The sequence below is a fragment of the Crinia signifera genome, chromosome 19 (assembly GCF_055691185.1).
Source record: "Crinia signifera chromosome 19, ASM5569118v1, whole genome shotgun sequence".
Lineage (NCBI taxonomy): Eukaryota > Metazoa > Chordata > Amphibia > Anura > Myobatrachidae > Crinia > Crinia signifera.
The window spans coordinates 112,532,237-112,654,132 of NC_139226.1; the positions used below are offsets into that span (position 1 = coordinate 112,532,237).

General features: G+C 44.9%; 1 long non-coding RNA gene across 2 annotated transcripts; it reads left to right on the forward strand.

The window, feature by feature from the left end:
* The first annotated feature begins 52,160 nt into the window (after positions 1-52,160).
* On the forward strand, positions 52,161-110,308 carry LOC146042051 (uncharacterized). 2 transcript variants are annotated; one of them, XR_014463721.1, is made up of 6 exons: positions 52,161-52,770; positions 57,119-57,245; positions 59,641-59,767; positions 69,291-69,417; positions 108,834-108,960; positions 110,264-110,308. It is a non-coding gene; the product is annotated as an uncharacterized LOC146042051 (long non-coding RNA). The 2 variants fall into 2 exon arrangements; XR_014463722.1 differs by having other exon boundaries at positions 57,123-57,245.
* The last annotated feature ends 11,588 nt before the right edge of the window (positions 110,309-121,896 follow it).

Consider the following 121,896-nt stretch of genomic DNA (forward strand, 5'->3'; position numbering starts at 1 on the left):
GCCACCGAGCCCGAAGCGTGGCGAGCGGACGATATGTAAAGTTATCCGCGTCCCCTCGCGGGGCTCGCTGCGTTCGCCACGCTTCGGGCTCGCCACACTATATATAATCAACTCCACGCTGACGTGGATAGTGGATGTATGAAAAGGTCGGGAGGACGCGTTCCGCTGCGCTGCGCTTCGGGGTGGCGTGAATAGTGGGTGGTCAGTTAAACCTCATTGTATGTCATACAACTTTATAGATAATCACATGCGATTTTGTGGGAGGTACGGTGCGATGCGATCCCCCGGGGCCAACACAGCAGTGAATAAATGACATTAAAAAATCGCATTGCATCGCACAACGCTACAATGGCCCATGTGATGCAATGCAATTTCACTACGCTAGTATAGGAAATCTGAGACCTGCTAGGAAACAAGAACCCAAAATTCTCTGCTCCTGGACTTCCCTCTTACTAGATGATTTTCTTCACCTGTTTTGAAACACCCTTCTCATCAATTAACAAGTTCCACACAGGTGATGGCAATCATACATTAAGAGGGAAGAGCATTTTGGACCTAATGGAATTGAATGGTGGGTATGCCTGCATCATGTGCAACCTCATTACCAACCCCTCCTCCTTCTGCTCACCTCATGCAGTGTTTCACTCACAGATGGCCCTAGCCCACATTTTAAGCGAATATATTCCTCTTTGCCCCCAGTAGCAGTTCTGCACATGCTGAAAAAATAAATGGGATATGGTTTCCTGGTAAATCCCAGTTACAGTGCCCCTTACACATTTTGCCCACTGTAGAAATGTCCCTCACAAATTATGTTCACATTAGTATCATATTTTACACACATTAGTAAAGCCCCTTACACATTATTCCCACATTAGTAGTACACATTATTCCCACATTAGTAGTACACATTATTCCAACATTAGTAGTACACATTATTCCCACATACAGTAAGTAGTACACATTATGCCCACATTAGTAGTACCCCATACACATTATGCCCAAGTGAGAATAAGCCACGGTCTCAGTGCAGATTTACCTGGCATCAGTGTCTGTATCTGGTGGCACTGCACTAGTGACCAGACTCAAATAAACTACAGCTCTCAGCATCCCAGCAACAAGATCTGCCGGGAGTTTAGTTTATTTTGAGTCTGATCAGAAGTGCAGTGCGGTGCCACCAGTCTCCACACCAGCAGTAACAGATCATAGCTGTTTGGTGCTGAGTCAGTGCACCCTCCTCTATGCGGTGCCTACTCTGTAGAATTGGCACTGGTCTAACCCCTTCCTGACAGACTCATCTTCTTCCCCCACCAGAAAGTGGCCACACGTGGCCACGGGGTCTCTGCTCTGAGAGTTGTGGGACAGTCTGGAAAGAACAGTATATCGAGGGGAGTGCAGTGTGTAGCTAGGTGCTGCATATTGTGGGGATACAGAATGTGAAAGAAAATGGGGGTGTAGTGTATATAGGGAAGGTATATGGTGGGAGTTGCAGTGTATATAGGTGTGTGTGTGCGTCCCGAACACAGCTCAGTTGGGCACCCTCCCTTCAGCACAGAGGTGAGGAGCAGCATTAGCCTTTTATATATATATAGATATTGCTGCATACATATTTATCATTCTGAATGGCATACATGCGACTTTCCCCGCCGAATTGTAAATAGATGTTTAGCATAAACATCCATTTGCTGGGGAGCATACGGGGTGAAATCAAATGATTTTCCCGTTTGTAAATATAAGTTAGTCTTGGCTGACCTATATATGTGACATCCGGGTCCTAGAACAGGGTGAGGAGCTGACATCCTGTAACACCAGCTGCCCGCCCCCGGCATGCAGCTGCCTGCGTTCACATGGGACACCCAGCGTTTTCCTGGGCGTAACCACCATTTTGGTGGTCACTCCCAGGAGACGCTGGGCATTTTCATGCAAAGGCCCCCCCTGCCCACCTCCATCCCGCCCATTGGCGTCTGGGCATCTGCACAGCTGCCCTGCACATGCGCATATACAAATGCGCAGAGGCAAAACATCGGTCCCCAGTGCTGGGGCCGATTAAACTACAATAACTCCAATTATTGGTAAAAAAGCATTGGTAGACGAGTCCATCTTCCCCTGCTAAAGCAAACTGGCCAAATTTACAGCAGGGATAACGCAAATAGTTTTACCTGCAGGCACCTTCCCCCCTCGGTATAGAGCTGACAGTTTCAAGATCAAAAGTCAATAGGTCGACACCAAAAGGTCAACATTAACAAACTGTTGACATGCAAAGGGTCACCATGAAGGTCGACACGTGAAAAAGTCAACATGAGTTTTTCACGTTTTATTTTTCATATTTTTTACCTTTTCACACTTAAAAATCCACACGGACTCGGCCCACTTATGAACGGTAAAGTAAGCCAAGCACAGCGGTAGCGGAGGGAGGCACCATGCGAGGGTGAGCACTACACTAATTGGGGGTCCATGTCACAGGTGTCAACACTGACACACAAAAAACTCATGTCAACCTTTTCTCATGCGCCATTTTTGTTGTGTCGACCTTTTGTCAAAGTCAAACTTTTGCATGTCGACCTATTGACTGTCGAACCTAGACACTGTGTAGACCTTTTCTTCCACACTACAGATGCCAATCCCGGTATCGGTGGGAACTGGGATTTCAGGCATTTTTTTGCTCGGGATTTTAATATCGGGTTTGGAGCCTCCATTCCTGTCATTTCAGGATTGAAATGTGCATTTCAGCCGCTCAGCGCTGAGCACGGGCAGCAATTAGCTCAGGTGCTGCCCGGAAAACATGCTGTGCAGCTGCGTTTCATGATGTTAGAGGTCACACTGCTCAGCCACGCACCTGCCCCTCACCTCTGCTGGCCCCTGCACACCCTGTCCGCCAGTCCCTGCACACCATGCCCACCGGTCTACCAGTCAACCGCATGCCCACCCTCTCCTCCACGCCAGCACACACCATACATTGCATCTTCCCGCCTTCACCGACGCCTCCCACCTGTTCCACAATCAAGAGGTAAATCCCAGGATTCAGGTAATCCAAAATCCGAAGATTAAAAAAAATGGCCTAGGATTGGCCACCATAATCCACAGCCACCACCTCTCCCACCAAAATCTGCTGGCACAAAGCACAATAAAGTACTGTAGGTTAGTATGGATTTTTGTCAGCTTTGCAGAAGTAGGTCATTGTGCATGATTTATAAAGCTCTGCAGAACATTTCCAAAAGTGTACACGTTCTCCCACTATAATTTGTGAGTATAATACACTACTTTCTCGCTATTCTGTGGTTGTTTCTGTACCAGCAAGCCCCAATGCACAAATAACTGCAGATCATTTTACAGTATGAGTTGTGACAGCTTCATATTGTGCAACCTATTGTTAATCCCCCCACGTATGCCACAGATACATGTTATGTAACTTTAAAGTATATATATATATATATATATATATATATATATATATATATATATATATATATATATGTGTGTCTAGTGTCCGTAAGTCTCTGAAACACTGCCATCTGTGGCAGAGAATGAAACTACATCTTTCTCACACATGCACAAACACAGACGGTAGCGGACTAGCTTTCGAAGCTTTTGCTTCGAGCAGGCTTACTAATATATATGGCTAGTGGCATGATTGTGTGTCTCCAAAACACTGCCATCTATTGGCAGTGAGTGAAACTACATATCTTTCTCTCACACATGCACAAACACAGAGGCAATCACAAAGTAGCAGAGCAGCTTTCGAAGAATTTGCTTCAAGTGGGCTTACTAACATACCATATAAACTGCAGTGTAACAAAAAATATGAAGACTGGCTAAATTGCTGTCATGATAGTTATTGACCTATGGAACTTATCAAATACAGCTGAGAGAATGGCAGTTCTCATGAAGGGAAGCAGATCATATATTCTTCTAATTTTATAGTATTGGATTTGTGCCTTCACCACACTAATCACTGAACTATTGTTTCACTGGCCAATTTCCTGACTTCAATAATAAGCATTTGGCATAAGCCACTGTGTAACATAGGAAACTTTTATTCCGGCTGCACATAAGCAATAAAAAGTCATCATTAGCAAATAGTTTTGTACAAATACTAATCCTGTGTTTGCAGTACGCAACAGGGACATAAAACAGGGGAGAGTCTTTATCTATGTGCTACTGCTATTTGAAATACATTTTTTATCATTAATAAAAGTTAGATTAAAAAAGTAGCACTGCAATGATTCTACATCCTATACACAGTTCCTTAGAAATGCTGTTCGTTTGCTGGTAGCATAATAAAGATAATTTTGTCCAGACGAGGACAATAGGAAAGCAAAGTTAATAATTATCTACATTGCTGAACACCTGTTTTGTATTCTCACTTCAGACTTCAGGCAAAACAGATATTAATTATGTGCCAACTTTATCTGAGCAGGCTCCACGGCACACAATGGCTTCCTGGAGTTGCCCTGTGTAAAACTGAGGGCCAGATGTATCAAGCTTCTAAAAGTGATTAAATAGAGAGTGATAATCAGCCAGCCAATCAGACCCTACCTATCATGTCACAGGCTGGGTTTGAACTATGACAGGGAGGAGCTGATTGGCTAGTTGTTTAACACTCTCCACTTTATCACTTTTTGAAGCTTGATACATCTGTCCCTTAAGTGAGATTTATCAAGCAGTGAAAATAATTGGGGAGTGGACCAGTGAAAATGTTGCCATTAGCAACCTATCAGCTTTTGTAGGTTTCTTAAATACATTCTCTAAAATATGGGGTAAAAACTTATTGGTTGCTACGGGTAAATTCTCTAGTTTTCCACTTATTTTTTTACTGCTTGATGTATCTTTCCTATATAATTTTAAAGGTACTTGTGAGTTATCTGGGCGCCCGATTTTTTGATTGTATGCCTTAAGTTAAGGCATACAATCAGATGCGATGCGATATCGCATCGCATCGCATGCGACCATCGGATGCGATGACCCGATTTTTCCATAGGAATCAATGTTAAAATGGACTGAGTCCATTTTAACAAGGAATTCAATGGGAAAAAGGGGTCCTTTTCATACCCCTACTATCCAAGTGGGCATGGAGTTGGATATAAACCTGTGGCGAGCGTAGCGAGCCACCGAGCCCGAAGCGTGGCGAGCGAAGCGAGCCCCGCGAGGGGACGGTATTCCGTGTCCCCTCGCGGGGCTCGCTACGCTCGCTACGCTCGCCACAGGTTTATATCCAACTCCATGCCCACTTGGATAGTAGGGGTATGAAAAGGACCCCTTTTTCCCATTGAATTCCATGTTAAAATGGACTCAGTCCATTTTAACATTGATTCCTATGGAAAAATCGGGTCATCGCATCGCATCGCATCGCATCCGATGGTCGCATGCGATGCGATGCGATGTGCCCGATCCGACCCGATTTAGAAATCGGGCGCCCAGATAACTCACAAGTACCATTTTAAAAGCCCAATTAATTGGCTTATGTAATAATTCCTTTATATTTTGGTGCAATGTGCTAATATAAAAAGTAACACCATTTGCTTAAAGTGAAATGTACTATGGGCCTACTTCAGACTTGATCGCAGGGCAAATGTGTTCTCCAAATGGGCAAAACAATGTTTCACTGCAGGTGGGGCTGATATAACATGTGCATAGAGAGTTACATTTGGGTGGGGTGTGTGCAAACTGAAATCTAAATTGCAGTGTAAAAATACTGCAGCCAGTATTTACTCTGCACAGAAACAACATAACTCACCCAAATGTAACTCTCCCTGCACATGGTACATCTGCCCCACCTGCAGTGCAGCATGGGTTTGCACATTTGGAGAACAAATTTGTCCTGCAATCAGGTCTGAATTAGGCCCTATGCACAATGTAATGTTTTTATGTACATTATGGGTCTAATTCAGACCTGATGGCTGCTAGACGATCACCCTGCGAATAGTTAGCTGCCACTCCACTAAAGTGTAAACCCACCCTTCTCTAGCATGCAAATGGTCCTGTGTCTCCCTGATACCCTCTCTATCATTCTCTCTCCCTGACACCCTCTCTATCATTCTCTCTCCCTGACACCCTCTCTCACGTCATCTCTTCCTTTTTTATCTCTTTTTCAGGAACCACCTCTTTGTCTATCACTCCCCTCATTCTTTATTCTCCCTTTGAAGATTTTGCTACGAGATCATGTTTTTATGTACATTATGAGCCTGATTCAGACCTGATCACTCCTGGGCGAATCAGCTGCACCACACAATCACCCTGTAATCCCAATCTTCGCAAGCCTGCAAATGGTCCTGTCTCTCCCTGACACTTCTCACTCCTTGTCTCTCCCTCTTTTTCTCCGACCCCTTCTCTCTCTCCCTATTTCTCCCCAACACCCTATCTCTTCTCCATTTCTCCCCCTGACACCCTCTCTATCATTCTCTTTCCCTTTCTCTCCCTGACACCTTCTCACTCCCTGTCTCTCCCTCTTTTTCTCCCTGACACCCTCTCTCTCTCCGTTTCTCCTGATGCCCTCTCTACCATTCTTTCCCTTTCTCTCCCTGACACCCTCTCTTACCCCATCTCCTCCTTTTGTATATCTCTTTCCCCAACAACCTCTTTTTCTATCACTCCCCTCATTCTTTCTTCTCCCTTTCAAGATTTTTTGGCTGGCAAAACACACTCAGAACAGTATGCAAAGCAAGGAGGGACTGGGCTGGAGAGGTGATCTCCACACTCTGCTACCCTATGGTGGTTGCTGCTGCACCTGTCAAACTGTATAACAGCAGCGATAGCTGGCTTTCCCTGTGTCAGTGCCCCCCCCCCCCCCTGTGTTTCACCTGTCAAGCTATATGACCCAATGTCTTCTTCTCTTACCTTTTACTCCCCACTGCACCTGTAGGACAGACAGGCAGCAGTGCCAGACACTTCAGTCTTTAGCACACCCTTCTCTTCCCTCTCCTCCTATAGACATTATGTGTAAGGAGCACTACTACTATCGGCATTATATGTATAAGCAGCATTACTACTGTGGGCATTATGTGTAATTGTTACAACTGTGGGTATTTTGTGTAAGGGGCACTACACTGCTGGTGAAGGCATTGTGTGTATAAGCAGCACTACAGAGGGCATAATGTGTAAGGGGCACTATTACTGTGGGCAATGCTTGTAAGTGGCACTACTACTGTAGACAGTATGTATATATGCAGCACTACTACTGTGGGCATTATTGTGTAAGTGGTGCTACTACTGTAGATATTATAAGGGCACTACTGTGGGCATTGTGTATATTTGGCACTACTGTGTGCTGTTACATGTATAAGGGGTACTACTGTGTGTCATAACATGAATAAGGGGTACTAATATGTGGTGTAATATGAATCAGGGGCTTTATGGGAGTAGTTCAGACCATTCATTTGTAGGCCGTTTGTTAATGTCAATATTCTGTTCTCAACCTGGACATTGTCTGTGAGCTAAACCACCCACTTTTGTCCAGTCATGGTTGTTACAGAAAGCTATGGTTACTGTTTCCTCTTGGGTTTGCTGATTCATTTGGATCTCACTTCAGGATAGAGTCTAAGTAAGATGAGATTCCTTATATAAATGATCAAATCGAGACTTAATACTGAAGTTAGACTTAAATTGACTAAGAAGTTTTGAAAGTACTGTGAGCTTATTTTCATTGATATTAGTTCCTGATAAATCTGTTATTCACATGTTGTTACAGATAGATCTCTATAATTAGTGAGAACAATTAGTTTAGGTTTATGACATAAATCAGGGGTTCTCACTGATTTATCAATACAATATAGCATTTGCAATGTGATCTGGGCTAGATATTAAAAATCACACTGCAGGACATGCTTATATCACCCAGATTTATTAAGTAGCAACACAGGCTCACTGGCTCGCCTGCAATGTGTTCACTTGAGTCCCGGGACTCCACATTAAAAGTATGGCAGAGGTAGAGGGTGTTAGTCAACCATAGACCTACCTGGGACATTATTACCCTGTGGGGGCTGACACTGTTACCCACCATAGTATGTGATGGGATCATATGGACAATAGTGTGTCCAAGAAAACAGATGATCAACATATGGAGGAACCAAGTAGAAGGATGCAACAGAACCTGCAAGTAGTTGTTGGACTATGCCTTCCTCAGGAGTTTCCATGCAAACCCAGAAGTAATGATGACCAATCCAGTTTGGCCGACCAAAACCAACCAGCTCGGTGTGCCGCTGATTTTAGGGAGGACATTAAAACACACCCAAAGTAATGCCAGCTCGGACTGCAGTTTAATGCTGCAGCTGGTTGCAGAGACTCTCCTATATGCTTGAATGCTATAGACACCCACAATAATCTTATGGTGGACTTTTAAGCTGGTGGTTAGAGTGGTTGGACCGGTGTTGCACAAATTAAACAGGAGGTGCGGGTGGAGTTTTACTATGTAGCTCAGCTGCATCCTGAGTTTATAAAGTTCTAAAATCACAGGCGTAGTATCAGGCTGCAAGGCAGGGGAGTGATCAGAGACTATACTCGGTTTGTGCAGTACTGTGAATGAAGGCAGCCTATTACCTCAGCCAGAAGACTGGTGTCAGGTGGGGGACAGACGAGGAGCTGTCCATTCAGCCTGGGTGCTGCAGAAGAAAAGTACTGAGAGGTTGGTGGCAAAAAGAGTGTAATTTATCATTGCAGCAGCTGCACTTCATTTACACTCAGCTATTCTCTATAAACACCCTGCTGGTCAATTTATCATGTATGCACTAAGAGTCATATGTGCAGAAATATAAATCGTGCCCCTCTCCTCCACCCCAACCCTGTTGCAACACAACACCCCAACTCACTATATGCAACACAACAGTGGGAGACAGGGAGAGACAGAGTGTGACAAGGAAACACAGTGGGTGACAGGAAGAGAGTGACAGGGGCAGCAGTGGGCCTTTCAGTCCACAGGCCCCCCCAGTGATCTTCCCCCTGCTGCACCAATTGTAGTTCTGCCTCTGGTCTGCCCTAATGTGGAGTAATTAGAGATACAGGTTGAGTATCCCCTATCCGAAAATGCTCGGGACCACGAGCATTCCGGATAGGGGAATTTTTCGGTTTTTGGAATAATTTTTTTTGCCATACTTACCTGTCCCCTGATGGTGTCCGGTGGTCCCTCGGCGTCCACGCAGTCCCCGGGCGTACACAGCAGGCCTCCGGCATCTTCTCTGGGTCTCCAGTGGTCCCAGGAATGCATTGCGCGGGTGTGCGCGTGCACTGGTGACGTTACCGGCGCGCGCGCACACTCGCGCAAGGCATTCCTGGGACCGCTGGAGACCCTGGAGAAGATGCCGGAGGCCTGCTGTGGACGCCCGGGGACTTGGTAAGTATGAAAAGAGGGTTAGGGGGGGTAAAAAAATATATATATTTTTTTAATGATTCCAAAAACCACGGTTTTTGGAATCATTCGGATAATGGATGCCCGGATACAGGATACTCAACCTGTATTGAGATACAATTTACCTGAGGAGGAACATGCAGCAGCTGGTTTCGGAGTGAGGCTTTCAGACATAGCCTAGCCCCTTGACCTAGTACTTCTAAGCTAAAACTATACCTTTAATACCAGTGATTACTGTGATTCTTCTGTGGTGTCAGAGTTTACAGTATTTCTTTATCGTACATTGTTATACATTTGACTGTAGGTAATTAAAGACCTATTGATATAGTTTATATATAGAGTGACAATCTTTAATAAGGAAATGCAAATGGTTAACCCATTGAGTGCTAACATCTCTGGGAGAGATGTGCAAAATATCTTCTAGAAATTCCAGCGTTACTCACATTTGTTACATAAATTCAAATAAAAATGTTGGGTAGAAAAAAAGATATTTCCTCTATAAGGTAAACATTACAGGTCATGATGATGAATAAACATGTTTGGATGGCTATTTTTACACCTATTTTGACTATTATACTTGGCACTCAAAGGGTTGAAGCTAACGTTCTGACTCAATGGTATCATACTATGAGTAAAATAGAACTGAGACTATACTAACTGTACAAGACAGAAAAGGAGAATAGGGAGTTCTAAGTACATTTTAACCATTACTCTATTATATATTTAAGATGTGTTTGTATGAAGTTATTATATGTAGGAATTGTTAACCCAGTTATTCTTACAGCTCAAGAGTTTGGAGTTCCTGCTCAATAAACGTGTTTCTTATGAATTGTGTGTAATACTGTAGGTACGTGTCATTGAGAATGTTTAGTGGAGCAGATGTATTAAGCCTGTGGAAGAGAGAAAGTGGAGATAAATTGAAAGGAAGCAATGCACCAGCCAATCAGCTGTGTTGAAATATGACAGTTGGGAGTTGATTGGCTGGTTCGTAATTTCATTCCACTTTATCTCTTTGCCAGTCTTGATACATCTGCCCAATGTTCTTAAAGGTATATTTGAGACATTTTATGTAACCTGCATGATCCAGCTCCATTTAGATATAATGGGGCAGATGTATTATCGTGCTCATAACGTTTTAGAAATAACAGGTCCCACTTCTCCTGCATAACAAGGAGAAGCGGGCACCTATTACAGCCTGATGTATTAAGCCCGCCCTTGCCGATAAGGAGAGCCGTTATGCTCTGCCTTTACGGCTCCCCTTATCGGCGACCCGCAGCTCAGCGCATGCGCCTTGTAGCAATAAGCTCTATCTCTCCCCTGGCCGCCTCTCTGGGCATGCGCAAGATCTTGCTATTATCGTGAGATCTCATGCACAGCCCAGAGCCAGCAGCAGTACTAGCATTGTCCCTACAGTGGGGATAGGACAATGCTAGCCCTGGGCTGGCGAAGCGGCTGGGGCGATTTAACGCCTTGAAGGCTGTTAATACATCTCCCCGGCCTCTAATTCCTGGGGGGATTGCACGGGACAGCGTTACTCGGCGGGCTGTCCCTAGAGCCGTTAGGTGCGGTGTTAGTACATATTAAAAAAACTTAATCACCCCAGTTAACTAGCGTTAAGTGCAGATATGCACTTAACGCTCGTTGATACATCTGCCCCAATATCCTTTGCCTTGAATAAAGAATAATCAGTTTGAAAAAGATTTGATTATTGTTTTGAGAGACAGCCGTCCTTATCTATGTGAAACAAATGGCTTTTGCTCTGTATGATTTATTTGAATAGCAATGTCCTGAAATGCAACATTATTCCATATTTATAAAGCAAGTGAAAAATATGGCAAAGTGACACTGACCATTTTAAAAAGAACGTGAGCTATATTTTATTTTCATCATTTACATTTGAGTATTTTCTCCTTTGTGCTATAAAAATATTATAGAATGTTCAAACCGGCAACCAGTGAAGCTAAACACAATAGTTCTACGCAGTAATTGCACCTATATAAACAATAGGTTATCCAACTCACTCGCTTCTTCGCCAAGCTGTTTCTTACTTTTTGCAAACTTGCTGTGACAAGGTCTACACCAGCGCCCCAGGTATTTAACTAGTTGTAATTGTCTAACACACAATAAGTGCTCTGTTCTATCGGCTGGAAAAAGATAAATGCCTTCAGCCCATTTTGCCAGTAACCAGTGCCCATTGCGGTTCCAAAAAGGAATACAACATATAAAACAATACTGGAAGGCCATGGTAAGTTATATATACATAGACAAAGCCAAAACTGTTCTGGCAATTATCGGAAAAATAATTTTTTTTTTTTTAAAAGATTTAGATTGTGTTTTCAATACTACTGCACAAATGCTAACATATATTTCATATTATTAATATATATATATATATATAGATATAAATAGATAGCTGCCTCTTGAATTTATGATGCCATAATTTCCTTGACAAAGGTCCTTAAATAATGACAGAAATGTTGGAGTTGGTATAGTGAGTGCTCTTGTCCCTCTTTGAGGGCTATTGGACAGTATTTTTGGACAGTTTTTTCTTTGTTCCTTGATGGGCACCCAACAATGTTTGTCTTTCTGAGTGTGTTTTTATCCCTCAAGACGGGCCTGAGTCCGAAACACGTGTCCGATGTGATGCTGAATAAAGCCACTTTTTTCCACCAACTGTGAAGTCTTCAACGTGCCACCTTATTCATTCTTATTTCTGGTGACCCAGCGTCACAGAATGGCACCAAAGAAAGTATTTATCAAAGATATATGAGTGCCCAATTCTACCTACACTATGGCCCTTATGGTTGACTTGCAAGGCTGCGAATTTTGAGTCCATCAAGGACCGCCCGCACGAACACACACACACAGAGAAAAGATTTAATAAGTACGGGGGTTTTCAAACTCTTCTAAATCGCAGCGCCATAGAGTATCAAAACCCCAAGTGACATTTGCCAACACCCTTGCAGGTGAGCCAAGGCATCTGTGGGTGCCACAGCACAGTTGGGAACCATTGGCATAGTGAAAAAAGATCATCCCTATATTCCCAGTAAGGTTCAGCTGACAACCACCCAGCATCTGGCTACAAAAAAATGGCTGCACGCAGAAATATAAAACTATTTAATCACCAAGTACTGCTATATACACTATAAATCATTAGGATGACGAGATTAAGGGGCAAATTTATTCAGCTCGGTGAAGTGATAAAGCGTCTGGTTTTTATCACCAGCCAATCAGCTCCTACCTGTCATTTCTCAAACCAAGCCTGTAACTTCACAGTTAGGAGCCGATTGGCTGGTGATAAACACTTTTATCACTTCACCGAGCTGAATAAATCTGCCCCTAAATCTCAAAACGTTGATGTAAACTGCTGTGTCTGTTTGATTCATTTCAGAGTGTCGCCTCTACATTTAATTTATATGTATATTTGTATGTACACCCTGACGAAAAATGTGAGAACACATTTGAAATGTTGGCAAAGACTTGTTTGGACCATGTGTCTTTTATTATTGGAGTGCCGCCCATACACCAATATCTGTCAAGGAGCAGTCTCTCCTGGGAGGGCACACAGGTCTACTAAGTGGAGTGCCGGCAATTCTGGAATATAAATCTATCTATCTATATGATCCTGATGGTCCCTATATCAGTAAGCACGGTCTCATTACTCTGTATTCCTGACGACGGTTTGTAACCAAACCGAAATGTAGAAGTATACAATAAAGAGTCACTTCTTTATTTAAGTCCTTGAGTGCCGCTTCTCTTTCCAGAATATATATATATATATATATATTGGGATGTTGCATCTAAGGGATAAATGGTAATGACTGGGCAAGGTGTTCTGCTTTCCCATAACATACTTACCTGCTAGCAAACCCTGGTTCCACAGATGTGTGCAGTTTCTCTGCCTGGTGAGTTGTATACCCTAGTGTTCCCGCTAGGCTGTTTTAGCGGGGCGCTGCGCCCTGCCCGATTTTTAAAGGGCAGAATGCGCCCTGCCCCTCTAGCAGCGCCCCGCTAAAACAGCCTGCTGCCTGCCCGCCGGAGTGCACCGGTGAAGCCCAGCGCCGCCATAGATCGCGGTGCACGGCGCTTTCCCGGCAGCTCGGGGACGTAGTTACGGCCGGGCACACCCCCTTCAGCGATGCGCGGCCCGGGCATGCCCCCTTCAGTGACGCGCCGGCCCGGGCACTCCCCCATTTGTGACGCGCCGGCCTGGGCATGCCCCCATTTGTGACGCCCCAGCCCGGGCACGCCCCCATTTGTGACGCACCGGCCCGGGCACGCCCCCTTTAGTGATGTTGGCGTGCCCGGTCAGCCCCTCCAGCGCCCTGCCCCGTTAGGTTCCTAGAAGGAACACTAATACCCATACATAAAATAAAGTCTAGGTGATGGGTGTCAGGTCTAATTGCAACTATATACCGCAGCAGCATTCAGGGTAATGTAGCTATATATAATGAATTGATGCAGGCTACCACCAGTCTGGCAGGTGAACTATTTTTGTGAATAGGAATGGTAATAACTGAACACATAGAGGTGGATGTCATTTGTGGGAGAGGGTTCATGAGAAGGGAGGCATGTGGGCAATTGTATACTACAGCTAGTGGGATCTTAGGAAACAAGACATTTTTTCCCCCAGCTCACTGAGTAGTATTAGTAACCAATCTTGAACACTAACCAGCAAGGAGCCACATGATAATGGCTCCTTACTTGATATATCCAAACTAAAGGTGCCCATACACGGTCCGTTTAATGGATCCGTTCGGGACTTAAATAGTACACATCGCATCGCATGCCTTGTGCATGCAGTGTGCATGCAATGCGATGCGATGAACAGCTAGTACAAAAATATGCGGAAGCGCGCATCTCATAGTACAGAACGGACGGTCCGGGAACGGACCGTCTATGGGCAGCTTAAGAGCTACCTACCTTGGAACAACCCCAGACTACTCCATGTGGCATATCAGGACCCACATCTCCTCCTAATATGGGCTTCCTTCTGCCTCTAACAACATACATAAAGATAGTGGTAGATGCTCAATTAAAGCTAGTGGGATCTGCATGTTCTTGGGTCTACAATAGACATCTCCAGGTGTGAACACAGTTTTGCATTAACCTCTTTTTATTGTTCCTTCATCTAAATCTTGGGTGTAGTCCTTGGGAAAAGGCTGCATTTTTTACAATTTACCTGCAGTTGAATCTGGAACCACGTGAATGAATCACTAAATGCACTTGTACTGCTAGTAAATGTGACAGACAGGGCGAGATTTGTATAAGGCAATGTAGCTATGCAATGCAAAACTGTCCCTGCAGACATAGAAAGTCATACACTTTGGCAATCAACATAATATTCAGATTGGATTACTAAACAAACACACAATCATTAATAAGTACCAAAATGTATTACATAAGTAAGCATGAGAAAACATTGCAGAGTAGAGTAGATCTACAGACTGACAGGTATCTGATACCTGGAGTTTAGTCACAAATATTAGGTATCACACTAATGTATGTAGAAGGGACCGCAGCAGGAATCTCTGATCCCTGCTGAGATCCCACATCCCCCAGCTGCCCGATGCATCCCTGGGATCCATTCTAAGATGGCGGTAGCCCATTGTAGCCTATGAGCTATGGACCGCACTGCCGCCGGGGCAGTGCGGTCAGCAAGGGGGGTCAGCGTGAACGGCACATGGCCAGACCGCCCGGCACAGCACATCGCAGGGATGGGCTCCTTTTGGAGCCCTGTCCCTTTGCTTCAGGAATGAATCCTCCCACCGATAGGATCGCATTTTACAATGCGATCCTGGATGGTAACATTCCTCCCAGATCGCTTTGTAAATGCGATCTATGATAAATGGGCCCCTTAGTGCATTTGTAGATATTGTACACTTTCTGTCAGGAATAGAACTTGCCTAGGTTTGAGCCATTGGACAGGTTCTACCTTTTGGATATTGAATAGGAAGTTTTAGGATGTATGCTGATGGTAGAAAGATATATCAAACAATATAGAGCTCCGCGATGAGGCTGCAATGTCAAGTAGCCGCTCTCACAATATACTGGGGTAGTAACTCCCCAAGTCAATAATATCAAAAGTGAAAGAAAAAAGGGGGTGACATCGCTGATAATACACCAGATAATATAGTAGTAAGTAAATCACAACAAAATTGTATAGAATTACTTAAAAAACATGGTTAAACCAAGGCATATACTGATGGAGCAGCTCCCGTCGGAGCTGCTCTTTGTGATAGAATCGCCAACCGCCACCAGAAGGGGGCGCATGAGTGCCCTGTTCCAACAGAGCCCTTTGCCGCCATCTGAAGCCCCCCTGATGCCCCCCCATCTCCCTTAAGTGTTGACGGGGACGCGCGTGCATGTGAGGCACTTGGGTGTCCCCATCAGATGGAGTGCCTCTCCACCGGCGATCACCAGCTAATGGAATCTGGTGATTCCAAGCCCTGGGAGGCGATCCATCTGTATATGCATAATATAGTCACCCATGGGATCAATAAAGGAGATGGAAACACATTAGTTAAGCAGCGAAGGACTGCCACTTAGCGACCTGTGAATCACCCTTATATTTCCTACCACATGTACATGCACACACATTCTTTCTAGGGTTCATTTTGTTGGGAGCCAATTAACCTGCCAGTATATTTTTGGATTGTGGGAGGAAACCGGAGTACCCAGAGGAAACCCACGCAAGTACGGGGAGAATATACAAACTCCACATAGTTAGAGCCATGGTGGGAATGGAACCCATTAACTTAGCGCTGTGAAGCAGTAATGTTACCCATTACACCATGCGTGCTGCCTGTGAGCAACGCTGGCATTTTTAGCAGATATTTTCATCATCTCTCACAGAGATGTTGGCACTCGAAGAGTTAACTCTGTTTAATACCGTTTCCAGTGCTTCCACCCACAGCAGCCCTAATGACTCCCCCCTTTACTCTTTTCCCTTCCCTTCCTCTTTCACCATTTGAAAGGTTTTTTTTTAGGAATTTGTTCAATATTTGTTCAATGTTGTTGATGTGTTACCAGCTCCTCTGTGACGGACTGGCTTGGAGACATCAGAAGCAGCAGCAGGAGACCTAAGAAGCAGCTGCACTTTGGCTTAGTTCTGGTACAGTGACATACTCCTCTTTCAGCCACTGGAAGGCGTCCCTATAACAGTGAAAGCCTCTTTGTGACCACAATTGAAATTCATAAAGCATCCGTGTTCTATTGGTAGATACCTTTAAAAAAGGGGGAGAAAGGAACCAATGGCATAAACAGGATTACTATATGACAACCCATCTACCAATTTGTGATTCAAATCAGGCTGTATTTGGTTTGGAGTGATAGCATGTGGTTAAAAACCACATGCGATCGCTCATGCAATCCAATAGATATTATGTGCAGCACACAATATCTATCTATGCAACATTCAACCAGTGAGCCTGCATATCGCATCGGGTGAGCCATTTGCCGTGCATACTATCCTTCAATTTATCGCACAGATAGGCAGTATCGCCTCTTGTGTATGGGCACCATAATAAAGTGATGGGACCTCAAAGAAGAGATAGCAGTAGACACAAGTGAGAAGTGTGCGGGAGGGTCGGAATCCCGCCGGCCGCAATGCCGGCACTTTGTCCCTCTAGACACCCCTAGAGGGAGAATAAAATAGTGTGCCCGCTGCATGGCAAGCGCAGCAAGCCCGCAAGGGGCATTTCAGCAGTCGGGATTCTGGCGCCGGTATTTCGATTGCTGGCATTTCATACCGAATCCGTATATATATACCTTTTTGTTATTTGCACTGGAGCTTGGAAAACCATGAGTTTCCAAAAACTGGATCTGTTATATTACCATTGATTGCTCTTCTGTTATACTGGGTATGTGGGAAAATGGTTTCACTTAGATGCCAGTAATATGATGTACATTTGCTGTATGGCTTAATATTGACATCAGGCAAACACACCTTGCTATGAAAGCCATCTGTCTAATTGATCTAGAAGCTGAATGTCTAATAGATTAGAAATAAATGTGTGCATAAAAGAGTGGCACGGAAATAAAAGTGCAGACGTTTACAATGTGTATTTGCATATAAATCGTACTATACTAACCACAGCAATAATACCACAGCAATAACACATAAAGCACTACCTATCATTTGATTAAAGCTGGCAATTTATTATGATTATTTTTTTTTTTATATAGATTTGTGATCTTTTTGTAAAGAAAACTAAAACGTTGGGGGTATCAAAAGGATCGTGGATTTAAAGTTGACAGTCAATAGGTCGACAGACCATAGGTTGACACATAGAAAATGTGGTACTTGTTTCGTAGCACGGCCACACCGATTTACATCGGGGTGGTCGTGTCGGAAAAATCGGGTCGATCGCATCGCATGCGATTTGGTCGCATGCGATGCAATCGACGCGACCGACCCGATTTTCGACCCGATTTTTTGATTGAATGAAATGTAAATCGGGTCCCTGGGACCCGATTTTACATTGGATTTAATGTAAAATATTCCCTAGACCCCCAAATTTAACGACGTAAACCCCACCCCACGATAGACGCCAACCCGAAGCGTGGCGAGCGCAGCGAGCCCGCGAGGGGCGGCGGTGCGCGTCCTCCGACCTTTTCATTCCCCTACTATCCACGTCGGCGTGGAGTTGAGAATAGAATAGTGTGGCGAGCGCAGCGAGCCACCGAGCCCGAAGCGTGGCGAGCGGACACGTATACCTGTGAAGTTATACGCGTCCCCTCGCGGGGCTCGCTGCGCTCGCCACGCTTCGGGCTCGCTGCGCTCGCCACACTATTCTATTCTCAACTCCACGCCAACGTGGATAGTAGGGGAATGAAAAGGTCGGAGGACGCGCACCGCCGCCCCTCGCGGGCTCGCTGCGCTCGCCACGCTTCGGGTTGGCGTCTATCGTGGGATGACGATGGGGACATCTATAATGTGAAATGGGTCATATTGGCCCATTTCACATTTTTCACATTTTTTTAAAGGTGAGATGGACTTAATCAAGTCCATCTCATCTTGTGCCATTATAATGGCACAAGACCGACGTGATCCTCACGATTTCAATGTTAAAAATTATTTTAACATTGAAGCCTATGGGGAAATCGGGGGCATCGCGTCGGTCGCGTCGGGACCAATGTTAATGGTCCCGACCGACGCGATGCCCCCGATTTTGTACCTTTGCCGGCAAAATGGACCTGATTTCAAAGGAAATCGGGTCCATCGTGTGGATCGTGTACCTTAACTTAAAGGTACACGATCCACAAGATTGTGGCCGTGCTAGGAAACAAGTACCGAAAATGTTGACATTAGGGAAAGCACAACATAAAAAAGGTGGACATTAGTTTTTCACCCTTTTTTTTTTTTGAAAACGTGGTACACTTAAATGTTGACCATGTCGACATAGACACCAAAAAAGTGGAAAAACTCACGTGGACCTTTTCCAGGTCAACTTACTGCTTGTGTTGACCTTTTGACTATGTCGACCTAAGGCAGGCATGTCCAAACTGTGGCCCTCCAGCTGTTGTGAAACTACACATCCCAGCATGCCTTGCCATAGTGTTAGCATTCCTTAATCGCAAAACTGTGGCAAGGCATGATGGGACTAGTAGTTTCACAACAGCTGGAGGGCCATAGTTTGGACATGCCTGACCTAAGGTATGTGAACTTTTTGTGTTGACTTATGGCATGTCGACAAATAGTTGTCGACCTAATAACTGTCGTCCTTATTAGTGTCAACATTATGACCCACACCGGGAATACCTTGCTTTCTGTGCCAAGACAACAGGACTGTTCTTCCTGGCTTACTGACAAAAAGGTACCGGTTGTGAACAACTATTGGTAGCTTGGTGGTTCGTAGTGCTGACTGTGGGCCTGATTCAGAGCTGATCTCAAGAGCCAAATCTTACTCAACGGGCAAGCCCATGTTGCACTGCAGGTGGGGCAAAGGTAACATGTGCAGAGAGAGTTAAGGTGTGTGCACATGATTCAATTTGCTTTAGATTCGATGTCCGATTCGATTTTCATTAGATTTGGCATTAGACCTTTGCATTCCATTTGGCATTAGATCTGTACTTTTGCATTCGATATCGAATTCGATTTTCATTCAAGGTACAGTGTACACATTTGATTTACTGTATCGAATTCGATATTTCCTTGCCTGCACAGTCTATTTTTCTTCTCGATATAGAGAAAACAGGAGCATGCATCGAATCAAATGCAGATCGAAAGCATCTTAAAAACCATTCAATTTCGAAAACCTATCGAAATCGAAGCGTGTGTACACCCCTTTAGAGTTGGGTGAGGTGTGTTCAAACTGAAATCTAAATTGCAGTGTAAAAATAAATCAGCCAGTATTTACCCTGCACAGAAACAAAATTATTCACCAAAATTTAACTCTCTCTGCACATGTTACTTTAGGCCTACCTGCGAAGCCAGGTGACGGTGACCACATTTTGGCCCACAGCGTCTGTGTGTGATGTCGCAGACACCACTGCCCTCCCAACATCGCATCGTCCCCACCCCCGTTGCAACTAAAACTGCAGTCACGCATGCACAGCGATATCCACACTTCTGCGTCCATCTCTGAATCGGGCTCTCAGCCTGTGTTTGCATCTCCCTTGAAGTACAGTCAACTGGAACACAGATAAACAACTAGTTTAAAAAAATAAAAAAAACACACATTAAACCTATTGGACAATAAACTTTTTGGTACTTGTTTCCTAGCACGGCGCCCACGATATTCAGTTGTATGGCATTGTATTCAATTAAAAATTGTATACCATTGTATATGGCATACAATGGCACACAATGCAATGCGATTTTAAATTGTATATACGATTTTTAATTGTATAAGCACCTTAATAGGTGCTTACAATGTTAAATGCACCCCCACGCCACTGCCACTATCAACGCCAACCCGAAGCGTCGCGAGCGCAGCGAACCCGCGAGGGGTGACGGTACGCGTCCTCCGACCTTTTCATACCCCCACTATCCACGCCGGCGTGGAGTTGATTTTATATAGTATGGCGAGCGCAGCGAGCCACCGAGCCCGAAGCGTGGCGAGCGGCCGCACATTACTTCACATGTATTCCGCGTCATTTAACATTGAAAACACCCATTAGGGTGCTTATACAATTTAAAATCGTATACCATTGTATATGGCATACAATGGCATACAATTTGATGGTATACAATTTAAAATTGTATAACATCGGCTAACATCGCATCGCATACCATCGTATGCCTTATGGTATGCGATGCGATGGGCGCCGTGCTAGGAAACAAGTACCAAGTTTTTTTATTATTATTCTATTAATTAAGAGAAACATTATATCATTTCCCTACGGTCTTGCAATCTGATCTGTTCTTTAATAACATCTTGGTAATGTTTGGTTCTCTCACCCATGGCCGAGCCTGGAGCAATCCAAACAGTCACCAAATGTAATGTACGTACGTACTGTATGTGTGTGTCATTAAATGACTTAGTAATGCCTGGGGTCCTCGTGTGTACTCTTGATAATATCGCTGTTTATTTAAATACTTAAAATCTCTATATGAAACCTGAACAGGGCTCAGGTATTAATGATAGGAAATAGATATTGTATAAAACCAAAGATAAATAGAGATGTTTGAGGCACAATAAATTATTTTGTGGTTTGAGGTTTGGCGTAAGAAATTGCTCATTGTTCTTTTTTTTTTATTCTGACGATGAATTGCCTAAGCTGCGGCCAAAAGTAGGGAACGTTAGGGCTGGAGGGTGCAGGACTTGGCTTATGTGCTCATTTTAGTTCATTATTGTGATATACTAATTGTTTCGTAGCTTGCAAAAAATTGCAGGCAACTTTCAGCCGTATTATAAGGAACATTAACTCCTTCAGTTTCATTTTCAGATATGGACTGGGACTATAACATACATAACATACAGATGGGGCAGGTCCCATCTTGGCAGGGGATGGCGATGGCGACGCCAGCCGCCATCCTCGCCAGCGCCATCTGCATAACGAGAAGGGGACGCGCGCGCACTCCCCTGGGTCACCGCCGGCTTGTCGGCGGTAACCCAGGGTCCCCGCCGCCTGCCCGCACCCCCCCTAACCCTGTCCGTCTCCCTGAGGCGGAGACGGACAGGGTATCCGTCGCCCCGCCGACGGAGATTGAGACGCGCGTGCGCGTGAGACGCTCGTGCGTCTCAGTCACATGGTGAGGCAGGCCGCTGGCGGATCGCCAACGCTGACGTTCTGTCAATTCGCCAGCAAGGAAGAGGCCTGCCCCGTCTGTACGTTACGTGTTTTCCTAAGACTCCACCGCTGCTGCTGTGTGAGTCATGTTTAAAAAGAGACATTCCGCTCAGTTTTATCAGACAGAAGTAAAATATTCATACCTGATCGCTGGGCTGCAAATCTTCAGGGCCCAGCAATCAGGTAGCTGCCTCCCCGCCCCTGTGCACAGCTGCAAATGCGATCGCAGCCATGCAAAGCGAGGACATTTCATTACCCCCCCCCCCCCCCGTGTGCAGCGTCGCATAAGCTATGACTAAAGGCCCATACACACTAGGAGATTTTCATTTCCAAAGACTTTGCCAAAATCTATGAAAGATATATCTTTCACCAAAGTAGTGCATACACACTGAGCTATTTTCCCCAAAGAGCAAGAGATTTTCAGGAGGCGAAAGACTTTGCTGAAAATCTTTCATATAAAAGGCTATTTACATAATGGTCTGGGTTAGAATTCCAAGGTTGGGAGCAGGGGCCATTTTATTCAGTGCATTTCTGTTCTTGGGGCCTAATTCAGAACTGATTGCTGGGCTGCAGATATTCGGAGCCCAGCGATCAGTTAAATGCCGCCCTGCCCAGGGAAATCCCGCCCATGTGCATAGCTACAATTTTATTTGCAGCCGTGCACTTAGGGAGAAATCCATGCACCTGCGCCAGCAATGTATACGCTACTGCCTTAATAAAAGTATCGTTACCACCTTTGTGTTGAGAGATTCCTGGATATTGGCCGGCTCCTTGCCCCACCTTATCATGTTTTTTTTTTAACCTTTGCTAAAATTATTTTCTTGATTTTGCACACCGTATTGCCCCTTACACGTTATGCCACACATTGTAATGCCCATTACATGTTATGCCACACATCATAATGTCCATTACATGTTATACCACACATCATGATACCCAGTACACATTATGCTATACACCATGATGCCCATTAAGCCACACACCATAATGCCAGGGACTTCATGCTCGACGCCAGGGGCTGCATGCTCGATGCCAGGGGCTTTATGCTCGATGCCAGGGGCTTCATGCTCGATGCCAGGGGGGGGGGGGAAGGGTGAAGTGCTCATTGCCATGGGGGAGTTTAAGAGCATCGATAGTGGCAGCCCAGCCGAGAGAGTATACACTGCCATAAAAAATATTCATAGGTGCCCAGTGGTGCCAGTAATATATACATTGCTGTATATACAGTATTACTGCATTTAAAATAACATATGTGCCCTTTGGTGCCAGTAATATATACATTACTGGTATGTGCCAGCAATGTATATAATACTGGCTTATTAATAACATTGGTGCCCAATGGTGCCGTTAATATATACCTTGCTGCCATGTGCCAGCAAGGTATATATTACTGCCTTTAAACATTGATGGGCAGCGGCTGCGTGTGTATACTCCACACTGTGGAGCAGGGGAGGGAGCATCCAGTTAGCTGGGGCGTTCGGCTGGGGGCGGGGTGTTCCGCCGTGCTGTGTGGCCGGGCAGGGGAGAGGAGTTTGTGTGGCGTGCAGGAGACAGGAGTGCAGAATGTGAGCCGGGCGGCATGGGAGCAAGGCGGTTTTGAGTATATGAGCAGGGGGAGGGAGCGGGCAGCTGGACTGAAAGTCTGTCATCTTTCAGCCTGGCTGCCATACACATTTAGTGATGGCCATCATCGCTAGATGTGTTGGTAAAACCAGCAGACTTCCCACCTTGGTAGCGATGATGCGGGAGCGTGCATCATCAGTAGTCGGGGATCTCTGGTCCATACACACTAGACGATTTTCAGCTGAAAATTGTCAAGTGTGTATGGGCCTTTACTCTGCGCTGCGATGGTTGTGTGGAGATCGGGACCACTTAGGACATCAGCGCCCCTCCCAACGGCCGTGAGCCACCTGTATTTTCTGGGGCACTCCCTTAAAAAGCTGGAATGCCTCCCACAAACGGACAGCGGCTGTCAATCAGCCAGCGTATGGCGTACAATCATAATTCGTCACTGGCTGTAATCGCAAGGGCTTGCTCTGCAGACCGTGTGCATGCACGGTCCTCCGATAATTGTCAGGGCTGCGGATTTACATCCCTGCAATTTATTCTGAATCGGCCCCATAGTCAGCAAATTATTTACGATGTTATAGGCTAAACTATAAGGGGAATGTCACGAACCTGGGTTATTCGGCTTGTTGTCTTCACCAAGGCCCGATTAATCAATAGGCTGATTATGCTGCAGCCTGGAGTGCTGGGGGTGGGGATGCGAATACTTCCTGGTGCAGCTGGAGTCAGGGGCCGAGCAAGGTATCCTGAGATCTCCCCCAGGAACTGTTGGTGCAGCGGTGCCTGTTGGGATTGAAGAGGAGATCCCGTGAGACCCGTGACTGGCTCTGCCACCAAAACTGTGGCTGATACCACTGCCCCCATTGCCAGCACTGCTAAGCAGTAAAAAGATTTTTTTCCCATACATATAAAATGTTTAAGACATACTGTACTTGCCTACCTGATCCTCTCTATAGCTCCGTACACACAGAGCAATATATTGCTCAGTGTCCCGTTTTCATCAGCTACCAGAGATGGTTGCTGATGAAAGAAGACTCTCTGCCGGGGGAAGCATGTCCTGGCGACAGTCGCCCCGTACACACGGGGATATGGTCGCTCAGCAACCATATCCCCTGGACTGGGACTTTTCTCTTAATGGCCCCTCTATAGCCTACACTACATCCCTGGCCCCTATATAGCCTACACTACATCACTGACCCCTCTGTATAGCCTACACTACATCGCTGGCCCGTCTATACCCTACACTACATCCATGGACCCTTTGTATAGCCTGCACTACATCCCTGACCCCTCTATACCCTACACTACATCCCTGACCCCTCTATAGTCTACACTACATCTCTGGTCCCTCTATACCCTACACTACATCTCTTGTTCCTCTATAGCGTACACTACATCCCTGGACCCTCTATACCCTACACTACATCCCTGACCCCTCTATACCCTACACTACATCCCTGACCCCTCTATAGTCTACACTACATCTCTGGTCCCTCTATACCCTACACTACATCTCTGGTTCCTCTATACCCTACACTACATCCCTGGACCCTCTATACCCTACACTACATCCCTGACCCCTCTATAGTGTACACTACATCCCTGGCCCCTCTATACTCTACAATACATCTCTGGTCCCTCTGTATAGCCTGCACACTACATCAAAACACTGTTAAAACAAAACAAAGAGTAAAGTGGTCAAAGTACACTGAAACACAGAAATGTTTGGGTGGAGTGAGCCATCGTATAGGAAAGAAAATGCTGTAAATGCTGGTAAATGTAGTTCTTTACATTAAAACACTTAAATATGAACACTGACCCCTCACGCCTGAAATTGGCATATTCGTAGGCGGTCGTATAGAAATACGTCTGCCTACACATATTTTCGGTATTTACTATGGCCGATATACACTGTTCTGATTCTTTTCACAGGTGTATTCATATTAAAATGCATACACCATCAAAAGAATAGGACTAGGAACCACCATTCAGTCAAATGGTGATTCATAATTTACCAACCAGCCGTATGTAATATACGGCTGGTAATTGGCACTCGCAAATGAAAGTCAATTCCCAATTATTATTTTTTGCGGAGCTAGGAGACATGCAAGGGATGTGTCTTTGTTACACATCCCCTCGCATTATAATTTGGGGATGCGGCCGGGTGGTAAGCTAACCAGAATCACCTCCTATGCCCCCTGCTCATCTCCCCCTGCCACCAGCTGACTACAGACTCTTCCCACTCTCTCGCCCCGCGCCCTCCTGGTGCTCACTCCCCACTTGTCAGGACACTTGATTGCTGTGTCCACTGTGTAGTGATGTGCAGCCCCACACTCACCAGCGGCTGACTCTGAGTCGTCATCATACCTCCTCCTCTCCCCCTGTCGCTCACTGATTCCGCTCCCCATGCCCCCTCCCAGCTCACTCCATGGAAATACAGCTGCGTCTGTGCACACTGGCCAGCTGCCTCTATGTGCACACCCCTGTAACAGCGCTGCGGCACCCCAGGGAGCCACGGCGCAGTTTCACAACCCCTGGCATTTGTTATACTTGCGGCTTATCACTGGAATGCATTAAGGTGGGGATTTCCCAGAGTCTGACCACAGGCTGTGGGGAAAATAACACTATAAGGGGATTTTTGTAAGAACTTACCGTTTGAACCCCTTTCTCTGAGTCCAGTCCGGTGACACAGCTTCACATTGGGATGTAGAGGGGTCCGCCAGGAGCCAGACACCTATGCTTCAATTCTTTGGAAGCAGGCTCCTCCCTTCTGCATCCCATCATGCTTCAGTTCAACTTCAAGAGCACACTAGGATACATAACTCAGAACAATGCCTGAACATCTTTTATATATATATATATATATATATATATATATATATATATATATATATATGCATATATCGTTTAAGGCAACATAACATAACCATAACATGACAACACATGAACGGTACACTTAACTGAGCGTAAGGGAGGGATCGCTGTGTCACCGGACTGGACTCAGAGAAAGGGGTTCGAACGGTAAGTTCTTACAAAAATCCCCTTTTCTCTTTCGTCCAGTCCGGTGACACAGCTTCACATTGGGACGTTCACGAGCCGGTCCTTTGGGAGGGTACGCTCAGACCAACAGTTCTCATCACTGCCCGTCCAAATAAAGCGTCCTCCGACGCGAACTCATGAAACCTGTAAAATTTGGTAAAGGTATGAACAGAGGACCAGGTGGCAGCCCTACACAACTGCTCCGCCGTAGCCCCATGGCGCACCGCCCAGGAAGAAGCAACCGACCTGGTAGTGTGTGCATTAATTCGAGATGGAACAGGTCTACCCGCTTTACAGTAGGCAAAGGCAATAGTAGATCTCAACCAACGTGCGATGGTCTGCTTTGAAGCAGGCCACCCAATCTTATGCACATCATATAGCACCAAGAGTAAATCCGATTTGCGAATGTCCTTTACCCTCTCAATGTATATCCGCAAGGCGCGAACAACATCCAATCTCTTCATTTTGTCCCTATTTTTAACCCCTCCTGGGGGAACAAAAACTGGAAGTACAATATCCTGATTTAAATGAAAAGACGTCACTAACTTAGGTAGAAATTTTGGGACTGTGCGCAACACAGCCCTGTCATCATGAAAAATTAAAAACGGTGACTTACATGACAAAGCACCCAACTCTGACACACGTCTGGCCGATGCAATAGCCAATAAAAAAGTAAGTTTCCACGTCACATACATCAATTCCGCAGATCTAAGCGGTTCAAAAGGAGGATTCTGTAGCATGGATAGAACCAAAGACAGATCCCAAGGTGCCACCGGCTGCTTATAAGATGGTTTGAGTCTAGCAACTCCTTGCAAGAACGTCTGAACCTCCGGCAACAAAGCTACCCTTTTTTGAAAAAATATGGATAATGCCGACAGCTGTACCTTTAATGATTGCAGGCTAAGGCCTGATGAAAAACCATCCTGCAAAAAATTCAAAAGTCTAGATAATTTGAATCTGGACGTGTGCAGCTTCTGTCTCTCACACCATCTAATGTAAATCTTCCAGACCCTATGGTAGTTAGCCGCAGACACTGGCTTGCGGGCCCTCAACATGGTCTGTATAACTTCATCAGAAAACCCCTTTTTCTTCAATAAGGAGGTTTCATAAGCCACGCCGTCAAACTTAGACGAGCTGGGTCCTCGTGAAGGAACGGACCTTGCAACAACAGGTCCTGCCGTAGAGGCAGTTTCCAGGACTCCTTCGACAACCTCAGTACAGTGGAGTACCAAGACCTCCTGGGCCAGTCTGGAGCAATCAGAATTGCTCGTACCTGTTGGTCCTTTATCTTCCTCAAGACTCTCGGCAGCATGGGAAATGGTGGAAAGATGTACACCATCTGGAAATCCCAAGTAACTGTCATGGCGTCCACCGCCCAAGCAGTAGGATCCCTTACTCGGGAGCAAAACGTCTGAACCTGACGGTTCGATCTCGTTGCCATAAGGTCTATGTCTGGGAGACCCGAACGACTCACAATCTCCTGAAAGATTTCTTGATGAAGGGACCATTCTCCCTCCTGAAGGGATTCCCTGCTAAGGAAGTCCGCTTCCACATTCCTGACTCCTGGAATAAATATCGCCGACAATGCTGGTACGTTTGTCTCCGCCCAGCTGAAAACCTTGGAGACTTCCGCCATCGCCATCCTGCTGCGAGTCCCGCCTTGATGGTTCAAATAAGCCACTGTTGTCGCATTGTCCGATTGTATTTTCAGCGAAGACCCTTTCAGCAAGGATTCCGCTTGGAGTAATGCATTTAGAACTGCCCTCAGCTCCAAAATGTTTATGGGTAGTCTCGACTCTTCTACTGACCAAAGGTCCTGCAATCTCAGATGAAGAACTACTGCTCCCCAGCCCCTTAGACTGGCGTCGGTCGTTATGACCAGCCAATCCCAGGACCTGAGAGATCTCCCCAGTTGCAAGTTCTCCACATCCGTCCACCACAAGAGGAACTCCCTGGACTCCGGTGACTGGGCTAGAACTTCCATTTTCATTCTCTTGGCATTCCCTGACCAACAGGCTAGGATGTTCCACTGGAAAATTCTGGAATGGAACCTGGCAAACTGTAAGGTGTCGAAAGTTGCCACCATCTTTCCTAGCAATCTCACACCCTGCCACACCGATGGTGTTGGGGCCTGTAGAATTTCCAAGACCCTCAGTCAAATCTCTACCGCTTTGGACTCTGGGAGAAACACCCTGTGAAGATGTGTGTCTATGATCACCCCCAAGAACTTCAAGTTCTGTGTAGGTGTCAACTGGGATTTTGGTAGATTTAAAATCCAGCCCTGACTTTTCAAAACTGTGTCGCCACTTCCCGGTGAACCTGTAACAATTCTGCCGACTCTGCTTTGAAAAGCAGATCGTCCCGATAAGGAATAACAATTATCACCTTTAACCTGAGAGCTGCAGCCATGATGGACATCACCTTGGTAAATACTCTCGGAGCCGTTGCAAGTCCAAACGGAAGTGCTTGGAACTGCCAATGTCTTCCCCCGATTGCAAAGCAGCGTAAAGACTGGAAATCTGTGTGGATCGGGACATGGAGATATGCATCTCGAATATCCACTGACGCTTGATCCACCCACAGATGAGCATTTAAAGATTTCAAATTTAGAATGGGCCTGAAAGACCCGTCTGGTTTTGGAACTAAGAAAAGTATCGAATAGAAGCCTTTTCTCCTTTCCTCTCGAGGGACAGGTATAACTACCCCTTTCTCCTCTAGAGATAAAGCAGCACCCAGAAGTGAAGCTCTGAGAGATGCGGTTTTCGGTAAGGGAGTGGGGAGGAATCTGTGAGGGGATTGACCCCTGAGTTTTATTCGATATCCTTCTGAAACAATCGAGAGTACCCACGGATCCTCCATGGTCACCCTCCAACTGTCCTGAAAGTGTAGGAGGCGACCCCCTACTCTGATTCCAGAACAGGGAGTCTCCGCCCCGTCATGCAGAGGGCTTATCTTCCCCCTTGGCGGTATGCTTCTTAGCAAAGGCGCCAATCTTGGACTTAGACGCTTTACCCCTGCTGGCTTGGAAACGTCCACGACCTGACTGACCTCTGCCAGTAGCTCCCCCTCTAAAGGAGGGACGAAAGGACTGCTTAAACACTCCAAACTTTGATCCAGTCGCCTTTGAGGTAGTGGGGAGAAAATAGCTCTTACACCCCGGTAGCCTGTTTGATAATCTCATCCAGCTCTGAGCCAAACAAAAACTCTCCTTTCAAAGGAATAATTTCCAGAGACTTTTTAGACTCACTGTCAGCCTCCCAGGCTTTCAACCAGAGAGCTCTCCTAGCCGTAACAGACGTGACCGAAACTTTGGACGCCATCTTGGCACCCTCTTGGCTAGCCTCACATATGTACTCAGCAGCACATCGTAGCTTTCCTGCCAGAGAAAAAAAAAACCTCTGCATCATGTTGGAGAAGACTCCCCAAAGTCTCTGCCCACTTGATCATGGCCTTCGCCACCCAAGCCGAAGCAATGATAGGCCGCATGGTGAAACCAACACCTTCACAAACTGCCTTGAGACAGCCTTCAACCTTTTTGTCCACTGGATCTTTAAAGGCCGCCCCACCCTGCACTGACAGAGCCGTGGCCTTAGATAACCTTGCCACCGAGGAATCCACTAATGGAACTTTCTCCCAAATCTTAACATGGTCCTCAGGCATAGGATACATGTTAGCATACCTCTTTGCCATTACCAGCCTTTACTCCGGAGACTTGCCAGCCTCGTCTAATAAGGCAATCATGCCTTTATCAGAGGGAAAAGATACAGGATCTTTACGGCTCCTTTTAAACACACACTGTGCAGCAGCCTTTTCCCCCGCAGGCAAATCCAGAGTCTGTTTAACAGCCAAAATGAGGTCTTCAATACCAGAGGTAGAAGAATCTATATCCTCCCCCTGTGACCAACATAAATCATCTTCATCAACTCCATCATCTGTCTGCAATTAACGGAGGTGCCATAGAAGAACTCTGTCTAAACATGACATCATCAGATACTTTTGTGAACTGCTCTAAAAGAGAAGACATTTTATGCACACCCTGTGCCGTGTTCTGCATAGCTTGCAGCCATATAGGGTCTCCCTGTGAAAGGGTAAAGATCCCTGAGATGAAGGTATAGGACCCGGTGATCCCACCAAAGATCCCCTCTGCTTATTTACAGCCTCTGTCAAAGCCTTGACAGACTGTCCCAAAGCTACAGCCCACTCAGGCTCAGCTCCACCTGGGCTATGAGTCCGTGACTCAGAGGGTACAGCTTCACAGGAAGGGCACAATTCCCCCTGGTCCAACTGTTCACAAGATAAATTTACATTACATTTTTTGCAATGATAAAACATCTCCAGCGCTCCCCCCCAGCAACAGAACTGTACTCGTCCGCCATGTTAATATCAGAATATAACAATACTGTTTAACGTTCAGGCAAAGTCACAGAGTAATGCACACAGTGTACTTATCTGTATCTGTTGCCAGTATTCAGCGGGGGAAGTGTTTTCCAGAGAGACTTCTCAGCAGGTCTGTCTATTTCAGCTCCGCAGCACGCACGGGAAATGGCGCCAGGATCAAAGGGAGAAGCCAAGTCTCCCTTCAGTGAGGGTAACCGCCGTCTTTTGGCGCCAAACTCACACACAGGCGCTCCCACTGTGTCTCTCTACCTCCAGTAACTCCCCCTCTAGGGACCACTTGGAGTTGCCCAGAAACGCTGGGCGTCCTGTAAGAAGCTTCAACTCCCCTGGGGGATTTCAGCTTCTAAACTCTTAAAGATGGCGGCCGCCATCGCTGGGGGACCCGTCCCCAAGATCCCCTTCTATGCAAGGCGCTGGATGGGGTCCCCCGGAGCCCAGGACAGGTCTCCGCTTGAGCGGAGCTCAGCGCTGTGCAGAGCGCACATTCCTCAGTGAATGTCCCTCTCTGCACACAGAACACTGACAGGACGCGCTTCTGTCAGCGTCCTGTTGCGCTCTCAGCGTGTACTGACTTCAACAGAAGTCACACGCTGGCAAAACCTGCATCTAAGCTAACTGTTAATAAAAAAATAAAAGCCTTTCTGACTAAAAATCCTAAGAAAAAGTGTGGCTGCTGCGCAGCCACTCAGCATTGCGCCCACTCCTGTGGGCACCTAAACGAAACTGAAGCATGATGGGATGCAGAAGGGAGGAGCCTGCTTCCAAAGAATTGAAGCATAGGTGCCTGGCTCCTGGCGGACCCCTCTACATCCCAATGTGAAGCTGTGTCACCGGACTGGACGAAAGAGAAATAAATATAAGTGATATGTTGCTTTATAGTCATTCACATTTACAACCACTTAAAGGCAGCTCAGGCATGCTGAGAATGATTACCCCAGCACTGTATTGTGGTAATCCCCCGATTGTCGCGTTGTGGGATCAGGGATATTAAACGTGTAAAAATCCAGATCCTCAGATCCCGGTGGGGATCACAGAAACAGGACTATTAAAATGCTTAATATAGCTGATTCCCCAACTGTTCAATCAGCGAAGCGGTTGGCGGAATGGCAGTGGTGGTGGGTCAGGGGATCAGGAGATTGCACCCGCAGGTGCACCCGCAGGTGTATGGGCAACATAACCCACATATCCTCCTACTGACAACTCTCCCCACACTGACAGGTCCTTCACGCATGCAGCCCCACTGATTCCCTTGACAATGACACCTCTCTCACATACATCTCCCCCACATCACACACACACACACTCACCGTGTATGCACATGTCTCCCCTCCTGCACAGAGTATACGCACACACACCCCACACAAATAGAGTACATGCACACATCTCCCCTCCCACAGAGTACATGCACACGTCTCCCCTCCCACACACAGAGTACATGCACACGTCTCCCCTCCAACACACAGAGTACATGCACATGTCTCCCCTCCCTCACACAGAGTACATGCACACGTCTCCCCTCCCTCACACAGCGTACATGCACACATCTCCCCTCCCACACAAAGTATATGCACACATCTCCCCTCCTACACACAGAGTACATGCACACATCTCCCCTCCCACACAGAGTATATGCACAAATCTCTCCTCCCACACAGAGTACATGCACACGTCTCCCCTCCCTCACACAGAGTATATGCACACATCTCCCCTCACACACAGAGTACATGCACACGTCTCTCCTCCCTCAATCAGAGTACATGCACACGTCTCCCCTCCCTCACACAGAGTACATGCACACGTCTCCCCTCCCACACACAGAGTACATGCACAGGTCTCCCCTCCCTCACAAAGTATATGCACACATCTCCAATCCCACACACAGAGTACATGCACACGTCTCCCCTCCCGCACACAGAGTACATGCACACGTCTTCCCTCCCACACAGAGTACATGCACATCTCTCCTCTCCCTCACACAGAGAACATGCACACCTCTCCCCTCCCACACAGAGTACATGCACACATCTTCCCTCCCACACAAAGTATATGCACACATCTTCCCTCCCACACAGAGGGCGGTATTCAATGTGAATACCTGCGAGGTGCAGCGAATCCTTTTTTGGATTCGCTGCACATTCGCCACGTTCCGGAGCCGGCGGGTTCCGGTATTCAACGAGTCAGGGGCAGCAAGCCCCTGACTGGCGAATTTGAGCTCCTGCGGCGATTGCCGCAGGGAGCCTGAGGACGGTGCCAGGCAGAGAGATGGTAGTCTCTCTGCCTAGCCCAGACCTTTGTGGGGGGTTAGGTGGGCTCCCTGGGTGCCAGGCAGCACAGGCTGCCCCCCCGGGGGTGCCAGCAGGGGGGCGTATATTCACTACACACGATCGTAATGATCGTGCAGTGAATATATGAATATGTAATGAGCGGCTCGGCACCGGCGCCCCCTGCTGGCTGCTGTGTAAAAAAAATATATATATATATTATTTTTAAAATTAAATATATATTCATGTGCTTACAGCACATGAATAAAAATAGCATGCCCCTCCTCAGAATAAAATTCCTGATTTTTTTACACCAAATGTAAAAAACAAAACACTTTATTTTAAAAGTTCACATTCCACTTCACCATAAAAAGATAGCGATTGCTACTCGGTGAATCATGGCGAAAAAAACTTTCAAATGTATTCGCCATGTGGTCATTGAATAGGGTGATTCACCGTTTTAGTCAGAAATTCGCCAAACAGCACAAATTCGCCATAAAAACCTGGCGAATGAGGCTCATTGAATACCGCCCACTGAGTATATGCACACATCTTCCCTCCCACAGAGTACATGCACACATCTCCCCTCCCACACACAGATTATATGCACACATCTCCCCTCCCACACACAGAGTATATGCACACATCTTCCCTCCCACAAAGAGTATATGCACACATCTTCCCTCCCACACAGAGTATATTCACACAACTTCCCTCCCACACAGAGTATATGCACACATCTTCCCTCCCACACAGAGTACATGCACACATCTCCCCTCCCACACACAGAGTACATGCACACATCTCCCCTCCCACACACAGAGTACATGCACATCTCTCCTCTCCCTCACACAGAGAACATGCACACATCTCCACTCCCACACAGAGTACATGCACACATCTCCCCTCCCACAGAGTACATGTACACATCTCCCCTCCCACACAGAGTACATGCAAACCTCTCCCCTCCCATTCAATGCCGGGGCGAGCGGCCAGTGAGGGGGTTAAACAGCGAGGATTGCAGAAAACCAGCGATCCTCGCTGTTTAACCCCCGCGCCGGCTGCTCGCTCTATTCAATGTTCTGGAGAAATCCTCGCCGTCACAGGACGGCGAGAATTCCCCAAAACAGCGAGACCCGCGGCTAATGCAGAAAACTCGCTGTATTTAGCCGCGAGTCTTGCTGGGTCAGGAGCCACATACGCCAATTCCCCCTCGCTCAAAAAATGGAGCGAGGGGGAATTGGCGTATGAGGGGGCTGCGTTGAATACTGTCAGGGTGAGTGGTGACAGTGAGCAGGAAGCTCTGCTCGCTGTCACCACTCACCCACAGCATTGAATACCTGCCAAAGAGTATATGCACACATCTTCCCTCCCACACAGAGAGTATATGCACACATCTTCCCTCCCACACAGAGTATATGCACACATCTTCCCTCCCACACAGAGAGTATATGCACACATCTTCCCTCCCACACAGAGCACATGCACACATCTCCCCTCCCACACAGATTATATGCACACATCTCCCCACCCACACACAGAGTATATGCACACATCTTCCCTCCCACAGAGTACATGCCCACATCTCCCCTCCCACACACAGAGTATATGCACACATCTTCCCTCCCACACAGAGTATATGCACACATCTTCCCTCCCACACAGAGTATATGCACACATCTTCCCTCCCACACAGAGTACATGCACACATCTCCCCTCCCACACACAGAGTATATGCACACATCTTCCCTCCCACACAGAGTATATGCACACATCTTCCCTCCCACACAGAGTATATGCACACATCTTCCCTCCCACACAGAGTACATGCACACATCTCCCCTCCCACACACAGAGTACATGCACACATCTCCCCTCCCACACACAGAGTACATGCACACATCTCCCCTCCCACACACAGAGTACATGCACATCTCTCCTCTCCCTCACACAGAGAACATGCACACATCTCCACTCCCACACAGAGTACATGCACACATCTCCCCTCTCACAGAGTACATGTACACATCTCCCCTCCCACACAGAGTACATGCAAACCTCTCCCCTCCCATTCAATGCCGGGGCGAGCGGCCAGCGAGGGGGTTAAACAGCGAGGATTGCAAAAAACCAGCGATCCTCGCTGTTTAACCCCCGCGCCGGCTGCTCGCTCTATTCAATGTTCTGGAGAAATCCTCGCCGTCACAGGACGGCGAGAATTCCCCAAAACAGCGAGACCCGCGGCTAATGCAGAAAACTCGCTGTATTTAGCCGCGAGTCTTGCTGGGTCAGGAGCCACATACGCCAATTCCCCCTCGCTCAAAAAATGGAGCGAGGGGGAATTGGCATATGAGGGGGCTGCGTTGAATACTGTCAGGGTGAGTGGTGACAGTGAGCAGGAAGCTCTGCTCACTGTCACCACTCACCCACAGCATTGAATACCTGCCAAAGAGTATATGCACACATCTTCCCTCCCACACAGAGAGTATATGCACACATCTTCCCTCCCACACAGAGTATATGCACACATCTTCCCTCCCACACAGAGAGTATATGCACACATCTTCCCTCCCACACAGAGCACATGCACACATCTCCCCTCCCACACAGATTATATGCACACATCTCCCCACCCACACACAGAGTATATGCACACATCTTCCCTCCCACAGAGTACATGCCCACATCTCCCCTCCCACACACAGAGTATATGCACACATCTTCCCTCCCACACAGAGTATATGCACACATCTTCCCTCCCACACAGAGTATATGCACACATCTTCCCTCCCACACAGAGTACATGCACACATCTCCCCTCCCACACACAGAGTATATGCACACATCTTCCCTCCCACACAGAGTATATGCACACATCTTCCCTCCCACACAGAGTATATGCACACATCTTCCCTCCCACACAGAGTACATGCACACATCTCCCCTCCCACACACAGAGTACATGCACACATCTCCCCTCCCACACACAGAGTACATGCACACATCTCCCCTCCCACACACAGAGTATATGCACACATCTCCCCTCCCACACACAGAGTATATGCACACATCTTCCCTCCCACACAGAGTATATGCACACCTCTCCCCTCCCACAGAGTACATGCACACACAGCCCCCACAGACTTCTATACACAAAAACAATAGGAAAGGTTCAGAAGTGTAGAGCATGAGTTCCACATGCTTTGTGACGACAACAAAAATCAACAAGCCACAATCTCCGCTGGTTTGCTTGCTCGTCACTGTTCAATTCATGGACACAAGGAACGATTTCTTTACCAAATCGTTACTGGCGACGAAAAATGGTGCCTGTACATCAATATGAACCAGCGTAAGGAATGGCTTAGCCAAGGTAAACAAACGACCCCGCACATGAAACAAGATCTTCATCTGCGTAAAAAGATGTTGTGCGTATGGTGGGAGAGCTTGGTTGAATGAATTTTCGAGTCTACACCAGGTGGTTTCTACCAACGAGGTATTGAAAACCTTATTGAACGTTGGAAATAAGTTGTAAACTACAAGGGAGAATACATTTATAAGTATTGGTGCTCCGAATTGTGCGTTGCGTGCCATATAGTAAAGCACATGAAAAGCATGCTTTTTCACGGTCACTTAACGTGTTCGTTTTGCGGTTACGTGAGGCACTGCATGCATTGGTCTTTATTCTTACAGTAGAGAAGTCATTAATTATAATTTTCGGAGTCGGTGCATTGTTTGCCGACCCCGACTCCAGGTACTCGAAATTTCCTCAGACTCCGACTCCTCGACTCCGACTCCACAGCCCTGTTTAAGATTCTGCTAAAAGTGAGTCTTATTACTTTTCATGTGGATGCAGGCATGGAGGGGATCCCCTATTAGCTCCAGAGAAGATGGTACTGGATGTAATGAGTCATTCTCCGCCTCTTTTTAGGTGTCAGCGGCTCCCACACTTAAAAAGAGTCCCAGGTCTGCAGTTTAGGGTGCAATATGTGGTACAGCCAGGGCCATTTCTACAGGCGGACAAACCATGCAGCCGCCCGGAGCACCGCGCGTGTATGCAAGGCTTGTACGCCACTGTTATAGCCGTCGGGGTGCCAGCTCCCCCCACCGCCGTGTCCCTTCAGAGGGGAGAAGAGAGCATCTCGTGTCTATCCTTCCCCTCACTGTGTCTCTGTGTCACTGTGTCAGCCAATCAGTAGGAAGAAAAGGGGGTAAACTGAGCTATGCGGGTAGGTACCAACGAATTTGTGGGAACCGAAAATTATATATATCACAATTTTAATTAAAAATACATTGACAAGATAAAATAGACATACAACATATACATGGGTAAGAGCAATAATAAATGAGTGCCTTATAGCTCAGGAAAATGAAATGTATGGGTATAGTCATGTATGGGTATAGTCACTGATAGGTCATGTGACCTGTTGTAGCATTGTGTCTGTTCCTAGTGATGCCTCTTTGATATGGCTTAATCCAGGGAGCCAGTGGAAATATTTCTGTTGCGGCTTTATGGAGGATGCAGCCGCCTGTGCTTGTGGTAGCCTGAGATGTTGCTGCACTGCCTCACTTGGGAGTGGATGGGATTGCAATGAAACGCGTCAGTGCTTTCTGCAAGTGACTTACCCTGACCAGCCTCCGCATTCCAACATTCAGTTCTCCCGGGTGATGACACGGTTGAGATCCCATCCACTCCCAAGTGAGGCAGTGCAGCAACATCTCAGGCTACCACAAGCATAGGCGGCTGCATCCTCCATAAAGCCGCAACAGAAATATTTCCACTGGCTCCCTGGATTAAGCCATATCAAAGAGGCATCACTAGGAACAGACACAATGCTACAACAGGTCACATGACCTATCAGTGACTATACCCATACATGACTATACCCATACATTTCATTTTCCTGAGCTATAAGGCACTCATTTATTATAGCTCTTATACATGTCTGTATATGTATGTCTATTTTATCTTGTCGATGTATTTTTAATTAAAATTGTGATGTATATAATTTTTGGTTCCCACAAATTCGTTGCTACCTACCTGCATAGCACAGTTAGTTTACCCCCTTTTCTTCCTATTTGTTGTACTCATTAACGGGAGTGAAACCCCCATTCCACATAACTGCAGCTTAGCACAGCAGCTCACTACTCAGCGCCCCACCAGATACCTGTTATTTGTTTTCTTTCGTCAGCCAATCAGAGCTTGTGGGCCGGCAGTTAATCAAGAGCCAACCCGCGAGGTATGATTGGCTGATGGCCCAGTCACAGGGACAGTGGACAAAGTGAGGGGAAGGAGATACATGCAATGCGCTTAGCGCTCTCCTCCCCTCTCGTCTCCCCAGAAGCAGTGGTAGGGTAGGCGGAGGAGACACAGCAGGGGAACACCGAATTGGGGTGAGGGTAGGAGAGGTGCGTACTGGGCTCGCCCCCCCCCCCCCCCAACAACAGCAGCAGCAGATGGTGGCAGCAGCAGCAACAATGGTGAGTTGCATTGTTGGTGGGAAATTCGGGCACTGTTAAGGAACTATGGAAAATTGGGTCGATTTTTTTTTTCCCACAGCAACAATTTTATTTTTGAAAATTATTATAGTACAACAATATCAGTTTTCCCTCCAAAAGTTTTAGCTAGTAGCATCATTGTTGCTTTGGCAACCATCTTGCTTTATGCTTGCTTCAGATAGAGAAAGAGACTTTTAAAATACCAGAATTCAAAGTAAATTTTCTGTTAATAATACAAAAAAAAAACATGCAGGTCACTTAATTTGTAGATCACAATATGGAAATAAGTTTTAGTAAACAATACTCTCCATATTCAAAATACTTTAAGAGTTCCGGCATTCCCAATGAGCTCAACCTCAAATGCGTAACGTGAGTTACCTAGAAGCTTATCTTTTCGTTTAATCTTGCCATAGTGTTGAAAAAAAAATAATGATTTCATATTTTCCTAACATTAGACCATAAGCTGCCCATACACGCTGCTTTGTGGGCGTGCTGTACTAGCACAGATCACATTGCATTGCATTGCATGTTCATCCGTTGTGCATGCAATTTGATGCAATTTGATGAAAACTAAGTACAAAATGTATGTGCTTGCACATACTTTTTGTACTTAGGTTTCATCAAATTGCATCAAATTGCATGCACAACGGATGAACATGCAATGCAATGCAATGTGATCTGTGCTAGTACAGCACGGAAAGCACGCCCTCATAGCAGCGTGTATGGGCTGCTATACTTTGTCCAAAACCACTAAACATTTATTCAATGCAGTAGCATTATCAAATAAGTGAATAAAACATATGTGTTACGTGACTTACCATCATGGTAACTCACGTTACAGTGTGTTGATGTCAATAGATTTAATGGTGTATGTTGTATATTCTCTGGACTCTGTAATTGATCTTAATGCTTAATGTTGTGATGTGGGCTTCTGTCTGTCTATCTTTGTTTTGTAGCATCTTAATTTCCAAATTATAATATTAATACCCCTTTCACACCAGAAATGCAGAGACAAACCCGGGAATTAAATTCCAGGGACAAGCAGGGACATTCCCGGGTTGGGACCCATTCACACATGCTTTTGAAGCTGGGACAACCCGGGTCGGCACCTTTCACACTGAACCCGGGATGACCCTTCATTTCTATGAGAATAGCATTGTAAATTGCCCTTTTTAGGCTCACATTAAATTATTGATTATTAATAATTAAGACACAAAACATTTGTAATGTTTCAGCCTTTGTTTACTTGTATAAAGCAAATTAAAAGGCATATAAAATCATCTTCCCCTCTAATGATTAATAGCTCTCTCACCTCCTCATTTGTCTAAGACATGGCACACATTGCAGGCTTTCAGGGTTAAAATGAACTTCTGGGGTCTGTGGTGCTACAGAACATGCACAGTGTCTCCCTGCATGCTGTATGCTGTCTCTGTGCGTGTCTGTGAGTGTCCATTACAACAGGAAGTTGCCCTGCTAGCAAATCAGCACTAGCAGAGGCAACACGGGAAGCAGGGACATGTCCCTGCACCTTTCACATCAGCCAGTAACCCTGGAAGGACCTGGGAGCAACCCTGCTACCTAGCAGGGTTGAATTGCCGGCAAATTAACCAAGGAATTTGTCCCTGGAACCTTTCACACCAGAGCTAGTCCCGGGTTGTTCCCGGACCCAACCCGGGAATTTAGGCTGGTGTGAAAGGGGTATAAGTGAGCCTTTTCACAGAAGCAGCTTGGCATTCTGGAGAATTGCATTCATCTGTAATATTATTAGATTACCTTGTCCATACTAAAGAAACTATAGTTCCATACATGTTCCCCTTGTTGCAAGCATTGCCTTCAACAGTTACAAATGTAAATATCTATTCAGACGGTCCGAGCTCTCAGTTTAAAAAGTTATATAGCGGAAGCTATGAAACATTTAGAAAAACACAAGTGTGGGCAAATGTGAAAAATAGGAAGTACAATGTGCCTTAGACTTTGTTAAAGTTGTCGATGGATCCTCAAATGTCAAAGTTATTTTAATGAACCAAGATGAGATAGCTGACATCAACAACCAACTTGATTTTGAATTCATTGGGGCAGATGTATTAAGCTTTAACAAGAGATAAATCCAAGGGTGATAAGGAGAGATAAACATCCAGCCAATCAGCTGCTTACTGCCATGTTAGGGTGCCCACACACTAGAACGATTAATCGTCCGATTTCATTGTTTTTGATCGTTTGGACGATTAATCGTTCGATTTTTGTGTGAACATCGTTAAGTATTTTTAATACTTACCATCCGATGCGCGTCCCCGTGTGTCTTCTGCGGCGTCGGTTCATCTTCCCTGCTGCAGGGAAGATATGCAAATATTCGGACCAATTTCTGGTCATGTGTTGGGGGCGTGGCTTTGACACGGCATGTAAAGCCGGAAGCTGTGTTCCCCCGGCAGCTGACAGCCGGACATGTGCCAGAGCCGGCGGGGACACAGCAGGAGAAGCGACAGGAGAAGCTTCAGAAGCGAGCTCCAGTAAGGAGAAGCGGGCTCCAGTAAGTATGCAAGGGATACAATGCCAGTCACTTCTGGGTGTCTTTATTTCCCAAAGGAGGGGTGGGTTACCTGCTGCTGCTTCTGGTGGGGATGAGTGCACTTTGTGAGTAGGGTAACCACACTCCGAGCAGGGCTAATGCCGTATACATGCAGCCTGAGCCGGGATGGCACTGCCCCATTCTCACACTCATCAGAGTGCATGATGGCAGTACTAGGAGTAGGGTCTTAGAGGTACTGCTGATTTGGGAGGGGGTTATGCATAGTTACCTGTGTAACTTTTATCTGACAGCACTTACAGGATTAACATCTAGGGTTTAATGTCTTATATTACAGTATAGATGTGCAGACTGGGAAGGAGCACTGGGACACTGTAGTTCCCAGTACTGTACTGGTAGCACAGAGATACTGTCCTTCCTTCCATGTGCCATAAAATTATTAGGGGTTATATGTATTCCTACATATATATATGGATAGATATAGCATGGATAGTGTAATGGTTAGCATTACTGCCTCACAGCGCTGAGGTCGTGGGTTCGATCCCCACCATGTCTCTAACTAAGCACAGTAGCTAAGTGGAAAGTTCAGCAAGTATACACCAAGTCCACTTGTGACAGAGCAGAATGTGCACTGAGCTGTCAATACCTTTTACATAGCCCAGCCCATTACCTTCTACATAGCCCAGCCCATTATTATAATTTTTCTGAAATCTTAAGATAAATCTTTTGTCAAAATGTACTCCTTTGAACAAAATCTTTTGTGTTGGGCAGATGGGGAGTTCAAGGGAAATCTTAAGATAAATCTTAAGATCACAGATCTTTCTAGTGTGTGGGCACCTTTACAGGCTGTGTTTGAAAAAAGTCATTAAGGAGCTGATTGGCTGCACAGTTATCTCTCTTTATCACCCTTGCATTTATCTCTTGTTAAGGCTTAATACATCTGCCCCAGTGACACAACTGCCAAACCATTAGTGCAAATAAAGCAACTACACTATGAATTAAATGACTGGCTTTCTAACAACTGAAAAAGCTGAAAGTTCCCTTCAATCCTATGCCCCTGCCTTCATAAAAACTGATGAATTTGCACCAAGGATCTTATTCAGGTCCGTTCGTACAGACCCCCTTTGTTCACAAGGGGTTCGATGTTTTGTGTGTGCACATGTGCAGGGTAATTTCTGCGCACTTTCAGAGTGCACATGCACACCTAAGGTTGCTCTGAGCAACCTCAGATGTGCATGTGCCTTCCACATCATTGACCATCGAATGATGTGGGTGTTCCTCTGAAGGCTGCGAAAGGATCCATTCGCAAGCGGTGCAAACGTATGCGCCATGTGAGTGGTGGGCAGGCGTATCACCATTCACAAGACGGGATCTGGTTGACTCGCAAGGATGCGACTTCGCGTCCGAGAGAATCAACCAGAATAACCCCCAAAAGCTAGATGACTGGGTGAAAGTACTATATGATGTTAATTTATTTCCAGGAATTGTTACGAATATAGGAAAAGGGGTATATCATGTTAACGTATAGAGAACAGAGAGTGGTTGTGAATGGCGCAGTATCAAATATGATACCAGTACTAAGTGGAGTGCCACAAGGATCGGTACTAGGGCCCATTTTATTTAACATATTTATTAATGATATTGGGCTGGGAATACTCAGCAAAGTAGTAATTAGATCAACCGAGGATGTCTCCGCGCTTCAAAATGATAATAAACTAGATGACTGGGCAAAAAAGTGGAAAATGAGGTTCACTGTGGATAAATGCAAGGTATGGCACCTTGTGAGACATAACCAGTGTGCTAGTTATAACCTAAGCGGGGAGGCATTGTGTAATTCAGAACTTAAAAAGGTACTTCTTTACTTTCACGGCGCCAGCATGGCGCCGCGCGTACTTCCGGGTTACGCTCACCACTAATTAAGTTAAATAAACGGAGTTAACGCCATGCCAACATGGATAGTTCATACCTTCACTATCCATGTTGGCATGGAGTTGATTTTAATTAGCGTGGCGAGCGTAGCGAGCCACCAAGCCCGCAGCGTGGGCGAGCGAAGCGAGCCCCGCAAGGGGACTCTGACGCGCGGCGCCATGCTGGCGCCGTGAAAGTAAAGAAGTACCCTTAAAAAAGATCTAGGAGTCCAAATAGATAACAAATTGGGGTGCAGTGCTTAATGTCATATAGCAACAAACAAGGCAAACAGAATTCTAGCATGTATAAAAAGGGGTATGGAAACTAGGGACTCAAAAGTAATTATGCCACTGTACAAACCATTGGTTAGACCACATCTTGAATATGGAGTACAATTCTGGGCCCCGCACTATTAAAAGGTCATCATAGAACTGGAAAAAAATCCAAAGAAGAGCAACAAAGCTAATAAAGGGAATGGAGAATTTAAGCTACGAGGACAGATTGAACAAATTGGGATAAATTACGCTAGAAAAGAGATGTTTAAGGGGGGACAACCTTAACATGTACAAATATATTAAGGACCAATATATGGAACTGTCAAGAGTCCTTTTTACTACAAGAAAGGACTCTAGGACACGAGGGCACGAGTTCAGAATAGAAGAAAAAACATTTCATTCTCTTAGAAGGAAAAACTTTTTCACGGTCAGGGCAGCCAAACTATGGAACTCTCTGCCTGGTGAGGTGGTGTCGGCAGACACAACAAATATGTTTAAAATAAGGTTAGACAAACATCTATTGGCTAAAAACATCCAGGGGTACAAATAAAAATAACAATCTTTAAAATATCAGTATTCACTACATAAACAAGGGTTAAGCTAATAAACCACGGTTGAACTAGATGGATGCAAGTCTTTTTTCAGCCTTAACTACTATGTAACTATACCAACAAGAGATGGGAAATACTGGAAATGGCCATCGGTCAAAGATGAAATATGTTACAAAAAAAAAATGTGCTGAGAAAAATTTCAGTACCAACAATTATTACAGCTGTGAAAAAGTAGTTATAACTTGTAAGATATTTATATTTTGATTTGTTTAATACATATATATATATATATATATATATATATATATATATATATATATAAGTAAAGTGTAACGTGAGTTACCATCATTTTTGTTCTGCTGCAGATTTGTTTATTTACTTTTTGGTTATTTTTCATATTCCATACCTTGGAACATCATCTGTCATACATTAAATTTAGTTACAAAAAACATATGCTACATAGAAGAGCAGAGATTTCATAATTGCTTATGTATGTGAAAAACCATATGTCACGCGCCGCCGCGGCGGTACACGGCGGGTCCTGTACTCACCCGTCCGTGTCCGCAGTCGGCTGGCGTGTGTCGGCCTCCATGTCAGGTGAGGCGGCAGGCAAAGGTCCGGCAGTGTTGGAGGGCAGCATGGAAGTCTGCAGCGTGGTCTCACTCTAGGCTATGGGTGCCTTGAGACCAGCGCCGCCATCTTGCTTAAGGGCAAACAGGGGATTGGGCCAGGTCAGAGCTGCACACCTGTTTCACTGTGATAGCCAATGGCAGCCGCCTTCTATGCATATAGAGGATCTGCCCAGGTAACTCAGTGTCAGTGCAAAGAGTCTTCTGTGCCGTGCACTTCCTGGAAGGCTCCTGACTCATTGTGTCCTTGCTATCCCAGCTGTGTCCGTCAGCTCGCTTTGGCTTCAGATCCAGTGCTCCTTTCCAGTCACGCTGGTCGCCAGCTTCTCTCTGGTACCCTTGGGTGCTTCCTCCTGGATTCCCCAAAGACCTCCTCTTCAGCTACCTCCAGCCGCAGTCACCTCCCATCTTCTTCCAGTTCCGGATCCTCTATTTGCCACCATCTTTTCATCTCTTCATCAGGATTTTCTTCATCATTGTCTTCTGGACATTCATCCTCATTGTCTTCTGGACATTCATCCTCATTGTCTTCTGGACATTCATCCTCATTGTCTTCTGGACATTCATCCTCATTGTCTTCCGGACATTTATCGTTTGCCATTTACTTTGATTCCTATTACAGTTGTTCTCAAAGAAGTATTTGAGTCCTGTATGACAGCCTTTATTAAACCTGCTCGTTTTAACCCTACTACTGCCTCCTCCTCAGTCCCTGAGCACCACACGACCTCATCAGAATCTTCGGCCGTGACAGTTTGCACTGACCCGATGGAGTCGGGTGAAAATCAGGGATCTCTGGCAAACGTATTGCAAGGCATTATGGGCCGCCTGGAAAAAGTGGAGTCTTCACAGCGGCAAGTGGCGCAATTTTTACAATCACTGACTTCCTCACAAACCACCCCTCCAGCGGCTACAGCAACATCTTCAGTATCCTCGGGAGGAGTTTCCGCCACGCCACCAGTCGGGTCCATTATTCCCCCTCAGTTACATTTGCCGACCCCCAGCAAGTACGATGGGTCTCCTAAAGGATGTCGCGGGTTTTTGAATCAGTGCGATGTGCACTTCACTCTCCAAGCCTCCAACTTTCCAACTGACAAGGCGCGTGTAGCCTACATTGTCTCCCTCCTCTCGGGATCTGCCCTAGAGTGGGTTTCGCCTCTGTGGGAGAGAGCAGATCCTCTACTAAACAACTACGATGATTTCATTGCCTCCTTCCGACGAATCTTTGACGAACCAGGTCGAGTGTCATCAGCCGCTGCAGAGATTCTGAGAATTCGACAAGGTAGCAGATCGGTGGGCCAATATGTGGTGCAGTTCCAGACACTAGCATCGGAGTTGGAGTGGAATGAAGAGGCTCTCGTCGCCGCGTTCTGGAATGGTCTTTCCAGCCGTCTCAAGGACGAACTAGCTACCCGTGACACCCCTTCCACTCTGACAGCGCTAATCTCCTTGTGCAATAAAGTTGATCTGCGGCTTCACGAGCGACAACTGGAAAGGACTCGTTCTGAACGTTTTCGACCTCGTTCTTCTTCTGTGGTTACTTCTCCTGTAAAGATTGGATCATCTACTCCTTCTGCCACAGAAGAACCAATGCAAATAAATCGGTCCCTTCTCTCTCCCGAAGAAAAGAACCGACGTCGCAGAGATAATCTCTGTATGTACTGCGCTTCATCTTCTCATCTTCTGATCTCTTGTCCTCTTCGTCCGGGAAACGACCGCTCCTAATCTCCACGAGGGAGGCTAGATTAGGAGTGTTATCGCCTGCTCCCTCCACCATAGACTCTACCATCTCAGTCACCCTGAGTACTCCTCGGGGACAAACGTCCATGCAAGCTCTACTGGACTCAGGTGCGGCTGGGAACTTCATCTCGGCCGACATGGCTGCACAACTCTCCATACCTCTCCAACCACTGGAACAACCTCTGGTCCTGACAGCCGTCGATGGCAGCCACATCTCCAGTGGCCATGTCACCTCACAGACGGTACCGATCCATCTTCAAGTTGGAGCCCTGCACCAAGAGAAGTTAGAGTTTTTGGTTCTCCCTCAGTCCTCTCACCCTGTAGTCCTAGGGATGCCGTGGCTTACCAAGCATAACCCCCATGTCGACTGGCTAACTATGGAGATTAAGGCCTGGAGTAAGGACTGTTTTTCTTCTTGCTTATCTCCTGTTATTCCTATTCTTCTGAGCAAACCTCAAGCATTTTCTCCCCAGCTTCCTGCCTCCACCATACCCGCACCATACTCGTCTTTTTCAGATGTCTTTAGTAAAGGAGGTGCCGATACATTGCCGCCCCACCGGCCATGGGATTGTCCCATTGATCTCATTCCAGGCAAGACACCACCACGGGGAAGAACGTACCCTTTATCATTGCCTGAGACCGAGGCCATGTCGGCATACATCCAGGAGAATCTGGAGAAGGGATTTATCCGGCCATCCACCTCTCCGGCAGGAGCAGGCTTCTTCTTCGTCAAGAAGAAAGATGGCAGCCTGAGACCGTGTATCGATTATCGGGGGTTGAATGACATCACCGTTAAAAATCGCTATCCGCTGCCCCTCATCACTGAATTGTTCGACCGAGTTAAGGGGGCCACGGTCTTCACCAAACTAGACTTGAGGGGAGCATACAACCTGATCCGTATCCGCCAGGGGGACGAATGGAAAACGGCCTTCAATACCCGAGATGGACATTATGAATACCTCGTTATGCCGTTTGGTCTGTGTAATGCTCCAGCCGTTTTCCAGCAATTCGTGAATGACATCTTTCGGGACTTGTTATATATTTCCATTGTTGTCTATTTAGATGACATCCTCATCTTCTCGTCCAATCTCAGCACTCACCGGCACACCGTTCGGGAGGTGTTAAGCCGTCTTCGCCAGAACCAGCTTTTCTGTAAGCTCGAAAAGTGTGCCTTCGTAGTCTCGTCAATTCCCTTCCTGGGTCATATTCTTTCAAGTACTGGGCTGGAGATGGATCCTGAAAAAGTCCGCGCTATTCAAGATTGGACACCCCCAACCACTCTCAAAGGTTTGCAAAGATTCCTCGGCTTTTCCAACTACTACCGCCGCTTCATCCGCAATTTCTCCTCCATAGCAGCACCTCTGACGGCTCTTACCCAAAAAGGGGCCAATCCTGCCCAATGGCCGTCCGCAGCTACCAAGGCTTTCCAACTACTGAAACAGGCGTTTATCACCGCTCCAATTCTTCTTCAACCTGATGTGAACCGACCCTTCATCCTGGAGGTTGACGCCTCTTCTGACGGAGTAGGAGCAGTTCTTTCGCAAAAAGGAGAGGATGCAGAGCTTCACCCTTGCGCATACTTTTCCAAGAAATTTCTCCCGGCAGAAAAGAACTACCCTATTGGAGAACAGGAGCTGCTCGCTGTTAAGTTAGCCTTCGAGGAGTGGCGGTATCTGTTAGAGGGGGCTCGTCACCAGATCACAGTTTTTTCCGACCACAAAAATCTTTCTTTCTTAAGACAAGCACAATGTCTCACTTCACGCCAGGCTCGTTGGGCTATGTTCTTCGAACGCTTCAATTTCCAAATCAAGTATCGTCCAGGTGTTTTAAACAATAAAGCTGATGCCTTGTCTCGGTCCTTCAATCCCAGCTCAGATTCTGAACCACTTAAACAGTCCATCCTGAACCCTGTCGTTTTTGCTCATGTCTCTCCTCACCCTACACCACCTGCAGGCAAGTCCTTTGTGCCGCCCAATTTACGCAAGAAGCTGTTGACGTGGGGCCACGCCTCCCGCTTTGCTGGACATTCCGGGGTACAAAAAACTTTACAATTTCTCCTACGATCATATTGGTGGCCAACCATTCGACAGGATGTAAAACACTTTGTATCTTCATGTGTCAAGTGCGCCCAACACAAGACGTCTCGGACTCCCCCAGCTGGGGCTTTGCTACCACTGTCCATCCCAACGGAACCATGGACTCATCTGTCGATGGACTTCATTTCTGAATTACCCTCCTCTAGCGGTTACACTGTTATCTGGGTGATAGTCGACCGATTTTCCAAAATGGCCCACTTCGTGCCCCTAAAATCATTACCTTCGGCTCCAGTACTAGCCCAACTCTTCATATCCACCATCTTCAGGCTTTATGGGTTGCCCAAAGAGATCATATCCGATAGGGGTGTGCAGTTTGTCGCCAAGTTCTGGAGAGCTCTGTGTACTGCCGTTCAGGTGAAATTAAAATTCTCCACCGCCTTCCATCCTCAGACTTACGGGCAAACCGAACGTGTCAACCAAGACCTAGAGACATTTATTCGACTTTTTGTGTCCTCCTCTCAAGATGAATGGAAGGATCTATTACCCTGGGCGGAGTATGCACACAACAACTCTTATCACTCCTCTTCAGGTACTACACCCTTCTTCACAGTCTACGGCAAACATCCACGGTCCCCTGATTTCTCAAGTTTGCCGTCTCCGGAGGTTCCGGCAGCTTCCATGTCTCTTCATCGTTTCAAAAAGATATGGGCTGAAGTTCACAAAGCTCTTCTTCAAGCTTCTGCCAGATATAAGAAAGCAGCTGATAAGCGAAGAAAGGCAGTTCCACCATTTAAAGTAGGGGATCGAGTGTGGCTGTCTACCCGCAATCTTCGACTTCGCGTACCCTCGATGAAACTTGCCCCTCGTTTTATTGGTCCATTCCCCATCACCCAAGTCATCAACCCGGTGTCCTACAGATTGCAGCTTCCATCTTCTATGAAGGTATCTAATTCTTTTCATATATCTCTTCTCAAACCATTGAAATTAAGCATCTTCCAAAAGAAAGTACCCCGACCCTCAAAGGTCAATACCGAGAAGGATGCTGAGTTTGAGGTCAGACGAATCATAGACTCTCGTTATCGCAACTCTCGACATCAATTTCTGGTGGAGTGGGCTGGTTTCGGACCGGAGGAGAACTCCTGGGTGGATCAAGCTGATTTACATGCCCCAAGTCTCGTTAAGCGCTTTTTTCAGAAGAATCCTCACAAGAAGCGCAAATGTCCTGAGGTTACCCGAAAAGGGGGGGGTACTGTCACGCGCCGCCGCGGCGGTACACGGCGGGTCCTGTACTCACCCGTCCGTGTCCGCAGTCGGCTGGCGTGTGTCGGCCTCCATGTCAGGTGAGGCGGCAGGCAAAGGTCCGGCAGTGTTGGAGGGCAGCATGGAAGTCTGCAGCGTGGTCTCACTCTAGGCTATGGGTGCCTTGAGACCAGCGCCGCCATCTTGCTTAAGGGCAAACAGGGGATTGGGCCAGGTCAGAGCTGCACACCTGTTTCACTGTGATAGCCAATGGCAGCCGCCTTCTATGCATATAGAGGATCTGCCCAGGTAACTCAGTGTCAGTGCAAAGAGTCTTCTGTGCCGTGCACTTCCTGGAAGGCTCCTGACTCATTGTGTCCTTGCTATCCCAGCTGTGTCCGTCAGCTCGCTTTGGCTTCAGATCCAGTGCTCCTTTCCAGTCACGCTGGTCGCCAGCTTCTCTCTGGTACCCTTGGGTGCTTCCTCCTGGATTCCCCAAAGACCTCCTCTTCAGCTACCTCCAGCCGCAGTCACCTCCCATCTTCTTCCAGTTCCGGATCCTCTATTTGCCACCATCTTTTCATCTCTTCATCAGGATTTTCTTCATCATTGTCTTCTGGACATTCATCCTCATTGTCTTCTGGACATTCATCCTCATTGTCTTCTGGACATTCATCCTCATTGTCTTCTGGACATTCATCCTCATTGTCTTCCGGACATTTATCGTTTGCCATTTACTTTGATTCCTATTACAGTTGTTCTCAAAGAAGTATTTGAGTCCTGTATGACAGCCTTTATTAAACCTGCTCGTTTTAACCCTACTACTGCCTCCTCCTCAGTCCCTGAGCACCACACGACCTCATCAGAATCTTCGGCCGTGACACCATATGTGTATCTGGCACTATGGGGGCATATCTGGCACTATGGGGCATATCTGGCACTGGGGGCATATGTGTATCTGGCACTGTGGGGGCATATCTGGCACTATGAGGGCATATCTGGCACTGTGGGGGCAAATGTGTATCTGGCACTGTGGGGGCATATCTGTATTTGGCACTATTGGGGGCATATGTGTCTCTGGAACTGCACTATTAGGGGCATATGTGTATCATGCCCCCATTTTCATTGGCGACACCCAATTTTTGGTGTTCACCTATGGCACTATGTAATGTGTCGGGAGTATTGTGTAATAGCCATCACAGTTTTGGGTGTAATAGGCATCACGGTGTGCAGCGTAATGGGCATCACGGTGTGCAGCATTATGTGTAATGGGCATAATGGTGTGCTGCGTATTGTGTAATTGGCATCATGGTGTGGGGCGTAATGTGTAATTGGCATCACGGTGTGTGGCATAATGTGCAATTGCCATTACGGCTAAACAGTGTATATTGATTTATGTAGCCTTTCATTGTTTGGGCTTGATTTGTGATGCGTATTGGGTCACTGTGTGGGCCTTTATGTGGCCTTCAGATAAATTGTCTAGAAACAGCCCTGGCTACAGCACGTATTTGCAAACACTGGGGAAGGTACTGATATGAATGACTTGTTTTCGGTACAAAACTACTTTTATGTATGTTAAGCCATAAACACTGTAATAATAAATATGCATGTGTGTCCTGAACCTATTATCGCGCCTTCTTTTTTTTTTCAGGTAGGACGTCTCAATGAATTTATTGTGGTGTCAACTACTTATCCAGCTACGTCTCTGGACTACTGTGGCGTCATCTCTACTACAGCATATTCTAAAGGTCGATTAGCAAGAGCAGCTGCCCACAACAGGTAAGGAGGCGCGATAATATCTTCTTGGCATACATGCATATTTATCAAATATGTACGTATGTTTATAGACCCTCTTCCGTACAGTATGTTTAAAGTTTGATCAATTTAGGTCCTTATATTATTTTATACAGACAGCGAGCCAAATCAGGACTGATATCTGTCCAGGAGATATCAGTGATATTGTCTACATTTCCTTTTTATTGAATGTCAATAAAATGTATTTTCTACAAAAGTAGATGAAAATAATAATTTTCACCTACTTTGGTAAAAATGAAGTGATAACATATAGGCCCCATATATCACTTTCCCACCGCTGTACCCTTTCACACTTGATTGGGTTGTGAAAACCGGAACCAGCGAATAACTTGTTCTGTACGTTGCTATGTGCCTGGAAAGTAAATGCTGGAACCTGTGAATGAAATGTTCCCACCTTGGCAAGGTACTTTGGGGGTTAAAGCCAGGAACCGACGCATGAGATGTTCCAGCTGCGACAAGGTGCTTTTGGGGGTGAAAGCCGAAACCGGCACAAAATATGTACCGGGCCACGGCGATTGGGAATTTTAAAGCCAGAACCGGCGCAAGCAATGTTCTGGCCACGATGGGGGATTGAAAGGGTTAAAAGCCGGATCTAGCGCATGAGATGTTCTTCCAGTGGCAAGGTGCTTGGAGGGGGGTAAAAGCCTAAACCAGCACATGAGATTTCACGGCCTCTGTGATGTACTTATTTTCTACAAAAGTAGGTGAAAATTGTCATTTTCACCTACTTTGTTAGAAATGACGTGATAATAAATAGACCCCATACCACTTTCACACCGCTGTACACTTTCACACTTGATTGTGGTGTGAAAACTGGAACGGTTGAATAACTTGTTCCGTACACGGCTATGTGCCTGGAGGGTAAAAGCTGGAACCTGTGAATGAAGTGTTCCCACCCCGGCAAGGTGCTTGGGGGCTTAAAGCCTGAACCGACGCATGAGATGTTCTGGCCACGACGAGGTGCTTTTGGGCGTGAAAGCCGGAACCGGCGCATGAGATGTTTCGGCCGCGACGGGGGATTGAAAGGGTTAAAAGCCGGATCTAGCGCATGAGATGTTCTTGCAGTGGCAAGGTGCTTGGAGGGGGGTAAAAGCCTAAACCGGCATATGAGATGTTCCGGCCGCGACGGTGTGCTTTTGGGAGTGAAAGCCGGAACCGGCGCAAAAATGTTCCGGCCGCGGTGGTTGGGAATTGAAAGCCGGAACCGGCACATGAGATGTTCTGGCCACGACGAGGTGCTTTGGGGCGTGAAAGCCGGAACCGGCGCAAGAAATGTTCCGACCGCGACGTGATGGTTCGGGAGTGAAAGCTTAAATTGGCGCACCGGTGTATGAGATGTTCCAGGCACTGTGAGGTACTTATTTCCTACAAAAGTAAGTGAAAACAATTATTTTCACCTACTTTAGAACTAATTAATTTAGAATATATAGGCCCCATATACCACTTTCACACCACAGTCCGCTCGGGCAGTGACTGATAAGGATGACTTGTGTTGTCTGTACAGTACTGCATTTATGTGTGTTACGATGTAAGGCACAGTAATAATAAATATGCATGTATGTCATGAATATATTATCGCGCCTCTTTCTTCTTTTTTTCAGGTAGGCTTTTCCATGAATGAATTGTGATGTCAACTACTTATCCAGCTACGTCTCTGGACTACTGTGGATTCATCTCTACTACAGCATATTCTAAAGGTCGATTAGCAAGAGCAGCTACCCACAACAGGTAAGGAGGCGCGGTAATATCTTCTTGGCATACATACATATTTATCAAATATGTACGTTTGTTAATAGACCCTCTTCCATACATTATGATTAACTTTTGATCAATTTAGGTCCTTATATTATTTTATACAGACAGCGAGCCAAATCAGGACTGATATCTGTCCAGGAGATATCAGTGATATTGTCTACATTTCCTTTTTATTGAATGTCAATAAAATGTATTTTCTACAAAAGTAGATGAAAATAATAATTTTCACCTACTTTGGTAAAAATGAAGTGATAACATATAGGCCCCATATACCACTTTCACACCGCTGTACCCTTTTACACTTGATTGGGTTGTGAAAACCGGAACCAACGAAAAACTTGTTCCGTACGTTGCTATGTGCCTGGAATGTAAAAGCTGGAACCTGTGAATGAAATGTTCCCACCTTGGCAAGGTACTTTGCGGGTTAAAGCCAAGAACCGACGCATGAGATGTTCCAGCTGCGACAAGGTGCTTTTGGGGGTGAAAGCCGGAACCGGCACAAAATATGTACCGGGCCACGGCGATTGGGAATTTTAAAGCCAGAACCGGCGCAAGCAATGTTCTGGCCGCGACGGGGTGCTTTTGGGGGTAAAAGCCGGAACCGGCGCAAAAATGTTTCGGCCGCGGCGGTTGGGAATTGAAAGCCGGAACCGGCGCATGAGATGTTTCGGCCGCGACGGGGGATTGAAAGGGTTAAAAGCCGGATCTAGCGCATGAGATGTTCTTGCAGTGGCAAGGTGCTTGGAAGGGGGTAAAAGCCTAAACCAGCACATGAGATTTTACGGCCTCTGTGATGTACTTATTTTCTACAAAAGTAGGTGAAAATTGTCATTTTCTCCTACTTTGTTAGAAATGACGTGATAATAAATAGACCCCATACCACTTTCACACCGCTGTACACTTTCACACTTGATTGGGGTGTGAAAACTGGAACGGTTGAATAACTTGTTCCGTACACGGCTATGTGCCTGGAGGGTAAAAGCTGGAACCTGTGAATGAAGTGTTCCCACCCCGGCAAGGTGCTTGGGGGCTTAAAGCCTGAACCGACGCATGAGATGTTCTGGCCGCGACGAGGTGCTTTTGGGCGTGAAAGCCGGAACCGGCGCAAGAAATGTTCCGGCCGCGACGGGGTGCTTTTGGGGGTGAAAGCCTGAACTGGCGCAAAAATGTTCCGGCCGCGGCGGTTGGGAATTGAAAGCCGGAACCGGCGCATGAGATGTTTCGGCCGCGACGGGGGATTGAAAGGGTTAAAAGCCAGATTTAGCACATGAGATGTTCTTGCAGTGGCAAGGTGCTTGGAGGGGGGTAAAAGCCTAAACCAGCACATGAGATTTTACGGCCTCTGTGATGTACTTATTTTCTACAAAAGTAGGTGAAAATTGTCATTTTCACCTACTTTGTTTGAAATGACGTGATAATAAATAGACCTCATACCACTTTCACACCGCTGTACACTTTCACACTTGATTGGGGTGTGAAAACTGGAACGGTTGAATAACTTGTTCCATACACGGCTATGTGCCTGGAGGGTAAAAGCTGGAACCTGTGAATGAAGTGTTCCCACCCCGGCAAGGTGCTTGGGGGCTTAAAGCCTGAACCGACGCATGAGATGTTCTGGCCGCGACGAGGTGCTTTTGGGCGTGAAAGCCGGAACCGGCGCAAGAAATGTTCCGGCCGCGACGGGGTGCTTTTGGGGGTAAAAGCCTGAACTGGCGCAATAATGTTCCGGCCGCGGCGGTTGGGAATTGAAAGCCGGAACCGGCGCATGAGATGTTTCGGCCGCGACGGGGGATTGAAAGGGTTAAAAGCCAGATTTAGCACATGAGATGTTCTTGCAGTGGCAAGGTGCTTGGAGGGGGGTAAAAGCCTAAACCAGCACATGAGATTTTACGGCCTCTGTGATGTACTTATTTTCTACAAAAGTAGGTGAAAATTGTCATTTTCACCTACTTTGTTAGAAATGACGTGATAATAAATAGACCCCATACCACTTTCCCACCGCTGTACACTTTCACACTTGATTGGGGTGTGAAAACTGGAACGGTTGAATAACTTGTTCCGTACACGGCTATGTGCCTGGAGGGTAAAAGCTGGAACCTGTGAATGAAGTGTTCCTACCCTGGCAAGGTGCTTGGGGGCTTAAAGCCTGAACCGACGCATGAGATGTTCTGGCCGCGACGAGGTGCTTTTGGGCGTGAAAGCCGGAACCGGCGCATGAGATGTTTCGGCCGCGACGGGGGATTAAAAGGGTTAAAAGCCGGATCTAGCGCATGAGATGTTCTTGCAGTGGCAAGGTGCTTGGAGGGGGGTAAAAGCCTAAACCAGCACATGAGATTTTACGGACTCTGTGATGTACTTATTTTCTACAAAAGTAGGTGAAAATTGTAATTTTCACCTACTTTTTAGAAATGATGTGATAATAAATAGACCCCATACCACTTTCACACCACTGTACACTTTCACACTTGATTGGGGTGTGAAAACTGGAACGGTTGAATAACTTGTTCCGTACACTGCTATGTGCCTGGAGGGTAAAATCTGGAACCTGTGAATGAAGTGTTCCCACCCCGGCAAGGTGCTTGGGGGCTTAAAGCCTGAACCGACGCATGAGATGTTCTAGCCGCGACGAGGTGCTTTTGGGTGTGAAAGCCGGAACCGACGCAAGAAATGTTTTGGCAGCGACGGGGTGCTTTTGGGGGTAAAAGTCGGAACCGGCGCAAAATTGTTCCGGCCGCGGCGGTTGGGAATTGAAAGCCGGAACTGGCGTATGAGATGTTTCGGCCGCGACGGGGGATTGAAAGGGTTAAAATCCAGATTTAGCACATGAGATGTTCTTGCAGTGGCAAGGTGCTTGGAGGGGGGTAAAAGCCTAAACCAGCACATGAGATTTTACGGCCTCTGTGATGTACTTATTTTCTACAAAAGTAGGTGAAAATTTTCATTTTCACCTACTTTGTTAGAAATGACGTGATAATAAATAGACCCCATACCACTTTAACACCGCTGTACACTTTCACACTTGATTGGGGTGTGAAAACTGGAACGGTTGAATAACTTGTTCCGTACACAGCTATGTGCCTGGAGGGTAAAAGCTGGAACCTGTGAATGAAGTGTTCCCACCCCGGCAAGGTGCTTGGGGGCTTAAAGCCTGAACCGACGCATGAGATGTTCTGGCCGCGACGAGGTGCTTTTGGGCGTGAAAGCCGGAACCGGCGCAAGAAATGATCCGGCCGCGACGGGGTGCTTTTGGGGGTGAAAGCCGGAACCGGCGCAAAAATGTTCCGCCCGCGGCGGTTGGGAATTGAAAGCCGGAACCGGCGCATGAGATGTTTCGGCCGCGATGGGGGATTGAAAGGGTTAAAAGCCAGATTTAGCACATGAGATGTTCTTGCAGTGGCAAGGTACTTGGAGGGGGGTAAAAGCCTAAACCAGCACATGAGATTTTACGGCCTCTGTGATGTACTTATTTTCTACAAAAGTAGGTGAAAATTGTCATTTTCACCTACTTTGTTAGAAATGACGTGATAATAAATAGACCCCATACCACTTTCACACCGCTGTACACTTTCACACTTGATTGGGGTGTGAAAACTGGAACGGTTGAATAACTTGTTCCGTACACGGCTATGTGCCTGGAGGGTAAAAGCTGGAACCTGTGAATGAAGTGTTCCTACCCTGGCAAGGTGCTTGGGGGCTTAAAGCCTGAACCGACGCATGAGATGTTCTGGCCGCGGCGAGGTGCTTTTGGGCGTGAAAGCCAGAACCGGCGCATGAGATGTTTCGGCCGCGACGGGGTATTGAAAGGGTTAAAAGCCGGATCTAGCGCATGAGATGTTCCGGCCGCGACGGTGTGCTTTTGGGAGTGAAAGCCGGAACCGGCGCAAAAATGTTCCGGCCGCGGTGGTTGCTAATTGAAAGCCGGAACCGGCACATGAGATGTTCTGGCCACGACGAGGTGCTTTGGGGCGTGAAAGCCGGAACCGGCGCAAGAAATGTTCCGACCGCGACGTGATGGTTCGGGAGTGAAAGCTTAAATTGGCGCACCGGTGTATGAGATGTTCCAGGCACTGTGAGGTACTTATTTCCTACAAAAGTAAGTGAAAACAATTATTTTCACCTACTTTAGAACTAATTAATTTAGAATATATAGGCCCCATATACCACTTTCACACCACAGTCCGCTCGGGCAGTGACTAATAAGGATGACTTGTGTTGTCTGTACAGTACAGCATTTATGTGTGTTACGATGTAAGGCACAGTAATAATAAATATGCATGTATGTCATGAATATATTATCGAGCCTCTTTCTTCTTTTTTTCAGGTAGGCTTTTCCATGAATGAATTGTGATGTCAACTACTTATCCAGCTACGTCTCTGGACTACTGAGGATTCATCTCTACTACAGCATATTCTAAAGGTCGATTAGCAAGAGCAGCTACCCACAACAGGTAAGGAGGCGCGGTAATATCTTCTTGGCATACATACATATTTATCAAATATGTACGTTTGTTAATAGACCCTCTTCCATACATTATGATTAACTTTTGATCAATTTAGGTCCTTATATTATTTTATACAGACAGCGAGCCAAATCAGGACTGATATCTGTCCAGGAGATATCAGTGATATTGTCTACATTTCCTTTTTATTGAATGTCAATAAAATGTATTTTCTACAAAAGTAGATGAAAATAATAATTTTCACCTACTTTGGTAAAAATGAAGTGATAACATATAGGCCCCATATACCACTTTCACACCGCTGTACCCTTTCACACTTGATTGGGTTGTGAAAACCGGAACCAACGAATAACTTGTTCCGTACGTTGCTATGTGCCTGGAATGTAAAAGCTGGAACCTGTGAATGAAATGTTCCCACCTTGGCAAGGTACTTTGCGGGTTAAAGCCAAGAACCGACGCATGAGATGTTCCAGCTGCGACAAGGTGCTTTTGGGGGTGAAAGCCGGAACCGGCACAAAATATGTACCGGGCCACGGCGATTGGGAATTTTAAAGCCAGAACCGGCGCAAGCAATGTTCCGGCCGCAACGGGGTGCTTTTGGGGGTGAAAGCCGGAACCGGCTTTGTTTGAAATGACGTGATAATAAATAGACCTCATACCACTTTCACACCGCTGTACACTTTCACACTTGATTGGGGTGTGAAAACTGGAACGGTTGAATTACTTGTTCCGTACACGGCTATGTGCCTGGAGGGTAAAAGCTGGAACCTGTGAATGAAGTGTTCCCACCCCGGCAAGGTGCTTGGGGGCTTAAAGCCTGAACCGACGCATGAGATGTTCTGGCCGCGACGAGGTGCTTTTGGGCGTGAAAGCCGGAACCGGCGCAAGAAATGTTCCGGCCGCGACGGGGTGCTTTTGGGGGTGAAAGCCTGAACGGGCGCAAAAATGTTCCGGCCGCGGCGGTTGGGAATTGAAAGCCGGAACCGGCGCATGAGATGTTTCGGCCGCGACGGGGGATTGAAAGGGTTAAAAGCCAGATTTAGCACATGAGGTGTTCTTGCAGTGGCAATGTGCTTGGAGGGGGGTAAAAGCCTAAACCAGCACATGAGATTTTACGGCCTCTGTGATGTACTTATTTTCTACAAAAGTAGGTGAAAATTGTCATTTTCACCTACTTTGTTAGGAATGACGTGATAATAAATAGACCCCATACCACTTTCACACCGCTGTACACTTTCACACTTGATTGGGGTGTGAAAACTGGAACGGTTGAATAACTTGTTCCGTACACGGCTATGTGCCTGGAGGGTAAAAGCTGGAACCTGTGAATGAAGTGTTCCTACCCTGGCAAGGTGCTTGGGGGCTTAAAGCCTGAACCGACGCATGAGATGTTCTGGCCGCGTCGAGGTGCTTTTGGGCGTGAAAGCCGGAACCGGCGCATGAGATGTTTCGGCCGCGACGGGGGATTGAAAGGGTTAAAAGCCGGATCTAGCGCATGAGATGTTCTTGCAGTGGCAAGGTGCTTGGAGGGGGGTAAAAGCCTAAACCGGCACATGAGATTTTACGGCCTCTGTGATGTACTTATTTTCTACAAAAGTAGGTGAAAATTGTCATTTTCACCTACTTTGTTAGAAATGACGTGATAATAAATAGACCCCATACCACTTTCACACCGCTGTACACTTTCACACTTGATTGGGGTGTGAAAACTGGAACGGTTGAATAACTTGTTCCGTACACGGCTATGTGCCTGGAGGGTAAAAGCTGGAACCTGTGAATGAAGTGTTCCTACCCCGGCAAGGTGCTTGGGGGCTTAAAGCCTGAACCGACGCATGAGATGTTCTGGCCGCGACGATGTGCTTTTCGGCTTGAAAGCCGGAACCGGCGCATGAGATGTTCCGGCCGCGACGGTGTGCTTTTGGGAGTGAAAGCCGGAACCGGCGCAAAAATGTTCCGGCCGCGGTGGTTGGGAATTGAAAGCCGGAACCGGCACATGAGATGTTCTGGCCACGACGAGGTGCTTTGGGGCGTGAAAGCCGGAACCGGCGCAAGAAATGTTCCGACCGCGACGTGATGGTTCGGGAGTGAAAGCTTAAATTGGCGCACCGGTGTATGAGATGTTCCAGGCACTGTGAGGTACTTATTTCCTACAAAAGTAAGTGAAAACAATTATTTTCACCTACTTTAGAACTAATTAATTTAGAATATATAGGCCCCATATACCACTTTCACACCACAGTCCGCTCGGGCAGTGACTGATAAGGATGACTTGTGTTGTCTGTACAGTACTGCATTTATGTGTGTTACGATGTAAGGCACAGTAATAATAAATATGCATGTATGTCATGAATATATTATCGCGCCTCTTTCTTCTTTTTTTCAGGTAGGCTTTTCCATGAATGAATTGTGATGTCAACTACTTATCCAGCTACGTCTCTGGACTACTGTGGATTCATCTCTACTACAGCATATTCTAAAGGTCGATTAGCAAGAGCAGCTACCCACAACAGGTAAGGAGGCGCGGTAATATCTTCTTGGCATACATACATATTTATCAAATATGTACGTTTGTTAATAGACCCTCTTCCATACATTATGATTAACTTTTGATCAATTTAGGTCCTTATATTATTTTATACAGACAGCGAGCCAAATCAGGACTGATATCTGTCCAGGAGATATCAGTGATATTGTCTACATTTCCTTTTTATTGAATGTCAATAAAATGTATTTTCTACAAAAGTAGATGAAAATAATAATTTTCACCTACTTTGGTAAAAATGAAGTGATAACATATAGGCCCCATATACCACTTTCACACCGCTGTACCCTTTCACACTTGATTGGGTTGTGAAAACCGGAACCAACGAATAACTTGTTCCGTACGTTGCTATGTGCCTGGAATGTAAAAGCTGGAACCTGTGAATGAAATGTTCCCACCTTGGCAAGGTACTTTGCGGGTTAAAGCCAAGAACCGACGCATGAGATGTTCCAGCTGCGACAAGGTGCTTTTGGGGGTGAAAGCCGGAACCGGCACAAAATATGTACCGGGCCACGGCGATTGGGAATTTTAAAGCCAGAACCGGCGCAAGCAATGTTCCGGCCGCGACGGGGTGCTTTTGGGGGTGAAAGCTGGAACCGGCGCAAAAATGTTTCGGCCGCGGCGTTTGGGAATTGAAAGCCGGAACCGGCGCATGAGATGTTTCGGCCGCGACGGGGGATTGAAAGGGTTAAAAGCCGGATCTAGCGCATGAGATGTTCTTGCAGTGGCAAGGTGCTTGGAGGGGGGTAAAAGCCTAAACCAGCACATGAGATTTTACGGCCTCTGTGATGTACTTATTTTCTACAAAAGTAGGTGAAAATTTTCATTTTCACCTACTTTGTTAGAAATGACGTGATAATAAATAGACCCCATACCACTTTCACACCGCTGTACACTTTCACACTTGATTGGGGTGTGAAAACTGGAACGGTTGAATAACTTGTTCCGTACACGGCTATGTGCCTGGAGGGTAAAAGCTGGAACCTGTGAATGAAGTGTTCCTACCCCGGCAAGGTGCTTGGGGGCTTAAAGCCTGAACCGACGCATGAGATGTTCTGGCCGCGACGAGGTGCTTTTGGGCGTGAAAGCCGGAACCGGCGCAAGAAATGTTCCGGCCGCGACGGGGTGCTTTTGGGGGTGAAAGCCGGAACCGGCGCAAAAATGTTCCGGCCGCGGCGGTTGGGAATTGAAAGCCGGAAACAGCGCATGAGATGTTTCGGCCGCGACGGGGGATTGAAAGGGTTAAAAGCCGGATCTAGCGCATGAGATGTTCTTGCAGTGGCAAGGTGCTTGGAGGGGGGTAAAAGCCTAAACCAGCACATGAGATTTTACGGCCTCTGTGATGTACTTATTTTCTACAAAAGTAGGTGAAAATTGTCATTTTCACCTACTTTGTTTGAAATGACGTGATAATAAATAGACCCCATACCACTTTCACACCGCTGTACACTTTCACACTTGATTGGGGTGTGAAAACTGGAACGGTTGAATAACTTGTTCCGTACACGGCTATGTGCCTGGAGGGTAACAGCTGGAACCTGTGAATGAAGTGTTCCCACCCCGGCAAGGTGCTTGGGGGCTTAAAGCCTGAACCGACGCATGAGATGTTCTGGCCGCGACGAGGTGCTTTTGGGCGTGAAAGCCGGAACCGGCGCAAGAAATGTTCCGGCCGCGACGGGGTGCTTTTGGGGGTGAAAGCCTGAACTGGCGCAATAATGTTCCGGCCGCGGCGGTTGGGAATTGAAAGCCGGAACCGGCGCATGAGATGTTTCGGCCGCGACGGGGGATTGAAAGGGTTAAAAGCCAGATTTAGCACATGAGATGTTCTTGCAGTGGCAAGGTGCTTGGAGGGGGGTAAAAGCCTAAACCAGCACATGAGATTTTACGGCCTCTGTGATGTACTTATTTTCTACAAAACTAGGTGAAAATTGTCATTTTCACCTACTTTGTTAGAAATGACGTGATAATAAATAGACCCCATACCACTTTCCCACCGCTGTACACTTTCACACTTGATTGGGGTGTGAAAACTGGAACGGTTGAATAACTTGTTCCGTACACGGCTATGTGCCTGGAGGGTAAAAGCTGGAACCTGTGAATGAAGTGTTCCTACCCTGGCAAGGTGCTTGGGGGCTTAAAGCCTGAACCGACGCATGAGATGTTCTGGCCGCGACGAGGTGCTTTTGGGCGTGAAAGCCGGAACCGGCGCATGAGATGTTTCGGCCGCGACGGGGGATTAAAAGGGTTAAAAGCCGGATCTAGCGCATGAGATGTTCTTGCAGTGGCAAGGTGCTTGGAGGGGGGTAAAAGCCTAAACCAGCACATGAGATTTTACGGCCTCTGTGATGTACTTATTTTCTATAAAAGTAGGTGAAAATTGTCATTTTCACCTACTTTGTTAGAAATGAGGTGATAATAAATAGACCCCATACCACTTTCACACCGCTGTACACTTTCACACTTGATTGGGGTGTGAAAACTGGAACAGTTGAATAACTTGTTCCGTACACGGCTATGTGCCTGGAGGGTAAAAGCTGGAACCTGTAAATGAAGTGTTCCCACCCCGGCAAGGTGCTTGGAAACTTAAAGCCTGAACCGACGCATGAGATGTTCTGGCCGCGACAAGGTGCTTTTGGGCGTGAAAGCTGGAACCGGCGCAAGAAATGTTCCGGCCGCGACGGGGTGCTTTTGGGGGTGAAAGCCGAAACCGGCGCAAAAATGTTCCGGCCGCGGCGGTTGTGAATTGAAAGCCGGAACCGGCGCATGAGATGTTTCAGCCGCGACGGGGGATTGAAAGGGTTAAAAGCCGGATCTAGCGCATGAGATGTTCTTGCAGTGGCAAGGTGCTTGGAGGGGGTTAAAAGCCTAAACCAGCACATGAAATTTTACGGCCTCTGTGATGTACTTATTTTCTACAAAAGTAGGTGAAAATTGTCATTTTCACCTACTTTGTTAGAAATGATGTGATAATAAATAGACCCCATACCACTTTCACACCGCTGTACACTTTCACACCTGATTGGGGTGTGGAAACTGGAACGGTTGAATAACTTGTTCCGTACACGGCTATGTGCCTGGAGGGTAAAAGCTGGAACCTGTGAATGAAGTGTTCCCACCCCGGCAAGGTGCTTGGGGGCTTAAAGCCTGAAACGACGCATGAGATGTTCTGGCCGCGACGAGGTGCTTTTGGGCGTGAAAGCCAGAACCGGCGCAAGCAATGTTCCGGCCGCGACGGGGTGCTTTTGGGGGTGAAAGCTGGAACCGGCGCAAAAATGTTTCGGCCGCGGCGTTTGGGAATTGAAAGCCGGAACCGGCGCATGAGATGTTTCGGCCGCGACGGGGGATTGAAAGGGTTAAAAGCCGGATCTAGCGCATGAGATGTTCTTGCAGTGGCAAGGTGCTTGGAGGGGGGTAAAAGCCTAAACCAGCACATGAGATTTTACGGCCTCTGTGATGTACTTATTTTCTACAAAAGTAGGTGAAAATTTTCATTTTCACCTACTTTGTTAGAAATGACGTGATAATAAATAGACCCCATACCACTTTCACACCGCTGTACACTTTCACACTTGATTGGGGTGTAAAAACTGGAACGGTTGAATAACTTGTTCCGTACACGGCTATGTGCCTGGAGGGTAAAAGCTGGAACCTGTGAATGAAGTGTTCCTACCCCGGCAAGGTGCTTGGGGGCTTAAAGCCTGAACCGACGCATGAGATGTTCTGGCCGCGACGAGGTGCTTTTGGGCGTGAAAGCCGGAACCGGCGCAAGAAATGTTCCGGCCGCGACGGGGTGCTTTTGGGGGTGAAAGCCGGAACCGGCGCAAAAATGTTCCGGCCGCGGCGGTTGGGAATTGAAAGCCAGAAACAGCGCATGAGATGTTTCGGCCGCGACGGGGGATTGAAAGGGTTAAAAGCCGGATCTAGCGCATGAGATGTTCTTGCAGTGGCAAGGTGCTTGGAGGGGGGTAAAAGCCTAAACCAGCACATGAGATTTTACGGCCTCTGTGATGTACTTATTTTCTACAAAAGTAGGTGAAAATTGTCATTTTCACCTACTTTGTTTGAAATGACGTGATAATAAATAGACCCCATACCACTTTCACACCGCTGTACACTTTCACACTTGATTGGGGTGTGAAAACTGGAACGGTTGAATAACTTGTTCCGTACACGGCTATGTGCCTGGAGGGTAACAGCTGGAACCTGTGAATGAAGTGTTCCCACCCCGGCAAGGTGCTTGGGGGCTTAAAGCCTGAACCGACGCATGAGATGTTCTGGCCGCGACGAGGTGCTTTTGGGCGTGAAAGCCGGAACCGGCGCAAGAAATGTTCCGGCCGCGACGGGGTGCTTTTGGGGGTGAAAGCCTGAACTGGCGCAATAATGTTCCGGCCGCGGCGGTTGGGAATTGAAAGCCGGAACCGGCGCATGAGATGTTTCGGCCGCGACGGGGGATTGAAAGGGTTAAAAGCCAGATTTAGCACATGAGATGTTCTTGCAGTGGCAAGGTGCTTGGAGGGGGGTAAAAGCCTAAACCAGCACATGAGATTTTACGGCCTCTGTGATGTACTTATTTTCTACAAAAGTAGGTGAAAATTGTCATTTTCACCTACTTTGTTAGAAATGACGTGATAATAAATAGACCCCATACCACTTTCCCACCGCTGTACACTTTCACACTTGATTGGGGTGTGAAAACTGGAACGGTTGAATAACTTGTTCCGTACACGGCTATGTGCCTGGAGGGTAAAAGCTGGAACCTGTGAATGAAGTGTTCCTACCCTGGCAAGGTGCTTGGGGGCTTAAAGCCTGAACCGACGCATGAGATGTTCTGGCCGCGACGAGGTGCTTTTGGGCGTGAAAGCCGGAACCGGCGCATGAGATGTTTCGGCCGCGACGGGGGATTAAAAGGGTTAAAAGCCGGATCTAGCGCATGAGATGTTCTTGCAGTGGCAAGGTGCTTGGAGGGGGGTAAAAGCCTAAACCAGCACATGAGATTTTACGGCCTCTGTGATGTACTTATTTTCTATAAAAGTAGGTGAAAATTGTCATTTTCACCTACTTTGTTAGAAATGAGGTGATAATAAATAGACCCCATACCACTTTCACACCGCTGTACACTTTCACACTTGATTGGGGTGTGAAAACTGGAACAGTTGAATAACTTGTTCCGTACATGGCTATGTGCCTGGAGGGTAAAAGCTGGAACCTGTAAATGAAGTGTTCCCACCCCGGCAAGGTGCTTGGAAACTTAAAGCCTGAACCGACGCATGAGATGTTCTGGCCGCGACAAGGTGCTTTTGGGCGTGAAAGCCGAAACCGGCGCAAAAATGTTCCGGCCGCGGCGGTTGTGAATTGAAAGCCGGAACCGGCGCATGAGATGTTTCGGCCGCGACGGGGGATTGAAAGGGTTAAAAGCCGGATCTAGCGCATGAGATGTTCTTGCAGTGGCAAGGTGCTTGGAGGGGGTTAAAAGCCTAAACCAGCACATGAAATTTTACGGCCTCTGTGATGTACTTATTTTCTACAAAAGTAGGTGAAAATTGTCATTTTCACCTACTTTGTTAGAAATGATGTGATAATAAATAGACCCCATACCACTTTCACACCGCTGTACACTTTCACACTTGATTGGGGTGTGAAAACTGGAACGGTTGAATAACTTGTTCCGTACACGGCTATGTGCCTGGAGGGTAACAGCTGGAACCTGTGAATGAAGTGTTCCCACCCCGGCAAGGTGCTTGGGGGCTTAAAGCCTGAACCGACGCATGAGATGTTCTGGCCGCGACGAGGTGCTTTTGGGCGTGAAAGCCGGAACCGGCGCAAGAAATGTTCCGGCCGCGACGGGGTGCTTTTGGGGGTGAAAGCCTGAACTGGCGCAATAATGTTCCGGCCGCGGCGGTTGGGAATTGAAAGCCGGAACCGGCGCATGAGATGTTTCGGCCGCGACGGGGGATTGAAAGGGTTAAAAGCCAGATTTAGCACATGAGATGTTCTTGCAGTGGCAAGGTGCTTGGAGGGGGGTAAAAGCCTAAACCAGCACATGAGATTTTACGGCCTCTGTGATGTACTTATTTTCTACAAAAGTAGGTGAAAATTGTCATTTTCACCTACTTTGTTAGAAATGACGTGATAATAAATAGACCCCATACCACTTTCCCACCGCTGTACACTTTCACACTTGATTGGGGTGTGAAAACTGGAACGGTTGAATAACTTGTTCCGTACACGGCTATGTGCCTGGAGGGTAAAAGCTGGAACCTGTGAATGAAGTGTTCCTACCCTGGCAAGGTGCTTGGGGGCTTAAAGCCTGAACCGACGCATGAGATGTTCTGGCCGCGACGAGGTGCTTTTGGGCGTGAAAGCCGGAACCGGCGCATGAGATGTTTCGGCCGCGACGGGGGATTAAAAGGGTTAAAAGCCGGATCTAGCGCATGAGATGTTCTTGCAGTGGCAAGGTGCTTGGAGGGGGGTAAAAGCCTAAACCAGCACATGAGATTTTACGGCCTCTGTGATGTACTTATTTTCTATAAAAGTAGGTGAAAATTGTCATTTTCACCTACTTTGTTAGAAATGAGGTGATAATAAATAGACCCCATACCACTTTCACACCGCTGTACACTTTCACACTTGATTGGGGTGTGAAAACTGGAACAGTTGAATAACTTGTTCCGTACACGGCTATGTGCCTGGAGGGTAAAAGCTGGAACCTGTAAATGAAGTGTTCCCACCCCGGCAAGGTGCTTGGAAACTTAAAGCCTGAACCGACGCATGAGATGTTCTGGCCGCGACAAGGTGCTTTTGGGCGTGAAAGCTGGAACCGGCGCAAGAAATGTTCCGGCCGCGACGGGGTGCTTTTGGGGGTGAAAGCCGAAACCGGCGCAAAAATGTTCCGGCCGCGGCGGTTGTGAATTGAAAGCCGGAACCGGCGCATGAGATGTTTCGGCCGCGACGGGGGATTGAAAGGGTTAAAAGCCGGATCTAGCGCATGAGATGTTCTTGCAGTGGCAAGGTGCTTGGAGGGGGTTAAAAGCCTAAACCAGCACATGAAATTTTACGACCTCTGTGATGTACTTATTTTCTACAAAAGTAGGTGAAAATTGTCATTTTCACCTACTTTGTTAGAAATGATGTAATAATAAATAGACCCCATACCACTTTCACACCGCTGTACACTTTCACACCTGATTGGGGTGTGGAAACTGGAACGGTTGAATAACTTGTTCCGTACACGGCTATGTGCCTGGAGGGTAAAAGCTGGAACCTGTGAATGAAGTGTTCCCACCCCGGCAAGGTGCTTGGGGGCTTAAAGCCTGAAACGACGCATGAGATGTTCTGGCCGCGACGAGGTGCTTTTGGGCGTGAAAGCCGGAACCGGCGCAAGAAATGTTCCGGCCGCGACGGGGTGCTTTTGGGTGTGAAAGCCGGAACCGGCGCAAAAATGTTCCGGCCGCGGCGGTTGGGAATTGAAAGCCGGAACCGGCGCATGAGATGTTTCGGCCGCGACGGGGGATTGAAAGGGTTAAAAGCCGGATCTAGCGCATGAGATGTTCTTGCAGTGGCAAGGTGCTTGGAGGGGGGTAAAAGCCTAAACCAGCACATGAGATTTTACAGCCTCTGTGATGTACTTATTTTCTACAAAAGTAGGTGAAAATTGTCATTTTCACCTACTTTGTTAGAAATGACGTGATAATAAATAGACCCCATACCAATTTCACACCGCTGTACACTTTCACACTTGATTGGGGTGTGAAAACTGGAACGGTTGAATAACTTGTTCCGTACACGGCTATGTGCTTGGAGGGTAAAAGCTGGAACCTGTGAATGAAGTGTTCCCACCCCAGCAAGGTGCTTGGGGGCTTAAAGCCTTAACCGACGCATGAGATTTTCTAACCGCGACAAGGTGCTTTTGAGCATGAAAGCCGGAACCGGCACAAGAAATGTTCCGGCCTCGACGGGGTGCTTTTGGGGGTGAAAGCCGGAACCGGCGCAAAAAATTTCCGGCCATGGCGGTTGGGAATTGAAAGCCGGAACCGGCGCATGAGATGTTTTGGCCGCGACGGGGGATTGAAAGGGTTAAAAGCCGGATCTAGCGCATGAGATGTTCTTGCAGTGGCAAGGTGCTTGGAGGGGGGTAAAAGCCTAAACCGGCACATGAGATTTTACGGCCTCTGTGATGTACTTATTTTCTACAAAAGTAGGTGAAAATTGTCATTTTCACCTACTTTGTTAGAAATGACGTGATAATAAATAGACCCCATACCACTTTCACACCGCTGTACACTTTCACACTTGATTGTGGTGTGAAAACTGGAACGGTTGAATAACTTGTTCCGTACACGGCTATGTGCCTGGAGGGTAAAAGCTGGAACCTGTGAATGAAGTGTTCCTACCCCGGCAAGGTGCTTGGGGGCTTAAAGCCTGAACCGACGCATGAGATGTTCTAGCCGCGACAAGGTGCTTTTGAGCGTGAAAGCCGGAACCGGCGCATGAGATGTTTCGGCCGCGACGGGGGATTGAAAGGGTTAAAAGCCAGATCTAGCGCATGAGATGTTCTTGCAGTGGCAAGGTGCTTGGAGGGGGGTAAAAGCCTAAACCAGCACATGAGATTTTACGGCCTCTGTGATGTACTTATTTTCTACAAAAGTAGGTGAAAATTGTCATTTTCACCTACTTTGTTAGAAATGACGTGATAATAAATAGACCCCATACCACTTTCACACCGCTGTACACTTTCACACTTGATTGGGGTGTGAAAACTGGAACGGTTGAATAACTTGTTCCGTACACGGCTATGTGCCTGGAGGGTAAAAGCTGGAACCTGTGAATGAAGTGTTCCCACCCCAGCAAGGTGCTTGGGGGCTTAAAGCCTGAACCGACGCATGAGATGTTCTGGCCGCGACGATGTGCTTTTGGGCTTGAAAGCCGGAACCGGCGCATGAGATGTTCTGGCCGCGACGAGGTGCTTTTGAGCGTGAAAGCCGGAACCAGCGCAAGAAATGTTCCGGCCGCGACGGTGTGCTTTTGGGAGTGAAAGCCGGAACCGGCGCAAAAAAGTTCTGGCCACAGCGGTTGGGAATTGAAAGCCGGAACCGGCGCATGAGATGTTCTGGCCACGACGAGGTGCTTTGGGGCGTGAAAGCCGGAACCGGCGTAAGAAATGTTCCGGCCGCAACGTAATGGTTCGGGAGTGAAAGCTTAAATTGGCGCACCGGTGTATGAGATGTTCCAGGCACTGTGAGGTACTTACTGTATTTCCTACAAAAGTAAGTGAAAAAAATTATTTTCACCTACTTTAGAACTAATTAAGTTAGAATATATAGGCCCCATATACCACTTTCACACCACAGTCCGCTCGGGCAGTGACTGATAAGGATGACTTGTGTTGTCTGTACAGTACTGCATTCATGTGTGTTACGATGTAAGGCACAGTAATAATAAATATGCATGTATGTCATGAATATATTATCGCGACTCTTTCTTCTTTTTTTCAGGTAGGCTTTTCCATGAATGAATTGTGATGTCAACTACTTATCCAGCTACGTCTCTGGACTACTGTGGATTCATCTCTACTACAGCATATTCTAAAGGTCGATTAGCAAGAGCAGCTACCCACAACAGGTAAGGAGGCGCGGTAATATCTTCTTGGCATACATACACATTTATCAAATATGTACGTTTCTTAATAGACCCTCTTCCATACATTATGATTAACTTTTGATCAATTTAGGTCCTTATATTATTTTATACAGACAGCGAGCCAAATCAGGACTGATATCTGTCCAGGAGATATCAGTGATATTGTCTACATTTCCTTTTTATTGAATGTCAATAAAATGTATTTTCTACAAAAGTAGATGAAAATAATAATTTTCACCTACTTTGGTAAAAATGAAGTGATAACATATAGGCCCCATATACCACTTTCACACCGCTGTACCCTTTCACACTTGATTGGGTTGTGAAAACCGGAACCAACGAATAACTTGTTCCGTACGTTGCTATGTGCCTGGAATGTAAAAGCTGGAACCTGTGAATGAAATGTTCCCACCTTGGCAAGGTACTTTGCGGGTTAAAGCCAAGAACCGACGCATGAGATGTTCCAGCTGCGACAAGGTGCTTTTGGGGGTGAAAGCCGGAACCGGCACAAAATATGTACCGGGCCACGGCGATTGGGAATTTTAAAGCCAGAACCGGCGCAAGCAATGTTCCGGCCGCGACGGGGTGCTTTTGGGGGTGAAAGCCGGAACCGGCGCAAAAATGTTTCGGCCGCGGCGGTTGGGAATTGAAAGCCGGAACCGGCGCATGAGATTTTTCGGCCGCGACGGGGGATTGAAAGGGTTAAAAGCCGGATCTAGCGCATGAGATGTTCTTGCAGTGGCAAGGTGCTTGGAGGGGGGTAAAAGCCTAAACCAGCACATGAAATTTTACGGCCTCTGTGATGTACTTATTTTCTACAAAAGTAGGTGAAAATTTTCATTTTCACCTACTTTGTTAGAAATGACGTGATAATAAATAGACCCCATACCACTTTCACACCGCTGTACACTTTCACACTTGATTGGGGTGTGAAAATTGGAACGGTTGAATAACTTGTTCTATACACGGCTATGTGCCTGGAGGGTAAAAGCTGGACCCTGTGAATAAAGTGTTCCCACCCCAAAAAGGTGCTTGGGGGCTTAAAGCCTGAACCAACGCATGAGATGTTCTGGCCGCGACAAGGTGCTTTTGAGCATGAAAGCCGGAACCGGCGCAAGAAATGTTCCGGCCGCGACGGGGTGCTTTTGGGGGTGAAAGCCGGAACCGGCGCAAAAATTTTCCGGCCGCGACGGTTGGGAATTGAAAGCCGGAACAAAAGCTGGAACCTGTGAATGAAGTGTTCCTACCCCGGCAAGGTGCTTGGGGGCTTAAAGCCTGAACCGACGCATGAGATGTTCTGGCCGCGACGAGGTGCTTTTGGGCGTGAAAGCCGGAACCGCCGCATGAGATGTTTCGGCCGCGACGGGGGATTGAAAGGGTTAAAAGCCAGATCTAGCGCATGAGATGTTCTTGCAGTGGCAAGGTGCTTGGAGAGGTGTAAAAGCCTAAACCAGCACAAGAGATTTTACGGCCTCTGTGATGTACTTATTTTCTACAAAAGTAGGTGAAAATTGTCATTTTCACCTACTTTGTTAGAAATGATGTGATAATAAATAGACCCCATACCACTTTCACACCGCTGTACACTTTCACACTTGATTGGGGTGTGAAAACTGGAACGGATGAATAACTTGTTCCGTACACGGCTATGTGCCTGGAGGGTAATTGCTGGAACCTGTGAATGAAGTGTTCCCACCCCGGCAAGGTGCTTGGGGGCTTAAAGCCTGAACCGACTTTGAGATGTTCTGGCCGCGAAGTGGTGGTTTTGGGCGTGAAAGCCGGAACCGGCGCAATAAATGTTCCAGCCGCGATGGGGTGCTTTTGGGGGTGAAAGCCGGAACCGGCGCAAAAATGTTCCGGCCGCGGCGGTTGGGAATTGAAAGCCAGAACCGGCGAATGAGATATTTCGGCCGCGACGGGGGATTGAATGGGTTAAAAGCCGGATCTAGCGCATGAGATGTTCTTGCAGTGGCAAGGTGCTTGGAGGGGGGTAAAAGCCTAAACCAGCACAAGAGATTTTACGGCCTCTGTGATGTACTTATTTTCTACAAAAGTAGGTGAAAATTGTCATTTTCACCTACTTTGTTAGAAATGACGTGATAATAAATAGACCCCATACCACTTTCACACCTCTGTACACTTTCACACTTGATTGGGATGTGAAAACTGGAACGGTTGAATAACTTGTTCCGTACACGGCTGTGTGCCTGGAGGGTAAAAGCTGGAACCTGTGAATGAAGTGTTCCCACCCCGGCAAGGTGCTTGGGGGCTTAAAGCCTGAACCGACGCATGAGATGTTCTGGCCGCGACGAGGTGCTTTTGGGCGTGAAAGCCGGAACCGGCGCATGAGATGTTTCGGCCGCGACGGGGGATTGAAAGGGTTAAAAGCCGCATCTAGCGCATGAGATGTTCTTGCAGTGGCAAGGTGCTTGGAGGGGGGTGTCAATGCCTAATTTATCCCAGCATATAATTTCCATAATCATAATTATAACCATGCCCTTAATGTCATGCTTGGTCTCTAAATGAGCGAAATTACACTAGCTGTCAGATGATAGTTATTAGAATTTCATATCATGTCACACTCACATGTTATAACAAATTATAAGTTAGTCACAGAAAAACCAGCATTAGAAATGAAGTCATTAGCATTCCCTTACACCAGTAAACCAGCCAGGAAATACAGTATCAGGGGGCGTGTCTATAGGCTATTGAAGCAAATGTGAATGAATAGATTCTCCCCTCCCCCCGAGAGTTCTCTTGGGAAGCAAGAGAAAACCAAATAGCCAGTTGCTGTTCGATCAAGACGCAGAAAGGATGGGTCTGGTATCGCCGGGAGTTTCCTTCCATTACATATGGATTTGGACATGACTTTGAGTAATGTATAAACTTGTAGGACCGATTGTATTGTGTACTAGGACCCCGGTTATGGAATATGGATTATGTTAGAGAGTTTAAGAGTAGTTAACTTCCATTCTTAGTTTATCTTCAGATATTAACATGTGCTCAGGCTCCGGCCTGCAGTGTGGCTTTTGTGTAGTTAAACGGTTAACCTTGATGTGTGGACTGGCCCTTGTGTGTCTTAGTGTGATTGCAAAGGAGGTTTGTAGTATATTGTATGAACTCTTTGTATGAAAGGCAGTGAGTTGTTCTCAAAGGGACGCAGGAATCTGAACGCATGTGTAAGGCTATGCGTGAGCATGTATGGACTCTTTGTATTAATGAGTGTAACTGCTTTGTGTAATATGATGTGAGAATATCTAGATAAACTATCGGATAAAACCAACTTATGTGAAACAAATGTTGATAGCATGATGCTCGGATGGTGTGTGTGTAACGGCATGTGATGTGAGTATGATATAGCAAGGCCATAGATTGTATAGTGCCAGTTAGGTGTTCTGTACAGAGAAGTACATTGTAGCTTAAATGATATTCAATTGTGTATGCTGCAGGTAAAGTGTGTTTGCTGAATGTGCGAGTTATATTCAGGATCTTGAGTATTGCATGATGCAGGTTAGAGGAAATTTGGAATAAATGTTGTGGTAAGACAAATGAACGTACAGTCAGTTTATGTTTGATTGCCAGGCGGAAGTTATTAGTCTTTTGTTAAAGTTCCTTTGTGGGCCATGTAGTGGAGTCTAAGATGGCCGACAGTTATTATAAGATGGCTGAATGCCATGCGGCGGTATCTAAAATGGCGGACACAAAGACTTGGTATCTAAAATGGCTGCTTCTTCATAGCCACGCCCCCTCCCGCGCTGTATTCGCACACACAGTATTTAACACTGAGGTTAATTGTATTTAAGGATGCTGGCATAATAATCGCTATTAATTATAATACCTGTATTGTTATATTTTGAAATCCATGATACAGTTTCATCTGTTTACATTCATAAATAATATTCATTGATTATAAATCTGGACATTCGCTTATTGATTGTGTGCGACATGAATAAATTAGATAGACTTTGCATATATAAATAAATGTACTTCCATAGATGGGGTCTCAGTCCTCGGGATTAAGCATTTGACGATGTGCAGATATGCGCAGGTTTGCGAATATCGGCAGGTGTGGGATCATCTACCAGAAAAGAAGAAAAAGTTTTTTTTTTTTGTTTTTTTCTGGTGCATTTTGTGTGTTTCTATGTTACTGCCGGTTAGGGGCCTGTGTTGGATCTGTAGTATTACAAAGCTCTAATTTGAACTTTGGGACAAAAAGGAAAACATTTATTTATATTTAAATACCAAGATGCGATTCTATAAGTAAATATGTTATAATAATTTGTTTTTTTCTCATGTGATGGTATCTCCTTTTGATGCTTATCTTTTAAATAATAGTCAGATATGATTAGCAAGGGCTGTTTCAGGTTGAATTGTTTTTAATTTGAATTGTTTTATAAGCAGTGCAAATTTTAAATAAATGCACATCTTTTATAAGTGCAGCAGAAGCGGATTATAAGGGAATAATGTATAGCCATAAATTGCAGGTATTTTACTGCAGACCATCTCAACCTGAGAAAGCCATTGTATAATTGTATGTTGCAAAGAACTCTGGGTAAAAATACTATTTCTACTAAATAAATTTATTTTATTTTTAGTATACCTTTCAACATATGGTAATGAGAATAGTAGGCAAGGTGGCTAAGAGTGTTTAATGGTAAGCTTTCATTCCCATAATTGATAGGATTGAGTCATAAGTATTTTAACTTTAGAAAGATAAAAGCAGAGAGAGATAAAATACCAGTCAATAGAAAAAATCAAGTACAGTTAAAAATCAACAAATTCCAAGCAGTATGAAATTTAAATGTTACTCTAAAGTATTAAACCTGAAACTGAAAGTAATTATTACCAAATATGATATATAACATTTTTTCTTTTCTATTCCAGGCTAAAAGACAGAAAAAGATTCTTAACTTTTAAAAGTGCCAGCCAGAGGGTATTTAGATGTAAATTAAGGTGTTGAGACAATAGATTTTAACCTGGAAACTTAGACAAAGCAACTCCACTTAGAAAGGCAAAATTTGAATAGGAATGGTTCATTCATTTGCTTTCTCTCCCACCGGAGACTGCAGTTTCAATAGTTCACAATAGAAACAAAAGTTTTTTCTCCTGTTATGATCTGTTACCCCAAATGCATAAGTGCATGAAAATTGGTAAGAGGTATTGTACTGTGTGGAGTTTGTGCCTGTTAAGAGTAAAATTGCATTTGTTTTCCCCTGTGAATGTGAGATATCTACAGTATTGTAAGAGGTGTTAAATTCATAGTGTCATATCCTTGCTAACCACAAATGTTATAGAAAGAGTGTGCTATTTGGATTTCTTGAAGAGTTAAGTTAAATAGAAGTGCAAATAGGTTTGCAAAGTATACAAAAGAAGGCGGGACTCGGACACATGGGTGTCAACGTCTGCCGCTCAGTGAGACACTGTTTGCGTGATGGACACATGTGCTGGCACATGTGATTGCCTAGGTACGCTGTACAGGTAAATGCCCAAGGATGGGTAGTGATACTTAATTGAGTGATAATTATAAATTCATACATATCGAGTAAGACTCCTGTTGAGTTACAAACAGGATTCTTTTATTATTGTTCAAAATTCAAGAAATTCAAGTAGTATTGATTAAATTCCCATTGATAGTCAAGGGAACACTCGTGTGACATCCAGTAAAAGAGCTACCAGCCTAGGAAGATTTTCTGTACAGAAATATTTCAAGTTTAAGCATAAGACCGTAAGATGTATAGCGCCCAGTGTGAAAAATAACTGAGGCGAACGGGTGTGTGACGGCACGACTCAGCGCAGTGTAGTCCAGTGTAGGACAGTCCAGGGTAGGACAGGGTGTACGTGCCGACGTACACATAGGAACTGCCCCTTCAGTGGAATTGATTCCGCTAGGAGGGTACAAGAAGATACATCGGAACCCAGTTGTTTCCGATTAGCTACTTTAGAAATCCAGTTTCTGAGGGCACAGGAAAACAAGTTTGTTGTGCCCTGGAGAAATTAGGCCGCGCCTTGCAAGTTGACTAGTAGTTCGCTACTAGTTGAAAGACTTGGCGATTGAGTACATTACCTCGCATTGTGGGCTTCACGCTTGATTGCGGAATAGTGTTGCTGTGTGGAGAAGTGAGTGGTTGGGGAGCTCTCAACTTAAATAACCCACCGGTATCTATTAAGCTGTGAACGTTTATTCCTGTAATTATGGGTAATAACGGGTCACGCTGTGATAACGTGCATGTTAGGGAGGAAGCAAGCCAGCCAAAAGGATCGGCTGCTTTTATTATGTGCTGTGAGCACGGTGAACGAGCAGTTGTTTACCAAAAGAAATGAAAAAAGAATACACAGGCAGCAAGTTAGAATTTCCCAGTGTTGATAGCTTCGAACCGGATGAATTACACAATAAGAATTGAAAATAATGTCTGCTCTCATCAACGCGAGGTAAGAAGAGGCATAGTGTTTGTTTAAAACTGTGGTATAGGAAAATGGCAATAGGAAAAGTGATGACAAAGATGCAATTAGACTGTTAATGCGGAAATAGCAATACCCCTCCCATTCGTATATAATGGGACCAGTTATTCTAAAGTGTCTGATGTAATTGTGAAACTGACTAACCTATACCCTGTGTCAACTCCTTGTTAAGGATTAGTAAGTGTTGACGTAATATTCAAGACCGCTGTCAACTCCGAGACGAGAGAAGTCAAATGTAAGGCGGAGTCAAACAGCCAGAGAGGATGCTGTTTGTTTTTCCCAAGTGGTAAGAGAAGGTACAGTTGACGCCAAATTGACACAGCTGGAGAAGTAGGTATACTGGTTTCACACTGACTCAGGTAATAAGTATTAAGGTAACAAGATAAATTGAGAATGCCAAATTGTATTTGAAGTTAATTACATCCCCAGGTTAATAACTGCTGCAGGTATAGAGAAGCAGAGATGTCGCACAAGAAGAACGGTAACCAGCAAGACTCCTAAACTTTCTTTCTCCCCTTTCAGCAAGTAGATTAAAGATTTAAGAGTAGAACACAATATTACAGCGAACACATGAAGGTTTAGACTATGGTAAGACATACAGGTAGAGAACACGAGGAAAGGTAGAGAACAAGATAACATGTTCTATTCAAAGGAGTACTGCATACGATCCGCCCTCGGTACCAGGGTAACGACGTATAAGGAAATTTGTTTTTGAAACATGCTTGTTCATTACATGACATATAGTTCCCATGACACATATGTATGTGAACACATAGGCATAGGGAAGTGGTTAAAAAGTTAATAGCCACCTAGTGGTGACTTGTATGTGATGTAATTGTCAGTCCAGGTTCTTAGGAATCAAGTAAGGAGAAATGAAAGTTAGTTTATACGTACTCTCTTTTGTTTATTTGATTGTCATTGTTTGTTTTGAATGGTTCAGAGAATCAGACATATGTCGTGTAAGGTGTCTAAAGATTTGTTTTTCTGTTTGTTGTTTAGTTAAGCCAGAAAGAGCTGTGATTGGACCCGGTCAAATGTGACACATTGAATTTAGAAACCCCTATTGCTCCTAATTGCATGGAGAGCGTATGGACCTAACATTGAAAAAGTTTCATCCCCTAGACAACGAGATATATTACAGTGTTTGTTTTTAAATGAGATTTAAAAATCTCAAAATATTGATAGTGTTAGGTCCAGATGTCAAGTAACTGATAGTCCCTAGTGATTAGACAGAGAAGAGGAAAATGAGAGATTGAATATTCTGAATATCTCAGATTTCCTCTAGTCACATTTTTCCGAAGAAGAACACAGATTATCTGGCTCAGAAAACTGTATTTGTAATATATGGAGTGATATAGAGGTTAAATTGAAAGAGGTGTGGTAGTACAGGGTAGAAATACCCTTAAATAAATTAGAGCGCCACCTAGTGTCAAAAGACAGTAAGGCGAGGGTTAAACTATAGCACTCTAGAGTGTAGAAGCTTCACAGATGTGGGAGGCGGGATACTCTTAACGTTTGGGAAGTTCTTTCTGTTTATGTCTCTGCAGGGAAACAAGTCGACGACAGAACTATCGGAAGTCTACAATTGGATCGGATGGAATACAAGAAGCCAAGAATGGTAGGGAAAATAGGTAGAAATGCAAAAATATTGATACTTCTTTTTCCTACAGATGCAATGGATAAGAAAAGACAAGCCCAGCTGTAGACAGACGATGGTCCTCGAGATGACGACTTGGATACCGACAGATGACTGGACAGGAACCCAGCTAGAAAGCCCCAAGAGCCGACGAAATACACAAGCCGACCAAGAGAATGATGACCCCTAGACGACCCCACGTCGTGATGAGCAGAAGACCCACTAGAGACTTTCTTTGGCCCTTAGTTTAATGTCAAGAGACACTAGGAATGACCCAAAAGTGCGTTAGAACGGTTTTTATCCTGGGAGGTCTAGCCGGGTTTTTAGTCCACTAACTGCACTAGGAGAAATGACTGTTCTCCACTCTTTCAGGAAATCTTTATAATACTCTGTCAAATTGTTCGTTATGATTGTTCATCAATGTTTTCCCAGCATCCTTTGTAGGACATATGAAGGTTGTTCAACCCTGTACACCCTGCGGTAGGTAACACAACACCTATGCAGGAACACTACACCCACCTAGACTACACATACACTACCCAAATGTATCATTCAGTCGTGTGTGTCTGGGCTGTGGCCCTACACCTATTGTGAGGTCATGGTCTGGACATGCCGGCGTTAAGTAAATGCACTCCCCCATTTATTATTAATCTCGGATTAAGCCATTGCGCAAAAATGATACATCCCCTTTCTTTCTACACATACACATAAGTTCCACCCTTTAAAAATCTTTTTTATCAATGAAAAATATTTTTATGAAAAATATTGAAATTTTATGAATTATGAAAATTAATGCGGAAATTATGCATTATTAATGTGACAGTTTTATATACTGTCAAATGGACGACTGTCAATGCCTAATTTATCCCAGCATATAATTTCCATAATCATAATTATAACCATGCCCATAATGTCATGCTTGGTCTCTAAATGAGCGAAATTACACTAGCTGTCAGATGATAGTTATTAGAATTTCATATCATGTCACACTCACATGTTATAACAAATTATAAGTTAGTCACAGAAAAACCAGCATTAGAAATGAAGTCATTAGCATTCCCTTACACCAGTAAACCAGCCAGGAAATACAGTATCAGGGGGCGTGTCTATAGGCTATTGAAGCAAATGTGAATGAATAGATTCTCCCCTCCCCCCGAGAGTTCTCTTGGGAAGCAAGAGAAAACCAAATAGCCAGTTGCTGTTCGATCAAGACGCAGAAAGGATGGGTCTGGTATCGCCGGGAGTTTCCTTCCATTACATATGGATTTGGACATGACTTTGAGTAATGTATAAACTTGTAGGACCGATTGTATTGTGTACTAGGACCCCGGTTATGGAATATGGATTATGTTAGAGAGTTTAAGAGTAGTTAACTTCCATTCTTAGTTTGTCTTCAGATATTAACATGTGCTCAGGCTCCGGCCTGCAGTGTGGCTTTTGTGTAGTTAAACGGTTAACCTTGATGTGTGGACTGGCCCTTGTGTGTCTTAGTGTGATTGCAAAGGAGGTTTGTAGTATATTGTATGGACTCTTTGTATGAAAGGCAGTGAGTTGTTCTCAAAGGGACGCAGGAATCTGAACGCATGTGTAAGGCTATGCGTGAGCATGTATGGACTCTTTGTATTAATGAGTGTGAATGCTTTGTGTAATATGATGTGAGAATATCTAGATAAACTATCGGATAGAACCAACTTATGTGAAACAAATGTTGATAGCATGATGCTCGGATGGTGTGTGTGTAACGGCATGTGATGTGAGTATGATATAGCAAGGCCATAGATTGTATAGTGCCAGTTAGGTGTTCTGTACAGAGAAGTACATTGTAGCTTAAATGATATTCAATTGTGTATGCTGCAGGTAAAGTGTGTTTGCTGAATGTGCGAGTTATATTCAGGATCTTGAGTATTGCATGATGCAGGTTAGAGGTAATTTGGAATAAATGTTGTGGAAAGACAAATGAACGTACAGTCAGTTTATGTTTGATTGCCAGGCGGAAGTTTTTAGTCTTTTGTTAAAGTTCCTTTGTGGGCCATGTAGTGGAGTCTAAGATGGCCGACAGTTATTATAAGATGGCTGAATGCCATGCGGCGGTATCTAAAATGGCGGACACAAAGACTTGGTATCTAAAATGGCTGCTTCTTTATAGCCACGCCCCCTCCCGCGCTGTATTCGCGCACACAGTATTTAACACTGAGGTTAATTGTATTTAAGGATGCTGGCATAATAATCGCTATTAATTATAATACCTGTATTGTTATATTTTGAAATCCATGATACAGTTTCATCTGTTTACATTCATAAATAATATTCATTGATTATAAATCTGGACATTCGCTTATTGATTGCGTGCGACATGAATAAATTAGATAGACTTTGCATATATAAATAAATGTACTTCCATAGGGGTAAAAGCCTAAACCGGCACATGAGATTTTACGGCCTCTGTGATGTACTTATTTTCTACAAAAGTAGGTGAAAATTGTCATTTTCACCTACTTTGTTAGAAATGACGTGATAATAAATAGACCCCATACCACTTTCACACCGCTGTACACTTTCACACTTGATTGGGGTGTGAAAACTAGAACGGTTGAATAACTTGTTCCGTACACGGCTATGTGCCTGGAGGGTAAAAGCTGGAACCTGTGAATGAAGTGTTCCCACCCCGGCAAGGTGCTTGGGGGCTTAAAGCCTGAACCGACGCATGAGATGTTCTAGCCGCGACGAAGTACTTTTGAGCGTGAAAGCCGGAACCGGCGCATGAGATGTTTCGGCCGCGACGGTGGATTGAAATTGTTAAAAGCCAGATCTAGCGCATGAGATGTTCTTACAGTGGCAAGGTGCTTGGAGGGGGGTAAAAGCCTAAACCAGCACATGAGATTTTACGGCCTCTGTGATGTACTTATTTTCTACAAAAGTAGGTGAAAATTGTCATTTTTACCTACTTTGTTAGAAATGATGTGATAATAAATAGACCCCATACCACTTTCACACCGCTGTACACTTTCACACTTGATTGGGGTGTGAAAACTGGAACGGTTGAATAACTTGTTCCGTACACGGCTATGTGCCTGGAGGGTAAAAGCTGGAACCTGTGAATGAAGTGTTCCCACCCCGGCAAGGTGCTTGGGGGCTTAAAGCCTGAACCGACGCATGAGATGTTCTAGCCGCGACGAAGTACTTTTGAGCGTGAAAGCCGGAAACGGCGCATGAGATGTTTCGGCCGCGACGGTGTGCTTTTGGGAGTGAAAGCCGGAACCGGCGCAAAAATGTTCCGGCCGCGGCGGTTGGGAATTGAAAGCCGGATCCGACGCATGAGATGTTCTAGCCGCGACGAAGTACTTTTGAGCGTGAAAGCCGGAACCGGCGCATGAGATGTTTCGGCCGCGACGGTGGATTGAAATTGTTAAAAGCCAGATCTAGCGCATGAGATGTTCTTACAGTGGCAAGGTGCTTGGAGGGGGGTAAAAGCCTAAACCAGCACATGAGATTTTACGGCCTCTGTGATGTACTTATTTTCTACAAAAGTAGGTGAAAATTGTCATTTTTACCTACTTTGTTAGAAATGATGTGATAATAAATAGACCCCATACCACTTTCACACCGCTGTACACTTTCACACTTGATTGGGGTGTGAAAACTGGAACGGTTGAATAACTTGTTCCGTACACGGCTATGTGCCTGGAGGGTAAATGCTGGAACCTGTGAATGAAGTGTTCCCACCCCGGCAAGGTGCTTGGGAGCTTAAAGCCTGAACCGACGCATGAGATGTTCTGGCTGCGAAGAGGTGCTTTTGGGCGTGAAAGCCGGAACCGGCGCAAGAAATGTTCCAGCCGCAACGGGGTGCTTTTGCGGGTGAAAGCCGGAACCGGCGCAAAAATGTTCCGGCCGCGGCGGTTGGGAATTGAAAGCCGGAACCGGCGAATGAGATGTTTCGGCCGTGACGGGGGATTGAAAGGGTTAAAAGCCGGATCTAGCGCATGAGATGTTCTTGCAGTGGCAAGGTGCTTGGAGGGGGGTAAAAGCCTAAACTAGCACATGAGATTTTACGGCCTCTGTGATGTACTTATTTTCTACAAAAATAGGTGAAAATTGTCATTTTCACCTACTTTGTTAGAAATTATGTGATAATAAATAGACCCCATACCACTTTCACACCACTGTACACTTTCACACTTGATTGGGGTGTGAAAACTGGAACGGTTAAATAACTTGTTCCGTACACGGCTATGTGCCTGGAGGGTAAATGCTGGAACCTGTGAATGAAGTGTTCCCACCCCGGCAAGGTGCTTGGGGGCTTAAAGCCTGAACCGACGCATGAGATGTTCTGGCCGCGAGGAGGTGCTTTTGGGCGTGAAAGCCGGAACCGGCGCAAGAAATGTTCCAGCCGCAACGGGGTGCTTTTGCGGGTGAAAGCCGGAACCGGCGCAAAAATGTTCCGGCCGCGGCGGTTGGGAATTGAAAGCCGGAACCGGCGAATGAGATGTTTCGGCCGTGACGGGGGATTGAAAGGGTTAAAAGCCGGATCTAGCGCATGAGATGTTCTTGCAGTGGCAAGGTGCTTGGAGGGGGGTAAAAGCCTAAACTAGCACATGAGATTTTACGGCCTCTGTGATGTACTTATTTTCTACAAAAATAGGTGAAAATTGTCATTTTCACCTACTTTGTTAGAAATTATGTGATAATAAATAGACCCCATACCACTTTCACACCACTGTACACTTTCACACTTGATTGGGGTGTGAAAACTGGAACGGTTAAATAACTTGTTCCGTACACGGCTATGTGCCTGGAGGGTAAATGCTGGAACCTGTGAATGAAGTGTTCCCACCCCGGCAAGGTGCTTGGGGGCTTAAAGCCTGAACCGACGCATGAGATGTTCTGGCCGCGACGAGGTGCTTTTGGGCGTGAAAGCCGGAACCGGCGCAAGAAATGTTCCGGCCGCGACGGGGTGCTTTTGGGGGTGAAAGCCGGAACCGGCGCAAAAATGTTCTGGCCGCGGCGGTTGGGAATTGAAAGCCGGAACCGGCGAATGAGATGTTTCGGCCGCGACGGGGGATTGAAAGGGTTAAAAGCCGGATCTAGCGCATGAGATGTTCTTGCAGTGGCAAGGTGCTTGGAGGGGGGTAAAAGCCTAAAGCAGCACATGAGATTTTACGGCCTCTGTGATGTACTTATTTTCTACAAAAGTAGGTGAAAATTGTCATTTTCACCTACTTTGTTAGAAATGACGTGATAATAAATAGACCCCATACCACTTTCACACCTCTGTACACTTTCACACTTGATTGGGATGTGAAAACTGGAACGGTTGAATAACTTGTTCCGTACACGGCTGTGTGCCTGGAGGGTAAAAGCTGGAACCTGTGAATGAAGTGTTCCCACCCCGGCAAGGTGCTTGGGGGCTTAAAGCCTGAACCGACGCATGAGATGTTCTGGCCGCGACGAGGTGCTTTTGGGCGTGAAAGCCGGAACCGGCGCATGAGATGTTTCGGCCGCGACGGGGGATTGAAAGGGTTAAAAGCCGCATCTAGCGCATGAGATGTTCTTGCAGTGGCAAGGTGCTTGGAGGGGGGTGTCAATGCCTAATTTATCCCAGCATATAATTTCCATAATCATAATTATAACCATGCCCTTAATGTCATGCTTGGTCTCTAAATGAGCGAAATTACACTAGCTGTCAGATGATAGTTATTAGAATTTCTTATCATGTCACACTCACATGTTATAACAAATTATAAGTTAGTCACAGAAAAACCAGCATTAGAAATGAAGTCATTAGCATTCCCTTACACCAGTAAACCAGCCAGGAAATACAGTATCAGGGGGCGTGTCTATAGGCTATTGAAGCAAATGTGAATGAATAGATTCTCCCCTCCCCCCGAGAGTTCTCTTGGGAAGCAAGAGAAAACCAAATAGCCAGTTGCTGTTCGATCAAGACGCAGAAAGGATGGGTCTGGTATCGCCGGGAGTTTCCTTCCATTACATATGGATTTGGACATGACTTTGAGTAATGTATAAACTTGTAGGACCGATTGTATTGTGTACTAGGACCCCGGTTATGGAATATGGATTATGTTAGAGAGTTTAAGAGTAGTTAACTTCCATTCTTAGTTTATCTTCAGATATTAACATGTGCTCAGGCTCCGGCCTGCAGTGTGGCTTTTGTGTAGTTAAACGGTTAACCTTGATGTGTGGACTGGCCCTTGTGTGTCTTAGTGTGATTGCAAAGGAGGTTTGTAGTATATTGTATGGACTCTTTGTATGAAAGGCAGTGAGTTGTTCTCAAAGGGACGCAGGAATCTGAACGCATGTGTAAGGCTATGCGTGAGCATGTATGGACTCTTTGTATTAATGAGTGTAACTGCTTTGTGTAATATGATGTGAGAATATCTAGATAAACTATCGGATAAAACCAACTTATGTGAAACAAATGTTGATAGCATGATGCTCGGATGGTGTGTGTGTAACGGCATGTGATGTGAGTATGATATAGCAAGGCCATAGATTGTATAGTGCCAGTTAGGTGTTCTGTACAGAGAAGTACATTGTAGCTTAAATGATATTCAATTGTGTATGCTGCAGGTAAAGTGTGTTTGCTGAATGTGCGAGTTATATTCAGGATCTTGAGTATTGCATGATGCAGGTTAGAGGAAATTTGGAATAAATGTTGTGGTAAGACAAATGAACGTACAGTCAGTTTATGTTTGATTGCCAGGCGGAAGTTATTAGTCTTTTGTTAAAGTTCCTTTGTGGGCCATGTAGTGGAGTCTAAGATGGCCGACAGTTATTATAAGATGGCTGAATGCCATGCGGCGGTATCTAAAATGGCGGACACAAAGACTTGGTATCTAAAATGGCTGCTTCTTCATAGCCACGCCCCCTCCCGCGCTGTATTCGCACACACAGTATTTAACACTGAGGTTAATTGTATTTAAGGATGCTGGCATAATAATCGCTATTAATTATAATACCTGTATTGTTATATTTTGAAATCCATGATACAGTTTCATCTGTTTACATTCATAAATAATATTCATTGATTATAAATCTGGACATTCGCTTATTGATTGTGTGCGACATGAATAAATTAGATAGACTTTGCATATATAAATAAATGTACTTCCATAGATGGGGTCTCAGTCCTCGGGATTAAGCATTTGACGATGTGCAGATATGCGCAGGTTTGCGAATATCGGCAGGTGTGGGATCATCTACCAGAAAAGAAGAAAAAGTTTTTTTTTTTGTTTTTTTCTGGTGCATTTTGTGTGTTTCTATGTTACTGCCGGTTAGGGGCCTGTGTTGGATCTGTAGTATTACAAAGCTCTAATTTGAACTTTGGGACAAAAAGGAAAACATTTATTTATATTTAAATACCAAGATGCGATTCTATAAGTAAATATGTTATAATAATTTGTTTTTTTCTCATGTGATGGTATCTCCTTTTGATGCTTATCTTTTAAATAATAGTCAGATATGATTAGCAAGGGCTGTTTCAGGTTGAATTGTTTTTAATTTGAATTGTTTTATAAGCAGTGCAAATTTTAAATAAATGCACATCTTTTATAAGTGCAGCAGAAGCGGATTATAAGGGAATAATGTATAGCCATAAATTGCAGGTATTTTACTGCAGACCATCTCAACCTGAGAAAGCCATTGTATAATTGTATGTTGCAAAGAACTCTGGGTAAAAATACTATTTCTACTAAATAAATTTATTTTATTTTTAGTATACCTTTCAACATATGGTAATGAGAATAGTAGGCAAGGTGGCTAAGAGTGTTTAATGGTAAGCTTTCATTCCCATAATTGATAGGATTGAGTCATAAGTATTTTAACTTTAGAAAGATAAAAGCAGAGAGAGATAAAATACCAGTCAATAGAAAAAATCAAGTACAGTTAAAAATCAACAAATTCCAAGCAGTATGAAATTTAAATGTTACTCTAAAGTATTAAACCTGAAACTGAAATTAATTATTACCAAATATGATATATAACATTTTTTCTTTTCTATTCCAGGCTAAAAGACAGAAAAAGATTCTTAACTTTTAAAAGTGCCAGCCAGAGGGTATTTAGATGTAAATTAAGGTGTTGAGACAATAGATTTTAACCTGGAAACTTAGACAAAGCAACTCCACTTAGAAAGGCAAAATTTGAATAGGAATGGTTCATTCATTTGCTTTCTCTCCCACCGGAGACTGCAGTTTCAATAGTTCACAATAGAAACAAAAGTTTTTTCTCCTGTTATGATCTGTTACCCCAAATGCATAAGTGCATGAAAATTGGTAAGAGGTATTGTACTGTGTGGAGTTTGTGCCTGTTAAGAGTAAAATTGCATTTGTTTTCCCCTGTGAATGTGAGATATCTACAGTATTGTAAGAGGTGTTAAATTCATAGTGTCATATCCTTGCTAACCACAAATGTTATAGAAAGAGTGTGCTATTTGGATTTCTTGAAGAGTTAAGTTAAATAGAAGTGCAAATAGGTTTGCAAAGTATACAAAAGAAGGCGGGACTCGGACACATGGGTGTCAACGTCTGCCGCTCAGTGAGACACTGTTTGCGTGATGGACACATGTGCTGGCACATGTGATTGCCTAGGTACGCTGTACAGGTAAATGCCCAAGGATGGGTAGTGATACTTAATTGAGTGATAATTATAAATTCATACATATCGAGTAAGACTCCTGTTGAGTTACAAACAGGATTCTTTTATTATTGTTCAAAATTCAAGAAATTCAAGTAGTATTGATTAAATTCCCATTGATAGTCAAGGGAACACTCGTGTGACATCCAGTAAAAGAGCTACCAGCCTAGGAAGATTTTCTGTACAGAAATATTTCAAGTTTAAGCATAAGACCGTAAGATGTATAGCGCCCAGTGTGAAAAATAACTGAGGCGAACGGGTGTGTGACGGCACGACTCAGCGCAGTGTAGTCCAGTGTAGGACAGTCCAGGGTAGGACAGGGTGTACGTGCCGACGTACACATAGGAACTGCCCCTTCAGTGGAATTGATTCCGCTAGGAGGGTACAAGAAGATACATCGGAACCCAGTTGTTTCCGATTAGCTACTTTAGAAATCCAGTTTCTGAGGGCACAGGAAAACAAGTTTGTTGTGCCCTGGAGAAATTAGGCCGCGCCTTGCAAGTTGACTAGTAGTTCGCTACTAGTTGAAAGACTTGGCGATTGAGTACATTACCTCGCATTGTGGGCTTCACGCTTGATTGCGGAATAGTGTTGCTGTGTGGAGAAGTGAGTGGTTGGGGAGCTCTCAACTTAAATAACCCACCGGTATCTATTAAGCTGTGAACGTTTATTCCTGTAATTATGGGTAATAACGGGTCACGCTGTGATAACGTGCATGTTAGGGAGGAAGCAAGCCAGCCAAAAGGATCGGCTGCTTTTATTATGTGCTGTGAGCACGGTGAACGAGCAGTTGTTTACCAAAAGAAATGAAAAAAGAATACACAGGCAGCAAGTTAGAATTTCCCAGTGTTGATAGCTTCGAACCGGATGAATTACACAATAAGAATTGAAAATAATGTCTGCTCTCATCAACGCGAGGTAAGAAGAGGCATAGTGTTTGTTTAAAACTGTGGTATAGGAAAATGGCAATAGGAAAAGTGATGACAAAGATGCAATTAGACTGTTAATGCGGAAATAGCAATACCCCTCCCATTCGTATATAATGGGACCAGTTATTCTAAAGTGTCTGATGTAATTGTGAAACTGACTAACCTATACCCTGTGTCAACTCCTTGTTAAGGATTAGTAAGTGTTGACGTAATATTCAAGACCGCTGTCAACTCCGAGACGAGAGAAGTCAAATGTAAGGCGGAGTCAAACAGCCAGAGAGGATGCTGTTTGTTTTTCCCAAGTGGTAAGAGAAGGTACAGTTGACGCCAAATTGACACAGCTGGAGAAGTAGGTATACTGGTTTCACACTGACTCAGGTAATAAGTATTAAGGTAACAAGATAAATTGAGAATGCCAAATTGTATTTGAAGTTAATTACATCCCCAGGTTAATAACTGCTGCAGGTATAGAGAAGCAGAGATGTCGCACAAGAAGAACGGTAACCAGCAAGACTCCTAAACTTTCTTTCTCCCCTTTCAGCAAGTAGATTAAAGATTTAAGAGTAGAACACAATATTACAGCGAACACACGAGGTAGAGAACACGAGGAAAGGTAGAGAACAAGATAACATGTTCTATTCAAAGGAGTACTGCATACGATCCGCCCTCGGTACCAGGGTAACGACGTATAAGGAAATTTGTTTTTGAAACATGCTTGTTCATTACATGACATATAGTTCCCATGACACATATGTATGTGAACACATAGGCATAGGGAAGTGGTTAAAAAGTTAATAGCCACCTAGTGGTGACTTGTATGTGATGTAATTGTCAGTCCAGGTTCTTAGGAATCAAGTAAGGAGAAATGAAAGTTAGTTTATACGTACTCTCTTTTGTTTATTTGATTGTCATTGTTTGTTTTGAATGGTTCAGAGAATCAGACATATGTCGTGTAAGGTGTCTAAAGATTTGTTTTTCTGTTTGTTGTTTAGTTAATGTAGAGAACAGGTTTGCTCCTTTACGGAGCTGGGGGTATGTCTGCACTCTGTATATAATTTTTAAATAGGTCTGATCAATAGATCAAATCCCCACATTAAATTTGATCGATTTTGCGGGGGTGCAGTTCCCAAACAGCAATGGTTTACACAAAGGGTAAGAAGAAAAAAGGACTGTTATTCTGGGGACGCACTAGGACAAAAGAATTTATTTCACATAAAATTTAACTTTTAATAGGTCATGTCTTAAAATTCCCATTTATATTCTATGATGGGAAGCCGCAGTGAAATTTGAAGAGGTTAAAAAATTACACATACAAACATATACACACACAGATGGCGTGCTTAGTGATAAAGAGTTTGAGGAAAGGGTGATCCTAAAAAGATCCTTAGACTGAAAAATGTCAATTTATTGATTGAGCAGGTCTTTGATGTATAGCAGTGTATTTATTTTGTGTCAAATGTTTCCAACAATAAAGGTTCTCTGTACTTGATGTTAATCAGAGTGTGTCAGTTTTTGCTAGTACTTTTATTAGTCCTTGTTAGTACATTCGATGATTAAGGGCACTTTTATTTACAAGGACCCAGATAACAAAAAATAGAGGATAATCCCCGTGTTATGCCTGATTCCCGGCAAATACAGTATGTTCACCTGGGTTCAGTACCCGGTGAGCTTATTGGTTTATAATGCAGTTCACTCTATTGTCCGGTAAGTATTTATAATTTCCGCTGTGTATCGGTTTAAATACTTTATCAGCAAGGTACTGTTTATTACTTATGTAGCACAACACTGAGATTAGGTAACATTCTCCTGATCAAAAGCACTATGTACAGGAACAGTTTAGATATTGGTGGAGTGCTGGATGTTATGCTTGGATGTTAATACTTGGATATAATCACCAACGTTAGAGATTGGGTGGTCAGATATAATAATTGGATACAGTCATTAACATTTAAGGACTGGGTGGTCTTATTAATTCTGGCAGTGTTGCCTCTATCGTTGCCACTTCACAATTATCTCTATAAGCATGTCTAGGGAGAACCTTGCATGGTACTAATATAAATATTATACAGGCAAGGATACCCTCTGCTGCTTAGATTAAGATTTTAGTATGGTGATCCCATGTTAAGCATAACCCATATAAGGTAAATCTGGGTGGTCTGAGTGGTCTTATTAATTCTGGCAAAGTTGCCTCTATTGTTGCCACCACAGCTATCTGTGTGAGCAGGTTTAGGGAGAACCTTGCATAGTACTGATATAAATATCATATAGGCAAGGGTGCCCTCTGCTGCTTAGATCTGGAACTTAGTATAGTAATCCTATGTTCAGCATAACACATATAAGATAAATCAAAATAGCTAAATACATCAAAGATAATCCCTGCTAATTGACATTTCAGTTAAGGTCTAAACCGACATATGTTTCACCGCACTTAAGCAGCTTTCTCAAGGCCAACCAGGGTGTCCTTTGCAGGAAATATTTATTAATATTGGGCCACCAATCAAATGCATTATTTTTGGTCATGTGGTATTGTGGTGACGTCAGGCTCTTGTGCTTCCTTAATTGACATCCCCAGCAGCCTATCATGGGTCTGCATTACTTTGTAGGGATGATCTGGTTTCTCTCAAGCATCATTGATTGTTCAGGGCGTATGTCAGTCATTCTAAAACCCGCCCTCCCGTGATGCAGGGCGGCGCGTCACGTGATCGATAGGACCCATCCATGATCCCCTCTGTTAGATCACGTGATCGGCGCCGTCCTCCCAAGTATCATTGCGGCGCATCATGTGGGTGGCGTCATCCTCTCCCACGTCATTGCGTCCCGTCATGTGACCTGCGCTGTCCTCCCTACGTGGTGTATCACGTGACCAGCGCATCACTGTTCACTGACGTCGCGTTGCGTCGTATCCCTGTTGGGTCACGTGAGTGGTCATCTGACCTCTCGTCTGTTGGTGTCAGGTGGTGCTGAAGCACCAATCCTTGGCTTCCTTTAGTTAATCCGGAAATTCAGGGTGTACAGCCCCAGCCCTGTATTGAGCATGATGAATAACTTCATGGAAAAAACGTAATAGAAATGTTCATTCTTTTAAGTGATCAAGTTTGTGTTTCAGGTGTATTATGTTTGTGTAACGTACATGACCTCTGCCATTTATTGTAAACTGTTATTTAGTAGAAGTGTTTTAATCACATATGTTAGTTCTTTATTATCCATACTCCCATTGTGAATATATTTGAATATTTTTCAGCCCTGTGGTGAGCATGCCATATAATATGATATACTATGTGGTATCAAATTACTCTTATGTTTGTTGTACTTGGATTTTTATATATATAGGACATATTTATTTGTATATTGTACCCCAACTTCTATCATTAATTAGGGAAAGATGAAGTTTGTTCAATAAAAAGATTATTTATTATGTGTAGTTGTTATTATTTATTCATATTCTCCATTCATCCATACAGTAAAATTTATTTCATCACAGGTGTTCAGATGAAATTTGGACAAATTATTAATTGTATTTCGGAGAGACAGTGTATATTACCTATCATATTTTAGTCAGATTTATTCAAATTTCACCGGTCCATTTGGAAATCAGATCAAATAAATGGATATTAATACTGTATAAGATGTGCTTTACATATTAGGTCTGTATTGATTTATAAATGATAAGTGTTTTTCTTGGGAAACGTTGGTGTTTTGGTTATAAAGATAGTGATAATTAAAATTGTGATGAATTAATGATGAATTTAGATTAGTGAAAAAAGGTTGTGAATAATTTGGTGTGAAATATTGTGATAGATGAGTGTTGAGAATATTGATTCACTGTGAAATCAATTTGATTGATGTGTCACTTATTGTGAAGAGAAAAGTATTTCATGTTAACCCGGGTATTGGATGTGTGTGAAAGGAGTGGTGGTGTGGAAACTCGTGAAGAGAAAGAAGGAGGAACATTGTCCTCAATGTGACACAAAAAAAGTGCAAACTGTAACTAAGTGTGGGAAGGGAGTGGGCTGTATTTGTTTATATTGTGGAAAAACTTCTATTTAAATTTGTACCTCTAGAGGTATTGTTCCTTCATTTGTCCCGAGGAGAATAGAAAACATATTTTTGGTGATCTTAGGCGCGTAAGTATCTTCTCCCAATAGGGGGATGGCTAGGTGGATGTCATAAATTCAAGTTAGCCTTGGAAAGAATTTTCCAGGGATCATCTTATTTTCTCCCTTAAGATTTCGGAGTGTAAGTATCTCTTGTCATAATGAAAATTAGGAGGTAAGTATCTGAGTTTAGATTGGGCTCGAGAAATATACCTACTAGTGGCATTTGGGTATCTTATTCCCAAGATGGATATCTGGAATTGTTCTCATTACTTTGTTATAGAACGCCTAGGGGTGGGGTGATTTCTTGTGAGAAAAATGTGATAGAATATTTGGGGGGGGGGAATTTGGGAAATATAACAAAATAATTCCGATTAATGTATCAGGTTATATTGGCCATTTGGTCAAAGATTGGCCTGAGATATAGCTTGTGTCATCACCTTGGCTGTAATAAAGGGAAGGTTCAGTTGTATACTGAGGGGAGGATGACGGCAAGAGTATTATCTTTATTGCTAGTAGCTGGCACCTGGGGCGAGGTTGACTCTTCTTTTATATTGAATGTACATATTGTCAGAATTGACTATAAGTGAGACATACGCAGAGAATTTCAGTTAATATCCTAAATGGATCAAGGATGCCATGATGATGGGAGAAGGAAAGGGAAGGAAAAGAAATTTCTATGCCTAATGTCATCTCAGGTGTTATCCAAGGTAACATTCTTTTCGGTGGCCTGGTATTCACAAGAATGAAATGTAGCTATTGGCTTCGTTTAAACCTTTTGGAAAAAGGCTATCAAGAAGAAAGATCATTTTGGTCTCAAATTGGAGGAGTTTTTTATCTAAATCTCCTCCTCTTATTCCCAATTTGATATGCTTGATACCAGAGGCCTTTAGACCCACGGGATCTCCATTATGATGTCGTAAAAAATGTTTTGCTACTGTGGTCAATGTTTTAAATCTCAATGAATCTTTCTGTGCATTACGGATCGTGCCCACGTGTTCTAGAATTCGAACCTTCAATGGTCTTGACGTCTTTCCCACGTAAATCATGCCACATGGGCATTCCAGATGGTACACAGTGCCAATTGTTGTGCAGGTAATGAGACTCTGGATTTTCCATTGTTTGTTATATTTATCTGTAATAGTTTCACGTGGAACCATATATCTGCAAGCTTTGCAGTGTCCACAACTTCTAGAACCCACTTTCAGAACTCTTGAGTCATTAGGTTTAGAAAGATGACTCCGGACTAGATTATCCTTTATGGTTCTTGATTTCCTCCAACTTGTTGAGATTCTTGTTGGTAAAATACTGAGGAGGTCTTGGTCCATCCTTAGGACATTCCAATGCTTCTGGAGGATGCTGTTAATTTCCTTCCAGTGTGCATTGAATGTCCCAACAAATCTGACCGATTCTTCTCTCTTCTTTCTTTGTTTGGGTTGGAGGAGACTTTCTCTGGGGATTGTATCTACCTCTTTGGTTGCGCGTCCTATTAGTCTGTTACTGTAGCCTCGTTTTCTAAAACGGTCCTGCATCTCCTTTTCTCTAATTTGATAGGTGTCAGGATTGGAGCAGTTCCTTTTAACTCTCATAAGTTCGCCCTTAGGTATTGCTCTGATCGTAGAAGGTAGATGTGAGCTATCAGAATGAAGCAGACTATTGGTCGCGGTCTTCTTTCGATAGAGGTCAGTCGATACAGTGCCTTCATCATCGATCCTGATGGTCAGATCTAAGAAGTTAATTTCTCTCTGGCTCATCTCTGAGGTTAATCTCAGATCCATATCGTTGTTGTTCAGGATCTGGAGAAATTCCTTGAGAGTCTGTTGCTCTCCCTCCCACAAAAACAAAATATCATCGATATATCTGAAATATATAAGGATGTTATCCGTATATTTCTCCATGACTTCTGTGAATATAATCTCCTTTTCCCACCACCCCAGGTAGAGGTTAGCATAGCTAGGGGCACAGGCTGTCCCCATAGCTGTCCCTCGTACCTGGAGGTAGTGGGATTCGTTGCACACGAAGAAATTTCTGGTCAGGATGAATTCCAAAAGTTCTAATAGGAATTCATTAAAATCCGTGTGCACTCCCATGTCTAGAAAAAATCTTGTTGCCTGTACACCTCTTTGATGGTTAATGCTCGTGTACAGGCTTTCTACATCACATGACACCAGCCAAACTCCAGGGTTGACCGTCATGTTCTGGAGCTTGGTTAACACGTCCATGGTGTCACGTGTGTAGGATGGTAGGGCAGTTACATGTGTTCTGAGATATTGGTCCACATATATACTAGCCTTTTCTGTCAGGCTTCCCATTCCTGACAGTATAGGTCTGCCAGGAGGTTTTTTCTCGTTTTTGTGGACCTTTGGGAGCAAATACATGGTTGGAGTCACAGGTTTTTCTATTTTGAGGAAGTCATAGTCTTTTTTACCGATGATGTTGTTATTGTGTGCCGTCTGTATGATGATGTTATACTGTGTGGTGAAAGTATGGCTGGGATTGAAAACCAATTTTTTATAGCACTTGGTGTCGCTTAATTGTTTATTGAGTTCCTCAATGTACATTTCCCTAGGCCATAGTACTATGTTGCCGCCCTTATCGGACTGTTTCACTATAACATCATCCCATTTGGCAATTTCTTGTAGAGCCAGTCTCTCTTTTTTGCTTACATTCTCTCTGTAATGTTTCCTTGTTTTAAAGAGAGTATCAAAATCTTTGGATACTAACTCCTGATATATTTGCACTGCTGGGCATATTTGGTTATCAGGAAAGAAGAGAGATTTTTTCTTAATTTTAGTTGCATCATAGGGTACTGGGGGTATTGTTAGTGGAGTGGTCTCTCCGTTCTCTAACTCTTCCAGGATCTGTAGGGTGGCAAGATCCTGACTGTCCAGGACATTTACATCATCATTGGATCTTTCCGGTTTCTCTTGGCTAGTTTTACTAAAGAATTTTTTAAGTAAAATCTTTCTGGAAAAGAGCTGTAAGTCCTTTTCCAGATTGAATCTGTCAAAATCTGATGTTAATGAAAATGACAGACCCCTGCTCAGGATGTTCTCTTGTTCCATTGTTAGTTCTTTGTTAGCCAAATTGATGATTCGTAGTGAGTCGTTCTCCTCCCCAGGTTTCCCATTATTGATGCTTTTTATTCCCGAAATCTCCTCCTCTCTCTCTGCTCCCCTCTCCAGTCCAAGGTGTCTCTTTTTCTTCTTCGATCCCCCTTTCCCCCTCCTGATCTTTCTCCAGGGTCTGGGTTCAGTTGCCTCCGATCCTGACCTAAAAAAGCCTTTCTATAGTTTTTCCTCAATGATGAGGCTTCTGAGGTGTCTCCCTCTGAGGATTCCATATCAGATGTACTGAAATCTAGAATGTTGGTTCTTTTTCTAGTTTGTTGCGGTTTAGTATTCCAACGGAAGACTCTATTTGTTGAAAAATCGGTTTTGTCTCGTTGGAATTTTCGACGTTTCCTTTCTATGATTTCATTTTCGAAATCCTCTATTTCCCACAAGGAAATAGAGGATTTCGAAAATGAAATCATAGAAAGGAAACGTCGAAAATTCCAACGAGACAAAACCGATTTTTCAACAAATAGAGTCTTCCGTTGGAATACTAAACCGCAACAAACTAGAAAAAGAACCAACATTCTAGATTTCAGTACATCTGATATGGAATCCTCAGAGGGAGACACCTCAGAAGCCTCATCATTGAGGAAAAACTATAGAAAGGCTTTTTTAGGTCAGGATCGGAGGCAACTGAACCCAGACCCTGGAGAAAGATCAGGAGGGGGAAAGGGGGATCGAAGAAGAAAAAGAGACACCTTGGACTGGAGAGGGGAGCAGAGAGAGAGGAGGAGATTTCGGGAATAAAAAGCATCAATAATGGGAAACCTGGGGAGGAGAACGACTCACTACGAATCATCAATTTGGCTAACAAAGAACTAACAATGGAACAAGAGAACATCCTGAGCAGGGGTCTGTCATTTTCATTAACATCAGATTTTGACAGATTCAATCTGGAAAAGGACTTACAGCTCTTTTCCAGAAAGATTTTACTTAAAAAATTCTTTAGTAAAACTAGCCAAGAGAAACCGGAAAGATCCAATGATGATGTAAATGTCCTGGACAGTCAGGATCTTGCCACCCTACAGATCCTGGAAGAGTTAGAGAACGGAGAGACCACTCCACTAACAATACCCCCAGTACCCTATGATGCAACTAAAATTAAGAAAAAATCTCTCTTCTTTCCTGATAACCAAATATGCCCAGCAGTGCAAATATATCAGGAGTTAGTATCCAAAGATTTTGATACTCTCTTTAAAACAAGGAAACATTACAGAGAGAATGTAAGCAAAAAAGAGAGACTGGCTCTACAAGAAATTGCCAAATGGGATGATGTTATAGTGAAACAGTCCGATAAGGGCGGCAACATAGTACTATGGCCTAGGGAAATGTACATTGAGGAACTCAATAAACAATTAAGCGACACCAAGTGCTATAAAAAATTGGTTTTCAATCCCAGCCATACTTTCACCACACAGTATAACATCATCATACAGACGGCACACAATAACAACATCATCGGTAAAAAAGACTATGACTTCCTCAAAATAGAAAAACCTGTGACTCCAACCATGTATTTGCTCCCAAAGGTCCACAAAAACGAGAAAAAACCTCCTGGCAGACCTATACTGTCAGGAATGGGAAGCCTGACAGAAAAGGCTAGTATATATGTGGACCAATATCTCAGAACACATGTAACTGCCCTACCATCCTACACACGTGACACCATGGACGTGTTAACCAAGCTCCAGAACATGACGGTCAACCCTGGAGTTTGGCTGGTGTCATGTGATGTAGAAAGCCTGTACACGAGCATTAACCATCAAAGAGGTGTACAGGCAACAAGATTTTTTCTAGACATGGGAGTGCACACGGATTTTAATGAATTCCTATTAGAACTTTTGGAATTCATCCTGACCAGAAATTTCTTCGTGTGCAACGAATCCCACTACCTCCAGGTACGAGGGACAGCTATGGGGGCAGCCTGTGCCCCTAGCTATGCTAACCTCTACCTGGGGTGGTGGGAAAAGGAGATTATATTCACAGAAGTCATGGAGAAATATACGGATAACATCCTTATATATTTCAGATATATCGATGATATTTTGTTTTTGTGGGAGGGAGAGCAACAGACTCTCAAGGAATTTCTCCAGATCCTGAACAACAACGATATGGATCTGAGATTAACCTCAGAGATGAGCCAGAGAGAAATTAACTTCTTAGATCTGACCATCAGGATCGATGATGAAGGCACTGTATCGACTGACCTCTATCGAAAGAAGACCGCGACCAATAGTCTGCTTCATTCTGATAGCTCACATCTACCTTCTACGATCAGAGCAATACCTAAGGGCGAACTTATGAGAGTTAAAAGGAACTGCTCCAATCCTGACACCTATCAAATTAGAGAAAAGGAGATGCAGGACCGTTTTAGAAAACGAGGCTACAGTAACAGACTAATAGGACGCGCAACCAAAGAGGTAGATACAATCCCCAGAGAAAGTCTCCTCCAACCCAAACAAAGAAAGAAGAGAGAAGAATCGGTCAGATTTGTTGGGACATTCAATGCACACTGGAAGGAAATTAACAGCATCCTCCAGAAGCATTGGAATGTCCTAAGGATGGACCAAGACCTCCTCAGTATTTTACCAACAAGAATCTCAACAAGTTGGAGGAAATCAAGAACCATAAAGGATAATCTAGTCCGGAGTCATCTTTCTAAACCTAATGACTCAAGAGTTCTGAAAGTGGGTTCTAGAAGTTGTGGACACTGCAAAGCTTGCAGATATATGGTTCCACGTGAAACTATTACAGATAAATATAACAAACAATGGAAAATCCAGAGTCTCATTACCTGCACAACAATTGGCACTGTGTACCATCTGGAATGCCCATGTGGCATGATTTACGTGGGAAAGACGTCAAGACCATTGAAGGTTCGAATTCTAGAACACGTGGGCACGATCCGTAATGCACAGAAAGATTCATTGAGATTTAAAACATTGACCACAGTAGCAAAACATTTTTTACGACATCATAATGGAGATCCCGTGGGTCTAAAGGCCTCTGGTATCAAGCATATCAAATTGGGAATAAGAGGAGGAGATTTAGATAAAAAACTCCTCCAATTTGAGACCAAAATGATCTTTCTTCTTGATAGCCTTTTTCCAAAAGGTTTAAACGAAGCCAATAGCTACATTTCATTCTTGTGAATACCAGGCCACCGAAAAGAATGTTACCTTGGATAACACCTGAGATGACATTAGGCATAGAAATTTCTTTTCCTTCCCTTTCCTTCTCCCATCATCATGGCATCCTTGATCCATTTAGGATATTAACTGAAATTCTCTGCGTATGTCTCACTTATAGTCAATTCTGACAATATGTACATTCAATATAAAAGAAGAGTCAACCTCGCCCCAGGTGCCAGCTACTAGCAATAAAGATAATACTCTTGCCGTCATCCTCCCCTCAGTATACAACTGAACCTTCCCTTTATTACAGCCAAGGTGATGACACAAGCTATATCTCAGGCCAATCTTTGACCAAATGGCCAATATAACCTGATACATTAATCGGAATTATTTTGTTATATTTCCCAAATTCCCCCCCCCCAAATATTCTATCACATTTTTCTCACAAGAAATCACCCCACCCCTAGGCGTTCTATAACAAAGTAATGAGAACAATTCCAGATATCCATCTTGGGAATAAGATACCCAAATGCCACTAGTAGGTATATTTCTCGAGCCCAATCTAAACTCAGATACTTACCTCCTAATTTTCATTATGACAAGAGATACTTACACTCCGAAATCTTAAGGGAGAAAATAAGATGATCCCTGGAAAATTCTTTCCAAGGCTAACTTGAATTTATGACATCCACCTAGCCATCCCCCTATTGGGAGAAGATACTTACGCGCCTAAGATCACCAAAAATATGTTTTCTATTCTCCTCGGGACAAATGAAGGAACAATACCTCTAGAGGTACAAATTTAAATAGAAGTTTTTCCACAATATAAACAAATACAGCCCACTCCCTTCCCACACTTAGTTACAGTTTGCACTTTTTTTGTGTCACATTGAGGACAATGTTCCTCCTTCTTTCTCTTCACGAGTTTCCACACCACCACTCCTTTCACACACATCCAATACCCGGGTTAACATGAAATACTTTTCTCTTCACAATAAGTGACACATCAATCAAATTGATTTCACAGTGAATCAATATTCTCAACACTCATCTATCACAATATTTCACACCAAATTATTCACAACCTTTTTTCACTAATCTAAATCCATCATTAATTCATCACAATTTTAATTATCACTATCTTTATAACCAAAACACCAACGTTTCCCAAGAAAAACACTTATCATTTATAAATCAATACAGACCTAATATGTAAAGCACATCTTATACAGTATTAATATCCATTTATTTGATCTGATTTCCAAATGGACCGGTGAAATTTGAATAAATCTGACTAAAATATGATAGGTAATATACACTGTCTCTCCGAAATACAATTAATAATTTGTCCAAATTTCATCTGAACACCTGTGATGAAATAAATTTTACTGTATGGATGAATGGAGAATATGAATAAATAATAACAACTACACATAATAAATAATCTTTTTATTGAACAAACTTCATCTTTCCCTAATTAATGATAGAAGTTGGGGTACAATATACAAATAAATATGTCCTATATATATAAAAATCCAAGTACAACAAACATAAGAGTAATTTGATACCACATAGTATATCATATTATATGGCATGCTCACCACAGGGCTGAAAAATATTCAAATATATTCACAATGGGAGTATGGATAATAAAGAACTAACATATGTGATTAAAACACTTCTACTAAATAACAGTTTACAATAAATGGCAGAGGTCATGTACGTTACACAAACATAATACACCTGAAACACAAACTTGATCACTTAAAAGAATGAACATTTCTATTACGTTTTTTCCATGAAGTTATTCATCATGCTCAATACAGGGCTGGGGCTGTACACCCTGAATTTCCGGATTAACTAAAGGAAGCCAAGGATTGGTGCTTCAGCACCACCTGACACCAACAGACGAGAGGTCAGATGACCACTCACGTGACCCAACAGGGATACGACGCAACGCGACGTCAGTGAACAGTGATGCGCTGGTCACGTGATACACCACGTAGGGAGGACAGCGCAGGTCACATGACGGGACGCAATGACGTGGGAGAGGATGACGCCACCCACATGATGCGCCGCAATGATACTTGGGAGGACGGCGCCGATCACGTGATCTAACAGAGGGGATCATGGATGGGTCCTATCGATCACGTGACGCGCCGCCCTGCATCACGGGAGGGCGGGTTTTAGAATGACTGACATACGCCCTGAACAATCAATGATGCTTGAGAGAAACCAGATCATCCCTACAAAGTAATGCAGACCCATGATAGGCTGCTGGGGATGTCAATTAAGGAAGCACAAGAGCCTGACGTCACCACAATACCACATGACCAAAAATAATGCATTTGATTGGTGGCCCAATATTAATAAATATTTCCTGCAAAGGACACCCTGGTTGGCCTTGAGAAAGCTGCTTAAGTGCGGTGAAACATATGTCGGTTTAGACCTTAACTGAAATGTCAATTAGCAGGGATTATCTTTGATGTATTTAGCTATTTTGATTTATCTTATATGTGTTATGCTGAACATAGGATTACTATACTAAGTTCCAGATCTAAGCAGCAGAGGGCACCCTTGCCTATATGATATTTATATCAGTACTATGCAAGGTTCTCCCTAAACCTGCTCACACAGATAGCTGTGGTGGCAACAATAGAGGCAACTTTGCCAGAATTAATAAGACCACTCAGACCACCCAGATTTACCTTATATGGGTTATGCTTAACATGGGATCACCATACTAAAATCTTAATCTAAGCAGCAGAGGGTATCCTTGCCTGTATAATATTTATATTAGTACCATGCAAGGTTCTCCCTAGACATGCTTATAGAGATAATTGTGAAGTGGCAACGATAGAGGGAACACTGCCAGAATTAATAAGACCACCCAGTCCTTAAATGTTAATGACTGTATCCAATTATTATATCTGACCACCCAATCTCTAACGTTGGTGATTATATCCAAGTATTAACATCCAAGCATAACATCCAGCACTCCACCAATATCTAAACTGTTCCTGTACATAGTGCTTTTGATCAGGAGAATGTTACCTAATCTCAGTGTTGTGCTACATAAGTAATAAACAGTACCTTGCTGATAAAGTATTTAAACCGATACACAGCGGAAATTATAAATACTTACCGGACAATAGAGTGAACTGCATTATAAACCAATAAGCTCACCGGGTACTGAACCCAGGTGAACATACTGTATTTGCCGGGAATCAGGCATAACACGGGGATTATCCTCTATTTTTTGTTATCTGGGTCCTTGTAAATAAAAGTGCCCTTAATCATCGAATGTACTAACAAGGACTAATAAAAGTACTAGCAAAAACTGACACACTCTGATTAACATCAAGTACAGAGAACCTTTATTGTTGGAAACATTTGACACAAAATAAATACACTGCTATACATCAAAGACCTGCTCAATCAATAAATTGACATTTTTCAGTCTAAGGATCTTTTTAGGATCACCCTTTACTCAAACTCTTTATCACTAAGCACGCCATCTGTGTGTGTATATGTTTGTATGTGTAATTTTTTAACCTCTTCAAATTTCACTGCGGCTTCCCATCATAGAATATAAATGGGAATTTTAAGACATGACCTATTAAAAGTTAAATTTTATGTGAAATAAATTCTTTTGTCCTAGTGCGTCCCCAGAATAACAGTCCTTTTTTCTTCTTACCCTTTGTGTTGTTTAGTTAAGCCAGAAAGAGCTGTGATTGGACCCGGTCAAATGTGACACATTGAATTTAGAAACCCCTATTGCTCCTAATTGCATGGAGAGCGTATGGACCTAACATTGAAAAAGTTTCATCCCCTAGACAACGAGATATATTACAGTGTTTGTTTTTAAATGAGATTTAAAAATCTCAAAATATTGATAGTGTTAGGTCCAGATGTCAAGTAACTGATAGTCCCTAGTGATTAGACAGAGAAGAGGAAAATGAGAGATTGAATATTCTGAATATCTCAGATTTCCTCTAGTCACATTTTTCCGAAGAAGAACACAGATTATCTGGCTCAGAAAACTGTATTTGTAATATATGGAGTGATATAGAGGTTAAATTGAAAGAGGTGTGGTAGTACAGGGTAGAAATACCCTTAAATAAATTAGAGCGCCACCTAGTGTCAAAAGACAGTAAGGCGAGGGTTAAACTATAGCACTCTAGAGTGTAGAAGCTTCACAGATGTGGGAGGCGGGATACTCTTAACGTTTGGGAAGTTCTTTCTGTTTATGTCTCTGCAGGGAAACAAGTCGACGACAGAACTATCGGAAGTCTACAAGTGGATCGGATGGAATACAAGAAGCCAAGAATGGTAGGGAAAATAGGTAGAAATGCAAAAATATTGATACTTCTTTTTCCTACAGATGCAATGGATAAGAAAAGACAAGCCCAGCTGTAGACAGACGATGGTCCTCGAGATGACGACTTGGATACCGACAGATGACTGGACAGGAACCCAGCTAGAAAGCCCCAAGAGCCGACGAAATACACAAGCCGACCAAGAGAATGATGACCCCTAGACGACCCCACGTCGTGATGAGCAGAAGACCCACTAGAGACTTTCTTTGGCCCTTAGTTTAATGTCAAGAGACACTAGGAATGACCCAAAAGTGCGTTAGAACGGTTTTTATCCTGGGAGGTCTAGCCGGGTTTTTAGTCCACTAACTGCACTAGGAGAAATGACTGTTCTCCACTCTTTCAGGAAATCTTTATAATACTCTGTCAAATTGTTCGTTATGATTGTTCATCAATGTTTTCCCAGCATCCTTTGTAGGACATATGAAGGTTGTTCAACCCTGTACACCCTGCGGTAGGTAACACAACACCTATGCAGGAACACTACACCCACCTAGACTACACATACACTACCCAAATGTATCATTCAGTCGTGTGTGTCTGGGCTGTGGCCCTACACCTATTGTGAGGTCATGGTCTGGACATGCCGGCGTTAAGTAAATGCACTCCCCCATTTATTATTAATCTCGGATTAAGCCATTGCGCAAAAATGATACATCCCCTTTCTTTCTACACATACACATAAGTTCCACCCTTTAAAAATCTTTTTTATCAATGAAAAATATTTTTATGAAAAATATTGAAATTTTATGAATTATGAAAATTAATGCGGAAATTATGCATTATTAATGTGACAGTTTTATATACTGTCAAATGGACGACTGTCAATGCCTAATTTATCCCAGCATATAATTTCCATAATCATAATTATAACCATGCCCATAATGTCATGCTTGGTCTCTAAATGAGCGAAATTACACTAGCTGTCAGATGATAGTTATTAGAATTTCATATCATGTCACACTCACATGTTATAACAAATTATAAGTTAGTCACAGAAAAACCAGCATTAGAAATGAAGTCATTAGCATTCCCTTACACCAGTAAACCAGCCAGGAAATACAGTATCAGGGGGCGTGTCTATAGGCTATTGAAGCAAATGTGAATGAATAGATTCTCCCCTCCCCCCGAGAGTTCTCTTGGGAAGCAAGAGAAAACCAAATACCCAGTTGCTGTTCGATCAAGACGCAGAAAGGATGGGTCTGGTATCGCCGGGAGTTTCCTTCCATTACATATGGATTTGGACATGACTTTGAGTAATGTATAAACTTGTAGGACCGATTGTATTGTGTACTAGGACCCCGGTTATGGAATATGGATTATGTTAGAGAGTTTAAGAGTAGTTAACTTCCATTCTTAGTTTGTCTTCAGATATTAACATGTGCTCAGGCTCCGGCCTGCAGTGTGGCTTTTGTGTAGTTAAACGGTTAACCTTGATGTGTGGACTGGCCCTTGTGTGTCTTAGTGTGATTGCAAAGGAGGTTTGTAGTATATTGTATGGACTCTTTGTATGAAAGGCAGTGAGTTGTTCTCAAAGGGACGCAGGAATCTGAACGCATGTGTAAGGCTATGCGTGAGCATGTATGGACTCTTTGTATTAATGAGTGTGAATGCTTTGTGTAATATGATGTGAGAATATCTAGATAAACTATCGGATAGAACCAACTTATGTGAAACAAATGTTGATAGCATGATGCTCGGATGGTGTGTGTGTAACGGCATGTGATGTGAGTATGATATAGCAAGGCCATAGATTGTATAGTGCCAGTTAGGTGTTCTGTACAGAGAAGTACATTGTAGCTTAAATGATATTCAATTGTGTATGCTGCAGGTAAAGTGTGTTTGCTGAATGTGCGAGTTATATTCAGGATCTTGAGTATTGCATGATGCAGGTTAGAGGTAATTTGGAATAAATGTTGTGGAAAGACAAATGAACGTACAGTCAGTTTATGTTTGATTGCCAGGCGGAAGTTTTTAGTCTTTTGTTAAAGTTCCTTTGTGGGCCATGTAGTGGAGTCTAAGATGGCCGACAGTTATTATAAGATGGCTGAATGCCATGCGGCGGTATCTAAAATGGCGGACACAAAGACTTGGTATCTAAAATGGCTGCTTCTTCATAGCCACGCCCCCTCCCGCGCTGTATTCGCGCACACAGTATTTAACACTGAGGTTAATTGTATTTAAGGATGCTGGCATAATAATCGCTATTAATTATAATACCTGTATTGTTATATTTTGAAATCCATGATACAGTTTCATCTGTTTACATTCATAAATAATATTCATTGATTATAAATCTGGACATTCGCTTATTGATTGCGTGCGACATGAATAAATTAGATAGACTTTGCATATATAAATAAATGTACTTCCATAGGGGTAAAAGCCTAAACCGGCACATGAGATTTTACGGCCTCTGTGATGTACTTATTTTCTACAAAAGTAGGTGAAAATTGTCATTTTCACCTACTTTGTTAGAAATGACGTGATAATAAATAGACCCCATACCACTTTCACACCGCTGTACACTTTCACACTTGATTGGGGTGTGAAAACTAGAACGGTTGAATAACTTGTTCCGTACACGGCTATGTGCCTGGAGGGTAAAAGCTGGAACCTGTGAATGAAGTGTTCCCACCCCGGCAAGGTGCTTGGGGGCTTAAAGCCTGAACCGACGCATGAGATGTTCTGGCCGCGACGAGGTGCTTTTGAGCGTGAAAGCCGGAAATGGCGCATGAAATGTTCCGGCCGCGACGGTGTGCTTTTGGGAGTGAAAGCCGGAACCGGCGCAAAAATGTTCCGGCCGCGGCAGTTGGGAATTGAAAGCCGGATCCGGCGCATGAGATGTTTCGGCCGCGACGGGGGATTGAAAGGGTTAAAGGCCGGATCTAGCGCATGAGATGTTCTTGCGGTGGCAAGGTGCTTGGAGGGGGGTAAAAGCCTAAACCGGCACATTAGATTTTACGGCCTCTGTCATGTACTTATTTTCTACAAAAGTAGGTGAAAATTGTCATTTTCACCTACTTTGTTAGAAATGATGTGATAATAAATAGACCCCATACCACTTTCACACCGCTGTACACTTTCACACTTGATTGGGGTGTGAAAACTGGAACGGTTGAATAACTTGTTCCGTACACGGCTATGTGCCTGGAGGGTAAAAGCTGGAACCTGTGAATGAAGTGTTCCCACCCCGGCAAGGTGCTTGGGGGCTTAAAGCCTGAACCGACGCATGAGATGTTCTAGCCGCGACGAAGTACTTTTGAGCGTGAAAGCCGGAAACGGCGCATGAGATGTTTCGGCCGCGACGGTGTGCTTTTGGGAGTGAAAGCCGGAACCGGCGCAAAAATGTTCCGGCCGCGGCGGTTGGGAATTGAAAGCCGGATCCGACGCATGAGATGTTCTAGCCGCGACGAAGTACTTTTGAGCGTGAAAGCCGGAACCGGCGCATGAGATGTTTCGGCCGCGACGGTGGATTGAAATTGTTAAAAGCCAGATCTAGCGCATGAGATGTTCTTACAGTGGCAAGGTGCTTGGAGGGGGGTAAAAGCCTAAACCAGCACATGAGATTTTACGGCCTCTGTGATGTACTTATTTTCTACAAAAGTAGGTGAAAATTGTCATTTTTACCTACTTTGTTAGAAATGATGTGATAATAAATAGACCCCATACCACTTTCACACCGCTGTACACTTTCACACTTGATTGGGGTGTGAAAACTGGAACGGTTGAATAACTTGTTCCGTACACGGCTATGTGCCTGGAGGGTAAAAGCTGGAACCTGTGAATGAAGTGTTCCCACCCCGGCAAGGTGCTTGGGGGCTTAAAGCCTGAACCGACGCATGAGATGTTCTAGCCGCGACGAAGTACTTTTGAGCGTGAAAGCCGGAAACGGCGCATGAGATGTTTCGGCCGCGACGGTGTGCTTTTGGGAGTGAAAGCCGGAACCGGCGCAAAAATGTTCCGGCCGCGGCGGTTGGGAATTGAAAGCCGGATCCGACGCATGAGATGTTCTAGCCGCGACGAAGTACTTTTGAGCGTGAAAGCCGGAACCGGCGCATGAGATGTTTCGGCCGCGACGGTGGATTGAAATTGTTAAAAGCCAGATCTAGCGCATGAGATGTTTTTACAGTGGCAAGGTGCTTGGAGGGGGGTAAAAGCCTAAACCAGCACATGAGATTTTACGGCCTCTGTGATGTACTTATTTTCTACAAAAGTAGGTGAAAATTGTCATTTTTACCTACTTTGTTAGAAATGATGTGATAATAAATAGACCCCATACCACTTTCACACCGCTGTACACTTTCACACTTGATTGGGGTGTGAAAACTGGAACGGTTGAATAACTTGTTCCGTACACGGCTATGTGCCTGGAGGGTAAATGCTGGAACCTGTGAATGAAGTGTTCCCACCCCGGCAAGGTGCTTGGGAGCTTAAAGCCTGAACCGACGCATGAGATGTTCTGGCTGCGAAGAGGTGCTTTTGGGCGTGAAAGCCGGAACCGGCGCAAGAAATGTTCCAGCCGCAACGGGGTGCTTTTGCGGGTGAAAGCCGGAACCGGCGCAAAAATGTTCCGGCCGCGGCGGTTGGGAATTGAAAGCCGGAACCGGCGAATGAGATGTTTCGGCCGTGACGGGGGATTGAAAGGGTTAAAAGCCGGATCTAGCGCATGAGATGTTCTTGCAGTGGCAAGGTGCTTGGAGGGGGTAAAAGCCTAAACTAGCACATGAGATTTTACGGCCTCTGTGATGTACTTATTTTCTACAAAAATAGGTGAAAATTGTCATTTTCACCTACTTTGTTAGAAATTATGTGATAATAAATAGACCCCATACCACTTTCACACCACTGTACACTTTCACACTTGATTGGGGTGTGAAAACTGGAACGGTTAAATAACTTGTTCCGTACACGGCTATGTGCCTGGAGGGTAAATGCTGGAACCTGTGAATGAAGTGTTCCCACCCCGGCAAGGTGCTTGGGGGCTTAAAGCCTGAACCGACGCATGAGATGTTCTGGCCGCGACGAGGTGCTTTTGGGCGTGAAAGCCGGAACCGGCGCAAGAAATGTTCCGGCCGCGACGGGGTGCTTTTGGGGGTGAAAGCCGGAACCGGCGCAAAAATGTTCTGGCCGCGGCGGTTGGGAATTGAAAGCCGGAACCGGCGAATGAGATGTTTCGGCCGCGACGGGGGATTGAAAGGGTTAAAAGCCGGATCTAGCGCATGAGATGTTCTTGCAGTGGCAAGGTGCTTGGAGGGGGGTAAAAGCCTAAAGCAGCACATGAGATTTTACGGCCTCTGTAATGTACTTATTTTCTACAAAAGTAGGTGAAAATTGTCATTTTCACCTACTTTGTTAGAAATGACGTGATAATAAATAGACCCCATACCACTTTCACACCGCTGTACACTTTCACACTTGATTGTGGTGTGAAAACTGGAACGGTTGAATAACTTGTTCTGTACACGGCTATGTGCCTGGAGGGTAAAAGCTGGAACCTGTGAATGAAGTGTTCCTACCCCGGCAAGGTGCTTGGGGGCTTAAAGCCTGAACCGACGCATGAGATGTTCTGGCCGCGACGAGGTGCTTTTGGGCGTGAAAGCCGGAACCGGCGCATGAGATGTTTCGGCCGCGACGGGGGATTGAAAGGGTTAAAAGCCGGATCTAGCGCATGAGATGTTCTTGCAGTGGCAAGGTGCTTGGAGGGCGGTAAAAGCCTAAACCGGCACATGAGATTTTTCGTCCTCTGTGATGTACTTATTTTCTACAAAAGTAGGTGAAAATTGTCCTTTTCACCTACTTTGTTAGAAATGACGTGATAATAAATAGACCCCATACCACTTTCACACCGCTGTACACTTTTACACTTGATAGTGGTGTGAAAACTGGAACGGTTGAATAACTTGTTCCGTACACGGCTATGTGCATAGAGGGTAAAAGCTGGAACCTATGAATGAAGTGTTCCCACCCCGGCAAGGTGCTTGGGGGCTTAAAGCCTGAACCGACGCATGAGATGTTCTGACCGCGACGAGGTGCTTTTGGGCGTGAAAGCAGGAACCGGCGCATGAGATGTTTCGGCCGCGACGGGGGATTGAAAGGGTTAAAAGCCAGATCTAGCGCATGAGATGTTCTTGCAGTGGCAAGGTGCTTGGAGGGGGGTAAAAGCCTAAACCAGCACATGATATTTTACGGCCTCTGTGATGTACTTATTTTCTACAAAAGTAGGTGAAAATTGTCATTTTCACCTACTTTGTTAGAAATGATGTGATAATAAATAGACCCCATACCACTTTCACACCGCTGTACACTTTCACACTTGATTGGGGTGTGAAAACTGGAACGGTTGAATAACTTGTTCCGTACACGGCTATGTGCCTGGAGGGTAAATGCTGGAACCTGTGAATGAAGTGTTCCCACCCCGGCAAGGTGCTTGGGGGCTTAAAGCCTGAACCGACGCATGAGATGTTCTGGCCGCGACGAGGTGCTTTTGGGCGTGAAAGCCGGAACCGGCGCAAGAAATGTTCCAGCCGCGACGGGGTGCTTTTGGGGGTGAAAGCCGGAACCGGAGCAAAAATGTTCCGGCCGCGGCGGTTGGGAATTGAAAGCCGGAACCGGCGCATGAGATGTTCTGGCCACGACGAGGTGCTTTGGGGCGTGAAAGCCGGAACCGGCGCAAGAAATGTTCCGGCCGCGACATGATGGTTCGGGAGTGAAAGCTTAAATTGGCGCACCGGTGTATGAGATGTTCCAGGCACTGTGAGGTACTTATTTCCTACAAAAGTAAGTGAAAACAATTATTTTCACCTACTTCAGAACTAATTAAGTTAGAATATATAGGCCCCATATACCACTTTCACACCACAGTCCGCTCGGGCAGTGACTGATAAGGATGACTTGTGTTGTCTGTACAGTACTGCATTTATGTGTGTTACAATGTAAGGCACAGTAATATTAAATATGCATGTATGTCATGAATATATTATCGCGCCTCTTTCTTCTTTTTTTCAGGTAGGCTTTTCCATGAATGAATTGTGATGTCAACTACTTATCCAGCTACGTCTCTGGACTACTGTGGATTCATCTCTACTACAGCATATTCTAAAGGTCGATTAGCAAGAGCAGCTACCCACAACAGGTAAGGAGGCGCGGTAATATCTTCTTGGCATACATACATATTTATCAAATATGTACGTTTGTTAATAGACCCTCTTCCATACATTATGAATAACTTTTGATCAATTTAGGTCCTTATATTATTTTATACAGACAGCGAGCCAAATCAGGACTGATATCTGTCCAGGAGATATCAGTGATATTGTCTACATTTCCTTTTTATTGAATGTCAATAAAATGTATTTTCTACAAAAGTAGATGAAAATAATAATTTTCACCTACTTTGGTAAAAATGAAGTGATAACATATAGGCCCCATATACCACTTTCACACCGCTGTACCCTTTCACACTTGATTGGGTTGTGAAAACCGGAACCAACGAAAAACTTGTTCTGTACGTTGCTATGTGCCTGGAATGTAAAAGCCAGATCTAGCGCATGAGATGTTCTTGCAGTGGCAAGGTGCTTGGAGGGGGGTAAAAGCCTAAACCAGCACATGATATTTTACGGCCTCTGTGATGTACTTATTTTCTACAAAAGTAGGTGAAAATTGTCATTTTCACCTACTTTATTAGAAATGATGTGATAATAAATAGACCCCATACCACTTTCACACCGCTGTACACTTTCACACTTGATTGGGGTGTGAAAACTGGAACGGTTGAATAACTTGTTCCGTACACGGCTATGTGCCTGGAGGGTAAATGCTGGAACCTGTGAATGAAGTGTTCCCACCCCGGCAAGGTGCTTGGGGGCTTAAAGCCTGAACCGACGCATGAGATGTTCTGGCCGCGACGAGGTGCTTTTGGGAGTGAAAGCCGGAACCGGCGCAAGAAATGTTCCAGCCGCGACGGGGTGCTTTTGGGGGTGAAAGCCGGAACCGGAGCAAAAATGTTCCGGCCGCGGCGGTTGGGAATTGAAAGCCGGAACCGGCGCATGAGATGTTCTGGCCACGACGAGGTGCTTTGGGGCGTGAAAGCCGGAACCGGCGCAAGAAATGTTCCGGCCGCGACATGATGGTTCGGGAGTGAAAGCTTAAATTGGCGCACCGGTGTATGAGATGTTCCAGGCACTGTGAGGTACTTATTTCCTACAAAAGTAAGTGAAAACAATTATTTTCACCTACTTCAGAACTAATTAAGTTAGAATATATAGGCCCCATATACCACTTTCACACCACAGTCCGCTCTGGCAGTGACTGATAAGGATGACTTGTGTTGTCTGTACAGTACTGCATTCATGTGTGTTACGATGTAAGGCACAGTAATAATAAATATGCATGTATGTCATGAATATATTATCGCGCCTCTTTCTTCTTTTTTTCAGGTAGGCTTTTCCATGAATGAATTGTGATGTCAACTACTTATCCAGCTATGTCTCTGGACTACTGTGGCGTCATCTCTACTACAGCATATTCTAAAGGTCGATTAGCAAGAGCAGCTGCCCACAACAGGTAAGGAGGCGCGGTAATATCTTTTTGGCATACATACATATTTATCAAATATGTACGTTTGTTAATAGACCCTCTTCCATACATTATGATTAACTTTTGATCAATTTAGGTCCTTATATTATTTTATACAGACAGCGAGCCAAATCAGGACTGATATCTGTCCAGGAGATATCAGTGATATTGTCTACATTTCCTTTATATTGAATGTCAATAAAATGTATTTTCTACAAAAGTAGACGAAAATAATAATTTTCACCTACTTTGGTAAAAATGAAGTGATAACATATAGGCCCCATATACCACTTTCACACCGCTGTACCCTTTCACACTTGATTGGGTTGTGAAAACCCGAACCAACGAATAACTTGTTCCGTATGTTGCTATGTGCCTGGAAAGTAAAAGCTGGAACCTGTGAATGAAATGTTCCCACCTTGGCAAGGTACTTTGCGGGTTAAAGCCAAGAACCGACGCATGAGATGTTCCAGCTGCGACAAGGTGCTTTTGGGGGTGAAAGCCGGAACCGGCACAAAATATGTACCGGGCCACGGCGGTTGGGAATTTTAAAGCCAGAACCGACGCATGAGATGTTCTGGCAGCGACGAGGTGCTTTTGGGGGTGAAAGCCGGAACCTGCGCAAGAAATGTTCCGGCCGCGGCGTGGTGATTCGGGGGTGAAAGCCTAAACTGGCTCACCGGTGTATGAGATGTTTCAGGCACTCTGATGTACTTATTTCCTACAAAATTAAGTGAAAAAAAATATTTTCACCTACTTTGGTAAGAAATAAGTAAGAATATAAAGGCCCCATATACCACTTTCACACCACTGTACCCTTTTACAGTTGATTGGGGTGTGAAACCGTAACCGGTGAATAGTTTGCTCCGTATGTGGCTATGTGCCGGAAGGAAAAATACTGGAACCTGTGAATGAAATGTACCCGCCTTGGCAAGGTACTTGGGGGGGGGGGGGGTTAAAGCCAGAACCGACGCATGAGATGTTTTGGCCGCGACGAGGTGCTTTTGGGAATGAAAGTCGGAACCAGCGCAAAAGATTTTCTGGCCGCGGCGTGGTGGTTGGGATTTGAATGCCTTAACCGGCGCATGATATGTTCCGGCCGCGACGGTGTTTGGAAGGGGTGAAAGCGGGATCCAGCGCATGAGATGTTCTGGCAGGAGCAAGGTGCTTGGAGGGGTGAGAGCCTAAACCGGCACATGACATGTTCCGACCACGGCGAGGTGCTTTGGAGGTGAAAGCCGGATCCGGATCTCGAGATTGCCATGCGGTGACAATGTGCTTTTGTGGGTGAAAGACGGAACCGGCGCAGAAATGTTCCGGCCGCGGCGGTTGGGAATTGAAAGCCGGAACTGGCGCATGAGATGTTTCGGCCGTGACGGGGGATTGAAAGGGGTAAAAGCCGGATCTAGCGCATGAGATGTTCTTGCAGTGGCAAGGTGCTTGGAGGGGGGTAAAAGCCTGAACCAGCATATGAGATTTTCCGGCCTCTGTGATGTACTTATTTTCTACAAAAGTAGGTGAAAATTGTTATTTTCACCTACTTTGTTAGAAATGAGGTGATAATATATAGGCCCCATACCACTTTCACACCGCTGTACCCTTTCACACTTGATTGGGGAGTGAAAACTGGAACCGGTGAATAACTTGTTCCATACGCGGCTATGTGCCAGGAGGGTAAAAGCTGGAATCTGTGAATGAAGTGTTCCCACCCCGGCAAGGTGCTTGGGGGTTTGAAGCCTGAACCGACGCATGAGATGTTGTGGCCGCGACGAGGTGCTTTGGGGTGTGGAAGCCGGAACCGGCGCAAGAAATGTTCCGGCCGCGACGGGGTGCTTTTGGGGGTGAAAGCCGGAACCGGAGCAAAAATGTTCCGGCCACGGCGGGTGGGAATTGAAAGCCGGAACCGTCGCATGAGATGTTGTGGCCACGACGAGGTGCTTTGGGGCGTGAAAGCCGGAACCGGCGCTAGAAATGTTCCGGCCACGACGTGGTGGTTCGGGAGTGAAAGCTTAAATTGGCGCACCGGTGTATGAGATGTTCCAGGCACTGTGAGGTACTTATTTCCTACAAAAGTAAGTGAAAACAATTATTTTCACCTACTTTAGAACTAATTAAGTTAGAATATATAGGCCCCATATACCACTTTCACACCACAGTCCACTCGGGCAGTGACTGATAAGGATGACTTGTGTTGTCTGTACAGTACTGCATTTATGTGTGTTACGATGTAAGACACAGTAATAATAAATATGCATGTATGTCATGAATATATTATCGCGCCTCTTTCTTCTTTTTTTCAGGTAGGCTTTTCCATGAATGAATTGTGATGTCAACTACTTATCCAGCTACGTCTCTGGACTACTGTGGCGTCATCTCTACTACAGCATATTCTAAAGGTCGATTAGCAAGAGCAGCTACCCACAACAGGTAAGGAGGCGCGGTAATATCTTTTTGGCATACATACATATTTATCAAATATGTACGTTTGTTAATAGACCCTCTTCCATACATTATGATTAACTTTTGATCAATTTAGGTCCTTATATTATTTTATACAGACAGCGAGCCAAATCAGGACTGATATCTGTCCAGGAGATATCAGTGATATTGTCTACATTTCCTTTTTATTGAATGTCAATAAAATGTATTTTCTACAAAAGTAGATGCAAATAATAATTTTCACCTACTTTGGTAAAAATGAAGTGATAACATATAGGCCCCATATACCACTTTCACACCGCTGTACCCTTTCACACTTGATTGGGTTGTGAAAACCGGAACCAATGAATAACTTGTTCCGTACGTTGCTATGTGCCTGGAAAGTAAAAGCTGGAACCTGTGAATGAAATGTTCCCACCTTGGCAAGGTACTTTGCGGGTTAAAGCCAAGAACCGACGCATGAGATGTTCCAGCTGCGACAAGGTGCTTTTGGGGTTGAAAGCCGGAACCGGCACAAAATATGTACCGGGCCATGGCGGTTGGGAATTTTAAAGCCAGGACCGACGCATGAGATGTTCTGGCAGCGACGAGGTGCTTTTGGGGGTAAAAGCCGGAACCGGGGGCAAGAAATGTTCCGGCCGCAGCGTGGTGATTCGGGGGTGAAAGCCTAAACTGGCGCACCGGTGTATGAGATGTTCCAGGCACTCTGATGTACTTATTTCCTACAAAAGTAAGTGAAAAAAATTATTTTCACCTACTTTGATAAGAATTAAGATAGAATATACAGGCCCCATATACCACTTTCACACCACTGTACCCTTTCACAGTTGATTGGGGTGTGAAACCGGAACCGGTGAATAGCTTGCTCCGTATGTGGCTAAGTGCCGGAAGGAAAAATGCTGGAACCTGTGAATGAAATGTACCCGCCTTGGCAAGGTGCTTGGGGGGGGGGGGGGGTTTTAAAGCCAGAACCAATGCATGAGATGTTTTGGCCGCGACGAGGTGCTTTTGGGGATGAAAGTCGGAACCGGCGCAAAACACGTTCTGGCCGCGGAGTGTTGGTTGGGATTTGAATGCCGGAACCGGCGCATGAGATGTTCTGGCAGGAGCAAGATGCTTGGAGGGGTGAAAGCCTAAACCGGCACATGACATGTTCTGACCACAGCGAGGTGCTTTGGAGGTGAAAGCTGGATCCGGATCTCGAGATTGCCATGCAGTGACAATGTGCTTTTGGGGGTGAAAGCCGGAACCGGCGCACGAAATGTTCTGGCCGTGGCGTGGCTGTTCGGGAGTGAAAGCCTAAACTGGCGCACCGGTGTATGAGATGTTCCAGGTGCTTATTTCCTACAAAAGTAAGTGAAAAAAAATATATTTTCACCTACTTTGGCACTAATTAAGTTAGAATATATAGGCCCCATATACCACTTTCACACCACTATACCCTTTCACACTTGATTGAGTTGTAAAACCGGAACCGGTGAATAGCTTGCTCCATACGTGGCTATGTGCCAGGAGGATAAACGCTGGAACCTGTGAATGAAATGTGTCCGCCTTGGCAATGTGCTTGGGGGGTTAAAGCCAGAACCGACGCATGAGATGTTTTGACCGCGACGAGGTGCTTTTGGGGGTTATAGCCGGAACCAGCGCAAAAATGTTCCAGCCGCGGCGTGATTGGTGGGTGAAAGCCGTAACCGGCGTAAGAAAGGTTCTGGCAGCGGCGTGGTGTTTGGGAGTTCAAAGCCTGAACTGGCGCATGAGATGTTTTGGCTGCAACAATGGCTTGGAAGGGGTGAAAGCTGGAACCAGCTCTTGAAATGTTCTGGCAGCAGCAAGGTGCTTGGAGGGGGGTGAAATCCTAAATCGGCACATGAGATGTTCCGGCCGCTGTGAGGTTCTTTTTTTCTAAAAAAGTAAGTGAAAATAATCATTTTCACCTACTTTGGTAGAAATGAAGTGATAATATATAGACCCCCATATACCACTTTCCAGTGGCGTCACTAGGGTTGGTGTCACCCGGTGTAGTAAGTCATGGTATAACACCCCCCCCCCACCCATTTCATACCACCATTACACTGCACACCATGATGCCCATTACTCCACACACCATGATGCCAATTACACAATACGCCGCACACTGCGATGCCCATTACACTGCACACCATGATGCCCATTACACCCCGCACTGTGATGGTAATTATTTAGACAATACTCCCCATACCATAATGCTGCCCATTACAACCCACACCATGATGCCCATTACACTCACATATGCCCTCATAGTGCCAGACACAGATACTGTATGCCCCCACAGTGCCAGATCTGCCCCCACAGTGCCAGACATATACCACAGTGCCATATATGACCCCCGGCCCACAGTGCCAAAATATCCCAGAATACATTAGTATACATACTGTGTGTGTTGCACTGTCTCTGAGTCCACACAAAAGAAGTAGCAGGCTGGTTAATTTGCTTGAAGTCAGAGTGAGACAGACTCACTGCGCAACATAAAATGGTGCTGGCCGCGGATTCAATACCCACCCCCCCACCCCCCCCATTGAGTGTCAGGCTGGCTCACTCAGCCTGCGTGCCCAAGCCGGGTCCCTCCTCCATACACATGTGGGCAATCCCCAGATCAGGAGGGGGAGGGAGCCACCGGCAGTGATTGACACAGGAGTACACGCACCAGCACCGACACACATGACTCAGGAGAGTCAGGCTGCCTGCGCTGCTGTGTGCCCAAGCCATGCAGCAGCCAGGTCCCTCCTCCGTCCCCTGGGGTGGTCAATCCCCACACAGGAGGGGGAGGCCACCGCTCTTACACTGCCAGCCGCCCAGCCTCCCTGCGTAATGGTCATGCATTGCCAGCAGTCACTCCGCCGACCCCTCGCTGTATGTGCGGTGCGGCCCGGGTGCTCGCACTTTATGAGCCCAGGCGCCGCGGAACACCCCCCCCCCCTGTCTGTGCGCCGCTCACAGCCTGCTGTCCTGGCTTGGCTGTCATTTAGACTGGCCGTCTTGAGAGCTCTCCCCAGAGACTGGTGACACCCGGTGCGGCCCGCACCTGCCTAGTGAGGCCACTGCCACTTTCACACTGCTGTTCACAGTTGATTGTGGTGTGAATACCAGAATCGGGGAATTATTTGTTCTGTACACGGCTATGTGCCTGGACGGTAAAAGCTGGAACCTGTGAATAAAATGTTCCGACCATGACATGGTTTTTGGGGGTTAAATCCGGAACCGACGCATGGGATTTTCTGGCCACGACGAGGTGCTATTGTGGGTGAAAGCCGAATCCGGTGCAAGAACTGTTCCAGCAGCGACGTGGTGGTTGGGGGTTGTTTCGGCCACAATGAGGGCTTGGAAGGGGTGAAAGCCACATCTGGCGCAATATATGTTCTGGGTGCGGCTATGTACTTGTGGGGGTAAAAGCTAGAACCTACAGTATAATTGGGTGCTGCCACTGTCTGCCAAATTATTTTGTGATACCACTATCTGAGTGTGAAATGGAGGTTATAGATTTGGAGGGAAAAATAGTTAAAGATTAAGAACCTAGTGCTGAAGCTGCTGCCACCAATGTTGACATTGATGATGTAATTCCCTCAGCCTTGTCTGATAAGGCCGATGCCCAATGTCATAGAGGGCATGTAAAATCCAAGAAGCATAACTTAATAATTAATAAATAAATAAATGTATCTGATGACAAATGTAAAATGGGCAATACATATGCCATTCACTACACAAGGAAGGAAAAGACTAAGGCCTTGGCCTATGTTCATGACTAGTGTTTCAGCTTCTCATTCAGATGGAAGCCCTCCTCCCTCTCACAAAAATATAAAATAATGAAGCCGGCAAAGGCATAATTAACAACTGTGCATTCTACAGCGATATCACAATTCCCCAAGGAGAGTACAATTGTGTTGGCATTTGCAATGTATATGCCTGACCTTCCCAACACTGGACAGGGAGGAGAGGCTATGCCTTCCACCATTTGCACGCCCTCCGCAAGTGTTGGGAGGGCACAGCTAGACTTTGCGGACTGAGGAAGCCGACCTGGTGAAACGCGTATCCAGCCACTGCTCACTACACCCGGGACAGCACTAGACAAGCGGAGCAAACACAGCCCAGTGATGAGTCAGGTCTGAGACACCCAAAACTTCGCGAAGGTAACAACCGCCACAGCTCACATTGAGCCGGCGAGGGGGCAGAGCTGCCCGGTAAATAATCCATTCATCCGGGCGCATTGAAGGGGATTAACCCTTTGCCCTGCAAGATACCAGTACCTATCTCTGGGCGTAGTGAAGGAGATTTACTCCTTCCCCCGTTCATACAATTAATCGTGTCACTGCTGCAGCTCGCGCTGAGCAGGCAGACGATCGTTGCTGGTTAATTAATCCACTCGGGCATCCTTGTAGGAGATTTTTCTCCTTATTTATGTTTTATTGTTGTGTGTGTATTTGTTTGTCTCGCATATATTATTAAAGTATGTAGTTTCCCCACGTGTGTACATTAGCGAATTTCTGCCAGCCTTGAGCAGAGTGTGCATGTCAGATGCGTTAATTGACTTAATCAGCAGAAAAGCTTCCGTGCTGGAGCGAAAATAGGCCAGCAAGAACAAGGTAGCAGGCTGACCTATGGTTACTTTTGGTAATTGGAGTGTCTGTGGTGGATATAACTTAACTAGCAGTAGAAATTCTATGCTGCAGTGAAATTGTGCCAGTAATAATAGATATCAGTGTGAACTACGGTCCTGATCCCATGAGTAGAATGTTAGTGCCACAATCTGTGATTTAATGTATTCAACCAGCTATAAGATTGCGGTATTGGTAAAATTGGGTTAGCAAGATCTGCTGATCCTATGCTGCAGTGAAAATTGTGCCTAGGTATCAGTGTGAACTACGGTCCTGACTCTATGAGCTGAATGTCAATGCCATAATCTGTGATTTAATTAAGTGTATTCAACCAGCTATAAGATCACGGTACTGATAAATTTGGGTTAGCAAGATTTGCTGTAACTTCCAATTATTCTGTACACACCATCCAATTCAACAGAGGTGGGATCTGAGAAATAACTGTCGTTTTGAAATACACTGGATTGGATGTGTTCATAGCCCAACTAATGCATTACTTTCTTAGAACAATATGGTACAGTGATTTCAGAATATATATCTATGCTCACAGTAACGTGGGGCAACAAGGTACCACAAAAACATAACACCTTGTGGGACAGGGAACTCTACACACAGAGGGTGCTGGATTACCATTCTTCAGCCATATCAAATACTCACCAAATTTAACTTCTTTGGCAGATACTGGGCACTTTCTATCTTTAAATCTATATAAACACCACTTCGTCAGACACACACCTGACAACCTAGGACTCTCTCATCATGGATTCGATGTCTTGACAGATCCCTGAAAGCAGAAGTCCGGTTGATAGGTGGTCTGAAACTCTGCTACTGGAAATCACCTTTCTATCACTCTCTCATCCAACCAGTCCGAGAGGTTATCCCTGCAATACTGAAAAGCATCAGGGGACCCATCGGGCTGGACTGGAAAGCAGAAGTGATCTGTACCTTAGCTCCCGTATACAACCCACCTGGTACTCTCATTTGACACCAATGCCATACGGTTACCCATATGCCTTAACCCTAACCATAGCCCCACGGTGCGAATTAGGGGCCGACCCAGTAAACAGTGAGGAGACTCCTGGCAAATAGTCGGCTGGTAACACAGGCAAGGTGGTCAAACAGCAGATGCACAGGAGCCACCGGTTGTGGGGGCAATTTTTCACGTGGGCTTTCTTTAACTATGGGCGAGAATATTTGATAATAAAATGGAAAAATTTATATAAAAAAATGCATGTTATGCACACATACAAATATGTACAACTTGTAGACGGTGTATTGTAAAGAGACGAAGCCAGCCAATAAAAGGCATATGATGAGTAAGTCTGTTGAATATTTGTAGACAGCTAGAATGAGTGCATAGTCTATACAATAACACAAAGTCTAGTTGAAAAACTTTTTATTCATGTGTAGATAACAGTGCACAATATTAATTGACTGTACAATGTATGAGCTACAATTGCCTCTTATTTTTTAGGTGCAGAGTCTAAATAAAAGTGATGTTTTAAATAACTAATCTTATCATTCAATGATTAAACAAAAGAGTGCGCCCAAAAAGGCACATTTGTCTTTCTGTTTGCCCTCCGCAAACAAAACTCCCTTCTATTTAGGGCACAGCTAGTCCAGTTGCTGATATTATTGACATTAAGGATGTCACTGTAGAAGTAAACCAAGATAAGGATATTGGTAGAGCTGTCGATAAGGAGGAAGTTAACGAGGAGGATTCTGATGGTGATGTGGTTTGTAAGGCAGAGGTGGAGACAGTTGTTGGCCGTGGGATGATAAAGCCCATTGCTATGCCTGGGGAAAAGACTAAAAAATCCACCACTTCGGTCTCAAATTATTTCTACCCAAATCTGTACAACTTGTTCCACACATGTAGTCTGTGTCTGTGTAAAAGTGTAATAAGTAGCGGTAAGGATAATAACTGCCTAGGAACATCCACCTTTATATGTCACCTTCAGCACATTCATTTTCAAGTTCAGAAACTTTGAGCGTAATTTGTCCAGTGACACCTAAATCGCTTTTACAGCAGTCACCCTCTTGCAAAGTGAATTACTGAGGCAATAACAGCTAAGCTGGTCTTAGACGTGCGCCCAGTATCTGCTATCAGTGCAGTGGGATTTAGACATTTGATGGATGTACTGTGTCCCCGGTACCAAATCCCATCTAGATTCCACTTCACTAGGCAAGCGATTCCTAGACTGTACAGGGACATAAAGTGTCCTTAGTGTCCTCAAAAATGCCATTGTACCCACTGTCCACTTAAACACAGACATATGGACAAGTGGAACAGGGCAAACTAAGGACTACATGACTGTAACAGCCCATTGGGTAGATTTATTGCCTTATGTAGCGACAACAGCAGCAGCACCAGTAGCAGCATCTCACAAATGCCAACTCATTCCCAGGCAGGCTAAGCTGTGTATCACTGGTTTACATATGAGGCACACCGCTGAGAACCTCTTAGAGAAACTAAGGACATCATTGCACAATGGCTTGTGATATCTGTCAACAACCAATATTGTAAGAACATTACATCTGGGCAAATTCCAGCATGTCCCAATTTTTTATCACACAATTGATTTGGTGGTGGACTTTTTAGGAAAATGACGGGCTGGCAGGAGATGCTGTCATTGTCCCTAAAAATTTCAGGCCACTTTCGATATTCAGTGACTGCACGTCGAAGACTGGAGCACCAGCAAACCCTCTTGAACCTGAGAAACACAAGTTAACGTTACAAAATGAAAGAACTAGAGAACTAGAGACACACAAGTTGACGTTACAAAATGAAAGCGGTTATGATATGATATTGAAGTAAGCATATAGATGTACGATGGCTAGAATCATATACCTTTAACACCTGCCATCACCTGAAGCAAGAGGTATTAAAGAGGTGAACTCCTACCCTCTATATTCTTCAGAAATTGGAGGAGCAGTAAAATGCCATTCAAGTCGATACACATCAGCTCCTCCTTTATTTCCTCCCGCAACTGGGTGTCACAAAGTCAGACTCATATTATAGATTCAATAGATAGGTTGGTGAAGGGGTATATAAACAAGAAGGTCGATATAATGTATACTTATCTTTTGGAAAAACCTTTACTTCCTGGATATTCCCTCTCTCCAGTATGTGATGGTAGAGTTTCCAAATATGCAAAATAAAAATATTTGCGAATATAATGAATTATTGTTTTTATGCAATAAATAACTATTGGTGTTCATTTGCTAGTAGGCTTACCTAACTTACACATAAGTGTAGTCAGGGACACTTAGAAAGATTTCATTAAAGGTGCGTACCCATACTCAATACTCAAAATGGCTGCACTTCCGGTTACTGTTTGCTTTTTGCCACTCTAAGGCTTGAAGGCGTAGTCCCTCAACCTGAGATACTACATCTTCAAGGCCTAGAGTGGCACAAAGAAAACAGGAACATAAAGTGCGGCCATTTTTGATTAGAACAATCCTTTATAAAGGGGTTCTAAGGACAGCAGTCTTCATGCCTTGATAAAGAGATCATCTCGAAATGCATTGGAAGGAGGGAGTGTCCAGCTGGAGATTGTGGTGTGTGGACTGACCTTGGCGGAAGGTAGGATCTGTTTACTTACCATCTGTATAGTGAATATCAGTTTTACACTATATGATTCAAGCCTGAAACCTAGGTCACCATCACCCCACTCCAAACCGGCTATTACAGTTAGAGTGTAACCAGCAATAATAGCCGGACACAGGTCTCAAACTATTGGCTGACTAGTACCACGTGACCAACACAGGTGTGCGATAAAAGCAGCCACCTGTGAACATGGCGGCAGATCTTGAAAAAGGATATCGTGTAATATCCGAAACGCGTTGATCAAGTCGCCCACCCCGCTCACCCCACTTGGCAGGAGCAGTGGAACGGAGCCGCGCGGCACCGCAAGCAACCTCCGACTCTCCGTCTCGGTTCGTCTGCAGCTAACCGGACAGCAAGGAGGCAGCCGCCGACATTCCGCCCACCTGCACCGTCATTACCTGGATCCTTATTGTCTTTGTATCGTTTGTATTGGATGCTGTGGATTTGTGAACCTGTGAATAAATACAGCTTGTTACCTGTTCCTGGACGTCCGCAGTGATCTTACTGAAAGCAAAGATACCCTGAGGTGTACGCGAGATTGAATTTTCATGTAAGTCAACTCCGTGTCATTTGTTCTGCATGTCGACTTCTCTGCTTGTATGAGGGATATGCAAAGATACCGCTATGGGCACGCCTGATTGAATTAAATTGTGAGTTTTATACTTACTAGCACCAGGAAGAATTCATTGCGGAGAATAGAAATATACTCCAAGAAAGATAACCTTGCGGGCTTCTCCTTATACAGGTTCTCACACCTGCTCCAGTGTTCCTAGTGTTTCCCGGCCATTTCCTGACTATTAGTGACTGATCCCGGCTA